Below are 143,206 nucleotides of genomic sequence, written 5' to 3'. Positions count from 1 at the left end.
ATATGGAGAAAAACCATGTAACCCGGAGAGAACATGTAAACCCCACACACACGGGATGGCAGGAATTGAACCTAGGACCCCAGTGCTGCAAGATAGCAATGCTAACCACTTCGCCACCATTATAAATGGATGGATATCTTAGTTATCTTTCTAGTTCACAGGTTTGCATGCATAATTTAATTTTGAAAGCCACTGAGACATCAGGTACTACTGATGTATTTATGAAAAAGAAACAAAACAAAAAACATACTAACAACTGTGCCATCCTACTCCTTAGTTAATACATTTTATTTTAACATTGTTAGAAAAATATTTTGAATTATATTTAACCCTATTTTTTCTTTAGTTTTGTATTTAACATATTATATGATAGTCAGACTTAATGTATATTTGAACAATGAAAATATATTTTTACAAGATGCGGGGGAAAGTGCAACAGCTTATTACAGTGCTAAATTTAATATTATTGATTGCTAATAGTTTATGCTAACACCTAACTTTCTTAATTAGATGTATTTAAAACAGTGAACTAAGTGTAACATACTATTCAGAAATACAATCGAAAATAGTTTTGTGGTGTTTGTATGGATGAAACGTTTCTAAAATGTATAACGTAACAAAATTAAAGACGATTAAAATCTGTAATCTTTCCACTTGTAATGTCATTAGACAGAACAACACGTTTCTGGTTTGTTTTAATTAGCTAGTATTAGTTAGTAGTTAGTAGTTTTAATTTAATTAGTATTGCAATTCGCACTGATTCCCTTGCGAAGATATGGACTTAAGAATATTCGTGCCTGGTCAAAAAATGGCATTAAGCACTTAAAATTTATATGGTTAATAATAGTAAACTGTAACATGCTGTAACAAGATCGGTTAAACTGCGAAGAAAATGCTTTCAGAGAAAATGTTTCAGGTGTTTAGAACATAGATCTCCAATGCAATTTCAACCAAACCTGTTCCCACACACCCTGCCCCCACTACCATTAGAATATACACAAAGCACTGAAATCTTTCGAGCTAATGATCAGGTGACCCGAGAGAGAGCGAGAGAAACACCAAGGGGTGCGGAACCAGGGAACTATTTACATGTAAAACGGGCGATCTCCCCAGACTGTCCGCCCGTTTCACTGTTACCTGGATACCTCTTTATTTAGAACTCACTAACACTGATTTTTAGTTTAGAAGGATTCAAGTAGGGTTTTAGATGAAAGGCAAATACCTTAATCAAGCCCAAATCATAATTGAACCCATTCAGAGCCTACATTACATTTTAGCGTTTCATTCTGAGCAGAAGACCCTCACACCTGAAGAAGGGGGAGGTGTCTTTCGCTGGAAATCTCGCCTGCTTCCACTTTACGAGTACAACCCCCTCTCTGCTGGAGTGCTGGCTGTGACGAAATAAACCGGTTTCACAGGTTTCAATCAAAGACCATGTGACATGGGAGTCAGGAAACTAACACACAGCGCCACTGGATTTGATAACGCTATAAAAACGCTATAAAATAATGTGACTAGGCACAGAAGAAGTTTACAGCACAGTACAATAATAAATGCTGACCACGACTTTAGAAGCATAAATTGCCTTACACTCAATTTAAACACAAGCTGTCTTTAGCCCTCTAAGCTGGTTCATACAGAAATGTAGAGATCCAGGCTCAGAACACACAGCTTCATTAGCGAATACATATGCAGGACAACTAGAGAAGACGTTTTACAGAGGATGGATTTTTAGAAACATCCCATCAGTGACATCACTGAAGTCAACTCCTAGGTACTGGAACTGTCATGTGGATAGTTTCACAAGAATCAGACAAAGGTTTAAGCATCGCTTGTTCTAAATAGAACTGCAAAAAAAAAAACCAACCCATAATGTACTTCTTTGCAGCTCTGTTTGCCCAAATCATATATTCACAACGTGAAATCTAGAAAATAATATTACGTAACCAAAATCCGCAATATGGAAACAGAACCTGTATAATTGTTGATAGATGATGTACTCGTAACATTTTTTCAAGACGAACTACAACATTTAAAAAATGACTTGTATGTACTTGATATCTCTAATCAATCCATGGGTCCCAGCACAAAACGAAACTAAAACGCATACCGTTTCGCGCTTCTTATTAGTTGCTCAAAAGTAATTTGACCGTATGAAATGCATAATATAAACCTAGAAACATATATGTGAGCAGTACTTAAGCACTGTAGTATCGGTGTTAAGACATACCTCTCAAAAAGACATACCTCTCAACTTGATGTAAATCAAGTTAAAAATATCTCGACCGATTCTGGTCATAATGAAACCATGTTTCGTGTATGTTTTCTTTAAAGTACCGAGACCAGCCATATACTGTATGTTTATGTTCCAAAATTAATATCGTTTATGGCCTTCACACGCGTTGCAGTATGCTCCTATTCTTTTTATGCTCAGCTACTAAGATTTCCCTTCAGTGGTAAAATTAGATATGAATATTCAATACTTAAACGGGCACAGTTAAGACATTAAATATACATATACATACTGTATACAGTACAGTTTTCATACGGTAATATGTTTATGTTCCTAAATCAATCTCTTTTATGAGCATGTGAAAGGCATGGTGAATCACTGTACTTTGCATGATTGGAAACAAATGTGTGATTGCGAAATGCTGTGGTGTTACTTTTACAATGATGGTCAATGAAAAAAAGAATGTTGACCAGGGCAATACTTTGAGTTTACACTTACAGCTTGTCCAAGGTCATTCATTATTAATACTATTAGTAATATCTTCTTTAAAGACTTTAATAGCCACAGCTCAAACATGAGAGGTTGAGCTTTATTAGCTCCACCTTGCGGAAATTCCGAATACTATTATTTTGCTTGTTGTATTATAGGAGGATTTACGGTAACTCGCGGTATTTACCGGTAGCTTGCGGTAGACTGCGTACAGCGTACCGCAAAATAATGCGGTATCGCCCACGCATTTTGAATGGCTGCATCTGTATGGTAACGGATTTGGGTTCTAGCTAGCAAGACCTGGGTTCGAGCCAATACAGTGAGGCACGAAGTAGGGTGGGAGCGGCAAGGGCACAAGCCCTAGAACCCGAATCCGTTACAATAACAAAAGGACAGACAATGAAATATAGGCTATTTCGAAGTTGCAAATGTGAGATATAAAGTCGGAGTTGTGAGTTACTAAGTCGCAATTCTGAGTTACTTAGTCGGAATTCTGCGATACCATAGCGCGTTTTTTTGTAACTCCCTGGCGGAAACGGGCTTTCATACATTTCAATTAGTCTGATCAGTGTAGGACAAGTTAATGTAGAACCATTGCTATGTGTGTCTCTTGTTTGTATATAAATGAATGTCTTTGACAACTTAATGTTAGTTTTTAATTTAGTTTTACGATGTAGGTCATGCGTTAACATATGCAGGAGCATACGAAATGTCTCCCTCCTGATTCAGCTCATGCTCCATAGGAGAGAAGAGATTCCTCCTGCTTCTCGTACAATCATATCAGAACAGAAGCCCGTGTCACCCAGCTCTGATTCAAGAGCGACTTGCATCTTCAGCCTTTTTTTTATTCGTGATCCTAATTTTCTTTAGTTATGATCAATATTGAACTTTTTCTAGATAAAATGACAATAATCAAACATGCAGGCAGATTTTTAAAAAGTATTAGGAGCTGACAGGGTGCCCCTTTGGAATAGTCGTCAGAAAATGTGAGAAAAGGAAAGTTACCTAAGCTCTCACACACAGCATTAGAGATTGGAATCTGATTGTAAAAAAACACTACCTGTCTCCCCTTCATTTAAAGGTGCTGTTGTTTTTACTTTACATACTGTTAGCATTTTAATGAATTGTTAAAAGATTGATACACAAATCGCTAAATAAGAAAACGTAAAAACCCAACTGTAAGCAATTGACTATTCATATTCCTGAATTTTAAATCCCTGTGTTTATCTGTGTCCAAGTGCCTGGTGCAGCTATTTTGAAAGCAGAGTCTATGATTTATTGCGGAAGCGCATTTTTGCCACCCAGGAAAAAAATCTTAATTAATAAATACCAAATTATCTCCTAATTACGAGATAGCAACGATGTCATATGTGTGTATGAACAACCTGTTACATTTGCAATGGCAGTACCTACAGGCTATCGAAAGGTTTGCTGGCACTGTGGGTTTAGTTTTCCTGACAATGTGCATGCTGAGAAAAGCGCATGGACTGACTTTCTTCTCGCAATGAAAATGTTACCGTTTGTAGCTCATGTAAACACAGTTCTAACCATTAGCACACTCGTATATATCCTGAATCAAGAACGAATGTGACCTAGAATCCATTGTACCGCTTCAAACTGAAAGTCAGATATTTAGTCTCAAAACTACATAACTCAGGATTTTTTTTTCCTTGATGGCAGCATTGGCTTCTGTTATTTAGATTCAACCACTGAAGAGGTTGATTTTGTGTTTTTAGCTATTGAACATAACTGGTAAGTTTAAGTCAGTTCTTGTAACTCTTTCCGCTCGAAAGCGCTGTATTAATACCGGCGCACCTGTCTCCACAGGAAAGTTATTGCTGTTCCAAAACCAATGTACTGCAGCTTGTGGCCACGTGTTCCTGCTGTCAGCATGTGATACCATGTTCTTCCACCGCTAGAAATATTACTGCTCTAGTTCAGGAGTAAAAGAAGAAACAAATGCAAACACCGTTTAGAAAAAACACACACGTCTCAGGCTAACCCTAACCATGACAAGGATGAGATTTGAACCTAGAGGAGCAGGTCACAGTGGATTAGCAATCCAAAAAATGACTCCTGTTTAATTTTCTTTACGCTTGCTCGATTTGTAGTACGCTCCTCAATCCTTACAACCGATAAACAAAACGGCTTCATGTGCCACAGCATTCTGCTGCAGGTACGGGTTGCACCGTGTATTGGGCGAACCCGAATGGAATATTTCAAATATGTGAAGAATTTCATGAAACCTGAAAAAAGATGATCACAGCCAATGTCAACAGTTCAGAGCCTGTAGGTAGCTTCAACAGAACAAAACGATCTGAAGCCGCAATAATTTCAGAGTGTATTGTGACACTCTAACCACGTTGTTGCTATTACTGCTACTTCTGCTGCAGTTGCTTTAAACTCTACTCAGCGGGCAAGTAAAGTTGTACAAGAAATAGACTACTTTGAGCCGTCCAAATTCCATTATGTGAATTTAAGCTTTTTTATTAATAACAGCATGAGTAATACAATGCATGCTCAGAAACGTTACTTATAAGCTTATGAAGCAACAGTGTTTCGACAATTTGCGGTCTTCAAAAAGTAAACACTGAAGTTTTTATACTTCCTTGTGAGCAGATCACCTTTGATTTAGAAAAGGAAAACTTACTCCCCTGTTGCTTTCAAAGCTAAGAAAGCTGAAAAACGGAGAAGTAATAAACCCGATTTTAATTTAGATACACATTTTCTAATGCAGCCTGCATTACAAGACACTCTATTTCTCGAAAGCGTATTATATAAAAAAGAGGAAAACGAAAATATATGGATGACAATATTTAAAAGATGAAGATTTTACTTTTGAGAAATTGTCATTTTATGTATCTAGACGCTTTTCAACCGCTGTTTTTAGAACTTTGCTGTGCTTCCTGAATCATTTTCAGTGTTATAAACTGGGTGTGGAGATAGCGATCACTTTGTAGAGCAGTTGATAGGCTGGAGCTGTTCAGACTACTCTTGTTATTTCTCAAACGCTTCCATCATTTTTCTTTCATGCTAGGACGCGAGTGTGTACATGTGTTTGGTTTTCGTTTCACTGATTCTCATTGAAGATTTGGGAATTAACGAAGAAAGAATCAGTAACCAGGAAGGCAGAAGCTTTGGTTCTCAACGATCTTGAAGACGCCTATGTAGAGCAGCGTGTGATGATTTGTACTACAAAAGACCAAGTGCTCAGTGACGTCTGCGTTTACCGTTGAAACTTTTCATCTCAGGTGCAAAAGCAGTTGTGTTAAACATAGCTGAGTGGCGCAGTAGAAGCGTGCTGGGTCCATAACCCAAAGATTGATGGATCAAAGACATCCTCTGCTATACATGTTTAATGCATGACTGATAAGCACACCATCAGTTTAATGATGTGCATTGAAACTCATTTCTTCTCTCGTGTGTGCAAACTTCACACTTACGGTGCTCTTTAATCTTTACAAATATGCAGATGCCCAAATGTTTCTTTGGTTGTTCTGACATCCTTTATAGATTCCTCAAATCCTTCAAATGAACATCCATATCAGCACAGTTATGTTTATATCTTTTAAAATTAAAGTACATACAACAAAAATATCAATGTACATTTGTACTGTGCTCATTTAATAATGATTGTCAAGTTCTCCAACAACTCTGTGTTATAATTTTAAAATATTTTTGCTAAGGATACACAACGGGTGTATAAGGCATTCTAACTACAGCCAGCTGAAGATAAAATTCCACACGTGAAAATGGTTTCACGCACATTTCCTGCAAAGTTCAAGAGGGCTTTTAGCGGAGATTATGTTTACATCGAAACAATCCGAAGCACGTCCCTGATCACCAGCCCTTTGTATAACAGCTGTACAAAGACACATGCATAAGGAAATGTTGTGTTTAGCAGAAGTGAGTTAACATGATCCGTGACCTAATTTACCAGAACAAATACTCACCCAGCAAGGTCTGCTTTACTACAAGAGAGAAGTAGAGTGAAAGACGTGATCATTTCACGCCGTTGTGGAACAAAACGCTTTTTTCTTGGAATTCTAAATCAATTAGAAATTCAGAGCGACACATAAAGGCTTTGTCTGCTTAAAAGTGATGATTTTTAAAAACTGATAAAAATGTAGAAAACACGTTTCTCACGTAGAAATTTAAGATGGGGATGGGGCTTTACTAGGAGCGGCGCTGAACTCACCATGGTGCAATTCATTTACGTGACGGGCTGGTGGTTTAATGGATAACGCGTCTGATTTCGGTTTATTAGATTGTCGATTCGACTTCTACCGGGGTTGTGTGATTTAAATCAGGCTCCTCAGAAATAGATGTCCGTTATGTAAATGAACCGCACCTGAAAGCAAACGTTGGGTCTGGTTTCCTTTCTTTCCTGCATGAAATAGCAAATCGTTACAAAAAAAAAAACACCAACTAATGTCCAATGGCGTTAGTCATTTAAGTCAACATGAATATACTGTAAGGTCTTGGTACATGGGAGTGGATTTCAACCACAATTAAAAAAGGGCAAATTATAATTACAGGCTTCAGACACTTTTTCAAACAAAAGAGACCAAACACTCCCTAACTTTCAGGTTTGCTTGAACCTGTAACAAAAAAGGGGTCTGAAGCTTCCATTCTCTGATGTGACTGTCTCTAAAGCCGGGCGTGATGTTTCGCGGATATGCAGTGTGCCTTTTCTCTTGTCGTGTTCATGATGATTCGCTGCATAAGCTCCTGATTGGGTGTTCTGTACTGCGCTGTTATTTCGTTCAGATTACCTATGTGGTGTACAGATAAAACCCGACTACGTGGTGTAATTTCCGGGTTCGGCACCAGCAGCACCTGCAAACTCCTCAGCTGACCTCGACGTGATTTGAACACGCAACCTTCTGATCTGGAGTCAGACGCGCTACCATTGCGCCACGAGGTCACTTGCGACAAGTGCTTTTAATTCCCCCAAAGAGAACAATCAGCGTCCCTGAAAAATATTTTTTTTTTATTCTCTCCTGTGAGGAGCGCCGCTCTTCCAACGAGAGACTTCTTTCCAGACCACAGAATATTCTTTCCGCCCGGCTCTCTCACAGAGAGCAGACACACCGTCTCCACTGATGTGTTTACTACATCTATAGATCTGACCCCCTACAGTCCCGATATTCCTGGACAGGATATTTACCACCAGCCTCGTGAACGTCTCATCTTGACCTCTCCCAGGAGGAGACAAATTAACACAGAATCCTCTCTCCATTTAGCAAATAACACAAAACACTGTTTACCTGTCAAGACAGAAAACCGGGCTGCTCCAGGTGAGGCTTGAACTCACAACCGCAGCATGACTCCACTGATCACGTCATTTTACAAAGCCTGAACCGGGAAAGCGACTGGAAATCAAGCACTTATGGCGTTGTTTTAATACTTGCCTACTCTTTCAATTTTTCGGTCAAATCTTTTATTTGGGAGTACTTTCAATTGATGTTAATCCTTGTCCTGATGCACGATTCTGGGCCATGGTGCATCTTGAATAATGTTCTTATAGGCTTCAGTTTGGAAAAGTGCGCTCTTCAGAAGCTACAGAAACCGCTAATGGTTACATAACACTTAATGCAAAAGGAACGTCCGGGTTTGAAAAATAATATTACTTGCTATGAATACAAACACTGTTACAGCAGGCGTGTTAGGGCTATTTTAGCTTAGATCATCAATTCATCTTACATTTCTTCTCCATCTATATCAACAGCGTCATCGCTACTGAGCGCTAAAGGCAGGTCCTGGCAATACAATCTTCTTTAGAAAACATTTTTAAAACTATTTCCACTACCATACGTAAAGTAAAAGATTCCGATTGCACGCAACTAATAAATTATCTTTTCCAGGGACGTTGTAGCTAGATGCAAATTACAATCGAAAATATCAGTATCAGCTTTAATATTTTCTTTTGGATCCACAGGACGATCAGCATGAGCCATCAAAGAGCCTGTAGCGGCAAGAAGTTTAAAAGCGCACAAGTGATCTGTCTTTGGTCAAAGGAATTGCTGGAGCAGTAGGACACAGAGCAATATCTAGCAGCTGTAGACGATGTTCGGGGAAGAGATAATTCTGTTTTCAGCACAGGGAGTGAGAATGAGCTCAGTCCGGCTCCCAGCAGAATCCATTCTGGTTTGGTTACTGTCAGACTGTGCGTCTGAGGCTCTTTGGATCACAACGTGAAAAAAAAAGAACAAAAAACATTTGCTCACATCTTGTGATTTCCACGAGAGGAAGAGAAGATATCACTTTAAAAAAAATCAGACCTGAAGATTTGGATCCGGGACCTCATACTTGTCAAATGATTAAAATAATAATTATGAAAATATCAGGTTGTGTTTCTGCAACATATCGTGCACAGTATGCCATTTTGTTTCTAAAAATACAGTAGATTGTACTTAATAAAAATGTACAATTCACCGCTGGTATAAACAGATGTGTGCTGTGTTTGCCTTTGTAAGCATTTGTTTAAAAAATAAGTTCACAATACGATAAAAAACACAGAAAGCACAAACGTAATAATATCATGATACAAAATCAATACCAAATCATAAAGCCAATTAAGTACCTATCCTTTGAAAACAGTGACATTTGTATCTACTTTTGAATTACAAATCAGACAGCGTAGTCCCTTAATTCAAAGATAAGATATTTGCCAAAACAAGACAACCAGATGTTAGCTGAATTCGGAACAAGAGCCTCTGCTTCATCGTTTATTGAGCTTTTGATCAACGTCTGAGTGAAAAAGATTAGCTATTTTAACTATTTGATTAAAGTTCACAAAAGCACCTTTCTTCGAGCTGTAGTCGAAACAGTGACTTAAGGATTCCTAACTGTTTCTAATACAGTCAGCCGCGCTACCAACTGAGCTATCGAAGGGATTTAAAGTGGTCCTCTCTGGCACATATTGCCCAATGTAGTGAAATATTCCGGGTACTTAAATTCCAGTTCGACATCGTTTCCTTAGTCTTGTTTACCTTGAATTTAAGCCACAAACCAGGATTCTACTGTATAATCTTCTGGGGATGTTACAAAATGTTTGATGGGGCATCAATCATTACAGGCGGAAATTCACTCCTTTTTTTTTCTCGAGGCATCATATTAAACATTTCATTTGGATCGAGAAGAGGATCACCATGAGAGACAGAACAAACTGTTTGATTCCGTCTTTATTGGGAGCCGTATCACAGCTAATGCATGTAAAACCTTCAGTATGCGATAGTGAAAGCTCAGTTATGCCAGGGAGTGGGAGTGAACTGAAATTTAGTAAATTCATATTTAAAGAGAGTGTAAATCATCAAAGTGTTCTGTCACTTAAAACTTATTACAACATTACCAGGAGTGGGGATTGAACCCACATGGACATTTGTCCATTGGATTTTAAGTCCAACGCCTTAACCACTCAGCCATCCTGGTCTACAGCGATATGCTCTTCAGTTGTTTAACATTTAAATATGATTCAACAATTAAAAAACATTAAACCACGAAACCTCTTAGAGTTGCGAGAATACTTCCTCCGGTTTTTCATCGATGCGTAATTACGCACTTACTGGAACCCGGAGGACCGCTGTGTACAGACGTTCACAACGCAAAAAATACTGTTCAATACGGCTTCGTGCGAATAATCCGCCTATGACCATAGGAAGCAGAACAGCGCAGTCTCCAATTACCCAGACTGTAAGCACAGGAATAAAGCTTTGTTTGATTTCTGAAACCCTTCCTTTACGCCCTGTTTTCATTCAGGTAAGGGTCAACTATATTGACAATACTACTGACAGCAGGAAGATTAAAATATTCTTTACTCAGCAGCTCATTAAAAACAGCTCCCATGATGTTCAAACCGATTTTTTACACAGAACACTGACACAGCTTTGCGTTCTGAATCTCTTTTTCTCGTGCTTTTATTTAATATGGCACAATGCACTGGGATAGGGGTATTCTGTTCACAAGCCAATAGCATTTAAATCACAGCACCCACAATGCTGCAAGTAAGTGTTTTGCACACCAAGCAGGTCTTCTGACTTTTCCCAGCTTTGTTTTGGGTTGTGGAACCTTTATTTTTTATGATTTTCTGAAGATAACACTACAGGTATACACTGGGATAGGTGGGTCTTTTTCATGGCTCAATAGTAATTCAAATACAACAGCCACACTGCTGAAACCATATGTTTTACACACCAGACAGGGCCCCTAACCTCATACAACCTTGCTGTGGCTGTGGCCTCTTTCTTTATTTTTTTATGATTTTCTGAAAGTAACACTACAGGTAATACACTGGGACAGGTGGGTCTTCTTCATGGCTCAATAGTGTAATGGTTTGATGGGTTTACTGAGACAATTATTAATTGTAACAGTAATCACGAGGTTGTTCGTTGTAGCTTTTAGAAAATCAATCGTCAGAACAACTAACAATGCACACACACGGGTTCAATACACGAGATACATTAATTAAAATAAATTGTGCACCAAAGATATACTAGTCTGCCTGGATACGAACCAGTGTTATTACCCACTGTTACTCTAAACTCGGAAGTAAATACATTACTCATGAATTAAATTGATAACATCTTGTGTTGAGGTACAATTGAATTCTCGAGACACAATGTAGAACATGGGGTTTACTTATCCACTGTGTATGGATTTGGAATCTCCCGGCACGAACACCAAACCAGCTGACAGGCTCTGTTGCAGCCTCTGTTGCAGCGGTTGTCCAATGGGCGTTGTGTCGGCGTCCTCTGGCTACCAGCCAACCAGTCAAGGTGCAGCTCGTTGCTCCGAGGGGATCTACCAGGAGTCCGGCTGGCTAGTAGAAAGTCTCTATGCACAGAGTGTGACCGCGAGTCCTCACAAGTCACTCTTTTGCCTGGGAAGAAGCTGGTTCGTTCCCGGTCCAGCGCTGCTTCTGAATAATCTATTCAGGTTGTCGACAAGGGTCCAACTGTAGGCTGCCATTGATCAAGCGGAGCGTTCACGTTGGTAGAATTCTGAGTACGTACGGGATCCTCGGCCTCGCGCTTAGAACAAAGTCCAAGTCCTTTTGCAGACAACAGCAGTTGTCAGGTGATTGTCTCTGAGGATGCGCGAAAATGACCAAGGAGAGCCCCGATCTGAGCTTACACTCCCTTTTTGACCAAGACCCAGATGTGTGCTGATTGGTTGAGAGTTTGGCGGGCATTGGAGACCCACGTGGTATTACCACGCCCTGCCAGTCCCTGATTGGTTGGTCAAGATGAGATATAAGTCACTTACTCTTGACACTTAGGAATGCAGTCCAGATGTCCATTCGGCACTCCCTAGACTGATAGGCGCCAATGGATGACCATTGATCATGATAGCCAGGCTTAGCTAAGCGCATCCCCGTCTGGGAGCTTGTTCCTTATCAAAAGAAAACATCTTAAATCAGCCTGCATAAATACTTTCTCTGTGGCAGCACCACAGAGATGGAGGGTGAGATGGGGCCTCCTTTAGGACAGCATACCAACGCTTAATTCTGTGTTATTAACAAGAATTGCCGCTACATATCCCCCCTTTTTGAAGGTCACGAGGTCCTGAGGCGTTGTTGCCTTCAAAACAAAAACAGAGTTAAGTGATGTCTGTTGTACCACGGTGGATTCTACCACCCAATATTCACATTACCTCTCGAGAATTTGTACAGGAAATAGTGTTGGAAAGAACATTGCGTATACCTGCTCTCAGTTATAAGGTACATAGAAATGAGGCATCGGGCATCATCATTAGCCCTAGACCTTAAACTTCCGGCAGTTCACTATCAGTATCGGATAGCTCTGCAGCAGGCAGACGTTTGGGAGTGGTTACCTGATTTCGGTGATACACCATTGCTCCCTTTGTCTCATTCAAACTACCCCGCAAGGCTTTGATACAAGAGAACAGCATCCAACACATTACCCCAGCCATGATCCAGCTACCCAGCAGCAGTGTCAAGATGACCACGTTTACTGTTCCCAGCGCCCCAGAGGATCCACAACGACTGTGCTTGGGACCTACCAGCGTAATTTTTAAGTTTGTGTCGTTGAGAACAAATTCGAGTAACTGTACACCCTCAAGGCTTACTGTCTCTTGGATTCTCTCATCCAAGTCAACGCTGTGTCCTCTGAAAGCGTCCACAATCTCAAGTTCCGTTTCATACAGTTCTGACTCCAGATGATATAGTGCTAAATCGTTGAGATGCACTATAGCTCCTTCAGGAACTTGTAGAAAAACTGTTTTGTTGGGTAGCTGCACTTTGGTAGCTGTGTCATGTCTGTCATAGGTTCTTGTAACAGTTAACTGTGGTGTGCTGACCAGCCATATCTTTCCCACCTGCTCAACCTGGGGTTCATTAACCTCACTTTTGCTCGTCACTGTGGCTTTACACTTTTCAGTGGCAGCCCCCTTTCTGATACCACACAACCTCTGAGTTGTGTCCCTAAGGAATGGCTTACTTGGGCATACCCAGTGGATATCCTTGGTTGACACAGTTCCAGGTTTGGAACAAGGTACAAATTTGGATCATCCTCCTGGTAAGCTACGAGCGGTGGGGTGGTCAACTTCACATGCATGTCCCCCCTCCAGAAGCCAACGTTCAATATATAGACTTGAGTCTATAGATATCCTTGCTACTCACGATGGGAAGGTTCAACAGGAAACCTATTTCCTTGGCTTCGGAGTTGACATGTATGGGAATGGCACTGCCTAGACTGTATGCAAGATGTACTTGCACTGGCTGCACCATCTCGGAAGTGGTGGTCCTCAGTACTTCTTCTACCAAGGACAGTGGAACCAAGTAGGTTGGAATCTGTCCCATGGCTAGGCTAGTTACCGTGGCACTAAGCTCCCTAAGCAAATCCTGCATCAGCATTCTGACCTGTTGCACGTAAGCATAATCCCACTGTAACACGTCGACAATCCTGCCCACGGTGTGGAGGGTGTTATTTAACACTGCTGCATGAAGGTTTACTGCTAATATTGTGCCCTGTAAGGTTTTCCCTAGGCTTTCCAGCCGCTGCTTCTGTTGTTACAGTCTTTCACTACCCTCTGGCATTTCTGACACCTGCCTTCTTGGGGCAGTCAGGGTGAGAATGCCGGTAACAAACAAACCTACCAAAAAGAGCAAATGCACAACAGTGGCGGCAGCAATCAGTCCTCCCAAAAGTTTTTAAGGGTGGCTGATCCCAGTCATCTCCTTCTGAGTGACTGTCGCCTTTCTAAGCTGGCGCAGCGTGTACATGGTGTCTTTCTCAGTATGCCATGTGGCATCCTGGGCACCAACATCCTGGAAATCTGGGGAGATCTGACGCAGCTGCTGATGCTGCTCCTCCATTTCCAGGGCATCTGCTTTTTTGATTTGTTCTTGCCTGTGCTCTAGGAACCCTGCAGGGGGCGGTGCAGCAGTGGAGCATGCCTGACCCTCGGCTGAGTGGTCATCTGGAGCACCTGAGTGATCTGGGATTGTTACCCCATTCTCACTGTTCAGGTCCACCCTGCACCCCTCCTGATTGAGGAATCCCTCTATCGGCATGTTTACAATTGTTCGCTGGGCGTGGGTGTACGACACCTGCTCGCTCCCCTCTTCCCTCGCTAGGGGTTCAGGGAGCTGCCCCAGCACTGGGATAGCTAGTTCACTGTCTTTGAACTCGCTATCACCCACCAGGCCCATGTCAGTGCAGGCGGGGATTCTGACACCCCTCTTTGCGATGTCCTGCGCTGGCAGGCGGGTGGCTTGAACATCCAGCTCCAGTATGGCTGAACCACTGTTGGTCAGACTCAGACTGACAGACTGAGCTGGTGGCTGTAAGAAACCCGGCTCGGCTTTCATTCCCTGTCCCTTCTTGGGGACTGGGTGTGTTGGAAACCCTGCCGTTGAGGCAGGAACAATCAGGTCGGTCTCTCTCACTACCTGGTAGTTGTGAGAAATAATGTTACCTGACTGCAGGTTCCCTGGATCACAGCAGAGGGAATCGGCATCTGGGATCAGGTGTGTCCACAGGGCAGTAGTCCCAGTGTCCAGCTGGACCTCCTGTCTAACCTGTGAATGTTGCACCAGGGGCACCTGGCGGTGGCCCTGTGACAGCTGCTCAAGCAGATCCTCACTAATAGAGGACCTCTCAGGGCTAAGGGTGAGGGCTACATCACCAACCTGCTCTCTTGCCATCTGGATCCCTTCCACCCCTGCGGGGTGGTGGTCCTGACCCCTCTTGGGTGCCAGGGTGCACAGGGAAAGCTCCTTTTCATCACCAAGTGGGGAGATCCGCTCCTCTTTAGGGATGTGAAAGGGGTTTGCTTTACCTGGTGGATCAGGCGGCTGCTCGGAGCACCGCTCCTGTGGCATGGAGGCTGTTGGGACCTTGGCCAGGGCACGACTTCCCTGTAGTTTTGGAAAGCAAGAAGAGACATTTATTTCTCGTCCAGAGGAACCAGGAGGAACCTCCAACTCAGCTATAGTGTTCAGTGGGCACTGTGTGATCACAGCATAACCACTGAACCCCCCTTTTTGCTGTGTGACAGGCTTAGGGTTTTTGACCTGAGCCCACAATTTTCCACGCTGGCAGTCCACCAGAGTCTCCAGCCTGTCAAGCAGGTCTTGGCCAATGAGTAGTGGCTCTGTTTTAAACCTAGAGATATAAACAGGATGCACCACGTTCATTGGCCCGAACCTAAGTGCCACCCACACTCGGTGTGTGATCCTGGCATGATCCTGGGTATAGCTGGAAATATCTATCTTACACGGTTCTACCTTAAGTCTGATGCCTTTTCCTTTCGCTACTCGTTTGAGTTCGCTGAGTAGATCGGCTGACATCAAACTAATTTCAGCACCAGTGTCAATCAGTGCTTCTCTATCTAAGACGTTTTCAAGAGAAACCTTGATATAAATAAGCCTTGCTTTGCCTTTCTGGCTAAGATTCCCTAAGAATTGTTTGAAGCCTGCCTTTTCTTTGACTTCAGGGGCGGGGTCAGCGCCCAACTCAGAGTCGCAGCCTTCTTCCAGGCAGGAACCCTCCCACCCAATCAGATAGACTAAGGGAGGGGTTTGGGATGGATCCCCGCCTCCTCCAGTGAGAAGGGGCGTGGTCCCCTTCAGCTCATTCACGCTTCCGGCATTCGGTGCGGAAGGTTTACCCTGTCCTGATCTCTCAAGCAGGGCTTGTTCAAGCCGGGCCAGGCGGGCTGCAGTCGACTCCCTTCGTCCAGCCTTATGATAAGCTCTGCCTGAGCCCTTGCATTCCCCGTAGCGCTCACGGCGGCTCTGACGCTTAGTGCGGTCCTGCCTGCCTATTTTGCGCCGGGGCTTAGGGGGCTCAGGAACCTCAGCTCCCTCGAGCTGAGGCGAGTCGTCAACCCTGATGGCTTTAGTGGCGAACACGGCCGTTTTAGCAGGTTTTCGCTCTGAGGAAGCAGAGACTTCAGCTCCCCAGGCTTTTTGAGCCAACCTTCTAATGTCAGCCATTTTCATCGCTTTTGCATCAGTGTGCATCACAATCATTTTCCTGACTGAGGGATGCAGATTAGCAATGAATAAACCTTTGAAATTCACGTTCTCTTCGCAACCCTCTTCATTCCGCCCTGCAAAATAAGTGCAGGCGACTCATAATAGTCGCGAGGGGCTTCAGCTTTTTCGTGCTTAATATGGTGCGCAGCGGCCACAGCAGCTATGGGATCGATAAAAGCCGAAAATTCTCCGATCATTGCCTGACACAGCTCCTCAAAGCTATTACAGACCTCCGGTCCTTGTCTAGACATCCACTGGTGGACCGCTCGGCTGGTAGTTTTCCTTACTAACATAGCCTTTTCCTGTTCGGACGCTCCGGGCATAAACTGCAAAGTATATCTCAGCTCATCGATGTAGGTTTCCACATTATTCCCTGAGACTGACGGGTCAAACCTTTCTACATCTTTGGCTAACTGCCTCAGGGAGTGGAGGTTAATTTTTACGGTTTCTCCGCGGGCAGGAGGACGGCCATAATCAGGAGCAGGGGTCTATGCCTGAATTGCATCGCCCTTGCGTCTCGCGCAGGACTCGGCGATCTCCCCTATGCCGATCCGACCACAGACCCTGGCCGGGAGAAACCCCCTCCCGGCGCGCTGGGTGAGCGCTCCGGGCTGCTAGGTGGGCTGGCATGCAAGTGGGATCTAGCCTGTTTTGCTTCCAGTACGGCAGCATCTAACTCCTTTTGCCTTTCCTGGCTGAGCTCATTTAAACTCTCTATTTCTTTTTCTTTTTCTTTCAAGCTCGCTTCCAGGTCTCTCCTACCTACCTCAGCCGCAGTTTCTCTAGTAGACAGGTCATCTAATTTACCTAAAACTTCCCTGAGTCTGTCTTCACTTTCCTCATTTTTCACTCTCTTTTCTCTGATTATATCCAACAACTCAACTCGCTCCGCCTTATATCTTTCTAGCTTTCCCTGAAGCTTTTGAAACTTTGTCAGCTCAGACAAAGACAGTTCCAGCTGTTTAGCTAGATTTAAGGCGAAACTCGATAGGACCTGAACTGCATTCACAGACCCTCCTGTGTTAAGCTGGTTCGCTACCTTAGTTACAAGATTTACTTGCAGCTTCTCAATATCATCAAAGTTCAACTTTTCGATACCGCTCCAGTAACCAGGATTGTCGTCACTAGAAATAGTACTTATAAGCGACTCCACTTCAGACATTTTAGCAGCCATTGTCATTACGTCAGATAAACTTTAAGAGTATTACTTTTTTTCCTTTTTACCAAAATACAGTATGGAATCTAAACACCCGAGCAGATGGATTTCCAATCAGCACACGTTACACTAAATGCTAGAAAACAGGGGGATTTCTTTACGCAGTTATCAGCACACCTGGTATTCGCGTATAGAAGCTGCGGTGCTGTGCTGAACTTGAACTCACAGCAACATCAGTTATTCTGTGCGATTGATTCTCATTTCATTCTAAACTCGCCCGCACAGGGACTCCATTAAATGTAGTGGTTTGATGGGTTTACAAAGACAATTATTAATTGTAACAGTAATCACGAGGTTGTTCATTGTAGCTTTTAGAAAATCAATCGTCAGAACAACTAACAACGCACACACACGGGTTCAATACACGAGATACATTTATTAATATAAATTGTGCACCAAAGATATACTAGTCTGCCTGGATACGAGCGGCAGACCTTACTGTGAGGGTTATCAATATACAAGGTATATAATCTCGAAGAGATGCAAACACAAAGAGATACACAACAGAGAATGTATGTCAATATATATCGTTCAGTTACCAAATCGCTAATCAGTGTTATTACCCACTGTTACTCTAAACTCGGAAGTAAATACATTACTCATGAATTAAATTGATAACAACTTGTGTTGAAGTACAATTGAATTCTCGAGACGCAATGTAGAACATGGGGTTTACTTATCCACTGTGTATGGATTTGGAATCTCCCGGCACGAACACCAAACCAGCTGACAGGCTCTGTTGCAGCCTCTGTTGCAGCGGTTGTCCAATGGGCGTTGTGTCGGCGTCCTCTGGCTACCAGCCAACCAGTCAAGGTGCAGCTCGGAGTAGAACGGGCGGAGAAATCTGACTGCGGCGCGCAGGGCAGTCGTTGCTCCGAGGGGATCTACCAGCAGTCCGGCTGGCTAGTAGAAAGTCTCTATGCACAGAGTGTGACCGCGAGTCCTCACAAGTCACTCTTTTGCCTGGGAAGAAGCTGGTTCATTCCCGGTCCAGCGCTGCTTCTGAATAAGCTATTCAGGTTGTCGACAAGGGTCCAACTGTAGGCTGCCATTGATCAAGCGGAGCATTCACGTTGGTAGAATTCTGAGTACGTACGGGATCCTCGGCCTCGCGCTTAGAACAAAGTCCAAGTCCTTTTGCAGACAACAGCAGTTGTCACGTGATTGTCTCTGAGGATGCGCGAAAATGACCAAGGAGAGCCCCGATCTGAGCTTGCGCTCCCTTTTTGACCAAGACCCAGATGTGTGCTGATTGGTTGAGAGTTTGGCGGGCATTGGAGACCCACATGGTATTACCACGCCCTGCCAGTCCCTGATTGGTTGGTCAAGATGAGATATAAGTCACTTACTCTTGACACTTAGGAATGCAGTCCAGATGTCCATTCGGCACTCTCTAGACTGATAGGCGCCAATGGATGACCATTGATCATGATAGCCAGGCTTAGCTAAGTGCATCCCCGTCTGGGAGCTTGTTCCTTATCAAAACAAAACATCTTAAATCAGCCTGCATGAATACTTTCTCTGTGGCTGCACCACAGAGATGGAGGGTGAGATGGGGCCTCCTTTAGGACAGCATACCAACGCTTAATTCTGTCTTATTAACAAGCATTGCCGCTACAATAGCAATTCAAATACAACAGCCACACTGCTGAAACCATATGTTTTACACACCAGACAGGCCCCCTAACCTCATACAACCTTGCTGTGGCTGTGACCCCTTTCTTTATTTTTTTATGATTTTCTGAAGGTAACACTACAGGTAATACATTGGGATAGGTGGGTCTTCTTCATGGCTCAATAGCAATTCAAATACAACAGCCACACTGCTGAAACCATATGTTTTACACACCAGACAGGCCCCCTAACCTTATACAACCTTGCTGTGCCTGTGGCCCCTTTATTTATTTTGTAATGATTTTTTCAATATGGCACCATTAGACAGCCGGTACATGGGGATAGGGGGGTGGTATTCACGAGTCAATAGCTCTTCAAGCACAACAGCCAAAGTGCTGCAACCAGGTGTTTTACACACCAGACAGGCCACCTAACCTTATACAATCTTGCTGTGGCTGTGTCCCTTTCTTTATTTTTTTATGATGTTTTCAATATGGCACCATTAGACAGGCGGTACATGGTGATCGGAGGGTGCTATTCACGAGTCAATAGCTCTTCAAGCACAACAGCCACAGTGCTGCAACCAGGTGTTTTACACATCAGACAGCTCCCCTAACCTTATACAACCTTGCTTTGAGTTGTGGAACATTTCTTTATTTTTTAATGATTTTTTTACTGTAATCAAGTGTTGTGCTCATTAATAATAATAATAATAATAATAATTGCTTACACTTATGTAGCACTTTTCTGGACACTCCACTCAAAGCGCTTTACAGGTAATGGGGACTCCCCTCCACCACCACCAATGTGCAGCATCCACCTGGATGATGCGACGGCAGCCATAGTGCGCCAGAACACTCACCACTATCAGTGAGGAGGAGAGAAGAGAAATGTAGATTAGAGATATCAAGTACATACAAGTCATTTTTTAAATGTTGTAGTTCGTCTTGAAAAAATGTTACGAGTACATCATCTATCAACAATTACACAGGTTCTGTTTCCATATTGCGGATTTTGGTTATTTATTTTATATATTAAATATATTTTATATATTATTTTCTAGATTTCACTTGTGAATATATGATTTGGGCAAACAGAGCCGCAAAAAAGTACATTATAGGTTGTTGTTGTTTTTTTTTGCAGTTTTATCTAGAACAAGCGATGCTTAAACCTTTGTCTGATTCTTGTGAAACTATCCACACGACAGTTACAGTACCTAGGAGTTGACTTCAGTGATGTCACTGATGGGATGTTTCTAAAAATCCATCCTCTGTAAAACGTCTTCTCTAGTTGTCCTGCATATGTATTCGCTAATGAAGCTGTGTGTTCTGAGCCTGGATCTCTACATTTCTGTATGAACCAGCTTAGAGGGCTAAAGACAGCTTGTGTTTAAATTGAGTGTAAGACAATTTATGCTTCTAAAGTCATGGTCAGCATTTATTATTGTACTGTGCTGTAAACTTGTTCTGTGCCAAGTCACATTATTTTATAGCGTTTTTATAGCGTTATCGAATCCGGTGGCGCTGTGTGTTATTTTCCTGACTCCCATGTCACATGGTCTGTGATTGAAACCTGTGAAACCGGTTTAATTCGTCACAGCCAGCACTCCGGTTGTAAAGTAGAAGCAGGCGAGATTTCTAGCGAAAAACACCTCCCCCTTCTTCAGGTGTGAGGGTCTTCTGCTCAGAATGAAACGCTAAAATGTAATGTAGGCTCTGAATGGGTTCAGTTATGATTTAGGCTTGATTAAGGTCGCTGCCTTTCATCTAAAACCCTACTTGAATCCTTCTAAACTAAAAATCAGTGTTAGTGAGTTCTAAATAAAGAGGTATCCAGGTAACAGTGAAACGGGCGGACAGTCTGGGGAGATCGCCCGTTTTCCATGTAAATAGTTCCGCACCCCTTGGTGTTTCTCTCTCTCTCTCTCGGGTCACCTGATCATTAGCTCAAAAGATTTGAGTGCTTTGTGTATATTCTAATGGTAGTGGGGGCAGGGTGTGTGGGAACAGGTTTGGTTGAAATTGCATTGGAGATCTATGTTCTTCACACCTGAAACATTTTCTCTGAAAGCATTTTCTTCGCAGTTTAACCGATCTTGTTACAGCATGTTACAGTTTACTATTATTAACCATATTAATTTTAAGTGCTTAATGTAAAATCTTGTAAAAATATATTTTCATTGTTCAAATATACATTAAGTCTGACTATCATATAATATGTTAAATACAAACTTAAAGAAAAAATAGGGTTAAATATAATTCAAAATATTTTGCTAACAATGTTAACTGTTTATGAATAATAAAATGTATTAACTAAGGAGTAGGATAGCACAGTTGTTAGTATGTTTTTTGTTTTGTTTCTTTTTCATAAATACAACAGTAGTACCTGATGTCTCAGTGGCTTTCAAAATTAAATTATGCATGCAAACCTGTGAACTAGAAAGATAACTAAGATATCCATTTATAATAGTGGGAAAGTGGTTAGCATTGCTATCTTGCAGCACTGGGGTCCTAGGTTCAATTCCTGCCATCCTGTGTGTGTGGGGTTTACATGTTCTCTCTCGGTTACATGGTTTTTCTCCATATGTGTGATATGACTCCCTCTCGCACTCCAAAATATACTGGTAAGTTAATTGGTTTATGGGAAAACTGGCCCTGGTGTGTGTGTGTTTGTGTCTGTCTGTCCTGTGATGGACTGGCGCTATGTCCAGGGTGTATTCTGCCTTGTGTCCGTTGCTTACTGGGATAGGCTCCAAATCCTCTGTACTGGATAAAGAGATTAGAAATGGAAGTAAAGGCACTGTGTGGATGGAACCATACAGAGTGTTAGAAACCCACTATGAAATGGCAGCATCTCACTGAGAATAAAACATTTTATAGTGCTGGCTTAAGGAAACAGCCTTTCCACCTCTCTTGCACATCAGTATCCATACCTAGTTATTTAAACAAATTGCCTCTAATTATAAACATCTTAATATGCTGGCTCTGTGGATCCGCATCAGCTATGTTTGCCCATTCCTTCAATTCATGTGCATCCAACACACAGTTCAATGCCAGCAACTACACATAATCTAAAATACAATCCTTATTTCAGTATCTATGTAAACATATAGTCTGTTAACTTCATCATCTTCATCAAAAGGTTATGCCTAACCCCATTAGGAAGTGTTCTTGTTATAAGTGTATTCCTCAGCTTTCCCCAGATTATCTTCTTCTTACCAACATCTCGAGTCTTTTATCCTGCAATAACTCAGCCAACACTTAAATCTCCAAAAGCTGCTTGTGTTAATTTCTTTAAATCACAAATATCATGTGTAAATACTGGCCATGTAATACTCTGCATTGTGGAATAATAGTTTATTTTAAAGGGAACTAGAGAAACTAAGAACTAGAGAAATCAAGAAAGGCTTTTTTTTCTAGAATTAATAAATGCACAGCCTGTTCACTGGGGAAATTGAATCCACACTGAGCAATCTTCAATATGTTCAGAATATGACAGCAAGAATCCTATCAGGGATGCATTACACCTGTTTTCAAGTCCTTGCACTGGTTACCTATCAGATTTCGAGTCAACTTCAAAATCCTTATCCTCCTTATATACTGTCCTACAACTGTTATTATTGATCACCGAATTATTGTACTTGACATGACTTCATTCAGCCTTTCCTTGTAACGGACACGGACTGGAATCCGTGTCGGATCTTGTAGAGGACCCTATGGGATGCGGTAAGAGCTGGAGAAAACAGGAGGCGTGGTAAAAAGGAACACACAGGGGTTTAATAGTGCACAAAATAATAGTGACAGTCCGTGAGACGGTGTACAGGGAAGACAAAGCGGCTTCCAAATCCAAACGGGTCCAAGGGCAGGTCAAAGCACGGTCCGAAAGTCCATAAACTGGAAGTCCATCCTGGAACGCGACAAAGTTAAAATCCCCGGGAGGGGGGAGCACACAGACAAACGAAACATGGAGGTCCAAGGGTGACGGGCGAGATCCTCCAGACCCCGGGCTCAGGAAACGGGAGGTGTCGGGGATGAGGCCTATGCCCTCAGGAGATGGACGTAGGGTTTCCTGGTGCTAGGCGGGCCTCGCGACAACTTAACCTAATGATGAGCCCCGAGGACTGGAGGAGCTGGTCTTTAAATAAGAATACTAAAAGGGTACACCTGAAGAGCTAAATGACACGAACAATAATGAGAGCAGTGGAGCGCCCTCTAGGGAGGGAGGTCGGGTGTGACAGTATCCCCCCCCCCCCCTTCAAGGGCGGCTCCTGACGCCCTACACAATTAAAAATAAGGGCAATACTATCAACAAGAATATCACAAGCACAGACTATATACAACCAGAGAAGGAAATTCAGAATCACTATATACACAAGAGATAAAACCGGAGAATACTATATACAAAACGGTAGGGCTGTCCACTCTCAAAATAGTTCCAGCGGGGAAAGAAAAACGGAGAAACAAAACGGTCCAGGAAAAAAAAATCCAAGAATTCCTTTAAAAAAAAATCCACAAAAAATACCTTGTCCAGCGAAACAGGAATGGATCTTGACAGAAAAACAGGAAGGGCATCTTGAAAAGAAAAAGGTCCAGATGAGGTTCCGGGTGTTCCAGATTACCGCTCGCGGGGTCTAGCGTAGGCTCATCATTCTGTAACGGACACGGACTGGAATCCGTGTCGGATCTTGTAGAAGACCCTATGCGATGCGGTAAGAGCTGGAGAAAACAGGAGGCGTGGTAAAAAGGAACACACAGGGGTTTAATAGTGCACAAAATAATAGTGACAGTCCGTGAGACGGTGTACGGGGAAGACAAAGCGGCATCCAAATCCAAACGGGTCCAAGGGCAGGTCAAAGCACGGTCCGAAAGTCCATAAACTGGAAATCCATCCTGGAACGCGACAAAGTTAAAATCCCCGGAGGGAGGAGCACACAGACAACCGAAACATGGAGGTCCAAGGGTGACGGGGCGAGATCCTCCAGACCCCGGGCTCAGGAAACGGGAGGTGTCGGGGATGAGGCCTATGCCCTCAGGAGACGGACATAGGGTTTCCTGGTGCTAGGCGGGCCTCGCGACAACTTAACCTAATGATGAGCCCCGAGGACTGGAGGAGCTGGTCTTTAAATAAGAACACTAAAAGGGTACACCTGAAGAGCTAAATGACACGAATAATAATGAGAGCAGTGGAGCGCCCTCTAAGGAGGGATGTCGGGCGTGACATTCCTGAACGTCTATGACAGGCAGAGAGAGTGCTGTTTCTGGTGCGATCTTTTTCAGCTGACATTTCACTGTTTTAAACGAACAAGAAATTAGATTGCTCATAAATCACTTATTCTATATAAACACAGCATAATTGCCCTCCGAAAATCCTCTTTTTCTTGTTCGTTTTAGAGACCTTGATCGAAACTGATTTTAGATGTCAGAAAGGATTTATTTTCTCTGTATTTCCTACATTGCTTTGTCGAGATTTTAACTTTATATCTAACTTTATATCTAGGCTCAGATTTCAACTATAAATCGTACAGTAATTAATAGCAGTAAATACTGATGTTTATACATAAAAAAGTCATGCCTTGGAGTATAGACCCCCAAAGGAATGCCATAGACTCAAACTGCAAATATAAACACATACAGAAAGAAAGTATTTATATTGTAATTGCAAATCCTGGTACTGTATGAGTGATTGGTATGACTTTCCTCATTACAAATCTCTTATTAGAATTTAAATTTCTCTGTAACTCCAGGTCAGAACAGAGAAAATGTAACTGCCTTAAGGAGTTTACGATTATGAAAAATAGAAGGATAAGCATGATACGTATGTCTTCTGTCATTTTCTAAGTCATGTTACTGAGCACCAAATCTTATTGAGAATATGAATCCATTTAAGGTTTATACCATTAAAGTAAAGGTTTATTCCATGCTGAAAATGTTTGTACCAGACTTTTTTGAGGTCTGCTTAATTGTGTCTGAAGTCTGATGTTGTAAATTTTATTGTTAAACAGATCCATGAAAATGTCACTACTAAAGTTAACTGGTACTGTTGGTATTGTAAGTGGCAAGTAGAGCTCATATTTTAGATTTTGTGTAGTTGCTAGCGTTGAACTGTGTGTTGGATGCACATGAATTGAAGGAATGGGCAAACATAGCTGATGTGGATCCACAGAGCCAGCATATTAAGATGTTTATAATTAGAGGCAATTTGTTTAAATAACTAGGTATGGATACTGATGTGCAAGAGAGGTGGAAAGGCTGTTTCCTTATGCCAGCACTATAAAATGTTTTATTGTCAGTGAGATGCTGCCATTTCATAGTGGCTTTCTGGGTTTCTTCAGTGCCTTTACTTCCATCCATTTCTAATCTCTTTATCCAGTACAGAGGATTTGGAGCCTATCCCAGTAAGTGACGGACACAAGGCAGAATACACCCTGGACATAGCGCCAGTCCATCACAGGACAGACAGACACAAACACACACACACCAGGGCCAGTTTAAATCTAACCTCAGAACATTTCTTTTCAGAAGACTTAGTGTCTGTATCTGCTTCATTTTCTAATTTTGGTAGCACCTCTAACTGCTTGTCTTTCTTATATGCATTTACTTTGTAATCTGTGGTCCTTTTATCTGTTTTTACATCTACTGTATTGCTTTGAGATGCCACCTTTAATGGTGATATATCAAATAAAGTTTTTTATTATTGTTATAGGGAAACATGATCAGATTTTCCCTGGTTCAGAAAAAAAGATCTAAAGTATACTAGTTTGTCACTCTTCTCATTCCCTTTGCTAAATGACTTTTCATACTAATCTGATCAATCTAACTGCCAGTTTTCTGTGCTTTCTCTATCCTGCTAGATTTGCAATTATTCTGAAAATTTTCATCTTGAAATAACTCATTTCTAAATACCTTTTTCACTGTTAACATCTTGCAGCAACTCTGCGACAAAATATACACTCTGACAGTTCATCCTGCTACCAACATTAAATAAAACAAATCTTAAGATTTCTATATTTATGTCTTTATTTAGTGGTTTCATTAGTGACAAAGGCTAATCTTTCTTGGAAAAATGTATTTTATGTGTTGCGGAAAAAACTGACTTGCTTTAACAAAATATGTTTACAAATCCTTTCACCTGGCATTTTCGTAGTTAGAAATTATGGAATGCTCTGTTAAAAGCAAGGGAGTTTTTATGTCCTTTGCAGTTCTTTTGCAACATGAATATAATTATATCGTTATTAATTTCTTGAGATACGCGATTCCATATTATATTCCCTTTTAATCAAATTCTAAAAGTATGCTTGTTGACTTTGGTATCGCGTTAGTTAAAGACTTTGATGCTTAAAATATTTAGGGAGAAATGGAATACTGGTGTGTATGTTTTCTTTAAAGTACCGAGACCAGCCATATACTGTATATTTAAGTTCCAAAATTAATATCGTTTATGGACTTCACACGTGTTGCAGTATGCACCTATTCTTTTTATGCTCAGGCACTAAGTAAAAGGAGATGCTTCATATTGCTTGACTAATTTTAAAAACTAAGTTAGAAATGCAGACGCTCCCTCGGTGCGCTGCTCTGGTGCGCTGGCTCTTACACAGTGCCTGTCTGCCGTAAGCGTTACAATATACATACCCAACACTGCTTGTACCCATCTGTCATGCAAATAAAACATCTTGACTTGAATTGAATTGAGGGGAGAGGGGGAATACTAAAGCCAATACTGGCGACGTGCTAATGCGTTGGTTTAACAGTCCGGGTGTGGCAGGCTTCCAATGTCAACTCGACTCGATTGGAAGACAATGGATGTATTTTAGCCCTAAATGAATTAATAGCAAACATGGTTTACATAAAATACATTTTTCCAAGAAAGTTTATAATAATACGATCTATAGTTGAAATCTGAGCCTACTTTAAAAATAAAGGAAAAGCATTTTCAGAGAGCAATCACGCTGTGTTTATGTAGAAAAAGCGATTAGGTTTATGAGCAATCTAATTACCTATTCGCCTAAAACGCTATATAAAATAAAGTTTATTTAGAGATGAATGATCAGTGTCGCAGTTTAAATAATGGGAGTCAGGAAACTAACACACAGCGCCACCGGATTTAATAACGCAATAAAAACTCTATAAAATAATGTGACTAGGCACAGAAAAAGTTTACAGCACAGTACAATAATAAATGCTGACCATGACTTTAGAACCATAAATTACCTTACACTCAATTTAAACACAAGCTGTCTTTCTGTATGAACCTCTAAGCTGGTTCATACAGAAAATGTAGAAATGCATTAGCCTGATTATGATTAAAAAACACATATAATTAAACACGCGTTTGCGATTTAAATCAGAACACGATTTAAATCAATATAAATGTTTATATTGTAACGCATACTGTCCAGCCTCCATTTCTCTATAAAAATTTACTCTGTTGCACACACACACACAATAGAAGCAGGAACCGCTGTCAGAAGGGAAGAAGGTGACTATTCATTGTTATCAAAAATGACTTAGAATCGATCATGTTGCGATATTTTGAAATATAAAAGTCAAATGATTGTCCATAATATCGCTATTCTATTTTTTCGAAGAAATGTTTGTTAAAAGAAAAGTCCAGCACAGGCTGGATTTGAACACACAACCTGTGCATTGGTAGTCACGCACCTAGACCAGTAGGCTACAGGGGAACTCGCATGAACAGGCAGGCGAAACAGCCCTACACAGCCCTGTCGCAGCACACGACTATAATCATACCGTTATTAAATTCTTTAGATACGCGATTTCATATTATATTCCCTTTTAATCAAATTCTAAAAGTATGCTTGTTGACTCTGGTATCACGTTAGTTAAAGACTTCGAAGCTTAAAATGTTTAGGGAGAAATGGAATACTGGTGTGTATTTTTTTCTTTAAAGTACCAAGACCAGCTATATACTGTATGTTTATGTTCCAAAATTAATATCGTTTATGACCTTCAGATGCGTTATGCTCCTCTTCTTTTTATGCTCAGCTACTAAAATTTCCCTTTAGTGGTAAAATTCCATATAAATATTCAAAACTAAGCGGATTGAAATGTGCACAGTCCAAAGACATTAAATGATTAAATCTTTTCACTACCAACTAATGCACCACGAGTGCCCCTGTCGGTCATTTTGGCCAGCCAATCACTTACCGCGGTGCCCTGCGGGTTGGTTACTGTACCGTGGGTTTTTACCGCTCATTTTGAATGGCTGCATCTGTACCAGATTCACACTCACCTTTTTTCTATACATACATTGTCATTGATCTCTGCAGTACTAAACACATCATACTGAATTAAAGGTCCGGAAATATATGTTTCTTGTCTTCTTACACAGCTCGACAATAACAAAGCAGATTTACACTCACCTGTTTTTATACAAACGGGATGTTTACAGTGTTAATTACAGTCCAGATTCAGAGCGGAGTTTTACAAACCGATATTTTACACAGAAGATTGACACTGCTTTGCGTTGTGAATCTCTTTCTCTATTGGTTTTATTGAATGTGGCACTATTAGACAGGCAATGCACTGGGATAGGGGGATGCTGTTCATGAGCCAATAGCATTTAAACACCCACACTGCTGCAACTAAGTGTGTTGGGTAGCGCACACACAAATCTTCATTTACAGAGCTCCTGTAGCCTTTTTTCAGTGTTGGCCAGTACTCAGGGAAGAGACATTTACAACCCATTCGACAAGGGTTAAACACACACAAGGGCAATAAAATGTATGACATTACATGGACAGATCTGAATGAAATTTCAGGCTATCGAAAAAAGTAAATAATTAAATAGCCCATAGCCCAGGACAGAAGACAAGACTGACAAGTAGCCCAAGTTTCTGTCCGTGAAGAAAAAAACTTGCCGCTGCCACCAAACAGATGTAAAATCTTGGGTTCAGTTTAGTGTTTTGGGCTTTCATATGAAGGTAAACAGAGCTTTCACTGGGCTATTATATCAATTTATTGGGAACTAAACATCTTACAAACTACAACTCCCATAAACACCATTAGCCACTGTAGGAAAACCGTAGCCGTGGGATGCCAAATATGTAATGTTATTGGCTCTCTGAAGGCACCAGTTCTGTAGGGTTTGGGCATTTACTGAGACAATTATTAATTGTAGCAGTAAATCAAAAAGTTGATTCTTTTGATGGCTTTAGAATCCAACCATGCGACATAACTCAAACAACGCGCACACACAGGTACTAATACACGAGGATACATTTATTAATACATAGAATATGCATATAAACCTAACAGATCTTATCGAGAGAGTTATCAGAATACAAAAGGTATATATTCAATCAGTTACAAAGAGTTACATATATCAAGAGGACATACGTTCAGTATATCATTCATTAAGACCGTTTCATAAATTAACTTGGTTACAACTTCTACATTAGATACTCAAACAAGTACATAACTCTTAGGAATTAAATTGATATCAACTGGTTTGGATAACAATTGAATTTTCGAGCTGTAATGCATTGAAGTTGAATACTCATCCAATCTCTGGGGATTCAGATCTCCTGCGGGCACAAAGAAACAATTGCAGGCTTGTTGCTGTCCAATCCGCGCTCTCTGGCACCGTGCCAGGCTGTGCTGTGCGGCTTGCGACGGTGCACTGCTGATGCTCACTGTTGGCTTTAACTAGCAAATTTTGTGCACAGGAGAAAAGATGACTGTGGGTCCCAGCAAGTCAGGAAGAGGACCGGTTCGTTCCTGATGAAGAGCTAGTTCTGAATAGTGATTCAGCTGTCCACAGTTCCGACCTGTTCACGAGGCCTGCTGCTGATTACTCTCTGGCAACCTCCACTCTAGACTCTTAGAACAAAGGAAAGTTCTGGCACTCAGACACACTGGCCGTTCCGTGGTTGTCCGGGCTGAGTCTCAGGATGGTCAGGAGGCGCGCTGCGAGAATGTCCTGCCCTTGGGAGCCTTCTGCTCCTGGGCCGTCCTGCCCTGGAATTCTCCTTTGAATTCCCTTTAGAACAGTCCACAGAATCCTCTCCAGAATCTTACTGAATCTCTCTGAAACTCCCCTTCTGAATCTTGTTGAATCTGAATCTCCCAGGCTCTCTGTGTTGCCTGTTTTTACCTGGAGGAACTTCAGCTCATTGATTGGCTGAAAGTTCCATGGGCATCAGAGTCCCACATGGGTTACTCAGCCCTACCAGTCCCTGATTGGTTGATCAAGGTGAGATATGAGTCACTTAGTCCTGACACTTAGTAATGCAGTCCAGATGTCCAACTGGCACTCCCTAGACAGATAGGCGCCAATGGATGACCATTGATCATGATAGCCAGGCTTAGCTAAGTGCATCCCCCTTTGGGAGCTGTCCCTTATCAGAGGAAACCTTAAATCACCCTGCACTAATGGTCTCTCTGTGGCTCCAAATGGGGCCTCATTTGGGAAGCTCAGAACACTTAATTCTTTCTTATTAATAAGCCTCGCCGCTACACCACTTTCTGATGGCATCACAGTGCCTATTCTGCCTGGCTGATGACGTCAGCTGGACTCCCAGTTCAGGCAGCTTTACAGTCACCGGCACGTGCAGGAGAGACACACAGGATTTCATTTTTAATTCATTTCAGTTTATTTTCTCAAAATTCGAAAAAAAAAACAACACGAGAGGGTTTCCAGAGATATTTACAAGTCAGGAGTACAGCAGGCTGGTAGCGAGGAATATCTCCCTCTCTCGTATATGTTATTTTCCTGTTTTAATCTTTTACTGTAATATAACATGTTTAAACATGACACAACATCAACATCATCTAAAATTACTATTAGATTTTTGACATCATCTCACTACCCGCCGTTAAACCCATCTCCCAGTATGAGCAGTGGGACAGAGAGCTGGGAGAGAGTCAGCCTGTGTTCATGAGTCAGTGACTGGTTTAATCTCCACACTGACAGCAGGCAGCAGCTCAAGGTCTTTGTTACGATCCACAGTCCTGAAGACAGGATAGATCTTCTCTCCCTGAGTGAAGACCATGTCAGTGAAAGTATAGAGATGAGCTCTGGACTCCACTGTGTAAAAGGAGACATTCCTCTCCTCAATATCCACACACACCCCCAGCTTTCTGGGCTGCAGACTGTGGGGAAGATGAGTCACAGGGTCAGTGAGAGCAGATAAAACAGAGAGGTAAGAGCTCAGACACCAGTAACCCTGCTGGGGAGAGAAGCTGAACCCCCCTTGCCTCTCTGCAGACTCTCTGGTCACTCCTATTGTCCACCAGTCGTTCACCTCCACCTCCCAGTAGTGTCTCCCTGAGGTGAAGGCCTCCCTGCTCACGACACAGGACCAGTGATCAAATCTGTGAGGATTGTCAGAGAGACTCTTCCCCTGTCCCTGTCTCACTCTCTTCCCATCCTCAGACAGGCTGAGAACACAGTGAGCTGTATCAGGGTCCAGAGTCACAGCAGCTGGGGAATAAAACAGCAAACATCACAACAGGCTCCTGCCGATTACATTCCAACTTAACTCCATTATACTGTGAAATGTCTTTATTTAGGAGTGCTGGGTCTTCAAAGGAGAAGTCTAAGATACCTCAATCGTATATATATATGGTACTACAAAATATCGATGGCAACTAAAGAGAAAAGTGTAGCAGCTGGAGGGGACGTGGAAAGAGTACTGGAGATGCGCCTGTCTGTTAAAACGGTTTATTTCAAATCCCAGTTTAGCAGCTCGTTCATCTTCTCTAAGACCATTTTCCTGATGACGCAGAATAAAACAGTGCTGAATTCAAAGACGACTGTATAATGCCCGTTTTTACACAAAAACAATATAATTACAAAACCAAAATCTTGCTTAAATATAAGAAAACCTTCACATTTACTTTGAAAATGTGAAGAAATGTCCAAAGTATTCAATTTAAACCAGAAATAACACATCCAGAAACCCAGAGAGAAACAGAGGCGCAGCATTCAAGATGGCATTCAGGTGGGAGGTAAAGTTTAGAGGCTGAGGAGTTGTTTTGAGTTTTTCATGACCTGAATGTTATTTTTTTGCTTTTTTTGACTACAGAAAAATAAGGACATTGTTGCAACAGTGAAGAGTATCTGTAAAAGGACCCTGCCGGACCAGGAGGGCATGATATCAGCCATCAACACTGTTCACAGGCTCGGGAGAGCTAACATGTCTGGGCAAGTGCGCCCTAGAATGATTATAATACAGTTCACCAAGAGGACGGTGAGGGATATGCTGTGGCCAGCGGCGAGGGGGAATGAGTATTTGAATGAGAACAAACTGAGATTTGCAGAGGACCTGTCCGCCCCAGACAGGAGCACCAGGAACCAGCTGTGGCCCAAGGTTGAAGCTGCCAGAAGAGAGGGGAGGAGAGCCTACTTTGTGGGAGCGAGGGCCTCTGTGGACAGGAAGGAGATTCGCTCCCAGTGACTGCTCAGGTAATGATTATGTTTGGTTTAATTTGTTATAGCAGTATATACTAATGTTTATTTAGTGTTAGTTTGGAATGTTGTAGTTATGTATTAAGGACTGTTATAGTTCTGGTTCTTGAAAAACTCAATAATTTAGACAATTTAAGAGTAAGTTATCTGCTTTTGTGTATGTATTTTTCATGAATGCCAGAGGTACTCGAAGTGTTTAAAAAGAAAAGTGTTTTTATTTGTTTTCTAAAAAAGTGAGTGCTGATTTTTATTTTATACAGGAAACGCATGCATGTTGAAACACTATTTAAATTCTATATATAATTGAGAAATAATAAAGCAAGGGAAACATGATATATGTAAAAAATACAATTTGATCACATAATTTACTTCATTACCTCTGGTGGTTAAATGTTTTTTTCTGTTGTGTTTTTTTTCTCTTGTACCTGTTTCTGATCCTCTGGTTGTAGTTGTATTTGTAAATTCTATTCGTTTAATAAAAAAAACTTTTGTGACTGTGGCGCTCATACTGACTTCAGACTGTTCGCGCTTAGCTGTCTGCCTCTCTGATAGGAGACACCAGCTGTCAATCAGTGAGCTCTGACCACTGAGAGACGGGGGGCGGGGCTTATACATGTTCATTGTGAATGGGGGTTTTGATCAATTCAATTCAAGAGGCTTTATTCGCATGACCAATGAACACTGACTTAATACTCTCCTGATATTTAATACTTAAATACAAAATCTTAATAATTAATAAAAACTCTTCTTCTATTGTCTGCTGGTCAGTCCAGTGAAGATCAAAGAGATTCTTCTCAGTTCTTATGTTTTTACTCCTGGAGAATAGAAAGGCTGTAAAAAAAAGCCTATCCAGTATAAATAATAGACATATATTGGGCACGGCCTGGAACAATAGGTATCTACATGTGCTATAATTTGAATAATCATTTTTGAAGAAATGAAATGTGTCTTTTTGGGGTGGTGGATATTTCTTCCTAGAGTGTGTACTGAGTAAGATATATATAAATCTGATGTTTCAGACTTGATGTCAAGATGGTTCCTTGAATTCAGACCCTGAACCAGGCCTGGACTTGCTATACTGTCCAAGATATTGCAAGATGTTCAGGCCACAAACACTCCAGGTGGAAATGACTTTTGAGGAGCTGGGGGTTAAAGAGGTTCAACATCCTGACTGTATCATGATTTTAAACACAAAAAGCAACAACATGAGCTGTTTAGCAATAACGTTTATCTGCCTGATAATGTTTATTATTCCCTCAGCCTGAACGTACTCTATATAGAAGCCCATCCTGCCTGTACTGTGTTTGTATGAACATCCTGATAACACAGTCAGAGGAAATAGGGAAACAGACGAAGAAAAGGTGATTTTATAAATATAAACTCTCATTTGTTTCTTCTTGCTGACCCATCAGCCTGGTTGACATGTGAAGAGAAGCAGCCATTTCTCAGACAAGAGAGAGGCCTACAGGCCCCAGAGGAGCCCCTGTACCAGAGTCCCACTGCTGCCTCTCACAAGAGGCTGTGTGTCTGTGAAACTTCAGGGGAAGAATACTGTCATTATACCATCCTTTTTTCCACAACCTTTAACAGTGTTTCTCCTTAGGATTTGAACAGCTTGTTATTATGAGACTGGCTCTGCTCCTGAATTCTCCTGATATTCCACAGTTTTTCCAGTCACTGGTTCTGCCACATTCAGTCTGTAGACCCTCATTCAGGAGTTAGCAGAGACCAGAGCACGTGGCCTTCGGGGAAAATGAGTTTTCTATACTGTCAGTCCTGGAGAGACTCATACTGGCCATTAGATTGAAACACAGGACGGAGATAGAAATTCCCACCATGAAACTTAGATTGATCTTCACAGCCCACATGTAGGATGTTACAGAAACATGAGATTGAAATACATCTCCTTCTGTTTACAGATCATATCACACTAAAGAGACCTTCTGGACTCAAGACCTCAATAACCTCAGACACTAGGGCTTAAAACAACACCTCTGTCTTCAAGAAGAGACAGACCTACCTGCAGCACTGCACAACCACTGCCATTCTGAAACACAGATATACAGACACTGTTAATCACAGTCTCACACTGGAACACAGAGACACAGATACTGTTAATCACAGTCACACACTGGGACACAGAGATACAGACACTGTTAATCACAGTCACACACTGGGACACAGAGATACAGACACTGTTAATCACAGACACACACTGGGACACAAAGATACAGACACTGTAATCACAGTCGCTCACTGGTAATAACACGTCAGTAAAGTCAGTACTGTCTGTCAGCAGAGTTTCACACAGTGTACATACGTGATTTAGGGATAGGAGCTCGCTTCACAGGATCTGCAGAGAGAGAGAGAGTAGATCTTTATTGTACTAAAGACTGTTATTGCTTCATACCTGTTATTATACCAGAGTTTATACTACAGTCTGCAGTCAGTTTATTTCAGGATCCCCGGTCTCCACTCCAGTGTGGATCAGAGTCAGTGAGGGTGAGCAGCAGTGGCTGTAAGACTGGAGTCTCACTCAATAAGACTGAGCAGCACAAGGCAATAAGACACACAGACACATCACAGGACACCCTGGAGTCCGGTGCTTGAGCCATTGAGAACGATAAGAAACACAGTCTGTCCACAGCAGTGAGCAGTGATTTCATAAAGAACCAGCAGTGATACTGAGAACTGATCAATGCTCAGTCAAATGCTTCTCATTGTTGTGTGATCTCTCACAGCATGAGTGACCTTTACCAACAGTGACCAGTAACATTGTCTGAGTGACCTGTTCCCACAGTAACCAGTATCACTGACTGAGTGACCTGTACCCACAGTGACCAGTATCACTGACTGAGATACAGAGATGTCCTGCTCACTGGACACACTGCCTGATCTCTGGACATCAGCTAGACAGTGAGAGGTGTCAATAATCCTGTCCAAGCTACTAGCCAGCAGACTGAGGACCATCCTGCCCCACATCATCAATAGCGACCAGACGTGTGGGGTGGAACAGCGATCCGTCAGCTGGAACCTCCAGCTCACGAAGCATAACGGAGACATGTAGGATGAAGCTATTTAACTAGGTAGCCTGGTGGGGATTCTCCACGGAAAAGTGCACTGGACAGGACAGAGAGCTCTGTACAGGGGCTGAAGAAAACCAAGAAAACCTGTTCCTTAGTGCTCCTGTTGAGAAATGGACAATCGCAGTTTCAGAGCCAGGACTGCAGCCAGTGGTAACACCCAGGAGGCTTGGAGGGGCTCTTATTGTGTGAACCAGCCTCACTGACCACTTGCGAAATGGAAAGTTTGATAATGAACAATCACTCTCTTAGTGACGATTTAAATTCTGTTGAAGTGTTGTTGTTATAATTGTATTTTTTGTAAGAAGTGTGCTGTACACATTGTTGTAATAAAGTGCATTTTCTTAAAAAATGACCCCCACTGGATTTTCTGTCTCTGTCCATCTGTGTGTTTCTTACACAGTGTGACTCTGATCCACACAGAGTGACTGTCTGCAAGCTTGACTTTCTGAATTCAGACGTGTATCAGCAAGTATCAGAGTGTGAACCAGTGTGTGTGTCAGAGTGTGTATCAGTTTTTGTATCACTGTTTCTGCTTTGTGTTTGAGCTCCAGGTATATTTCAAGGGGGAGCTGTTGTGAAAACAGACTCACAGTGTAAAAGCTCTGCTCTGGACCCGGGTTCTGGAGTCAGCAGACTATAGACTTCAGTAACTGGGGAGACACACAGAGAAATGTTTCATCAGGGCTGCAGTAACAGATTAACAGGAATAACAGAGCTATTCTGCTTCACTTGGGCTGTAGATCCTATTGTAACAGGACTGTTCTACTGTACTGGGACTGTAGCTCCTATTGTAACAGGACTGATCTACTGGACTGAGACTGTGGCCCCTATTCTCACGATTATAGTCCCCTTTCCTTAAGGGTGCTCCAGCCCTTTCACTTTAGACTTAATTGTGTGCACCTGATCCCTTTTCCCAGCCCACCTTAAAAGCCAGGCGCTGATGCTCATCCTGGCTCTGCATCTGGTTTCCGCACCGTGCGAGTCCGGGACCTGGAAGGGCCTGGTCCCGTTAAGGTTTTAATCTTTGTTCCTGTTCCCTGTCCGCCGGTTCCGACCCGGTTTCTGGTTTTAATTCTTTGTTTGGATGGATCACCTGCCAATGGTCTTATTCTTGTGTTTTGGATTGCCTCTATGGATTGTTTTTTGGATTGTTTGCCTCGGCCACACCTTCCCCGTGCACCAGCGCACTTTGGACACGCCCCCTGTTTTCAGCCCCGTATCCCTGCATGACGTTTTCCTAGTGTTTCCTACTTCTTCGGATTGTGTCGTCTGCATAAGGTCCGGAAAGAACTGTTCGTTACACCTATGGTTCTACTATACAGGGACTGTCGCTCCTATTAAAACATTCCTGTTAAACTACATACAGCACAATATAACAATACAGTTACTGTCATAAAGATTTGTGAGACTAAAACTTTAAAGATATTTCACCTAGAATTTGAATCATTGACTGGTAAGCTGCTTTGATAAATACAATCACTGAACAGAAAATCCATTAACAATATAAGAGAAATTCATAGTCTATCCAGAAAGACATCAGTGTGTTTCACCACCAACCTGTCATGGAAATCTTTATTGATTCCTTCTTGCAGATGTCCTCCAGTCGTTCTTTCAGTCCAGAGACAGCTCTCCTCACTGCCTCAGGAGAGAAATCTGGACGGACAGGGATGCTGGGTGAGTGTCCATCTCCAGGAGGGACACAGACAGACTGGAAATTCTGAAGAGAAGAGAAGAGAAAGAGGAGTTTCCAGTCAAACACAACACACAATCCTTGGGAGAAGCCAGGAGCAGCTCTGTGTGAGAGACACCCTTCTGTATTGCAGAATCACAGAGCAGTGATGTTACCTGGAGGAAATGGATGTGATCCTCTGTGTGTGAGAGCTGGTTCAGCTCAGCATCTCTCCTCTTCAGCTCAGTGATCTCCTTCTCCAGTCGCTCTAGAAGTCCTTCAGCCTGACTCACAGCAGCCCTCTCTTGAGCTCTGATCAGCTCTGTAACCTCAGAGCGTGTTCTTTCAATGGAGCGGATCAGCTCAGTAAAGATCCTGTCAGTGTCCTGTACGCTGTGTGTGCAGAGCTCTGAGGGAGGAGACACACAGTAGATTATTACACAGGAAAACTCTCAAACTACATTATGCAGTATGTTGTGTTTCCAAAGGGTACTGTCCAGTGTTCAGCTTTGGAAATGTGTGTCAATGCGTCCACTTCTCTGGTCAATACCCACTCCGAGTGACTCCACAGCCTGTGTCAGCTCCTGAAGCTCCTTCTCTCTCTTCTGGAGTCTCTGCTGGGTTTGTGTCTGTGTCACCCCTAGCTGATTCTGTGGAGAAACAGAGACATTCAGGGCATTTCTGCTGTAAGAGAATCACATCAGAGATGCCCCTTAGAGTCACCCAGGACAATTGACACTCTGTATCTCTGATGTCTTATCCACACAAGCTTTGTTTCCTGGTCCTGTCTGACACACTCCTGTTTCGTGTCTAATCTACACCGGCAGCATGTGCAGCGCAGCAGACCACGAGTCTCCACCTCCTGCTCGACTTTTACTCCTCGCACCTGGGTCTGCACATCTGTATGTGAAGTGAAAACACAGAAATTATATCTGAAACACAATCTAGAGACTTCGCTTTTCATTCTTACAGCTCAATACTGTGTCCTAACTGCTCTCTGCTCCTCACAACAAGGGATTTCAGCAGTGCTGATGAGCCCAGTGGCTGCAAGTTTCAGGATGGCCCCGGGGCCAAGATGTATACCGTGTCCCGTGTTGAAGATATAAAGTCCAGCTTTAAATTGTTTCTGCCAAGGGCTATTGAAAGGACAGCCCTAGATGTGACAAACCTGGAGGGGAGACTTGTGCATAGCGATAGCTGGAGGGAGGTGGACTGAATAGACTCTCAAGCATACGTGGGTCTGTTGATTCTGTCTGGCGTATACAGATCAAGGAATGAGGCCACCACCAGCTTTTGGCATGCCGAGTCTGGTTGGGCCATATTTTAGGCTAATGTGTCAATCCTTTCATATTCTCTCAGGAGCCATTTGCTTTGACAAGCGGGACACAAGACCTGCCCGACGTCAACAAGACGAATTCGCTGCACTGGAGATGTCTGGGACAAGCGCCTGCCACTCATCTACAGTCTCGGCCCGGAAGTCACTGTGGATGAACACCTGGTCCCCCTGAGAGGTCGTTGTTGTCATGACCACCAGTCATCAGAGATCGATCCACAAACCACAGACCTGTTCCAGCAGCAGACTAATCACAACAAGCACAACCGCCGCTGCATGTGTTAAACCATCACCACCCGCTGTACCGTTCTGCACTCAGCTCTATTTAAACCCTCTAAACTGGCTATTCACTGCGCGCTATTGACTTCTCTCCTAGCGAGCTCCTACCTCGCTCCTTTTCTGGAAACCTCTCTTGTACGACTACTTTCAGCTTTTTGAACTTACCTTTGCTCTTGACCATGAACTCGCCTGTCGATTCAGATTGGACACCTGTGTTGTTTCTGCCTCTACTCTCTCTCGTCATCATAGGATTCTACTAATTCATCACTTGAACTTGTTACAACTGTCCTTCCCAACAATACATGCCGAGTAAACCAGGCAAATATGGCATAAAGATCTGGGCTACCTCCCCAGCAGCTGCCCCCGACGGAAGAACAGACAGCTCTGTGTCCCAAGGGATGTAAAAACCAGCATCGTAAACCACAAAAACACGCCATCATTACCACCCGCTGCACTCATGTGCGTGAACACACACACACACAAACACACACAAATGGGACTGTTCATTTTATCTGAAAGGCTAGTTGAATTTGTGATGTTTGCAAAATAAAGTGTCATTTGAACACAATTTTTTACTCACTCTTTTCTTTGTAAATAAAATCATAAGCTCAGTTTTGACTGGAAACATAACAGAAGTAAATATGTGGCAACTTGCAAAATTTGAAATGGTTTCAAAACTAGTATCTTGGCTAAATACATACCAGTCTTTGATAATCACTTAACATGTTTGGAGGAGGAGGAGATAATGAACAACAGACAGAAGAACAGGAGACAGTTCAGAGACACAACCAGTGTGGATCACAGCTGAGTACATGAGCAGGACTCACCAGTGGAGAGATATAGGATTACAGAAACAGTAAATACAGTCCAGAGATCAGTTAGAGCCCGAGATATCCTAAATATCAATTTTACATCTTGTACTAGAAAATAAATACAGACTGAAAGTCCTCACCTGTTTCTCAGTCCTTACTGCTGCAGCTGAGACAGTATCATGGTCTCTGTGTTCATCCATTACACAAGCATAACAAACACACTTCTGGTCAGTCCGGCAATAGAACTCCAGCAGTTTGTGATGAGTGGAGCAGATCTTCTCCTGTGGTTGCCCTGTGGCATCAGCCAGCTTGTGTCTCTTCAATGGAACAGCTTCATAGTGAGGCTGGAGGTGAGTCTGACAGTAAGAGGCCAGACACACCAGACAGGATTTCACAGCTCCCCTCTTTCTCCCAGTGCAGACATTACACAGTAAATCTCCAGGGCCAGCAGGACTGCGAGCAGGAGGAGGACCACTGAGTTCTTTCTCCTTCAGTTTCTCCACCACTTCAGCCAGGATGGTGTTTCTGTGAAGATCAGGTCTTGGGGTGAAGGTCTGTCTACACTGGGGGCACCTGTAGATCCCAGTCTGATATTCCTGATCCCAGCAGTTATTAATACAGCCCATACAGTAACTGTGTCCACAGAGCAGAGTCACTGGATCCTTCAGCAAATCCAGACACACTGAGCAACTGAACTGGTCCTGAGAAACTGAAATATTGCCTTCTGCCATTTTTCTGACAAGTAAAAACTGCACAGAGAGGAGCAGTAGAGACGGAGCTGCAGTGAGGCTGTTTCAAGTGAAACGAAACTGATCTCCGAGTTTCACTTCCTGGATCTGCACAGAGCTGCGGGGCTGTGAGTGCTAGGGGGTGTCGTTGTTAGGGGTGTGATTAAGATTATTAGGGGGAGTGGTTTAGAAACAGCTGTGATTTCTTTGGTGGTTGTTGTTTAAAAGAAGGAGGTGGTGTTGTAGGGGTGGTGACTTTTGGTGTCATTTTGGACTCAGGCTGACAGAGAGAAGTTTTTATGATTTTTTAAGATGTCAGTAGCTGCTCATGTACAGAGATTAATGTGAAGTCAATCTAGTGGTTTGTGTTCCCAATAATTAAAACAATAAAATACTAACTCACTCACACAGCATGAGAAGATCAGACCCTGATGGGGACAGACAAGAGGAGGCCAGCTGGCCCATCCAGCTGTTTTAACAAACCCCTGATCTCTGTGTGAGATTGACAACATCCTGTGTGTCTGATTATTATTAGAAGCTAATTAATCTAACTATCCCATCTCATGTTACTCTAAAATGTTGTGGAACCTTTTTCACACTCCCACCACTGTTTGTGTAAAGTAGTAATCCTGTGCTGTGATGGAAACCCACTTTCTTGTCAACACCTCTGAGAAGTTAATCAGTCTGGATACAGTAAGTCCCTCCTGAATCTCCTACAGCTGAGATTCACTGGTGTTCAGTGTGACATTTTCAGAGCTTGTCTGGTCACAACCAACTGGAATCTCAAGGCTGTACTTCTGGAGGAAAGCCAGGATTTTGTCCTTAAGTCTTTTACAACAAAGGCATCCAAAAACACAAGCAAGCTCCCTCTTTTAAGAAGAAAAATACAATAAAATTGAATCTTTAATACAAACACCAAACTGCAGGATTACTCACTTTGTCCTTTTTAAGAGTCCAAGACAAGCCATCACGAAAACCAGACTTTCAAATCTCAGACAAAAGACCCCTGACTCCAGATGCAGGCACTTAAAACGTGCAGTATTTCTTCCTAATACAGTAAAGGTCGTGTGGTGTATTGCGGTATGCATTTAGCTGGCCAAAGATGATCAATAAGTGGCACTTGTGCTGCATTAGATGTTAGTGAAACGATTTTGTCATTTAATCTGTATCTCTACTGTGCATATGGAATATTAATGTGGAATTTACAACTTAAGGGAAATTTTGGTGGATGAAAATAAAAAGTATAACATAATATATACCTAATGTAATGCAAATTTCAGCAACAAGTAATCATGAAACAATTTAACTTTACATTTTTATTATAAAAATCAATTTCACACATACTGTACTGTAGTGGCTCTTAAGCCATACAGTCTCATATGTAATATATAGACAGCATGGTGAACTGTGACGACATAGACAACATGGTGGACTGTGTCACTGACTACGACACAGACAGCATGGTGGACTGTGTCACTGACTACATTAACTTCTGCGTAGACAACACCATCCCCACCAAAGACGTACACTGCTTTTCCAATACCAAACCCTGGATCACCAGCAACCTGAAGGCTCTTCTGAATGACAAGAAGAGAGCCTTTAGGAGGGGGCGTCAAGGAAAAGGTCAAGCGTGTACAGAGGGAACTAAAGCAGAAGTTAAGAGAGAGCAAGGATGCCTACAGGAGGAAGGTAGAGGACAAGCTGCAAAGGAACAGGGTGAGAGACATATGGAGCAGCATGAGAGAGATCACTGGCTTCAAACAGGCTGGGGGTGCAATGGAGGGGAACCTGGAGATGGCCAACAAGCCCTCTGTGGCTCAACACCCATCCCCCCACAGCCACACGCTCCCTAACCCTTCACAGCTGCGACTGCCCAACACCTCCTCCATCCCCCCACAATCATGGCTGCCTACAGCTACGACCCCCAACAGCTACTCACCCCCCAATCCCCCACAGCTGCCATTCCCCAACACCTCCACCATTAACACCTGCAGCACTGACAGTGCTATGAGCACCATCCCCCAGGCCAGGCTGACCATCACAGCTGACCAGGTAAAGAAGGAGCTGAAGAGGCTGCACCAGGGTAAGGCCACAGGACCAGACAAAGTCTGTCCCAGAGTTCTGAGGGCCTGTGCTGATCAGCTCAGCGGAGTGCTCCAGCGACTGTTCAACCTGAGCCTGCACTTGGAGAGAGTCCCTGTGCTCTGGAAGACATCATGCCTGGTCCCGGTACCAAAGAAAGGGCGCCCCTCTGTTCTCAATGACTACAGACCAGTTGCACTGATTTGTCTCATGAAGACACTGGAGAGGCTGGTCTTATCCCACCTGAGACCCCTGGTTAGCTCATCACTGGACACCCTACAGTTCGCCTACCAGCCCAGTGTTGGTGTGGAGGATGCGATCATCTACATGCTGCAAAGGGCCTACTCACACATGGACAGGGCTGGCAACACTGTAAAGATCATGTTTTTTTACTTCTCCAGTGCCTTCAATACCATCCAGCCCTTACTTCTAAGGAGGAAGCTGGAGGAGATGCAAGTTGATGCCTCCATGACCTCGTGGATCACTGACTACCTGACAGGCAGACCACATTCTGTGAGACTTCAGAACTGTGTGTCTGAACAGGTAGTGAGTAACACAGGGGCTCCTCAGGGGACGGTTCTTTCTCCATTCCTCTTCACCCTCTATACTTCAGACTTTAAGTACAACTCAAAGTCATGCCACCTGCAGAAGTTCTCAGATGACTTTGCAATTGTGGGATGTATCAAGGGTGGGCAAGAGGAGGAGTACAGAGGACGGGTCAGCAGCTTTGTGGAGTGGTGTGGGGAGAACCAGTTGGAACTGAATGTAACAAAGACAAAGGAACTGGTGGTAGATTTCAGGAGGAAAAGGGTCAAACCTACTCCTGTCTACATCCATGGGAGTGGCATGGAGATGGTGGACTCGTACAAGTACCTGGGAGTGCACATCGATGATAGACTGGAATGGTCTAAGAATGTCGAGGCCATCTACAAGAAGGGTCAGAGCCGACTTTACTTCTTGAGGAGGCTCAGGTCCTTCAATGTATGTAGTAAGATGCTACATATGTTCTATCAGTCGGTGGTAGCGAGCACCATTTTCTATGCAGTGGTATGCTGGGGCCCTGGGATTAGAGCAGTGGATTCTAAAAGGGTGAACAAGCTCATCAGGAGAGCAAGCTCTGTCATTGGGTCTGACCTGGACCCCCTTGGAGGTAGTGGCTGAGAGGAGAATGGTGTCCAAACTAGAGGCCATCATAGACAACATCTCCCATCCCCTCTATGACAGGCTTGTAGAAATGAAGAGCACGTTCAGCAATAGAATGATTCATCCCCGGTGCAACAGGGAGCGCTACATGAGGTCATTCTTGCCTTCTGCCACAAGACTGTACAACTCACCCACTGTGTGTCTGGGCAGAGGCAACATTAACAGTCACCTGTTTCTGGACTGAACACATCTACTGCTACATCTGTTCTTTTTCTTTTCCCTGTTTACAACCGTTTTTTGTGCAATATATGCCAGGGACCCGTGCAATACATTTATATTTATATTTATATCTATATTTATATTCATATGTGTTTTACGATTTTTCTGCTTACTGTTCTGTTCTAGTTTGTTCTTTGTGTGTCCGGACTGCGAGTAACTCTTTTAGTGCACCCCTCACTGTACTGATTGTATTGTATGTATTGTACTATTATTATTATTGTATCATTCGTTACACTGTGGCTGTGTTGTCTGTGTAAAGCTGCTGTTGCACTGCAATTTCCCTCACGGGATCAATAAAGTATCTATCTATATATATACCTCCTGTTCATGCAGTAGATGTTAGAAGTAGCTAAATATAAAAAATACAAATTATACACAGTATTATACCATCTTCATAAATATTTTATGCATCAAAGTCTTTAACTCTGTAACTTGCGGTGTTTATTTTGGAAAAGTGTTGATGTGCTTGTTCTAACTGTATAAAATATATATACTTTATAAAAAGGTATATTTTTTTATTATTTTTGAAGGATACATAATAAAAATACTTGCTGTTATTGTTGTAAAAAAAGGTGCAATGCTGATTTAATACCACACTATAGGGAATATTATTCCACAGAGGCGGAGCGGTGGCTCTGTGTCTCAGGATCTGTGCCTGTGGCTGGAATGTTGCCGGTTCAAATTCTGTGGCTGGCAGAGAAATCCTACTTTGATGGGTCCCTGAGCAAGGCCCTTAACCCCAACTGCTCCAGGGGCGCTGTATAAATGGCTGACCCTGTGCTCTGACCCCCAGCTTCTCTCCCTGTCTGTGTGTCTCATGGAGATCAAGCTGGGGTCTGTGAAAAGACAAATTCCTAATGCAAGAAATTGTATATGGCCAGTAAAGTGATCCTATCTTACCTTATTAGTTTGAAATGAGGTCCTGTTGTGGTTTTGTTCAGCTGAGCAGTTTGAGATGTTTGCGAGCTGTGTGCAGTTCTCTGGTTCAGGTGCTGGAGAGGTTTACGGGGAGAACGTGACCGGAGTAGGAGAGGATGTGGAGTAGTACAGGTGGCTGTTCGATAATAAACTACAAAAATATATACTGTATATATCTGTCTCCATCCAGTTCCCATCCATACCTGCAGAGTGTTTAACCTCCATCGCACGAACCCTAAAGTTACATTAGTTTGAAATTTCCCCTTTAAAAAATTGGAAGATAAAAATATCATTTATGGATATTTTGGAAAAAAAATGTATTTTTTTATTGTCCTTAGAGTGGTAATGGACCTAAAAAAGCTGCTAGACAGTAATGTAGAACCTTACACACTAGTGGCAGTTTGGCATAGCAGTTAAGACTACTAGTCTTCCTTCTGGGCAAAGTAGTTCAGATCCTGGTCAGAGTGATCCTTTTGGCTGTAATTTTTACATTGTCTATATTTTGTATTAATTCAAATTTCAGCAATGAGAAATCAGCAATTAACTTTGGTTATGAAAAATATTTCACTGTATTTCACTACTGTACTGTAGTGGCTTTAAAACCATACAGTATCATGCTGTATTACAGTTATATACTGTATATATATAACTTACATACAATCACACTGCCATTCATTGCCGTGTGCACTTATGTTTCGGTATATCTGTGTATCTGACTTCAGGGGATTGGCGTGTGGAACAGCTGGAGATGAGACCCAGCTGGGGTTTTGATTAAACTATGTATGAGTCCCTGAGGCAAACCATCCAAGTTTTGAAATTATAAAAAAATAAACCTTTGTTGAGTTTGCACGAGAGAAAAAAGGTATATTTTGAGAAATCATGTACCGCTTGCAAATTAGCTGATTTTGAAGTTAATTTTGCTTAAAGAGTTTAAAATCTGTCTGACTGTACTGTAGCTTTCATTTTCATAGCTTTCACGCAGATTCTAAGCTGATCACGATGAATGAAAATCACCCTCTTTTCGTGCATAATAAGTTGTTTATCTAAACCTGTTTTCTATAGTCATACAATGTTTAAGGCAGGGACACGTTATTGTTTCTTATTTTTTATTTTCTTTAAAGTACAATAGAATGTTAACTTTTTATGTTTTTGAGAGACTTTATAATGCTTTTACAGATGTATAAAAAATGTAGCATAATGCGTGCTGTGGTGATAAAAGTTATTGAGCACAGAACATCTTTCCTTCTTTCAAAAGAATTTCATAAGTAGTTTATTCTTATTTGAGGAAAAACAGAAAATACAGAAAGAGTTTCTCAGATTTAAGAGAGGTTGAACCCAACGAGTTTGTGTTATTCTGCTTTATATGTTCAGGTGTTTCGCAAACATACAGTATCTTTTGAATAGTAATCGTCTCATTATAAACTCGCTTACAGGTGGATCTGCTTCATTCAAACTGAGGTTTCTAAAAATGCAACCAGGTACTAGATGTTTAAATAACAGTTGTGAAAAGTTTCTCAAATTGTCTCAAAACTTTAAAATGTCTGTAGTTTAAAGTCTCTGTGTTATTTGGTCAGAAAGTGATTGACATCTGATACATTGTGTCTCATAAATAGACGTTTCAATAAGAAAGTGAAGGTTATGAAAACTGGAGAAAGAAAATGACCCTGAACAAAATACAAGAAGTTCAAATTATTATTTGTAATCAATAAATTAATATTGTTTATAATGATCAAATATATTATTATACAATAGTTCATTTTCAGTGGTCATATTAATACCACTTTGTTATTCTCTATTATAATTATAATATATACAATTTCATTTTATGACTTGTTGTAAAGGATTGTGTTAAATTGCCCCACTGGGGTTAATACTGTATTTGAATTTAATTGAATTAAACCAGTTGAACTGGTTTAAGCTCCCACTGTTAACAGTATTCACACTTGCTCATTCATGTTTATACAGTGCCTTGCGAAAGTATTCGGCCCCCTTGAACTTTTCAACCTTTTGCCACATTTCAGGCTTCAAACATAAAGATATAAATTTTTTATTTTATGTGAAGAATCACCAACAAGTGGGACACAATTGTGAAGTGGAACGAAATCTATTGGATTTTTGAAACTTTTTTAACTAATAAAAAAATGAAAAGTGGGGCGTGCAAAATTATTCGGCCCCTTTACTTTCAGTGCAGCAAACTCACTCCAGAAGTTCAGCGAGGATCTCTGAATGATCCAATGTTGTCCTAAATGACTGATGGTGATAAATAGAATCCACCTGTGTGTAATCAAGTCTCTGTATAAATGCACCTGCTCTGTGATAGTCTCAAGGTTCTGTTGAAAGCGCAGAGAGCATCATGAAGACCAAGGAACACACCAGGCAGGTCCGTAATACTGTTGTGGAGAAGTTTAAAGCCGGATTTGGATACAAAAAGATTTCCCAAGCTTCAAACATCCCAAGGAGCACTGTGCAAGCGATCATCTTGAAATGGAAGGAGTATCAGACCACTGCAAATCTACCAAGACCTGGCCGTCCCTCTAAACTTTCAGCTCAGACAAGGAGAAGACTGATCAGAGATGCAGCCAAGAGGCCCATGATCACTCTGGATGAACTGCAGAGAACTACAGCTGAGGTGGGAGAGTCTGTCCATAGGACAACAATCAGTCTTACACTGCACAAATCTGGCCTTTATGGAAAAGTGGCAAGAAGAAAGCCATTTCTCAAAGATATCCATAAAAAGTCTCGTCTAAAGTTTGCCACAAGCCACCTGGGAGACACCCCAAACATGTGGAAGAAGGTGCTCTGGTCAGATGAAACCAAAATCGAACTTTTTGGCCACAATGCAAACGATATGTTTGGCGTAAAAGCAACACAGCTCATCACCCTCAACACACCATCCCCACTGTCAAACATGGTGGTGGCAGCATCATGGTTTGGGCCTGCTTTTCTTCAGCAGGGACAGGGAAGATGGTTAAAATTGAGGGGAAGATGGATGCAGCCAAATACAGGACCATTCTGGATGAAAACCTGTTGGAGTCTGCAAAAGACCTGAAACTGGGACGGAGATTTATCTTCCAACAAGACAATGATCCCAAACATACAGCAAAATCTACAAAGGAATGGTTCACAAATAAACGTATCCAGGTGTTTGAATGGCCAAGTCAAAGTCCAGACCTGAATCCAATCGAGAATCTGTGGAAAGAGCTGAAAACTGCTGTTCACAAACGCTCTCCATCCAACCTCACTGAGCTCGAGCTGTTTTGCAAGGAAGAATGGGCAAGAATTTCAGTCTCTCGATGTGCAAAACTGATAGAGACATACCCCAAGCGACTTGCAGCTGTAATCGCAGCAAAAGGTGGCTCTACAAAGTATTAACGCAAGGGGGCCGAATAATTTTGCACGCCCCACTTTTCATTTTTTTTATTAGTTAAAAAAGTTTCAAAAATCCAATAGATTTCGTTCCACTTCACAATTGTGTCCCACTTGTTGGTGATTCTTCACATAAAATAAAAAATTGATATCTTTATGTTTGAAGCCTGAAATGTGGCAAAAGGTTGAAAAGTTCAAGGGGGCCGAATACTTTCGCAAGGCACTGTAATAATATCATTTAACATTGAACACACATATTTAAAAGTAATAAAAAGTCAATACAGGTTACTATTTAATTTTTTTAATTTTTTAAAAAAGGAGTCATTCGTTAAAAGAAAACTTCTTCTGCCCTGTGTGGGAATAAACACAGACCTTCAGGGTCTGAGAGACATGAACCAATCCCACTGTACCAACACACCACTCAGAAACATACCTGAAATGGACAGATCAAAATGTTTCCAAAGTATTCACGAGTGAATGTGTCAGATTGATTTCCAAAGAAAGTGGACTACTGTAATACTACCAGATATATAAATATATGATATTGAAGGAAAGGGTTAAGAGCACACTGTAGCTCTTGGCTATCTGGGAAAAGAAACTGCCTGAGGAGTAACAGGAGCAATAGTTAAGGCTATGTGGCACTGAAATTGCGCCAGACTTAAAAATAATGTTCAAGGACTAGTAGCGAGTGGATACTTGGAGTTGTAAATAAGCTGTCTTTGTCCTGCGATATCTTTGCTTTGCACTTATCTGCACAAATACAGATCCAGCCATTCAAAATGTGCAGAGTACGCTGCATTAAGATGTGGTGGGCGTGGCGCATCATACCGCATGTGAATTGTATTATGATAATAGTATCCGGATGCACCTTGTGAAGCAGCCCGGTCGAGCTAATAAAGCTTAACCTCTCATGTACAGGATTCCAACCGTCATGAGAAACACACAGCACTCCTGCGCCCGCGCGTCAGCAGCACTGGTCAGCGGCTCTCCTCGTCCCTGCCTGACCACTACTCCTCCCGTCCTGCCCCTCGCCGTGCACCCCAGCTGCAGCGCCAGGCGGTCGCGCTACAATATTGCAGGTTGTTCAAGCCGGCTGACCAGCGCGGTGACTTCACCGCCCTTCCCTGTGAATAGCAGGGACCGCAGCCTGCAGGCAGGACGGGAGATCTTCCTTTAGTTCAACTGGCTGAGTCCCTGTTGAGTGACGCCAGTGACCCGGGTTCGAGTCCCCGAAGGTGGGGGGCTTACCTGAGGCGGCAGCAGTGAGGGCGAATCCCCACGTGAACCTGAGAGCACTACAAAATTAATATGGAATTGTATAACTAAGCAGCTAAAGTATCACAAGTGGACGTTTTGGAAACATTTTCACATTCGTTTCTTTTTTAAAAAAAACTTCTGTCCTCCTTGTAGTGGTAATGAGCACTGTAATGTAGCAAGCTGCACCCAGGCGGTTCAAAGCGCGATCAGAGCCGAATGCATAAAAATAGTCCACTATTATAGCTTATTGTAAACATGATGTGTCTCTTTCAAGTTTACACCTGAATTGAGAAAATCTATATTTTGTCTTACTCCAAATGTCATCAGCTAACAATTAAACTTGGAATAATAATAAAAAACTACTATATAGTAAACCACCAGGGATTGAACCCAGTCTTTCAGCGTCAACAGGGAACCAGCTGCCTGGGGTGAAGGAGACCTCAGTCAAAGTACCTGATTTGGTCTGGTAGGTTGTTTCAGGAAAAATTTGATTCCGGCGACTGTACTGAATTCCGGCGAATTATACGTGATGGTTTTGTGTTTAAGGATTTCTTCACGGAAATCTTTAAGATAAATGAGGGGGGAAGGGTTATTATTTACAATTGCTAGTAATCGGAGAACAGCTTGTTAACATGATGTGCAAATTATTTTTTTTTAAATAAAATAAGATACAATGAGGTGCCCTGCCTAACGTAAACATTGCATGACTTTAAAAGCTGTAAAAAATGGTTTAGATAGTTAAAAACCACTTTTTATGCGCTACAAATGGGTGATTTTTCTTCCTCGTGATCAGTTTAGAATGTCTGTGTACACTGTAAGATTTTTACTTTTTAATTAAATGTTTAAAATACTAGAAATTTCATAAACGAAACACTTTCATACAGAAAAAAAATCACATTCTCCTCTCTTCCTGTTGTGTCGGACAGATCGGCTGGTCTGTTTTTCCCCAATCAGAGGCTGTGAGAATAGAGTCCCGCCCACTGCGCTCCATCAGAGGGGGGCGGCACCGAGAGCGAGAGGAGGAGCAGCACAACACGAGCTTTCTGTAGCGCGGAGTGTAAACGGCACCAATCGCTTCTGCGTTTATCACCTAGTTCTTAAAATTAAACAACGTATAGTAAATTATCTTTGTCTTTATCGATAAATTATAGATTTTAATCATTTTTAATTTTATTAATTTTAGCGAAGTACCATCTATACAAATGCCACAAAACGATTCTCGATTTCTGAATGTTATGTCACACTTAGTTAATGATTTTAAATACATCTAGATAAGAAAGTCAGGTGTGAATATAAACTATTAGTAATCAATAATGTTAAAATTAGCACTAATAAATTGTCGCACTTTTCCTGCATCTTGTAAAAATATTAATTTCCAAACCATTGTTCAAAGGTATGTTAAATCAGACTATGAGACAATATGTAAAATGTGAAATTAATGTGAAATTAACAAAAAATTAGGGTATGATATAATTTAAAATATTTTCTAACAATCAACAATTAATAATAGTCTTACCTGTATAGAAAAATTAAATGTATTATCTAAGGAATAGGATGGCACAGTGGTTTGCATGCTTTCTGTATGTTTTTTCATAAATACAACAGGAGCACCAGATGTCTCCGTGGCTCCATGGAAATCATTGAACTAGAACTAGATATCCATCCATTTCTAATGGTGATGCAGTGGTTAGCATTGCTGAGGCCCTAGGTTCAATTCCTGAGGTATTGTATGTCTGGAGTTTGCATGTTCTCTCTGGGTTCATGTGGGTTTTCTCCAGGTAATCTAATTTCCTCTTGCAGTCCAAAACATACTGTTAGGTTAATTGGCTTATGGGAATACTGACACTTGTGTGAGTGTGTGTGTTTGTGTATGTTTGTATGCCCTGTGATGGACTGACACTATGTCCACGGCGTATTCTGCCTTGCATCTGCTTCTTGCTGGGATAGACTCCAGCTACTCTGTAAAAAGATTAGAAAATGCATGGAATTAAAGGCACTGTGTAACTACTGCATACACAGTGTTAGAAACCCACTTTGAGATACATGTGAGCTGAGGATAAATTATTTTATAGTGCTGGTTTAAGGAAACAGCCTTTCCACCTCTCTGGGACATCAGTATCCATAACTAGTCTGTATTTAAACAAATATCTTCAGATGCTGGCTCCGTGGATCAGCATCTGCTTTGTTTGCCCATTCCTTCAATTTATGTGCATCCAACACACAGTTCAATGGTAGCAACTACACAAAATCTAAAATATTATCCTCATTTCAGTATCTACTTAAACATTCAACAGTGGATATTCAGTGAGTCTGTTCACTTCATCTTCCTCTGCAGCACACAACATCTCATATCTATTTATCAAAAGCCTCTTAGAAGTGTTCGTGTCGTCTGTGTATTCCTCAATTTCCCAAAATGATCTTTTTCCTACCTACATCTCTAGACTTAACATGCTCCATTAAAACTTACTTTTAGCCTGTGCCTTTTCTTCTACTACATGTTCTGATGGTGCCAGACAATCTTTGTCTAATCGTACTACCATTTCTTGTGGCCTGCAGATAACACTTTTTTAAGTCAGTCAGTTATTCTAGCTTTTTAGAAAAGCTTTGAAAAACTGAAAACCCCATTGTAATTTTCATCCCTATCCCAGCTTCTCTTCTTTCCTCATTTCACCTTTACACTTACTACAGGATGTTTCAGGTCCACATTTCAGCTTCTATGTGTTTTTCTCACTGTTCAAGTTTCTCTTACTTTCTTAACTTTCTTCTACCACTAGTAGATCTTTTGTCCATACATCCTCCCTTGCTTCTTTTTCAATCTTTCTAGCCTCCTCTTTCAGTGTCTGTGATCTGGCATCTCCTATTCTGACCATACCTTGAAGATCTGTATACAGTACCTGATATTCATTTCTAATTACCGGTATGCCATTATTTTGCATACGTTGTTTTTTTTTTGTTGTTGTTGTTATTGTAAAAACAAGCTGTTACTAACACTGATTTAGTTTCTTTTAAAGGGTACTGGTGAAATAAGAAAAGCTTTTTTCTAGAATTAATGACTGCACACCCTGTTCACTGGGGTAATTAAATCCACACTGAGAAATCTCCAATATTTTCAGAATTTGACAGCCAGAATCCTGATGGGGTTGCATTACACCTGCCTTCAAGTCGTGGCACTGGCTTCCTATCAGTTTTCGAGTCAACTTCAAAATCCTCATCCACATTCAGTCCCTATCTGATTTATTATCTGTCTGCTCCCCACCTTGCAACCTCTGTCTGTCTGACTCTGGTCTTCTAGCTGTCCTCAAGAGCATCTACTTTCTGTGGGTGACAGGACCTTCTCTAGCTGCACCCCAGAGCTCTGGATTCGTATCCCAAGTGATATCAGAGGCAACTACTCTGAGTGCATTTAAATCTAACTTCAAAACCTTTCTTTTCAGGTTATTTAGTGTCTGTATCTATTTAATTTTCTAAATTGGGTAGCACTTCGAACTGCTTGTCTTTCTTATATGTATTTACTTTGTAATCTGTGGTCCTTATAACTGTTTTTACACCTACTCTATTGCTTTGAGATGCTTGGATATGTGCTATATAAAATAAAGTGTTTCATTATTTTTATAGAGAGACATGATCAGATTTTCCCTGGTTCAGAAAAAAAAAATCTAAAGTATACTAGTTTGTCACTCTTCTCATCCCCTCTTTGCTAAATGGCTTTGCATACTAAAATGAACAATGTAACTGTACCTACAGTATGTTCTGTGCTTTCCCTATCCTGTTAGATATATAATTACCCGGATTCTTTTCCTTCTTGAAATGGGTCGTTTATAAATACCTGTTTTCACTAACATCTTGCACCAACTCTGCAACCTGACAGCTGCTGAGTCCTAAGTTCATCCTGCTACTGACACTGAATTAAAAATCTTTATATTTCTATATATACAGTATATTATATTTTGAAAAACGCATGATGAGGCAGGTACATGATAAAGCTAGTTTGCCAACACAAATTAAAATGAGCGAGATTCTGTCACAATATTGTTTGCGGACCCTTGTAAATTGACCTTTTATCAAGGCCCTAAAGCCAGTGTTTGAGATACTGTACAGAAGGTGTTTCTAAGCTCCTCTCAGACATTTTGGTCAGTGCAATTACCTGAGAAAAACAGACCACATGCACAGGTAATGAACTATTTAAAAAATATTAACAGAGGTAGTTAATTATGGTAGGAAAAAATGTCAACATATGGTGGACTGCTTTTTAAATCATATTTGATGCTGTATTTATTTGGTTTATTTATTGGTGAACAGAAAAACAGCCAGCAAAACTCAGAGCAACATCCTGCACAGCTTCTCTCCTGGAAGTGTCCTGTGAGCCACTGAGCTCTCCTCCTTCTCCTTTCCTAAACACACAGGGGATACAGCACCTCAACACCATCAAAGACAGACCATTAACATGACCAGTGGGAGGTCCTGTGCAGTAAATACAGTTGTCAGCTGATAGATAACTGTAAGGGACATTGTAAAAGTGATTCACTGGTGGCTAAGGGGAATACTCTAGCCGAAGAAAGGCAGCCTTAAGGCCTGGAGAACAGGACAGAGAAGGTGAGGCCTACGTCAGGATGGTGCATGCTGGCAAATGGCTGCAAGAATTACAGGAGGCTCCTCGGGCCTGTGAGACGATGGGCTCTAGCGCTGTCAGGACACAGGGCAGCCCATGAGGTTGCTGGGCAGCCCAGACTTAACCAAAGGAACTTTGAGTTGAATTACTGATTGTCTGTGGCAGTAAGTACAGCTCTTGACTGAGACCGGGTGCTGGAGGCCTGGGGACACAACCAGAAGGAGGACATGATCTGCTCTGTAGCGAGTGGGTTTGGGTCAAGAGGTTTCCTTCAAGCACCATGCAGCCCCGTTGGGAAGGACTGTTCCAGGTGCTGCTGACCACTGGATCAGCCGTCAGGCTGGAGGGGAAAGACCGCTGGATCCACGTCACTCACTGTCAGCGAGCTTCTCCAAGAGAAGCAGATTTGACCAGCTACAACTTTTGTATTCTGCCATTTTGCTGTTTGATGTAAGAGAAGCGGGTCCAACAGGGGACCCAGAAAAACATAGGGATCAGGGAGAAAAGCTATTTCTGTCAGTAAGGAATAATCAGAGCTTGTGCTGGGTATGTATTGCCATACCACGTTACACGTTACAAGGAGGGCTGCCCTTGGGGGTCATTCCTTTTAATATGAACGACCATCTAGGTAGACTAGATTGGACACATAGAACTACTCTGAACATATATGCCAATGTAAAGGGAGGTAACTTAACGCAGCCTGATGGAGAAACAGCTAAAGTGCAGGAATGGAATCCCACAAATTTTGAGGGCTGGTACGCACCTCGTTATAATCACAGCAAACGTCCACCTGCCTTGCGCCTTGCCTGAACATACAGGGGCTGGTTATGTTTTAACAGGACACATACTGTAACTGCTGTTCACTGCTACAGGCACACAGTTCTCTTCCTTCTTTCACTTTACCTGCACAGACCTGTTCTTTCAGCACAAACTCACCCAGCCTGCATAGCAACATTCCCACTGAGCTGAGTCTGTGTCTGAGCAGTGAACAAGAGCAGGAGAGCAGGTGGGAACAGAGTTTGAAACTTGTTTTCTTTTACTGTCTCTTTAATTGTTTTTTATTCATTTTGGTCAGAGAGTTGTTGATCATTTCAGTTATATGAAAGTTGTGTTTAATCTTCAGTTGCCTGAAGTTAATCTGTGCCATTGATGCCCTTTATGTTACTATGGACCTCATGTGACTCTTCTGACAGCTCCTGACCCTGTGCTAACAAGATCTGCAAACACAGCTCAGTACAATCAATACAGCAGCCCCTCAAACTTTCTGTTCACCCGCCATCACACTGACAGGACAGTGGACAGGGACACTCAGAGCTGTGGTCTGAGCTCTTTTCAAGAGACAGTACAGTGAGCAGGACAGGGACACTCAGAGCTGTGGTCTGAGCTCTTTTCCAGAGACAGTGCAGTGAACAGGACAGGAACACTCAGAGCTTTAGTCTGAGCTCTTTTCCATATCTTAGTTTTTAAAATTAATCAAGCAACGTAAATAATTTCTTTTAACTTCACGTCTATTAATTATCCTAAAGCAGAGTTTCCATAAAAGTTAGTTTTATTTTGAAACACTCGTTAAACAAAGCAGGAGCTTATTGTTCTTAATGACATCACATGTGAAAAGATTATAAAAAAAGAAACTCACTATGAGATGGCAGCAGTTACTCACTGAGGATAAATTTTAAAGAGATGGCTTAAGGCAACAGCCTTTCCACCTCTCTGGGATATCAGTATCCACAGCTAGTTTGTTGTTTAAACAATCTACCTCTGAATATGAACATCTTGAGATGCTGGCTCCATGGATCAGGATCAGATACTGTATGTTTGCTTACTGCTTCTGGTTCTGTGCATCCAACACAGTTCAATGCTAACAACTACACAACATCTAAAATACTTTTACATTCTATACGTTTCCATTAAAATACAATTCAAATATGTTTATCTCATTTCAGCAAACACCGAACAGTGTTCATAATGTTCTTTTATAACACAGCTTTCTGTGATTTTTTGTATACCTAAGCTTTAACAGGTGGTCCTGCATTCCTCCTCTGCACAATGTCTGGTCATGATTTGCTTTTTTCTGTTTGCTCATTTCAAAGAAACACCTGCTGCATTTCTAAAACTCCTGAGCTCTTTAATTGTGTAGAGATGAGCTTGTGATTCTCTGCAGCGCTCTGCAGGTCTGTGCGGCTCACACAGGGGGTCACTGCGCAGGTGAAGCACGAAGCCCTGGACGTACCCTGCTGGCCCACACGCTGCAGGGCAGAGCCAGGCAGCAGGCTGGGCTCACTGGCCTGGAGAGAGAGACACAACAGGCTGGACTGTTCGCAGTAAGAGCTCACACCCGGACAGTGAAATCGTCTGCACCATGTGGAGCTGTGACACCCCTCTGTCACAACACAGCTGGAGGAGATCCTGGAGCCAAATAACTCCAAATGATTAAATAGCTGGATGGGCCAGCTGGCCTCCTCTTGTCTGTCACCATCATGTTCTGATCTTCTCATGGTGTGTGAGTGAGTTAGTATTTTATTGTTTTGATTATTGGGAACACAAACCACTGGATTGACTTCACACGAGCAGTTACTAACATCCAGGTTTATTAAAAAAACTTCCCTCTGTCAGGCTGACACAAAATGACACAGTGATTCACATCCCCCACAGCAACACACCTTCTTTGAAACAACAACCACCAAAGAAATCACAGCTGTTTCTAAACCACTGCCTCTAAAATCCTTAATCACACCCCTAACAATCACACCCCCTAACACTCACACCCCTGCAGCTCTGTGCAGATCCAGGAAGTGAAACTCAGAGATCAGTTTCATTTCACTTGAAACAGCCTCACTGCAGCTCCGTCTCTACTGCTCCTCTCTGTGCAGTTTTTACTTGTCAGAAAAATGGCAGAAGGTACTTTTCCATTTTCTCAGGACCAGTTCAGCTGCTCAGTGTGTCTGGATTTGCTGAAGGATCCAGTGGCTCTGCTCTGTGGACACAGTTACTGTATGGGCTGTATTAATAACTGCTGGGATCAGGAAGATCAGACTGGGAACTACAGCTGCCCCCAGTGCAGACAGACCTTCACTCCAAGGCCTGATCTTCACAGAAACACCATCCTGGCTGAAGTGGTGGAGAAACTGAAGGAGACAGGGCTCAGTGCACCTCCTCCTGCTCACAGTCCTGCTGGCCCTGGAGATGTGCTGTGTGATGTTTGCACTGGGAAACAGAGGGGAGCTGTGAAATCCTGTCTGGTGTGTTTGGCCTCTTACTGTCAGACTCACCTCCAGCCTCACTATGAAGCTGCTCCATTGAAGAAACACAAGCTGGTTGATGCCACAGGACAACTGCAGGAGAAGATCTGCTCCACTCATGAAAAACTGCTGGAGTTCTATTGCCGTACTGACCAGAAGTGTGTTTGTTATCTTTGTGTAATGGATGAACACAGAGGCCATGATACTGTCTCAGCTGCAGCAGGAAGGACAGAGAAACAGGTGAGGAATTTCAGTCTGTATTGAGTGTCTAACACAAGATGTAAAATGGATATTTAGGATATTTGGGGCTCTAACTGATCTCCTGACTGTATTTACTGTATCCATAATGCTGTATCTCTCCACTGCTGAGTCCTGCTCATGTACTCAGCTGTGATCCACACTGTTGTGTCTCTGAAGTGTCTCCTGTTCTTCTGTCTGTTGTTCATTATCTCCTCCTCCTCAACTTCACTGTCTCCCTCTTTACTGTCCTCATGTAGCACCGATGAACCTGTACAACTGCACAGCACACTCAACACCTCTGTAACAGACTGCACCCTCATTAATGAAGTCATGGTTTATTTTCACCTCAATAGTATTATTATTAATAATAAACTTTATTTTATATAGCATCTTTAAAAGTGGCAAAGCAATTTACAGCACAACAAATGCACAGAGAAAGGAGGTATGGTATCTTTAAAATGGCTTCTCAAAACACTTTACAGAACACCGAAGGTAGAAGGTAGAAAGGGGTTTGATAAAACAGCAGAAAAGCAAAGGGGCAGAAACAGACCCAGTTAAATTAAAGCTCTTAATGAATAGAAGATTGTGAGTCTGGATTTGAAAGAGCTCAGGGAATGTGACTCTATGATATCCATAGGGATAGAATTCCAGAGCTCTGGGCTGCAGCAGAGCAGCCCTGTCACCCAGAGTGCTGGCTTGGGGGACAGACAGGAGACCAAAATTAGAAGAGTGAAGGTTGTGAGATGGGGAGTAGGATGATAGTAACTCTGACAGGTACAGAGGTGTCAAACCATGCAGAGGCTTTTAGGGGAGCATGAGGACTTTGAAATCAACATGAAACCTGATAGGAAGTCAGTGCAGGGACTCCAGGACAGGAGTAATGTGATCACTTGCATTAGACCTGGTCAGAATTCTGGCTGCCAAATTCTGGAGGCTGTAGGATGCAGCCTGGTGGTATTTCTGAGGTAGAAGAATGATGTTTAGGCAATCTGTTGCACATGTCAAGCCTGGATTAGATATCACCCTCAAATTCTTCAATTTTGACTGTGACTCCTTAACAGGTACAATTTCAGAGCTAAAATCAGAGAGAGACAAAGTGAAAGTGATCAGTGAGGTAAGACTGGAACCATTGAAGAGCAGTGTCAGAAACTCCAAACACAGTCTCAAGACAAGAAAGTGTGATGTTATGGCTGACAGTGTCGAAAGCAGCACTGAGTTCAGTAAGAATGAGGACAGAAAGAGAACAAGAATCAGGAGCCATTAGAAGATCTTTAGTGACTTTGACAAGGGCACTTTCTGTGCTGTGAAGTCAGGGCACTTTCTGTGCTTTGAAGTCAGGGCACTTTCTGTGCTGTGAAGTTGTCTGAAACCAGATTGGAGTTCAAAGAGGATTATTATCTGAAATCTAACAGCACATTCTAAACATTTTGCTTGAAAAGGTAATTAAAGGGTATGAAAGTTGGATAGAGGGTGAAAGTTGTTCAGGTTGTCCAGAGCCATGATTCTTTTTCTCACACAGGGTTTCTCACAAGCAGCAGTTGTGAAGGCCACTGGTACGATATCAGTGCTCAAGGATTCATTTATCATATTGAGGACTATGGCGCAGAAAGCAGAGAAACAGGATTGAAATAAAGTGCTGGGAAGGGGATCTAATAGGCAGGTGGTTTATCTCAGACACAAAAACCAGTTGTAAACTGTGGTATAATACCTTCACATGCGCTATTAAATACAAGACTCACGCTGGGCTCAGCTGGAGTCAGATCTGACACAGAACATGTTCCCTTTTCTCCTCTGAAACGATCTGAATTTTCCCAGAAGCAGACAGGATGTGAGATGTGGTCAAACACATGGTCTTACTGGTCCAGAACCTCATCCAGCAGTCAAGCACGTCAGCCACAGGGTCTCCACTGACTGCAGGGGAAACTAGTAGCAACCGGGCTCATCAGTAGTGCTGAAATCCTCTGTTTGGAGATGCCAAGACCGGTCATATTGAGATGAATGAAATCTGAAATCTCTAGATTATGTTTTATATATAATTAGAATCACAATTATCTCATTTTTACATTTCACTTCACATACAGATGTGCAGACCCAGGTGTGAGGTGTAAAACTTGAGCAGGAGGTGGAGACTCATGCTCTGCTGCGCTGCACACGCTGCCGGTGTAGATTAGACAAGAAACAGGAGCCTGTCAGACAGGACCAGGAAACACATCTCATGTGGATAAGACATCAGGGATACAGAGTGTGAATTTTCCAGGGTGACTCTAAGGAGTGTCTCTGTGATGTGATTCTCTTACAGCACAAATGTCCTGAGTGTCTCTGTTTCTCCACAGAAGCAGCTGGGGGCGACACAGACACAAACCCAGCAGAGACTCCAGGAGAGAGAGAAGGAGCTGCAGAAGCTGAGACAGGCTGTGAAGTCACTCAGAGTGGGTATTGACCAGAGGAGTGGACACACTGACACACATTGCCCCAGCTGGACATTGGACAGTACCCTTTGGAAACAAAGTATACAACATAATGTAGTTTGAGAGTTTTCCTGTGTAATAATCCAGTGTGTGTCTCCTCCCTCAGAGCTCTGCACACACAGCAGTACAGGACACTGACAGGATCTTTACTGAACTGATCCACTCCATTGAGAGAACAAGATCTGAGGTCACAGAGCTGATCAGAGCTCAAGAGAGGGCTGCAGTGAGTCAGGCTGAAGGACTTCTAGAGCGACTGGAGAAGGAGATCACTGAGCTGAAGAGGAGAGATGCTGAGCTGAACCAGCTCTCACACACAGAGGATCACATCCATTTCCTCCAGGTAACATCACTGCTCTGTGACTCTGCAGTACAGAAGGGTGTCTCTCACACAGAGCTGCTTCTGGCTTCTCCCCAGGAATGTATGTTGTGTTTGACTGGAAACTCCTCTTTCTCTCCCCTGCTGCAGAATTTCCAATCTGTCTGTGTCCCTCCTGGAGCTGGAGACTCACCCAGCATCCCTGTCAGTCCACACTTCTCTCCTGAGGCAGTGAGGAGTGCTGTCTCTGGACTGAAAGAGCGACTGGAGGATCTTTGCAATAAGGAATCAATAAAGATTTCCATGACAGGTTGGTGGAGAAACACACTGATGTCTTTCTGAACAGCTTATACATTTCCTTTTTTTCTCTTATATTGTTTATAGATTTTTTGTGCAGTGACTGCATTTATCAGAGCAGCTTATCAGTCAGTTTCTAGGTGAAACATCTTAAAAGCTCTAGTCTCACAAATCTTTATGACAGTAACAGTATTGTTATATTGTGCTATATAACTATATATTAGTGCTATATATTATATAGCTTAACAAGAACATTTTAATAGGAGCTACAGGCTTAGTATAGTAGACCAGTCTGTTACAATAGTAGCCACAGTTTCAGTACAGTAGATTCAGTCCTGTTACAATAGGATCTACAGACCCAGTACAGTAGAACAGTCTGTTACAATAGGAGCCACAGTTTCAGTACAGTAGATCAGTCCTGCTACAATAGGAACTACAGTCCCAGTACAGTAGAACAGCTCTGTTATTCCTGTTACTCTGTTACTGTAGCCCTGATGAGACATTTCTCTGTGTGTCTCCCCAGTGACTGAAATCTACAGTCTGCTGACTCCAGAGCCCGGGTCCAGAGCAGAGCTTTTACACTGTGAGTCTCTTTTCACAACAGCTCCCCCCTGAAATATACCTGGAGCTCAAACACACAGCAGGAACAGTGATACATAAACTGATACACACTCTGACACACACTCTGATTCACACTCTGATACTTGCTGATACACGTCTGAATTCAGAAAGTCAAGCTTGCAGACAGTCACTGTGTGTAGATCAGAGACACACTGTATAAGAAACATTCAGATGCACACAGACAGAAAATCCAGTGGGCGTCATTTTTGTAAGAAAATGCACTTTATTACAGCAATGTGTCCTGCACTCAGTCAGTGTTACTGGTCACTGTGGGTACAGGTCACTCAGTCAGTGATACTGGTCACTGTGGGTACAGGTCACTCAGTCAGTGATACTGGTCACTGTGGGTACAGGTCACTTAGTCAGTGATACTGGTCACTGTGGGTACAGGTCACTCAGTCAGTGATACTGGACACTGTGGGTACAGGTCACTCAGTCAGTGATACTGGTCACTGTGGGTACAGGTCACTCAGTCAGTGATACTGGACACTATGGGTACAGGACAATGATGGCTGAGCAATGATCAGTTCTCAGTATCACCGCTGGTTCTTTATGAAATTACTGCTCGCTGTTGTGGACAGACTGTGTTTCTTTCTTATCTCTCTCAGTGGCTCAGGCACCAGACTCCAGGGTGTCCTGTGATGTGTCTGTGTGTCTTATTGCCTTGTGCTGCTCAGTCTTACTGCCACTGATGCTCACACTCACTGACACTCTGATTCACACTGCAGTGGAGACTGGGGATCCTGAAATGTACTGACTGCAGACTGTAGTATAAACTCTGCTATAATAACAGATAAGAAGCAAGAATGGTCTTTAATACAATAAAGATCTACTTCTCCTCTGCAGATCCTGTGAAGCGAGTTCCTCTACCTAAATCACGTATGTACACTGTGTGAAACTCTGCTGACTGACAGCAGTGACTGTACTGACATCTTATTACCAGTGTGTGACTCTGATTAACAGTGTCTGTGTCTCTGTGCTCCAGTGTGTATTTGTGATTAACAGTGTCCGTTTCTCTGTGTTCCAGTGTGTCTGTGATTAATAGTGTCTGTGTCTCTGTGTTCCAGTGTGTGACTGTGATTAACAGTGTCTGTATCTCTGTGTTTCAGAATGGCAGTGGCTGTGCAGTGCTGCAGGTAGGTCTGTCTCTTCTTGATGACAGAGATGCTGTTTTAAGCCCTAGTGTCTGGGGTTATTGAGGTCTTGAGACCAGAAGGTCTTTTTAATGTGAGATGGTTGTTCATGGTCTGTAAACAGAAGGAGATGTATTTCACTCTCATGTTTCTGTAACATCCTACATGTGGGCTGTGAAGATCAATCAAAGTTTCTTGGTGGAATTTCTATCTCCATGCAGCGTTTCAGTCTAAAGGCTAGAGTCTGTCCTGGTGTAACAGGAGCCAGTGTGTGAAGTGTAGCTCAGGACCCTGGCAGACGGTATAATCCAGAAGTAAGTGGAGAAGGACATTGGGGAGGAGACGAAGAGGATCAGGGCAGGTTCACAGACAGGGGGGTGTGACAATGGCAAACAGTTTTAGGGAAGTCCAAAAGGGGGAATCTGGGGCGCAGTCCAAAGTCCAAAACTGGGGGATCCATCTAGGGCGAAACAAACACAGTTAAAATCCGTAACGGGATCCAGAACAGGGACAGGGAACCAGGAAGATAAAAACAGGATACCGAGGCCAGGCGCTCCGATGGTCAGGATGTCATAATGAAGCCTATGCCGTCAGGTCTCTCCTGGACCTGCTGGTAAGCGGGCTTCCGGGGGTCCATCTCCCAATGCTGAGCCTGGAATAGCGAGAACACCAGGCTTAAATAATGAGACAACACAGGGGGCAGGTGCACATAATCAACTAAAATATGAAAGGGTCGGAGCTCCCTTAAGAGGAGGGATCCAGATCGTGACACCTGGAGGGACTGACAGTGTAGAAAACGCATTTTCTCTGAAGGCCACCTTCAAAGGACACCTCAGCAAAATCATGTGTCCTTTTATAGTAGGAGAGAGGGCATCTTCTTAATTTGTTTTGAGAGTGAAGGACTTGTGTCTCAGGTGGAAGGTGACTGGAAGGTGACTGGTACTGATTTACGTGAAGATGGGAAACTTGGTGTAAAGGGTTAATCTGAGTTCAGTACACCAGGGTGTCTCTGTTTGTGATTATTGTATCTGAGAGACATGGAGTAGCTGAGAGGAATTCTCCTGTTCTGGACTGTTCATGCTTCTACTAAAGAGGAACAGCAGGAAATCTGGGAGCCAGGAGAGGATCACTCTGATGTGCACATTTTAACATGATGTGTTTACTGAGAGCTGTAATTTGAGGTTCATGGTTTGGTGTCACTACACCTGTCTGGTTACAGACAGGTCTGGGGCAGATGCCTGTAGCCTCTCAGTCAGGGGGTATTTATCTGGGAATGAGGGGCTCTTCCCAGGACAGGGGCCATATCTGTGTGTCCTGACAGAGCTCTCAGGTCCAGTCAGTAAGAGTCTCTGTGGCCTGTTTCTCTTCCAGAGTCTGAGGCTCTTGACCATCAGGTGTCTTATTAGTCCTGGTAAGAGAGGGGTGCTAGGGGTGTTTATCTGTCAGTAAGGAATCTGTTTCCTGGGCTGGAGAATACATCTGAGAGCTGTGAGCTCTGCTGAGACAGGCTGCAGTGATGTGGGTTCAGTAAGAGACTCAGTGTAGTGTTTGACTCAGAATAGATCAGTGATTTCAACATCAGTTCATCGTAATCACTACTGTCAGCAATGATTGTAGTTTTTACCTCAGATTTGGGTTGGTCTTCACAGGGCAGGAGGAGGAAATTTAGCTTCTGTGTTTCAGTGTCTTCTTAGTGTGACACGGTGACTGTGTGTCTAAGAATAAAAGTTAAGGAAATTTTGTTTGAATTGAGGAACTATTTGTAGGTCAAGAGTAATAAATTCTTGGTTAGTAGTTCAAGCAGGTAGCTGTGTCAGCATGCGTAGGCTGCAAAGTTACAAGTAAAGGTTTATTCCTGCTGAAAAGAGAAGAAACAGAACCTTTCAGCTGTGGAGACATATTCTGGTGTCCTTCAGTTGTTTTTGGTTTCCTACTAAAATAAGAATGTCTTGTGTTATTGTTGGTCACTTGCAAAATCCTCAAACGCTTTTAAACTACAGTATGCAGACATCAAATACACTTGAATTGGGAATTACACAGTAAAATGCAGGGGAGGTGTAATTTGAAGGGAGAAGAAACAGTATTTCTGTGTATTTTATGCTGATGAATGTGAAGAGATAGAGGAATGACAGACAAAAAAAAAAATAATTCAGGACAGCACACAGCCCGTTATACAGTTTGTCCATTGTTGGCTTGCTGTTTACTGGGACCAACAGTAACAGTGACAGGAAGTCAACAGGAGGTATAAGTCATCGTAAATGTATTCTGTTCAGTGTTTAAAGAGTGAGCAAACACCCTGTACAGGACATGTTTCTGCAGTTTCACATCAAGAAGAACAGACGTTTGGAAAGCTGTGTCAATTCAACTTGTAACAGAAATGGTAAAAACGACACACATTTAACCCGGGAACACTCACTGACACAGTGCTGTACTTCATGTGTACAAAAGACAGAACACATGCTCCTTTAGATTATTGTTTTCCAGAAAGAGGAGTCTGATGATATTCTTCTGTGTCCTGTTCTACACAGAACAAATGTGAAATATCAGTGGAAGATGTTGTCGTGTCGGCTTCAGAGCTGCAGTGCCCAGAAGAGTGCGTCCTCTCTCATCACTGAACTAAAGGCGCTCTGAGTCCAGAAATGAATTCAGGTGTTTTTATAAATTCATGTAGGTGGCTGTGTCAGCCTCTCTAGGCTCCAGGAGTAAAAAAAATAAGAGCTGATTAGAATATCTTTGATCTTCACTAGATTGACAGGCAGACAAGCAAAGGGACGTATTACTCAATATGAAGTATTAAGTATGAGGAGAGTATTAAGTCAGTGTTCATTAGTCATGTGAATAAAGCTTCTTGAATTGAATTGATTAAAACCCCCGTTCAGTCTGAACATGTATAAGCCCCGCCCCCGTCTCTCAGTGGACAGAGCTCACTGATTGACAGCTGGTGTCTCCTATCAGAGAGGCAGACAGCTGAGCGCGAGCAGTCTGAAGTCAGTATGAGCGCCTCTGTTTCTCTCGTCTTTCTCTCCGGGTTTCTGGATGTGTTATTTCTGGTTTAAATTGAATACTTTGGATATTTCTTGGCATTTTCAAAGTAAGTTTGAAGTCCTTTATTTCAGCAAACTATTGCTTTTGACTTTAGATTTTTCTGACCATTATACACTCTTTGAATTCAGCACTTTTATTCTGTGTCATCAGGAAAATGGTTTTAGAGAAGAACGAGCTGCTGAATTGGGATTTGAAATAAACCATTTTAAAAGACAGGTCGTCCAGTTTCTTACAATATACAGGTCGTTGTGGTGGGTTTTGAAGTTTTTGAAAGCGAGTGGTCGGGCTGTAGTTTCTCTTGCAGTCCAGTCAGTCCTGTGTTTATTAATAATGTTGTTTAAAAAAAAAAAGTTGAATCGCAATGAAAACAAATGTTTTATGTTTGTATTTAGAGGATATTGGGGATCACTTCCATGTGTAATACTGAAACAATGACAGAATATGTCGTTTCTCTGGAAGGGAAAATATATAATGAGTAATTTACTTGTTTTTCTCACGCAGTGTGTTTGGGGGACAAAGACATTTCACAGCATAATGGAGTTGAACTGGAATGTAATCGGCAGGAGCCTGTTGTGATGTTTGCTGTTTTATTCCCCAGCTGCTGTGACTCTGGACCCTGATACAGCTCACTGTGAGCTCAGCCTGTCTGGGGATGGGAAGAGAGTGAGATGGGTAGAGGAGGAACAAGATCTCTCTGACAATCCTCACAGATTCAATGACTGGGAATGTGTTGTGAGCAGGGAGGCCTTCACCTCAGGGAGACACTACTGGGAGGTGGAATTGAATCACAGCTGGAGAATAGGAGTGACCAGAGAGTCTGCAGAGAGGAAAGGAGAGTTCAGCTTCTCTCCCCAGCAGGGTTACTGGTGTCTGGACTACTACCCTGATTTCTCTGCTCTCACTGATCCTGAGACCCCTCTCCCCCTCAGTCTGCGGCCCAGGAAGCTGGGGGTGTGTGTGGATATTGAGCAGAGAAATGTCTCCTTTTACACAGTGGAGTCCAGAGCTCATCTCTACACTTTCACTGACATGGTCTTCACTCAGGGGGAGAAGATCTATCCTGTCTTCTGTACTGGGGATTCAGATAAAGACCTTGAGCTGCTGCCTGCTGTCAGTGTGGAGATTAAACCCGTCCCTGACTCATGAACACAGGCTGACTCTCTCCCAGCTCTCTGTCCCACTGCTCATACTGGGAGACGCGTTTAATGGCGGGTAGTGAGATGATGTCATAAATATAATAGTAATTTTAGAAATGACGGTGTTGTGTTGTGTTTAAACGTGTTAAATTACAGTAAAAGTTTTAAATAGGGAAAATAACATGTATGAGAGAGGGAGATATAACTCGAAACATGGTTTCATTATGACCAAAATCGGTCTTGAGATATTTTTAACTTGATTTACAGTATTTGAGAAGTATGTCTTAACACCGATACTACAGTATGTAAATACTGCTCACGTATATGTTTCTAGGTTTATATTATGCATTTCATATGGTCAAATTACTTTTGAGCAACAAATAAGACACGCGAAACGGTATGCACAGGGCGTTTTAGTTTTGTTTTGTGCTGGGACTCTGCTTTTAACAATGTCGCCGTGGATTGATTAGAGATATCAAGTACATACAAGTCATTTTTTAAATGTAGTAGTTTGTCTTGTAAAAATGTTACGAGTACATCATCTATCAACAATTACACAGGTTCTGTTTCCATATTGCGGATTTTGGTTACGTAATATTATTTTCTAAATTTCACGTTGTGAATATATGATTTGGGCAAACAGAGCCGCAAAGAAGTAAATTATGGGTTGTTGTTTTTTTTGCAGTTTTATCTAGAACAAGCAATGCTTAAACCTTTGTCTGATTCTTGTGAAACTATCCACACGACAGTTACAGTACCTAGGAGTTGACTTCAGTGATGTCACTGATGGGATGTTTCTAAAAATCCATCCTCTGTAAAACGTCTTCTCTAGTTGTCCTGCATATGTATTCGCTAATGAAGCTGTGTGTTCTGAGCCTGGATCTCTACATTTCTGTATGAACCAGCTTAGAGGGCTAAAGACAGCTTGTGTTTAAATTGAGTGTAAGGTAATTTATGCTTCTAAAGTCAAGGTCAGCATTTATTATTGTACTGTGCTTTAAACTTGTTCTGTGCCTAGTCACATTATTTTATAGCATTTTTATAGTGTTATCAAATCTGGTGGCGCTGTGTGTTAGTTTCCTGACTCCCATGTCACATGGTCTGTGATTGAATCCCATGGAACTATGACTTTATTTTTTAACAAACATTTCTTTGAAAAAATGAAACGTTTCCCTTGGTCAGAGATTAAATAAAACCTCACTCGCACCAAACAAATTTATATTTCTAAATATCACAACATGATCGAATTTAAGTCTTTTTAATAACAATGAATAGTCACCAATGCGTTACAAAATAAACATTTATATTGATTTGAATCGCGTTTTGATTTAAATCGTAAACGCATGTTTAAATATATGTGTTTAAAGGCGATATACTGTATAAAAGCGCTGATTCTTATGGAGTGTGTTCCGCCGGGGATTCAAAAAATTTATTTTTTTTAATCGCGTATCTAAGGAAAATTGCAGTATAACTTTGTTCATGCACAAACAGTGGCATGTTACATTATAATTTGGGTGTCTCCTCTTGCCAGAAAGCTCTAAATTGCATTTTGAGTGCGGTTTTTGACTTTTTCTAAATTGCAACCCATAAATAAAGCTGATAAAGCTTAGACTAACTGTATTCTAAACTGTATTACAACAGCACATTGGACAATGCAACGTAAATTGCAAAAATGCACTTGGATTCTGTCCAAGCCCTCCTACGAAAATTATATAAACTGCGACACTGATCATTCATCTCTAAATAAACTTTATTTTATATAGCGTTTTAAGCGAATAGGTAATTAGATTGCTCATAAACCTAATCGTTTTTTCTACATAAACACAGCGTGATTGCTCTCTGAAAATGCTTTTCCTTTATATTTAGGCTCAGATTTCAACTATAGATTGTATTATTATAAACTTTCTTGGAAAAATGTCTTTTATGTAAACCATGTTTGCTATTAATTCATTTATGGCTAAAATACGTTCATTGTCTTCCAATCGAGTCGAGTTGACATTGGAAGCTTGCCACTCCCGGATTGTTAAACCAACGCATTAGCATGTTAAAGCGATTCCATTGAGGAGCCCAGCTACCAGTTAACACTGTACTTCCTACTTTGAAAATACCTGTGAAACCGGTTTAATTCGTCACAGCCAGCACTCCGGCAGAGAGGGGGTTGTACTCGTAAAGTAGAAGCAGGCGAGATTTCCAGCGAAAGACACCTCTCCCCCCCCCCCCCTCAAAAACCCAGTAAGTAGTAATGCTTTATGTTGAAAATGTAGGTGGATTTTGTTTATGATAAAGAGGATAAACTGGGATGGGAGGAGGGTTTGGTTTTGCATAAGGGGCGGGATTATGATAATTGGAGGAATTTGCGAGAGTATAATGGTTTGATATATTTGATTTTGTATTGTGGTCGTTATCTATGTTTTTGGTTGGTATTATGTTTATATGGTTGTTTTTATTGGTTGGTTGTTCTTGTGGTTATTAATAATACGATCTTTAGTTGAAATCTGAGCCTAAATAAAAAGAAAAAGCAAGTGATTAGGTTTATGAGCAATCTAATTACTTATTCGTTTAAAACGCTATATAAAATAAAGTTTATTATTAATTTGCTGGACAGAGTGGTGAACTTTATTATGCATAAGACAAAGATAACGATCCTGATCAGTTTAGAAATCTGTGTACGCTGTAAGGTTTTTACTTCTTAAACTTGTATATTCTAAAAATACACGTTTCGAATAGAAAGAAATCCTCTTCCTGGTACAGTCGCATGAAGAGAGAGGCGAAACAGCCCTACACAGCCCTGTCGCAGTACACGAATATAATCATATCGTTATTAAATTCTTTAGATATGCGATTCCATATTATATTAGCAGAAAAGCTTAAAACTACCACTTTTTCACACGCTATTTCACGTTAGTTAAATTTAATTTATTTAAATATTATATATTTATATCTCTGACCAAGGGAAACTCATTTTTTCAAAGAAATGTTTGTTTGTTGATTGTTATCAAAAATGACTTAAAATCGATCATGTTGTAATATTTTGAAATATAAAAGTCAATTGATTGTCCATAATATCGCTATTCTATTTTTTCAAAGAAATGTTTGTTAAAAGAAAAGTCCAGCACCAGCTGGATTTGAACACACAACCCATGAGTTGCTAGTCAGGCACGTAGACCAGTAGGCTACAGGGGAAGTCACATGAAGAGGGAGGCGAAACAGCCCTACACAGCCCTGTCGCAGTACATGAATATGAATGTAAAACAGCTGGATGAATATAATCATATCGTTATTAAATTCTTTAGATACGCGATTCCATATTATATTCCCTATTAATCAAATTCTAAAAGTATGCTTGTTGACTCCGGTATCTCTTTAGTTAAAGACTTCGATGCTTAAAATGTTTAGGGAGAAATGTAATACTGGTGTGTATTTTTTACTTTAAAGTACCAAGACCAGCCATATACAGTACTGTATGTTTATGTTCCAAAATTAATATCGTTTATGGCCTTCACACGCGTTACAGTATGCTCCTATTCTTTTCATGCAGTGGTAAAATTCAATATCTACAATGGGCACAGTAAAGACGTTTACTGTACTGTAAATCTTTCTACGACAGACCAACGGACCACGAGTGCCCCTGTCGGTCAACCAATCACGTACCGCGGTACCCCGCGTCATCTTGCGTCATGATGTGCGACGCCGCAGCCAATTACCTCCGGTACGTGTCTGTACCGCTCACTTTGAATGGCTGCATCTGTATCTCTGGAAACCCTACTGTGTTTTGTTTTCTAATTTTTGAGAAAATAAACTTTTAAAATGAAATCCCGTGTGAGTCTCTCGTGTGCGCAGCGGTGACTGTGAAGCTGCCAGAATGGTGAGGGACCTGCTGACGTCACCACAGCCAGGAGGAATAGGGACTGTGACGCAGCTGTCAGGAAGTGGCTCAGGGTGTTCATAGGTGTTGTAGTTTGTAGGCAGTGCTGCATCTCTGAGCAGCTACAGCCAGTCTAATACCCGGCTCCCTTTAAGACAGGGTTTACATCAGCATATTCTTTATTGTGTGTTTTATGTTCTTATTGGGGTTATTTTCCTGTGGGAGATGGAGATAGACTGCAGCGGTAGTTTACTGCCCTGCTTCAGTATTTCATGTACTCAGCAGGATGAGCATCATTATCTGACAGATTATTTCTGTAACTTTGGGATGTGTATATATTTCCTTTCGTGTGTTTTCCTCTCTCTACCTTGGAACAAAACACGCAACAATTCTTTACTTGGTCACCACCTTTTCTCATCCTAGTCATGCTTAATCCAAACTGCAAAACTTCAAGTTTAGGTCTCTTAGTACTGCCATTTGCACAAAAAAAAATTGATTACAAACATTTAAAAACGTACTTGCAAGATCATAATAATACACCGTTATATGAAAGCTAACTCTCTCTGGGCAGGACACTGCGAGGGGTACTGCCCACCAGAACTTCACAGGGATAAAGTCACGTAGCTGATTCACAGCTGGATACAATTCTACCTTGCTTCATGAAACTCAAAATCCAGACATTTGTCAACATATTTACTACAATGTCCATCTCAGTGATCTCAGTGTGTTAATGTCACTGTGCTCCCCGTGCTCACTCAATCTTCACACTCCCAGGGTAATAAAACACGTGTTTTGCCAGACAGCGCACTTTCTTTCACTTCCATCTCTCTGCCCACCCCCACGCCCTGACGATGGTGATAAAACTCTTTCACAACTCTGCTCAACACAAACTCTGCTCAACAGAGCTGCTGGAAGAGGATGGCGGGTTTCTATTCAATTAAATAAAGCTACAGGACAGATTTTAAATCCTTAAAGCAATAAGTGGTTGTCAGCTACTTTGTGAGCAGTACACGACTTTCCATGTAAGAAATAAAAACCAAAGGGATCGCTCTGAGGTTAAATTCCAAGCTGAAAAGACGAGACTCGACGTGTCTGCTCTGTAACTCTTCACTTTCCAGCTTGTCATTCATTATTTATTATTAATGTCATAAATAATATCTTCCATATCTCAATAAAATTGGAACATTCTTACAAGTGTAAGAAGACGCGATACACAATGTGTCTCCTCTATAACTCTTATGTTTACAGAAAAATTCCCCCTGAGCCACACAACATTGTCCAACATTGCTCTTCTTGTGTCTAATAACCCTGTTACAAAAGGGAACAGAGCACATGTCCTTGTCTAAAGTTAAACTTGTTCATAGCTGAACAGCACACACGATGCCTGGTGGAGTTTAGCGTTCATTTCCTTCTTCAAATTAAACAGTGCTCCATTAAATCATGTACAGTATATCACCTTCTGCAACGCTTCTAGTTTAGCAGGATTTGTGTGATAAGCACGTTGATTAATGAGGGTGACATTACCTACTGTAGGACACAGGTTTGAGCCGGAGTGTCTGTTAATAAAACAGACTGTGTTTTATTAAAGGTGTAACCCGTCTGTCTTCAGTTATGGTTGGTTTCAGCATGTTGATAAGCTGTTCTCCGGTTACTGGCAATTGCAGAAATAACCCTTCCTCCCTCCTTTGTTTAACCTAAAGAAACGCGTGAAGAAATCCTTCATCAGAAAACCATCACGCATCACAATTCATCCAGATACACACACTCAAGCCAGAGCCAGTTTTACCAGCAGCAGCCTCCCAGAGTAAATCTTTGGACTGCGCAATACTGTGCAGTGCAATATACAGCACGGTTTAAAGTTTAAATTTTAATTGTTGGTTGATTACTGGCTGTTGACATTTGGATTAAGACAAAATACAGATTTTCTCAAACCTGAAAGAGACGTGTTCATAATAAGCTACTGCATAATAGTGGACTATTTTTGTGTGTTCGGCTATATGAGAAACACACCGAAAGTAATGCTCTGATCGCGCTTTGAGTGCAGCTCGCCACATTACAGTGCTCATTACTACTACAGGGACAAAAAAAGTTTAAAAAAACAAAACGAATGTCAAACTTTACCAAAATGTCCACCTGTGATATTTTAGCTGCTTACTTACAGGTTCCATACTAATATTGTAGCGCATTCGCCTGGAGTAGCTTGATGCTACATTAAGAGACGCTGGCTTGGCAGCATCTTTCAAAATAAAAGTCCCCTAAAACCTGCCTGAGAAAAAATAATCCTGGTCAGGTAAAGTCACATTTATAGCACAACACTTTGTCCATCCTCAAAACTAGGTGGAATGTGATAAAGAGACCCACAGGTAATAGGAAATAGCTGTTCTTCATAAGTTTTTTTTAATTCTTGCAATCGTTTTTATATTGCTTCCTCCTTGCAAATGGACACAGAGCTGTGCTTTTCTAGACAGGAAAAAGTCTAATTTCTGACAAAAAAATCGTGCCTCTCCAAAAGTAGCTCAAATCTCTTCTACAGACCCACAGCTAATAGAAAATCACAATGGTTTCCTCAGATAAGTGTCTTTGCTAAAGTTGCTTGGGTTTATAAGAAAACTTGCCGTTCCCAGACTGGGACCATGCAGTGACCCCTCCCCTCACAGCCAAACAAACATTTGTGCCTCTCCAGAAATACCTCAGATCTACTCTAGAGATGTATAGCTAATAGAAAATCATTTTGGTTTGCCAGATAGGTGTCTTTGCTGAAGTTTCTGGGGTTGTTAAAGTTAGCTGTGTCACTTTCGTAAACTCCTCCTCTTAAGGACGCTCCAGCCCTTCCTTGTTTTTTACTCATCTCCCGTCACTTCGCTTAATGTTGCTATACTCCTCATACGCTACTGTGGTAGCTGAAGGATATTTATTTTGATTGAAATTCAGCTGTTGACATACACTTCCATGTCACTTAGTGTAACTTGCATCATATTACTCTGACTTCCGCACTGGTTCACCGCTTCCGGGGCATATATATTTTGTTTCCTGAAGGGACACACCTGTTCCTGTTGTTTTTCGGAATTAGCCCTTTCCCTACGCGGGTCAGCTGGTTTCTCCTGCTTAGGTCTAAGTCGAGTATGTCGAGCAGTTCATCCTGAAATACCTGTCCTGGATGACCCTTCCTCTGGTCATCTTACACACACTACCTTTTCAAATTAAAAGTGACTAAATATTTTCAATGGGGACACTATGGAAAGCTATCTCAAAAGGACTGCACCTGACCATGAATTAAGGTGTACTTTAGTTAGGGCCAGTTAAAGACATGTTATGATGCAAACTAGTGAAAAAGCAGTCTAGTCAAAAGCACAATGTTGGCATATACAGTATATCTTCAGTGTCGTAGTTAATTCCACGGGATTCGAAGACCTGTCCGCTCATATTTATGACACCTGCATTTTCATGGGTAGTAGATACAGTAACACACTTGTCACCCAGTCTATTTCCAATCTCAAAAGTCAAGTGTCACAGCTGAGCACTAGCAGTGTCCTCACTGTTACAGGTGCTGAGGACTCAGATATTGATTTTGGATGCATAGAGAATTAAAATTATTCAATTTCTTCACTGTTTAAAAAAAATACATTAAGGCAATGGCGGATATAAACAGACAGGAGAACAAAGGGCCCAATGCCTATTTTGGTTCGAAACCTTTTTTTGTAAAAAGAAATTCTGTCATCAATCCCAATATGGACAGAAATACTAATAGGCAGATTTCAGCAATACCAAAAAATGGATGGACTACATCAACTTCTGAGGTAAAGTTCAAAATGAATGTGTGGAAAGGTTAGGAACTTTTTACAAAGCACATAAAAGGGAATGTTGTGATAAGATAAGACTGAATTTGTCTAGAATAAGTAAGTCTCCTGCCCTTGTGAAAGAGGAGGAATGGAACAAGAAAAGAAAATTCCTCAACATCTCAGGCATTCATTCCAAAAAACCCCTATCAAGATAATCACACATTTTTAGTCTAAATGATAAATGCAAAATTGATGGTCATCCAAATGATCACAACAAGCTACTTATCATTAAACAGTGGTCTGGAAGCAACGATTTAGCTCTTGTCCACAAACTATTGTGATTCTGATTCCCAGAGCACATTCCACTGAGAACTGCAGTTGGAATTGGAAGGTGTTGGTAAAGTGCAATGTACTATTAAATCAACAATATGCCATGAAGGAAAGTCTATAAACAGAGGTGAACATTATTGGGTGGTACTTTTGTGCACTGGACAGAAATTTAGAATTAAAGTAAATGATGAAAACATCACAACACAGCCAACACATAGCATAAACTAAACTAATGTTGTGTTTGTTTTCTGGAAATAAAGGAGGCATCAGACAGAGACATATGTTGGTCAAACTATGTACTCACAGTTGAGAATGTCAATACTCATGAAACATAAAAAAACCTGGAGCCACTGAACAGTTACATATCAACTCCACTGCATAGTAAAGAGGCACTGAACGAGTCTTTGAATAGCTTGCAATCAGTGACGAAGAAACGGGCAGCGTTACCTGTAACAATACACAAGACTTTCAAGACCCTTCTGGGATCTAAAGCTATTCTGATTTTCAAAAATACCCATATTTGCCGAACCATGTAAAATTGAAATAGAATCTAATATACAGTAAGAGAATTTCTTGTGAAACATCTATCGTCCAAAATTGGACTCCCAAGCCGTGGACTCCCGGAGGTTTTCTTGCAGTAAAATGAGGTTTTTCCTCCCCTCTGTGCTGTGCAGAATTGTTGTGTCCAGAGGATAATAGGCCAGATAACTAAAGCAGCACTTGAATGTTGTCTGAGTAGTTCTACACTCAAAATAATAAAAACTGATCTGATTTAAGAGAAAATACCATAGTGTAGTGTTTTGATACAGAACACCTGCAAGGTATCTTTACTTCCCAGTCTATCGGAACGCATGGGGGGGGGATCAGTTATCAACTGGTACTTGGGCACCATGTAACCCATCGTTTCCACATTACATCAACTCAAAAAGGGTGCATACCATGTCTGTGGCAGAGCCACCTTCCCAGAAAAGATACATCACTATTGAAGGTCTATTCAATCTTTTGGCTGTTTCAATACACTCTAATAAATTTAATATAGCAAAATTCCTAAGTTTTATAATATGTCTTACATTTACACCCCAAACAATTATCCCATAGACAGTAGGGAAAAAGTGTGAAATTTACACTTTATTTCAAACCAGAAAGGTGAAGTGTTAACAATGCCCACATTGCAATAACATGCCCTTCGAGACAAATCTAGTATCGGCTGCTAAAAGGCCCCTATAAACCCCAGCAAAGGATGCTCATCTGGCAAAACCATGGTTATATACCATTAGCTGGGGGGTCTGTAGAAGAGATCTGAGTCACTTTTGGAGAGGCACAAATTTTGGTTTGGTCGGGAGGGGAATGAGACCAATCCCTACACCATCACTGCACGGTCCCAGTCTGGGAACAGCAAGTAGTCTTATAAACCCCAGTAGCTTTAGCAAAGACACTTATCTGAAAAAACCATGGCTATTTTCTATTAGCTGAGGGTCCGTAGAATAGATCTGAGGTATTTTTGAAGAGGCAAAGATGTTTGTTTTGTCGGGAGCGGGGTGAGACCACTCCCTGTCCATGGCTGCACAGTCCCAGTCTGAGGATGGGAGGTGCTCTATAAACCCCAGCAACTTCAGCAAAGACATTTATCTGAGAAAACCATGGTGATTTTCTATTAGCTGTGGCTCTGTAGAATAAGTTTGAACTATTTTTTTTCTGAGGCAGGTTTAGTGGACTTTGATTTTGAAAGGTGCTACCAAGCCAGCGTCTCTTAGTGAAGCTTGCATCACGTTACTCGTTCAGACAGGGTTACGAGAGGGAACTACCTGCCTCCATTATTCTCCTCCTATTCTTCTTTAAAATAGCCGTGGGTGAACATACCAGGCTCATATCACTGCTGCAGTACCGAAATACAATATGAGGTATTAATAAATATGTATATATAAACTACAGGATCAAAGAAGCTTAAAAAAAGCTGGAAGTGATATTAGAAAGCATTGTTCACACTGATGAAGTAGACTCCTATTTAATACAGTCTCGTTTTAATAAATTCCCCTGTTTCTCTGGTAAATCCAGGTTTTATTGCTCATTTCAATGAGTTTTTACTCTTTACATTTCATTAGTGTGAAAGACGCGACCCTGTACTGGATAAAGTGCATAGAAACTGGACGGACCTTTGTTAATGACTGAAGACACTCAGTTTAAAGAGTTAATTAAACCAGTTTAAACTGGAACTGGGTACAACCCGGATCAAGACAAGAACTGAGAGATTCAGGACTCTCTCCCTCAGGTATCCTTTTATATATCTCTGTCCTGTTTCCTAAAAAAAAACCCACTAATACCCCGTGTAGGAAAGAAGGCTCGCTCGTCACTCCTGTTCTGTCCCAGTGTCGCAGTAACTGGGACTGAAGCAGACGGAGAGGAGATGCGCACTTCCAGAACTTTCCTTCCCGCTCGGTTATTCCAGCTGAGCCCCAGATGGACTTTTTCCCTCCTGAGGAAAGAGCATCTTCCCACACAAACAACCAATTTCTCTCGGAAACACTGGCAGCCCACAACACCCACAGCACAGGGAGCGTTTTTACCAGCTGTGCCGCCACACGGGCAGCAGGACTCCGCTCGTCTGCAGAAACAACAGGGAAGAGCCTCCGCCATCCCTCCCAGCCCACAGGAGATTCCCGCTGGAAGGACATGGCGGGGGATTCCCAGTCATTCCTGGAATTTCCAGGAAAGACGCAGTTCCTCACCTGGGAATAAAACAGCACTGAGAGGAGCTCGAGCGCTCTGGCCGGGATTTTCCAACTCAGAGCGTCGCCTAGCAACCGGCGCTCTCTCCTCGAGCCTGACGGCCAGTGTCTGGTCCCGCGCTGGGCTGTGGGAGCAGGATTTGGCACCAGTTTTCCTCTTTTATTCTTACGTAAAAGTCAATATCCCTCCCTTATCTGTCTGGATATAAGAAAGGTTATAAACCAGAGACACGCTGGGTAAGTACAGATCCCGGGCCAGTGTGTGTGAGAGTAGGGGTGTGGACCCCAGTATCCTGGTCAGTACAGATCCCGGGACACTGTGTGTGAGAGTAGGGGTGTGGACCCCAGTATCCTGGTCAGTACAGATCCCGGGCCAGTGTGTGTGAGAGTAGGGGTGTGGACCCCAGTATCCTGGTCAGTACAGATCCCGGGACACTGTGTGTGAGAGTAGGGGTGTGGACCCCAGTGTCCTGACTGCTGGTCAGTACAGATCCCGGGACACTGTGTGTGAGAGTAGGGGTGTGGACCCCAGTATCCTGACTGTTGGTCAGTACAGATCCCGGGACACTGTGTGTGAGAGTAGGGGTGTGGACCCCAGTGTCCTGACTGTTGGTCAGTACAGATCCAGGATGCTGTGTGTGAGAGTAGGGGTGTCGACTGAAGTGCTATGACTTCGGTATTCTGATGACATAATAATCATTGATTCATTTCTGTCTTTAGGTATCCCTATTACCTGTAAAGCACTTTGAGTGAAGTGTCAAGAACAGCGTTATGTAAGAGTAAGGAATTATTATTTAATTTATCCATCAGTCTATGTAGCAGTGTTACTTTTCCACCAGGTGGCGCCAAACCAGCATCACAGAGCAGACGGGAAACAACTCGCTCAGATCAACTGGAAAAAAGGAGAAATGGCATCTGAGAGCTCAGCGCTCAGCCCTGGTGAGTTTTCTCTTGTTCTAACTGTCAGAGTGTTGGAAAGTGAGACACAGGGGGTCTCTTCTCTGTCGCAGAGCACAGCAACAGCTGGAAAAGTTTATTTCTGTCTGCTTAGAGTTTGTTGTTCCTGTCAAATGCACGGGGTCTGAACTAGGAGACAGATGGGAACTGATTTACTTTTAGTTTCTACTGTCATAAAACCTGATGTGCGTGGATTTGACGGAATATTTCACTGGCTTTTAATCAGTGTCTCCACTTATTGATGATAGTCTTCACAGTGCTGCATGGTACATCCAATGCCTATGATATTCTTTTATACTTTATTCAACTTTATTGTCATTATACTTACAAAGGTGCATAGTATAATGAAAAGTGTTCCTCATTAGTCACTCAGGTGCAGTATATAAATAGGACAGAAGATAAGACAATAGACAGTAACACAATAGCAATAACAGTAATGTGTAATAACATAACATAAATAACATGTAATCAAGTAATCAAAAACTGTGCAAACAGAGAAAATATAACAGGACAAAAACAGTGCAAGGTCATTCTTGGAACAGTGCAAAAATAGTATGGTTAATTAATAAATATTTTGACCGGTACAGTTTTACTGGGCTATTGTATCGGGACAGTACAATTTCGGCTTACATGTGTGTGTAGTGGTGTAGGAGTACAGTCCTTGTGGGTATAGGAAGACATTAGGAGACATCATAATATGATGGGAGGGAGTGGGGGAGATTTCATATCCCTCTCCTGATCGGTACCTTTCAACAATAAGATCTCGTAGATGTTTTGTCAGCTCCTTGCAGACCAAGGCTATCCCAGTAGGATGCAACCTGAAAGTTTCAAGGAAATCCTACAGGAACAGCTGATTTTTATTTGGGGTTAATCAGAATCACTTTCATTGATGGCAGGTGTATGCTGCTTACCTTTGGACATTATTTTAAATGTGATTGGTTAACTCTGAACACAGCTACAGCCCCCATTATAAAAGGGTGTGCACACTTATGCCACCAGGGTGTTGTAGGTTTTTTAATTTCAATATTTTTTTCCTAATAATTATCTATTTGTTTTTCTCTTTTATCTATTTTTTGTTTGCAAGGTCACATTAAAGATGTAAAAATGTATGACATGATTTATCTTGATTTCTGGTTTTACATCACAAAAACCTGCAATTTCAATAAGGGTGTGTAGACTTCTTATATCCACTGTAACTACTCTTCTGTTTGTGCTCAACTGCTCATATGAGTGGGTTCTGTCAGACCTGTAGCCAGTGTAGTTCAGTTGGCACCTACAGTATTAATCATGTCTACCTGTAATAATTGTGTTTCCTCTTCAGAGACGTCCTGATCAAAACACTGTATCCCATCAACTCCAGCCATGAGAGGAACTGTATATAGTGTATATTTAATTAAAAATCTTATGCTTGAAACATAAATAATTGTATTGTAAAAATCTCATTATTACTTAATACTTATAAACTACTGTTCCTATAGACAGATACTTTAGGGTAGATATGTATAAGTTTGTTCTTAATCAATTATGAAGTTAATATAGTTTTTATTAAATAGTTAAAATAAATAAATAGTTAAATAAATAGTTTGTATTAGTACAGTATAGCTCTTTAAAACTCTCCTGAAGTGGAGACATGGAAAATATGAGTAAATATGTTTCCTTTTGTGTTCTCCTCTGCCTGCTGAAAGACAAAAAGTTTTTTAAACTTGTCAATGTGGGACACTCTCTTCAGACTAAAGAGACTCAGTTCCTCCATCCTGTCAGTGTGGGACACTTCCTTCAGACTAAAGAGACTCAGTTCCTCCAGCCTGTCAGTGTGTGTCACTCCCTTCAGACTAAAGAGACTCAGTTCCTCCAGCTTGTCAGTGTGGGACACTCCCTTCAGACTAAAGAGACTCAGTTCTCTCAGCCTGTCAATGTGGGACACTTCCTTCTGACTAAAGAGACTGAGTTCCTCCAGCCTGTCAGTGTTAATATACAGCCTGTGCCCCAGACTGGCTAATGTGAAGACATTCATGTGTTGTCTTTGTGTGGTGGTGTTTTCCCTGTAGTTGATCTTTGTGTTACACTCCTGCCCTGGTTGGTGTTTGTAACCCTGTGAGATGGAGAAAGATGAAAAAGGGGAAATTTTATCACCGCCTTCTGTACATCACCCGAGGCTGTCAGGTCAACGAATGTGAAAGTGCGAGCCTACTTATTCAGGAGTTCACGGGTTTGGGGTTAGTGTTAGTGTTCGGGTTTATTATTATCACTTCTCAGGAACCTGTAGCAAGGGCTCCCTGTTTCTGTCCAGCAAACTGTTTGACAGATATTTTGGCTTCAGTATAGCACGTAGGTCTGCTCGGCAGTATTGGATTTAATCCAGCTCTTCTCACTGAGCTCTGCAGAAGTTTTCAGCGCCAGCATCACCCAGCACTTGAAGCCAGTCTTTGGTCTAAGCAGCAGTCTCTGCAGCCTCAGGACAGTGCATCAGATACGGACGCTAGCCAGTCCATCTTATCTGCACTCGAGGCTGTACCTGTTTCTGACTCGCAGTGTTTGGCAGCAATTTCAACTTTAAGTCAATAAGGGCCTTATCTCTGCACGGCACCCTCAGAGGCCTCCGGGGTCTTATATCTGCGTGGCCTCCAGCCAGCCTCCAGCTTTTAGTTTCATACTTTGACATCTCTTGCTTCATTTTTTGTTATTCTGCTGCTAGACAGACCACGAAGCAGATGCTACATCCAAAGAAAGTCACAAGCACTCAATCAGTGAGAACATTCACCTCTATTTTTCTTTGGCTTGTGATTTTTTTACCCTTTTTTCTCTTTCTCCTTCAAAGCTACAGCTCTCCCACCATCTCCAGACAGTCTCCTTCCGCTGGCATAACTCTCTGCAATTCCGACAGCTGTATTCAAACCAGTCTCTCTGCTGCATTAAGGCAGCTTTTTTTCCAACTTCCTATTATTTTATACAGCTCTGGTTTCAATCAGCCTGCCTTATTACTTCATCATCTCTCATTAAAACCCTGAAGAGGGTCCGCTGTGAACCTGCACTTGGAGCTTGGCTTGTCATTAAGCACTGTGCCGAGATCTCAGGGCCCACAGCATAACATTAAGAATGTATTGTAGTAAATAAATTTTATGATATGGCTGGCCAGGATCCCTGCCCTCCATCGATAATGACATAAATCAGCAGTTAAAGACTCTGTGTATCACCATGATATTGAAAACCATTGGGCTTCATACCTGGGCAAACAATGTATTTCCTCTACTTTGTGATGCAGTTGACTTAGCTCTGCCTGAAAATACTGTGTAGTTTTTTTAATAAATTCTGGGAAAAAAGAGGGACCAGTGGTTTTTTCTGTTCTTGGCCCAGAAGAAGTTGTGATCCAAAACCAAGTTCTTACAGCTTTCTCTTTTCTCCTCTTTTTCTGATGAAATAGGACAAGATGGAAAACCAGAGGAGTCTTTCAGAGAGAGAATGGACGAGGTGAGGCAAGACCTCACAGAGCTTCAGAAACTGCACAAGGGAGGCAAAGACCGAAACAGTGCTGAGGTGAGAGAACTGGAAGACAAGATTCGCTCAGCCCTTGACGTTCCTCAGGAATGCTGGGTACCTGCTGGAGAGTCTCTAAACGAGCTGGTGGAAAATCTGCACCAACAGCTCAACCTTCTGGAAGACTCCTCCCTGTCTCACCCTGGGAATGTTCCTGATGAGGATGTGTTAAGAAGCGCGTCTGGAGGCCTGGCTCTGCAGGGAGTCTACTGCACTGGGATTCTGGAGAACATGCTGGAGAAGAGAGAGCAGCTCATTGAGGTTCCTGAGGGCTTCTCACTGCACAGACCCCAGCACAGCTTGCTTTATGAGAAGGAAGCATTTTCCTCCTGCACATCTCTGACCTTCTTCCAGAAGGTCGTGGAAAAGCTCGGCTACACTTTTAGCATTTCAGCAAAAGTTAGATTTAAAGTTTTTACTGTTGAAAACACAACAGAAAAGTCACACTGTACTAAAGAACAGGGGAAATCTGACACATCCTCCTCTGGAGAGTCCTGCGTGTGGAAAACGATGTACAGTTATGTCCCACTGGCGTCCAGCTTTATTCAGAAGGACAAACTGAAGCTGTCAAGTGCTGCCATGAAAGACCTTAGAGACATAGAAGCAGTGCTGATCAACAGTGATGAGGGTGACATGACCCCTGAGTTACTGGACAGAGTTGGTGAGTTTTTCAAGAGATTTGGTTCCCACGCTGACCAGGGTCCTCTTCACTTTGGTGGGGTGTTCTGGTGGAAGGCCTCTGCCCAGGGGTTCAGCAGCAGTGAAGTCACACAGATGAACAGCCTGATATCTGAAGCCTTACATCTCTATGTTGGTGCTGGATACAGTAAATTAACCTCTTTATGTTCACCTAAAGAGAGCAATGTCGCTGGAATCAGAAAACATTTCTTATTACTGAAAAAAATATTTTTTTCACTCACTGCGCCTAAAAGTGAAGTGAGCGTGTCTGCATCACAGCTGAAAGGATCCTTTACTGGGAGCTACAGTGAAGCACAGATGAGCAGAGTGAAGCTTTCTGTCTCTAAAACTGGGGGTCCTGCTGAAACCAACAATCACCTGCAGTGGAAGTTTGCTCTGGTCAGCAGTAACAGGACCTGGCAGGTGATAGACAGAGGAACCAGGCTGATTCCTGTGTGGGACATCATCCTGTCTGCTCACACGCAAGACTTCACAGACCCTTTCAGACTGAGCAGCAGCCTGCTGGAGGCCTACAGAAGGATCACAGGGCAGGACGCAGACCTGATATCAGGAGAGAGGGAGCTCTCGGCACAGAGAGAGGCTGAGGAGCTGATTCAGACAGAATCAGCTGTGTCCAACAGTGAAGAGGTTCTGACTGAACTGCTGCAGTTCAAGAGTAAAGTGAGAGAAACAACAGAGTCTCACAGAATCTGGTTTCAGACCTGTCTCTCTAACAGGGTCCTGCAAGACGTTTTATTGAAAGTTGTCGAAAAGCACAAACATGAGAAAGCCGTAAATCTGAAAACGATGATGCGCTCTGTCATGGAGCCTCACCTGTTCACTGTGAAGAACTTCCCTCACAGAGCTGAGATCGTGGAGTGGGCCTACCACACCGAGGAGGAACGGCACAGAGTTATTTCCATTTCTGAGTTCTCTGAACTGGCAGAAATCCTGAAGAGAACTAAAGACAAACTACAAGATTCTACATCCGCACTCAGTGACTCTCTAAACTGGTGTGAAGCTCAGATTAAAGCCACCTGTACCATATCCTTCTCCCTGAATTCCCTGCGACAGACTTTAACACAGAACAACGAGGAAGAAGCAGAGCTGCTGGTACTTTCTATCATCAGTCCTCTAGGATACAGCTTGAAGAGCAAAACTTTCAGTCATCTTCTGAGCTGGAAAGACATTGACTTTTTAGAGAATGAGCTACAGAAAGCTTATGACAAGTACTGCTCTCTGAAAGAACAAGACCCTACAAGAGCTCAGGCCTACTTAGTGCTGACGGCTCTGACTGTATCCAGAGACGAACAGCCAGTCTCCTCACAGGACAAGGGAAAGCGACTGCAGTGCCTGAAATCACAGATGAGGGACAAAATGGCTCCTGATGTTTCCTCAGCAATGAGTTCTGCAGATGAACATCAAGACTGGGAAAGACTTCAGCAAGAACTAACGTCTGTACTTGAGAAGGAAAAGACAAGTATCACAGCAGAAGAAAAGTGCACAGAACCAGTAGGAATTGTTTTCTCAGGTCACAGCCACAGCGGTTCTCTGACAGAGTCCTCTGTACAGGATGACCGTCACCCAAACACATTGGAAGAACAATTCAGTGAGGCAGTGAAAAATGAAACAGATGCTTTTCTGAACTTGCTACAGAAACTTGGGCTCAGGGATTCATATCCCAGTATGCTGAAGAAAACTGATGTGCTCGTTATCAACAGTTTGTCATGCAGTGTCCCCCAACCTCATATGGAGAAAGAGCTATACCTTCACTATCTATACAAGCTCATGATGTTGGACTACAGTTATAGGACCTTGTTCCTTAAAGATCACAAGACTGACTCTGCTGGCAGTTGTCTGATGAGAGAGAAGTCAACTGATGACACAACAGGCAGTGATGACTTTTTCACTCTTGGACTCCAGAGTTCCACTACCTGCAATAGCACTTCTGAAGAGTCTTACAGAATGGACATTTATCAAGAATCACATATTCACCCCCTGGACGTCCACATGGCTGTGTTCCACTGCTCTGGTGACTTCCTGAGAGCGTTCCTCTTCACCAAGCTCTCCACCTGTCAATTTGCCTTACCCCTCCTGGTGCCCAGCCCTGAGACTGGCGCACTGGAGTTCCCTCTGTGGGCTCTGAGGCAGGTCAAGAGGTCCTGGTGCAGTAGGGAGCCCTCAGAGAGAGGCAGCTCTGTGAAACACAACTGCAGGGACATGTTTAACACTCCAGTGCCAACTGTGTCCTTCATCAGGCTGGGATCATCCTCCGTCTCCAAATCCCAGATCCTGAACAGCGTCGTCAGCCCCAAGAGACACAGTGTGTTTTTCCACCGGCACTGCAGTGAAATTTCCTCTCACTGCCTGCTCATGGACGGGGTGGTGGAGATCGCCTGGTACTGTCCAGGAGGCAGGATGGACGACGTGTTCGACAGCTGTGTGGCTTTCCTGAACCTACACGGCGATGCCAGCAAACACCCAGAGCAGCTGCAATTTCTCCAGGAGGTCAGCACTGTCAACGTGCTTCTGATCTCAGAGTCTCCACTGGAGGGAGAGGAGAAGAAGACAGCTGAGGCTCTTGTCAAATCTCCTGTCCCCCTGATCTGTCTGTTTGCTGGACAAAGTAAAGTCCCACAAGGAAACAATCCAACCAAGGTGAGACTGGCAGCCAAGAACAGGGGAGAAGCACTGCTGAATAAAGAAATAATATCAAACATCAAACATTGCGTCTCCACTGTGAACAAGACCTCCAGCCTGCAGACATACTTACAGGCAGCGAGACAACAGCACTTCAGGGTGGATGAAGACAGTGCAATCTGTACAGAAGGGAAGGAAAAGGCCCAGATGTTGTTGGAACTGTTGAAAGAAGGTGAGTTATTGAGCCTAAAGAATCTGTTGCCTCTGCAGGGTGAGCTGTGGCACCAGTGGTGCATGAAGGACAAAGAACAGTATCGTCTTAACAGCAAAGTGAATAAAAGTATTGAACAGCAGCTAAGCGAGATTAGAGCTGAGAAAAGAGCCCTCCGTCGTGAACAGCTGAAGAGAGCTTTCCCTCTCAATAACTTCATGAGATCCTTCCTGGAGTGTTTAACTTCTGCAGATCCACAAGACACCAAGCTGTTTATGCTGCACTGGCTGGGAATGTATCTAGATGAACTGACTGCAGACACGCTGAGTGAACTTCAGGAGAAATACCACTCCACGTGGACAACACTGAGACTGAAAGACAAGAGTAAGGACAAGGAGCAAGAAATGAAACTACAGAAGGATCTGAACATAATATCTGAACAGATTAGTGCTGCTGCTCTCGGACTTCAACACCTCATGAGAGAAACTGCTCAGCTGTATGAGACTTTTCAATCAGAAGGAGATGGTCTAGAAGAGTACAGACAGTTTGTCAGAGTCCTTCCTGCTGTTGGAGCGGATATGCTGATGTCAGGACATCCCCTGGAGCTGATGGACGGAGATACTGCCCATGTGCCTCTGGTGTGGATTGATGCCGTTCTGGACAAACTCACTGAGAGACTTGGAGACAGAAAGGTGTTTGTCCTCTCTGTCCTTGGAGTCCAGAGCTCAGGAAAGTCCACTCTGCTGAACACAATGTTCGGGCTGCAGTTCACAGTGAGCGCAGGCAGGTGCACCAGGGGAGCGTTCATGCAGTTAGTGCGAGTGAGTAAAGATGTCAGAGCTCAGCTGCAGTATGACTTTGTCCTGGTGGTGGACACAGAGGGGCTTCGGTCACCAGAGCTCAGTAATAAAGCCTCACTGAGTCACGACAATGAATTAGCAACTTTTATCATCGGGATTGGTGACATGACTGTGATCAACATCATGGGAGAGAATCCCTCTGAAATGCAGGACATTCTCCAGATCTGTGTCCAGGCGTTCCTGAGAATGAAGTCTGTTCAGATCAAACCAAGCTGTATTTTTGTGCATCAGAATGTTGCAGAAGCTTCAGCAAACAACAAGAATATGGAGGGAAGGATTAAACTCCAGGAGAAACTGGATGAAATGTCCCGCATTGCTGCCAAAGAGGAAGGCTGTGAAGTTACCGGCTTCAGTGACATTATCCAGTTTGATGTGGACTCACAGGTTTTCTACTTCAAAAACCTTCTGGAAGGAGACCCTCCGATGGCTCCTCCCAACCCCTCCTATAGCCAGAACGTCCAGGAGCTGAAGATGAAGCTCCTCAGTGTCGCTCAGTGGCAGCCGGGAGTGAAGTTTCCCTCACTGTCCGAGTTGAAATTACGGATCAAAGATCTCTGGAATGCCCTGCTGGTGGAGAACTTTGTCTTCAGCTTCAGAAACACCCTGGAAATGTTGGTTTACAGTAAACTGGAGGACAAGTACGGAGAGTGGTCATGGAAGATTAGAAAACAAGCCCTGGAGGTACAAAACAGACTGAGCAACCAAATTATCAATAATAAAGTTCAGGCTGTGACATCATCAGATCTGATGAAAGAATTTGATGAGGTCTACAGCACTCTGACAGCTGAAATAGAAAAGTATTTCAAAGAGGAAAAATACCAGGAGATCTTGATTAAGTGGAAGGTGAATGTTGATAAAAGGTTTGAGAGCCTGAGGAATGAGCTCATTGAAGAAACCAGAAAGCAGAGCAATGAACTGATCAAACTGAAGAAATGCCAATCAGAGCTGGACAGGAAGAAATCAGAATATGAAGCAGAACTGATTGAAATGAGCAAAGACCTGGCGTCCAGACTGAAGAAGAAGAAGCCCAGTGATAAGAAAGTGAAGGAGCAGTTTGACAGACTCTGGGAGAGCTGGGTGACCAGAGTGTCCTCAGAGCTGGCCCCTGAGGAACAGCTGGACATCAGAGCCACAGTGCAGAACATCCTGCTGGAGAAATTCAAGAACCAGGGAGATGTCATCAACAAGATTGTGAAAAGAGAGAAGATCTTCCAGTTCAGTAAGAAAAAATACATCAAACAAAGCTGGATAGAAGATGTATGGAACACATTTTTTTCTCAAGACCCACAGTGGGAATCTCATGGGAATGAACTCACTCAGGAAATACAGAGAGCTGTTAATAAATACATTGACAGGAGAGAAGAGGAGAAAGTTGATTTCAATGACAACTTCATCCATGAAATATTGGGAGAGATCAAAAAGAAAATAACTGATTATGTAAATCAGTTCTTTACAGGAAAAACAATATTCACAAATGAGTATGAGTTTGAACTGTCTGTCTATCTGTGCACCACAGCAGTACAGCGATTTGAGAAAATGCACACAGCCTTCAAGACAGCCAACGATCCTCTGACTTATCTGTAGAGTAAGAGGGATCAGTATCTCGACTCTTTTAAGAGCTTCTGTAAAGGAGCCTCATCTGTCACATTCTTTGTAGATTTTCTGTGCAAAATCCTTAAACCAGCGATCCAGCAGGCAGCATGTGGTAAGACCTGTATCCAGATCACAGATGAAATTAAATCTAACTGCTCTGCTTTCAGTGGTAACCGATCCAACCTGGAGAACCACATTCTGAGACACCTCGCTGAGCAGGAGGACTTTGACTCCTATATGGAATATATTAACCATCCAAAGGATTATTTTGCGAGGTTTATAAGGGAGTGTGTTGAGAGATACTGTATAAAGAACAGAGATCAACTGAGAAGGATGTTTAATACCAATCTGAGTTACCTAGTGAAGCAGGTTTTTACAGTGAACACTACTGTCACTGCAGCAGTGAGAGACAGACATGGTGGCGCCACCTTGTGGCTGGATGAGTTCTGTGCAGCACTCAGTGATCACATGGTGCTCCCCAGACAGGACTTCAGAAATATTGAAAATGAAGACATCACAGACCTGCAGTTCCTCAGAGAAACGATGGCCAGATCACTTGATGAGCTACTGAAAAGTCTTCAGAAAGAAAGCAGCAGCAAACCTGACCTTGACTTAAAGATGTTCAGACGCAGACCTGATGAGATTCTGTGTGAGGCGCTCAGTGGCTGTTGGGAACAGTGTCCCTTCTGTAAAGCCATCTGCACAAACACCATCCCTGGTCATAACTCTGATCACAGTGTCCAGTTTCATCGTCCTTCTGCTCTGGCTGGCTGGCATTTCTGTGGGACAGATATATTTTATGTTGATATTTGTACCACCTCAGTCAGCAGTGACAAGAGTTTCTATCCTACTCGGAAATCTACTGAAACTGTTCCCTATAAGACCTACAGAGAAGCAGGTGAACCTTACAGCAGGTGGAGCACCACCCCAGATAACAGCGAGCAATCCTACTGGAAATGGTTCATCTGTACTTTCACGTCACAGCTGGAGGAGAAATTCAAGCGTAAATTTGAAGGTTATGGTGAAATTCCCAATGAGTGGAAAACAATTGAAAAGAGCTCTGCACTGAATGAGCTGATGTAACTTTACAAATGAAAAAGAAAAAAGTACCATTAAAACAAATTTTAAAGATGAACTTTTAATATTAATGTCTTTTTGTATAAACTGACACCTGCAATGGTGTAAAATGAAGTGATATCAAACAAACAGTCCTACTGGAAATGGTTCATCTGTACTTTTAGGATAAAGATCGAGTGGGAATCTGGACTGAAATTAAAAGATCTGAGTAGATTCCCTGAAGACTGGGACAGAAGCACAAAGAAGGCAATCCTGAGAGATGAGCAGCAAACCCACATCAGTGTAAATATTTAGGTATTCAGGGACACCGATGTTCAACCTGATTCAGTGGGATTATGAATCGATCCTTTCAGGAGCTCACCTACGGATCAAGTCAGTCTTACAGGTCCTCATATCATATCATCATGCTCATCTGTAACAAATCTGGTTATTAATGAACAGATTAGAAGCTCTCTGGGTAAGATATGGTAACATATGGCCTTCAGATTGATTTAGGATTGAGGTTCCAAAAAGAGAACTGTCTCCCAGTAAAATTATTTTAGTACTATAATGTCACAGAAAGCTCTCACTCAACAGACATTTAGACACTGAACAGTTAATGAGTAACTGCAGATTTCTGCAACTATTGTGTTTTATTTTAACCTGAAATTGGTTTCATCTTTAAACTTTATTCTGACATTTGTTTTGCTGTTTGTGAAAAGTCATTCAGAGTTTGGCTGAGGAATTTCATGCTGTATTTTGAAGCTGTGGGTGTGTGTCTATGTCCACAGGAAATCTCGGCATCTGCTCTGGTACTACATCAGGGGTCGGGTTCTCTGTGTAGGTAAATTCTTATGTTTACTGTGCTGATACATTCTTAAATCCTCTGGTGTGTGATTAATGGAAACAGATTAAAATAGGAAAAAAATAAGATATCGCAATAGAAACACAATACATTGAAATTGGTGACAAACTTTTCTTCTGCTCCTATACTGACAAATAGGATACTTACTGCTTCTAACTAAAATATCTAATAAAGGAAATCACAATCAAATGTGACAAACTGTATATTTTAACAAGCATAAATAACGTACTGACATTTCACTTGTGTTGTTTTCTTCATTTGGAAATTGTTGTTAGACAAAATAACACCAATTTAACCTGCCAGTACAGCTCCCTCCTGTTTTACAATCAGCGATTCTGCAGTGTGAGAGAAGAAATTAAATACTTTCTTCACTTTCACTCAAATGACACTACAGGTCCAGACCACTGAAACCCCCAAATTATTAGGATCCCTACTTAAAGATCTTAAAGTGTTCTGACAAAGACTGAAATGAAATAAACTAACATGCACCATACAACTTCAACACCTCAATAGTTCTGTTTTTATCAGCTGACATAGTAGTGAGCACAGAGCGGTAAACTGTAACTGCTCTACAGAGGGCAGAAATACACACAATATTAAGTCTTGTTTTCAGCCTTTTATACCTGATACCCCTTAGTGGCAGGGTAGTGCAGTGGTTAACATCACTGCCTGACTTCAGTTCCTGGGGGATTATCTGTGTCGAGTTTGCATGTTTTGTGTTTACTGGGGTTTCCTCCTACAGTCCCAGTCTCTTGCTGGTGGGTTCATTGGCTTACGGGAAATACCTACATAGTGCAGATGAGTTTCTTGTTGTCTTGTACAGAGGGCATCTTGTTACTGAGGTCAGGGAAAGATCACCACTGTGAGAATATGGTGAATTTTTTTCCCAGCTGTCTCGCAAAACCGCAGAAATTAAAGTGAAACTAATGATCAATAATCATTTCGTATAATAGGAACCTTCCCTGGCATATTTATATTTGTGTTCACATGGGTGTTCACACCTAAGATCGCCTCCGGAGCCAGTTGAGCCCAGCCTCGCATAACCTGTAATTTCAGCCGTATGTGTTACAATATATATTTTAATTAAACTGTTACATTTCTTCAATTCCACTGGTCAAGAAACAAAGTCTCCAGTCACTTACCGTACACCTAACTCCAACTCACAAACTCTGTCAGCAACGCAGCTGGCCAGCTTGTTCCCCACCCCCACCACCCTTTGTGTAAAGTAGAGCATCCTGACCTGGCTGGCTGTGGAGCCTTCTTCACTTCTGCACAGGGAATTAATCTGTATTAGAGTGTTAACCTGTTTTCATCAGCGTTATTAACTGGAATTCTGGGATTAGATATATTTTGGGAAGAATGTTTGTCTAGTCCCAAAGTTTTTCTGGGATGGCAGTAAAGTGTAGCAGGAAGTGCACCTCTCTGGACAGCCGGGTCTGCCTGTGTCCAGTATCTATGTCCAGGCTGTGGTCACTGAGCCTGTCCTCTCTGGACAGCCAGGTCTGCTTGTGTCCGGTTTCTACGTCTAGGCTGTGGTCAATGGGCCTGAGCCCTGACCCGGAAGCAACTCTTTTCACACTTTCCGACAGCGGGCAGCCAGCTGAGTCCTGAAAGCTCAGTGACTGCGTCTCAGACCAAGAAGGGAAGTAAAACAGGAGGCAAAAACGACATGTTTTGGAAGAAATCAAGAGGATGGGAGAAACGGCTGTTTTTTTTTTCACCCCTGGGCATGAATTTGTGGTGAAGGGAGACCAGCACAGCTGCATCCCCGATAGTGAGCCCCACAGTAGCTCCTCCCCTGCAGTCTGGCCCTGCAGCTCTCCGAATGCTAACAAACACTTTATCAGATGCCTCCCCTCCCCAGGGCACGGGCTCACACACGTCAGGAGAGCCAGACAGGGATAACAGCTGGAGTCTGGAAGTGGCTGTTTAAGAGCTGACTGACTGGCGAGACCTGGGGAGACCTAAGAGATCATTCCACAGGCTTGGGGCAACAGAGCAGAATGTCTCCCAGTGCCTCTCCGTGTCTCCCACTGTCTCTCCGATTCTCCCAGTGCCTCCCACTGTCTCCCGGAGTCTCCCAGTGCCTCTCCTGTCTCCCAGTGTCTCCCACTGCCTCTCTCTCTCAGAGTCTACCAGAGCCTCCCAGTGTCTCTCAGAGTCTCCCAGTGTCTCCCACTACCTCTATCTCAGAGTCCACCAGAGTATAACAGTGTCTCTCAGAGTGTCCTGGAGTGTCTCAGCATTTCCCAGCATCTCTCTGCATCTCTCAGTCTCCCACGGTCTCTTGGGGTCTCCCAGTGTCTCCCAGGGTATCTCAGTGTCTCTCAGGGTGTCTCAGTGTCTCTCAGCATCTCGCAGTGTCTCTCAGGGTCTCCCAGGGTATCTCAGTGTCTCTCGGGGTCTCTCGGCATCTCCCAGCATCTCTCGGCGTCTCCGAGCATATCTCAGTGTCTCCCAGCATCTCCAAGTGTCTCTCGGCATCTCCCAGGGTATCTCAGTGTCTCTCGGCATCTCCCAGGGTATCTCAGTGTCTCTCAGCGTCTACCAGTGTTTCTTGGGGTCTCCCAGTGTCTCTCGGCGTCTCCCAGGGTATCTCTTTGTCTCTCAACATCTCCTAGTGTCTATCAGTGTCTCTCGGGGTCTTCCAGTGTCTCTTGGCGTCTCCCAGTGTTTGTGGCAGTCTCCCTGAAAGTGAACGCAAGCCAGAGTCTGAAGACAGCAGTCACTCAAACAGCCGCCCAGAGTCTCAACAGGAGTCATGCTGAAAGGAGAGCAGTAGGGTTTTCAGTCTTGTTCTGAAAGCCGCAGGGCAGCCAGTGCAGGGGAGCTGTCACAGAGGTGATGTCCATCCACGCCTCCTAGTTCTGGTTGAAACCCAAGCTGCCTAACGCTGACCGCGCTGCGCCTAGGAAAAGACAGGGGCTCCAGTTTGTCTGTCTGAGTGAAGGGGCCCGGTGTCTCCATTTTTGGTTGCAGAAATATTGTTTAATTGCATCAGCGTTGGAGTTCTTGCTCTCACAGAGGTTAGGGTGCAAGGTTAGGGTGCTGGAAACATGCGGCTGTAGGCCCCGTGAGTCGGGGTTACCTGAGGTTTGTGAGACAGGAGGACATGACCTGCTCGTTAAAGCTTTAAGGCCATCTTGGTTCTGTCCGCCTACCCTGATGTAGCTGTGCGTTGCGGGCAGCGCAGGTCTGTGGCGGTTCGAGCTGTGGCCTCACGCCTCCCCTGGTTCAAGGACCAGCAAGAGGGTGGAGAACATTCTGTGTTCTCCCTGCATTTTCTCCAGGTGCTCCAGCCTTCCAAGTTATAACAATAAACGTGATCTTATATAGCACCTTTAAAGCGCTGTACAGAACAACAACACTTTGGAAGGTTAGAATGCCTTTAGGGTGATTGACTGGTTTTACAGAATTCCAGTGAGAGATAGGAAGGGCTCCCCTTTCCTCATTAGTCAGTCTCTGTGGTGCAATTGGTTAGCGCATTTGGCTTTTAACTGAAAGGTTAGTAGTTTGAGCCCACCCAGGGACAGATTTTTTTTTCTGTGATATAAACATGGTCTCCGCAAAGGTTGATTGGATTTCTTAGCGAAACCTGAGAATTTTTAGGGCAGAGCGGTGGCTCTGTGGCTTCGGAAAAAAAACTACCAAAACTACTGCTGATGTTCACAGGAGAGCTGGGGAGAGGCGCACTCTGAGGTCTCTTTCACTCTGAGCAGCAGCTGCTGTATTTAGATGTCAGGCAGTGGAAAATTGACTTCAAAACCGCATCCTGACACCGGAAACAACTGGGGAAGTGCAAATGGGGAAGTTTCTGCAAGCCCAGTGAGCAGTGAATTCAAAAAAAGGTGTGTTTCAGTTTCATTTGATACCAAGCGATCATGTAAAACAGGTTCAGCTGTGTTTTCGGAGGCTTCTCCTGTGGAAAGTCTTTCCTTTTTGATTTTTTTGTTTCTGCAAGGCACCAGGAGGTCACAGCTTGAATCTGGAACAGGCTCCCCAGCCCTGTTGTTGAAGTCGATACCCTGGCTTCTCTCCAGACACAGCTGGGTGAGCTCCTCCAGTCAGGACAGGAGGCTCTACTCTACACAGAGAGCGGTGGGAGTATGGAACAAGCTGCCCAGCCCTGTTGTTAAAGTCGATACCCTGGCTTCTCTCCAGACACAGCTGGGTGAGCTCCTCCAGTTAGGACAGGAGGCTCTACTGTACACAGAGAGGGGTGGAAGGAGGGAACAAGCTGCCCAGCCCCAGCCCTGTTGTTGAAACCGATACCCTGGCTTCTCTCTAGACACAGCTAGGTGAGCTCCTCCAGTCAGGACAGCTTTCTGTCTGATACATGCTGCTAAGACTAGACAAACAAGTATTGTCACAGCTACAGGGCAAGAATTTCCATTATAACTGCGTTTAGTTTTGCACGAAAGTGATCTCTTAGCAGTGTTGGGAACCTTGATGGCAGAAAACAAAGTGATATATAAGGAATAAAATCGGTGTGCAGGTTTTTGCCTGTCCTGCTGATTCTGTGTTTGCTGTTGGAAAAACAAGAAGCTCTTCTTTACACAAAGGGTGGTGGGGGTGTGGAACAAAGCTGAGAGTTTTAAAAAACAATAGTTTTGTTAGTCAAGCCGCAATTATCTGGTGTAGCGGAATTGTAGATTCGAGAAAAAAGGCACAAAAAGGCAGTGTCTGGTTCTCTCACTTTCAAACGGTACTTTGTGTAGAGACAAGGTGTGTGTATACGTGGATGTCATTCTGTAAAATATGCTCCGAGAAACCTGTTTTTATATCCACCAGTATCGTTTTTTTTCTTTTTTTGTTTGTCATTTCGACCGGCTTACAGGTCACGGTAAAAATATGTTTTTTATGAAAGCAATCACGCCCGATAAGGACTATAAGGTTTTTTTTCTTTTAAAAAAACAACAGAATCAAATAAGGATGTCTTCAGAAACAGAACTGAACTCCCATCAGGTGGGATAACAACACGGCTGAGCGGCTTTTTCCCCAGCCCCACCACCCTCTGGGTAAAGAAGAGCCTCCTGTCCTCCATATTAAATGATCTTGCAGTATTAAATGTTCCTTGTTCCACTTGTGTCTTCGGTTTCGGCTTCACCTGTTTGATCCCTTTGATCAAGTCGTCTGTCGGCCTGACAGACCGGACGTGATTTCGCCCGGATCTAAACCGCAGGGACCACTTCGAGCTGCTTTAGGGATTCACCGTGAGCAAACTGAAGCAGGTGCAGATCTTGACCACTGGGCTGCCTGCAGGTTCACAGCCACCTCTCCTCCCTCGCCTGCGTCTATAAATAAGCGCGCCGCCCTGTTGCCTCCGAGCTCATAGCCGTGTTGAAACCAGAGGTCAGGGCCGCGTGGTTTTGACACCTGTGGAGCACCTCACGCGGACTTTCCTGCATTTTCCGCTCACCCAAGCGTTCCTGGGATCCAGCTAAAAACAACACCTAAGTGCACATGCAGATTAAAAATTCCGTGGAGAAATCTAATCAGTAACTCGCTGAGGAGCGATAGGCTTTTGTTGGTGTGATTTGGATTATTCTCTCGCCCGGTGATTATACGGGTTTTGTACATCAAGGCTGCGTACCTTAAGGTTGACTTTAAATACCCTTGTTTTCAAAGTACAATTCATATCTCGAGCATTGAACTTGTCTTTTTACTGTTTCTTTAGGGATATCGCTATTAAATAACGTATTTCCCCACCAATTGTTTTCCAAAACGTGCGATTTAATTGTGATTAAAAAAAAACCATAAACCTACAGAACCGGAGCTCCCTTAGGGCCGGACTGTTATTGACAGCAAGAGCAAGGTCACACGTCCTGTCTGAACTGAGCTCCGCTTCATCTAGCAGAGCTGTGTGTTTGAACAGAAACAGCGCGGAAACACACGACCTGAGGAGACGGACCTCGCTCAACGCGTTTGGAGATTTTACGTTATATAATGGAGATCTTCGCGTTCTGTCCGTTTTAAATGTATGAAGGAGAGGTCATACGGATACCGCCCAGCGAAACGCGAATTGGAGCCCGTCGTGGTAAAAAACAAACGAGTTATTATAGGCTGTAGTATTCCCAAACAGACCACGACTGGTCGTGCAGCTTGTTCCCGGCAGAATGTGAGGTCTGTCGCTCTGTGCGACATCGTCCCCCAGTTCCTGCAACAGAGAGGCGCTCTGCAGCCCAGTAAGAGGACCTTCCGCATCCTAAAAACCTACCCGTTGGATTCTGATTGACGGTCATAAACCATGAAACTCCGTGCGGGCCAACCAGTACGCCGCCATTCCAGGGGAAAGCTCAAAGCGAGTCCGTGTCCGATTGGCGAGCACGTTTCTGCCCACGGCCCTGGAATAGGAAGTGTGGAAGTGGGTTACATTTGCTTCGTAATTGGAAGATTTCTCCAATCCACCTCCCCCCAAGGCAATAAAGAGAGACTTAAAGGTAGAATCGCCTTGTGGTTTTTTTTTTTAATGATTTTTAGTCCTGTTGATCGTAACTTCTATTGGACCTTAGTTTTGGTCCTATAAAACATGCACTTCAGGCTGGGCTCTTGATAAAACTGCAGCAGACGGTCGCGGTGCGTTGACATACTCTTCCAGGATGGATGTTGAAGGGCAGGAGCTGAAGACTATCGGCAGATCTGCTACTGTATTACAGCTGTATTACCTCCGAGTCCGGTTTGTTGTTAATCTCTTAGATCAAGAAAACTTTGTTGGGTATTTATTTTCATTAATAACAGGAAGTTGGTGTCCAAACCATCAACATTTGCTCACCAATAACCTCCAAGGTCAAAGTTACCGAGTTTAAAATGGGTTCAGAAGAGCTTGACGATGTTTAACAGATACAGTACATGTACACATAATAGATATAGCTTACTTTTTATTGTTGTTCCTTTTACCAAAAACACCCTTAGGGTCATATCTAAATACACTTTTAGGAAAAACATTTTAAAAAGCAAATAAATCCCTCCGTCAGGTCATTAAGCCCTTTGAGAAGGAGTTAACTGGTTTATTTTTAACTGAAGCCAGTGTCAGTGAGAGGCACAGATGAGGCTCTGTCTTTCCTGTGTGCCGTCGGCCAGAGTCTAGTAAGCTTGTTGTCCTGGTTTGTGCTTCGCTCTGCTCTGAGCTCGAACGCCTACAGTTTCCCTGCGGTCAGTGTGAGCCCTGCCTGAGCACAGACACCTCCGAGAGCAGCCAAACTGCACAGCTCCTCTCTCTGTGCTCATAGTTCACACCCCTGAGCTACTGCAGGACCCTGAGTCTGGGGGTCTGTACTCTCTCAGCCACAAGCACTTCCTCCTACTTCAGAGGGACCAGATGAACAGCTCAGTTTGCTGTCACCCATTAGAAACTGCTCTTTCAGTTAGTGATTCTGCAGGTGACTATTCATTAGAAACATTAAACACTTCACATCATTTAGTTCAGGTGGGGTAGCTGCGTCAGCATGCGTAGGTTGCAAAGGAACAAGTAAAGCTTTATTCCTGTGCTCCAGAAAAAAGAGGAAAAACAACGTTTCGGCTGTGGAGCCTTGGCATCTGAAGAAGGCTCCACAGCTGAAAAGTTGTTTTTCTTCTCTTTTCAGCACAGGAATAAACCTTCATCAGGGTTTTGTTTGATGACAGGAATGAAAGTCCTCCAGTTCTGTTGACATCCAGCTGTGTCTTGACAGAAGTCAGGTTATCAGTTTCAGCAACAAGGCTGGCCAGCTTGTTCCACACTCCCACCACACTTTGTGTAAAGCAGCACCTGCTGTAGTCTAAACACAGCCTGCAACCCATCACTTCACAACTGTAGTGTAGACAGCTGTGTTCCCTCACATGGAGTTGTACTCCCTCTCCCCAAGTGCTAATTACTAATTCACACCGGCCGAGTCTCCAGCTCCACTTAGCTGGGAGCCATCTTGGCTCAAGGCCACACTAAAGGGGGAGTGCTTGGAGCCAAGATGGTGTCTTTCTCACACGGCCTCCCCTCACTGCTTCACGGCCACACACTGCAAAGTCTACAAGTTTAAGCAAACATGTTCTGTTTAATAGTTATATGTGTATTAACATAATACAAAAGCAACTCTTGGCAAATTCTTATTTTAATTTAATAATTCTAAAAAAAAAAAATGTAACTATGTGATAGTTCTGCCTTTTAATTGCAAGTGTTGTGCACGAGTACAGCGATAGGCACAGTTCCTAAATTTGTCCACCTTACCTGCTGCTTGTGCAAAATCTTAGATTGGTTAAGCATATTTTATCAATACCATGTGTGCACTCAGCAATATTTAACCAAAATATAAAAGAGCTATCTGCAGAAATACTTCCAAATAAGGTCCGATTCAAAGAGTTTAACTCCATTTTTCTTTGGTATTTTTACCTTTTCCAGTAATACTTTCACCAATCCAGGTCATCTGCAGTTGTAAAGTCCTGCAGCTCTTGCCAGCTGTGTGACGTGAGCTGTAGAGCTAGGAGTCTAGATTAAACACGTGGCACAGACATAGTCCAGTATCACACCACTCGACCTTGTTGATGCTCATTGTCTCTCTGGCCTGTCTGGGATCCAGTGTGTCTCCGGTCTCCGGTCTCTTTCCCAGAAGGGAGAATTCCAGAGTCTTTCCAGGAGGCATTTTGAAAACATGGTGCAGAAGCCAGGACGAGGGTCATGGGAGTAACAACCAGACCCTCGTCTTGAGTCAGGAGAACACAGACTGGTCCAGGAGTTACAGAGCTGAGTTCAGGACACGGACACACTTTACTGTAACTGTCTTGTCCTGATGCGTCCCGGGACAGCGATGAAGTCTGAAGTCTCACAGTGGTCCACTTCCTGAAAACAGAGTAAAGATTAACTTAGGGTCCAGTTGTACTTCTGAGCAACAGTCTGGATACTTTTTTTTCTTAAAGCACAAGAAAACAAGAACAGATACAAAAGCCCTTCCAGTCTGTTTGGTAGTCAATGCCTAATGGATCTCATCCAGCTGTGTGTTGAGAGAAGTCACATGGCTGGGCAGCTTGTTCCACACCCCCACCACTCTTTGTATAAACAAGTGCCTTTTAGTTCAACAATTCTTTTAGTTCCTAGCAAGAAAACGATCATGGGAATATGGTCTATTAAGGACCTCCAACACCGGAACAGTAGATCAATGTTGTTAAAGATGTATATAATGGAAAAGATTACGTTTTCTCTTAGGTTACAAGCAGAGAGCATTAGCAAATGCTGGCAAGACTGGATTGGGTTTGTGGCCCAGCTAAGACCTGATTCTGTTCTGTAAATGAGGATGAAACTGTTTTGTCTAGAATGTGGGTTATTTGTTGTGTTTTTGCTGATTGTATTTCTAGTTGTAACCTCCCTCCTATGCTGGCATAATGTAAATAGTTCATTATATAAAAAACAATATAATCAAAAAATGAAAGATGAAAGCTGTAAATTGTTTTACTTTGTATTTGTAAAATTCTTTCATTTTCAAATAAACATTTTAAAAAAAGAAGTAGTCAGAGTATTGGCTTCAACAACATGGCTGGGCAGCTTGTTCCACACCCCCACCACCCTTTGTGTAAAGAAGCGACTCCTGTCCTGATTAGAGGACAGGTAACGAGTATTATCTGCGTGGTTAGTCATTGGAATGATGCCAAATACCTGTACATTCCTCCTGCAGCTCTCTCTCTTTTCTGGGCTGATGCACGTTCCTGCACCTGTTCAGAAGGAGCAGAAACATATCTGATCAGACTGTATTCTGACTATGATGGTACTCCTATAAGAGACGGGAGGAGGTAATTACTGTGCAGGACTTTCACTGTACTGATCTCTGATGTGGGTTTCATACAGACATTCAAGTATCAAGTGTCACTGGAGACAAATCACTGATACCACTGCTATGTTTTGTAATGATATATCAATATATATAGTCAATGTGCTTACCAAACACTTGTCCAGGGTAACATGCAATCTATAACTGAGGTCTACAGCAGGTAAGTGCAGATAATAACCACGCAAGTTCGTCTTTAACCCCGTACAGGAGAGAGCTCACCACAGTCCGAGAGACATGTCTTTAACCCATACAGAAGAAAGCTCACTGCAGTGCTCTGACAGTAGGGGACACTACCTCCCAGGCTCGTGAACTGTCCTGTCCGGTGGAAGAGGCCGAAGACGCAGCCGGACGTTATCAGGACAGAGAGAGGAGGCACCAGCAGCAGAATGATGAAGCACGACTTCTCCAGCTCAAAGGGAGACCGCGCCTGCCGATGGTCATCCTCACACTGTCCACCTGGTGAAAACACAAGTGCGGTTACCACCACACAGGCAGAAGGAGACTTGGAGAACGGGTTGCTCCGAAATGGGATAACTTTGAAACAAAACAGGCTTCCCCACATCTCAGTTGCCGTCTTTAAGAAAGGAAACAATCGATCGTTGGATCTTCTGTCACCAGAGATCTATCCAGATGCTGTTACAGTGAGCAGTACAGTACGGACACAGAGGAGAGGAAAACAGATTCGCTTCCACTAGTGTTCAGGTTTTGATGGAAACACAGGAGAAATGGGCCTCTTGATCTCCGCAAATAAGCACGGGGAGTTTCACAGTTTTAGCTGCTCAAAAGGAGAATTTGTTTTAATTCATTAAATCAATACCCGCCCAGCTTGAGACAGAGCAGTCTGAGAAATGAGCCCTAGTTTGTACTTTTCTATTTTAATTGTCCATCATATTGTTCAGCGCTTTGGGATATTGTACGAAATATTTTACTGTCATTGTTATTGACACTCTTCTCGGATTGGTCCTGTTCATTATGTAGATTACCAATCGGGTGCTAATTAGAAACACTATGGCGTGTTTTGGACGCTTTCAGCTCCCTGAAACTCCGCAGGTCGTCGTGTGTCATTAAAGACAGAAACCGCAGGTGTTTGAGAAAAGTTCTTTCCTGTAGCTGGAGAGAAAGAGCTCCGCCGGCCGACACCCACTATCTCTTATTATTTCGCTATCTGACACCCGACAGCATCTAGAAAAAGGCTCCGTCCTCACCCGCACAGACGAGCCTGGTGCCGGTTCCGACAGCAACCCGGCCCTGCGCTTTCCCCGCGCAGTAGAAGAGCCCCAGGTCTGTTCGCGACACGTTCCGGATCCTCAGGTCGATGGAGCCGGTGGACGGGTTCAGCGCCGGAGAGAAGCGGGAGTCGGACGCGTAGTTGAAGTTGACCGTCTCCGCCTGGCTCTTACTGGCCAGGAGCCCCAGAAACAGTGTCTCGTCACGCTGGACGAACCACATCACCTCGTAGCCGAGCTGCAGGTCGCAGGGCAGGACCACCGTGTCCCCGACTCCGACGGGTCTCACCGCGGCGCCGGTACCGGCTGCCTCCCGCACAGCGGTACCTGGAGAGACGCGGAGAGAAATCTATCCTCTGCAGAGAAAGCGCCTCTTGTGTAGGATTGCACAAGCTATCACGTTACGTGTACAGAACTTCAGCAAAACAACTCTGAATGAAGTGATTTACCTTGACCGTTTAGTAGCCCTCATCGCTTGTGGATACGAGTTCAATAAACAAGTGAGTCAATTAATCAATAATTCTTTCAGTTGAGTCACTGCCAATCATTTTCACCGCGAACTACCTGCAGATCGATATCGGCCAAGATCTTCTATCAACTAATGTGGCCTCTTCGCTAAAGTGCAACAGAGGGATCATTACAAATCAAGAGCACCGTTTTAAAAAGTGGTCGTTCCACCCGTTAATGCTCTTTGATTATAAGAATCTGAAAAAATGGCAGAGGACAGCGAGTATACAAGACGATCACTGTGCTCTTCTTAAAAGAAAAAAAAATCCCAAACCGTCTTTAATGTTCGTAACCGCTGCAAACCCTTTCATCGGTTTTGCGCGTTTTAAGAGCTGTTTATTGTGCAGTCACCTCAGTGTCAGTTTAAGATCTAATTTCAGTATTTTGTTTGAGAAATGCCTGCTCCCTGGGTCGGTAGCCGGGACATGAGCGCCACGAGAAGAAATGTCGAGATTTTAAAGCTTTCGAGTCCCGATACCGGCCTCTCTAGTTGACGGCGGAAACGGGCGTCAACTCCGCTTTGTAAAGTTACACTTTGTCAGGCAAGGAAACGTTTAACGGCGCCCCTCCGCTAAGGTGAGACTGAAATGCGTGTATTCGACACACGAAGGCGTACTCACAGATGAAGAAGAGCAGATGAACTGTACCGTGTAGCCCGTTCATCTCAGCCGCTGTTGAGCCAGACTGACGAGGCGCTGGACTCCGGCGGGACTTCACGTCCGGTCACTGGCCAAGAGACTTCACCGCTGCTCTCTGATGCCGCAGCTGACCCGCTGTGAGGTGTGGGCGTTTCTAAACTCAGTTCTGTCGTAATTTAAATAAGACCCCGGAGGGGGGGGGGGGGCTGGGGCCCTCCTGGATTCAATTCAGGACTGGGCGTGCTGTCTGTGTGGAGTTTGCATGTTCTCCTTGAGTTTGTGTCGGCTTCTTCTGGGTGCTCTGCTTTCCTCCCACAGTCGAAAGACATGCAGATGGGGGTAAATGGCTTCTGGGCAAACTGGCCCTGGTGTATGCGTTTCCTGTGATTGGAATGACTTCACCATTGGGTAGCACTGGTATAAAACTGGCTTGAGAAAGAGATGCAGAACAGATCCCAGCCTGGGTCCATTTTTAATGGTGAGATTTCCTTTAACATGGGGGAGGGGGTCTTAGACTCACTAACTGGCTGGAGTCAGTTACACAATTCAACTAATTATTTAATCAGACAGACTTCGATACCCCTACAGTCACTTTCCTGAGGGGCACAACTACTGAAAAAGGGGCCTTTAAGCCCATTTTACATTATAATTAAACAGTTAATTAAATAATTAGACCAGCTGTGTGACCGAGAGCTCAACTGGGACAAAACCAGGAAGACACACCAGGAACTGAGAATGATGCCCCCGTATTAACACAGATTTCCCAACCCCCCCCCACACACACACACAAACAACACCTGCTTGTCATCTCCAGGGCTGACTGATGACTTTTAATAAGCTAATTGTAGGCAGGTTACTATCACTGTCATTCTTAAAAACAGGCAGCTTACTTTTCTTTACAAAAGTAAATTGCCCTGGTGCAAATCTGAATATAATTGGTCACTCAGGCCGCTATTGGTTGCAGAAACATAACAGAATGGTAAGTTAGCGTTGCCTCTCTGGAAATCCCATTGTATAGGCAAGAGCGCCACCTGTCGGTTCTGTGCTCCAGCACCACTTACAGCAGAGACCTATAGAAGAGTGAGGAATTATTATCATGAATTCAAAATGCACTTCATTTACAGTAAGTTTTTGGGGGCATATTATTAAAATAACAGAAGCACACGCTCTGAAAAAAAAAGGATAGCAGCCCAAACATAGACTGCCGGGAACTAATTCTGATTTTGTTTTTTCGGTTATCGATAATGACGGGGCCACTCGGATGAGATGCTTCTGAAAAGCACCGCGTCTAGTTTTAGACCCCACCGCACCCCGCGGACAGATCCCGGCTGTAGGGAGATCTAGTGTCCGATCCTGCTTAACGAGGTAAACGGGAAAACCCGGATTTGTTGTAGAAGCGACGGTCCTGGAGGTTTTCCGTCTTCCTCCAGGAAAGAGCCGATTATATTTTCCCGACGCGACTGGAGACATTACAGATTGCAGACCACGGTTGGTGTTGTCCTGGCGTCTCTTGTAGGGTCTTTAGCAATAATCAGCGAAACAAAAAGGCTAGTCAAATTGAAAAGGCACGCCACCTTCCCATAAACTCACCCTTGTAGTAAATTATGCAACATGAAGGCGTTTTTTTAAAATCATTTCCCTACTCGGTGGCAATTTCACATTCACCGCTGAAGCAACAGGCCCAAAATAACATGATCCAGGAGTCAAGTTTAATTCGTACGAGCTTCATCCCATGCTCACACTTTCAAGTCAAAATGGCTGCATTTTCAAAAAAATCCCACCAGGCGGCGCCCTGTTCAATCGCTGCCGTTTACAGGCGCAGCAAGGAGACATTTAACCCTCTGACGAGTTAACAGTTGTGCGCGTACAATGCCAGCAGGTGAATGGATTTTATTTACCCTCCTAACCTGCTAAGCACACTATATTTCCCCCATGGTCCACCCGCCCTACCGCCCTGTCCATCCCAGAGGAGGGACCCACCTTGACGTTTCTCACCCCGAGCGATTGGAACGCTAATTTCACTCCTTTACGCGGATCTAACGCCCGTGAGCAAGGACGGCTTACGAACGGCAGGACACGCGTAAATCCCTCGTCTGGATCGGACTCAATTCTCTAAACGAAATCAAGCTTTTTTATTTTACACTTTCAAGGAGTTCAAGTGATCTAAAACGTTAATTAGTCCTCCTCCAAGTGCAGTTCATAACAGGGCCCCACCAGTGCGCGCCAGATGAACAAATTAAGAAGACCGGTAGCACTAGTTTTCCCAGTTATTTCTCATTGCTAAAAAAAACCCACTTCCAGATGCAATACGGACACTCGTTAATAGAGGAGCCATTTAATATGAATTTTTTTTAATACGTTTTTATTTAAACACCAAAAACACAAAAAGAGACACATATGACAGAATGCAATATATCTCCGTAATCACAATGTAACAAATCGTTGACAGACCTGCTAGTCTGAAGACCGGTGTCTTTTTTAATGCTGCCGAGATAGTGATCAGTTTCACCATGTTTAGAGTTTTGTAAACTGTTCTCCCTTTTGAAAAATGTAATTACTTGCAGGGCCAGCCTGAGCTTTCTAGAGCCTCTAGGCAAGGTCTTGAAAGACTGCTATTGTCAGTTCCCAACACAGCCTTATTGTTCTATTAAGTTAAATGGCTACACTTGTACTAAAATGCAACATGACCATTAATATGACCACCATCACAACCCAGATCTACAGTGTACCCAGTAGTAAAATCAAAATGTGATAAAAAAAAAAACAATTGTCACAAGAAGACTTCATCCTGTCCTGAAGATCCAGTCCTTCCAAAACTTCACAGATTAGAGCCTGATTCACTTCATCGACAACTTCCTAGTCAGGAAGACCACAATACAATCACTGCTTCTCTTTCAGGATAATACATAATCTAAAATTTAATTCTTTTTGGATTCCATCACAACAGGATAAAGTTTGACAGTGCAAAAAAAGTAAGAAAAAAAGCAGCTTATATATTTGGCTGAAAAAATAAGGCGTTTGTAGGCTGATGTCAGTCTGTAAGAACACTACAGGAGAGAGTCACTTACAGCTCACAGCAATGAGACTCCTCTCCCCATAACCTCTGAACCCAGTGCAGACCCTGCAGTGGACAGAGTCCCCAATCCATCTGTCTGTACCTTCCCTCAGCTCCCCAGTGACCCCCAACATACTGCACTGACTCTCTCCATCACCCCTGCAGTCTGTGTCCATTGTGTCCGTATTCTGTCTCCACAGTCACCTGGACACCAGGGACCTGAGGACTGACTCCATTCTGACTCCCAGGTTCCACATGTTGATCTGCTAGAGGACTGATCGCTGAGCTGCTGTCATTCTGGGCATCATCTCTCCTTGTCAGCTCATAGTCATTCTTGATCGTCGTCCTTGATCTCCTCAACCAGACCCGCACTCCCAGGATCACCAGGATGACTCCAGCAGCACCAGTGACACCAGTGATCACTCCGACAGGAGACCAGTGATGAGGAGGGTCTGATGTAGGAAACACAGAGGAGACAAAACAGAGCTCATCATACCTTCAAGAAGACATGAGGAGTCTCTACTGATAGAGATACTGACCAGCAGACACACCTGTGATCTCTCTGCACAGGACAAAGAACAGTAAAAACTCTTCTACGCTCGAGAATGTCCTGGGGTTAAAAACCTCACACTGAGAACAAGATGTCAAAGTCCACAACAACACAAGCCTGTGGAGAATTTGGGGAGTTTTCCTGCACCCTCTGTCCAGTCTCATCGTTTACAGGGGAACACTTGTCACCGACAGCTCTCCTTCTGCGTGATATACGCTGGTCCTGTTGTTTCATCTTGCCAAGTTCTTCATCTGAGAGTTATGAAGACAGAGTCACATTTACTCAACAGCTATTGAAGTATTTAATCCTCAGTACTGAGGGAGTGAACAACCCGTTAATGAGAGAGATTCACACAGGTGTCATGGCAGTATGAGACAGTTAAACTAGTCTTGAACCTGTAAGAAGTCAACCCTTGTCCAGCTGGACTGGAAGAGACTCCTTCCTCATTCACACTCCAGTTTTCTACAGTGTAAAAGCACAAGGGATGAGGAGCAGAAAAACACTCACGAGTTTGCGATGACTGATCTGATCTCTCACAGCAAGGAGAATATCCTGACACCCTCCTGACCCTGGGTTACAGATAACAGTGCAGCACCCCAAAACATAACACTTCCCCAGTACCCCAAAACAATCATCTTCGGCACACCAAAACATAATCCCACTTAGCACCCTAATATACAATCGTACTGCAGTACCCCATATCAATAAGACTAAGTTGGATCTCTCTTCAGACACAAGCCTGATTTATCAGACCTTATATAGAACTGAAGTTCTGAAACACCTATAGCAAAGAAAAACCTAAGTCTTATATGCATTTCATTTCTGCATCATGGATCAACAACATATAGATTCTGTCATCCAGGGTCGATTACTTGAGATTCTCACCTCCCACAGTGAGGGTCACAGTGCTGATGGTGTTGAAGGTCCCTCACTGTGTAGTTGCCCTGATCAGCTGGAGTGAGGGAGCGCAGTATCAGAGAGCCGTCCCGGACTGACACTCTGTCTCTGTACTGGGGGACACAGCTGGCTGTGCTGCTCTGGACAGAACACACTGAGGTCCAGCTTCCACCTCCTGCAGGATCAAACAGCACCTCCACTCTCTCTCCAGTGAACAGAGGGAGAGACAGACAGATTCCAGGCTGCCAGATGACAGTGTCTCTGTGAGCTGAAAGACAATCAGGACAGAGGATGATATAAGAACACACTCTGTCAAGAATATAGAGCCCTCTAGTGACCCTACTGTAGACCTGCACACCGCCCACAGTGAGGGCGAGGGGATGGGGTTATCCCCAGCAGAGTCCTGGACTGTCTTTGTCAATCTAAAATAGGTGAATTAAAGGTTCTCTGAACTTGGATGCCACAGTGGTTTGAATCATTGTCATGCACTTGTAGTATCCTCTCATGAGGCACCAGTAATGTAGGGGTTGTGCATTTACTGGGACAATTCTTAATTGTGGCAGTAAGTCACAAAATGATTATTTTCATGGCATTAGAATCCAGCCTTGCGGTATAACTCAAACAACGCACACACACGGGTACTAATACACGAGAATACATTTATTAATACATAAAATGTGCATATAAACATAACAGATCTTATCGAGAGGGTTAGCAGAATACAAAAGGTATATATTCAATCACAAAGTGTTACAAACCAAGAGGGACATACGCGCAGTATATCATTCATTTAGACCGTTTCATAAATTAACTTGGTTACAACTTCTACACTAAATACTCAAAACAAGTACATAACTCTTAGGAATTAAATTGATATCAACTGGTTGGGATAACAATTGAATTCTCGAGCAGTAATGCAGTGAAGTTGAATACTCATCCAATCTCTGGGGATTCAGATCTCCTGCGGGCACAAAGAAACAGTTGCAGGCTGTTGCTGTCCAATCCGCTCTCTTTGGCTCGGTGCCAAGCAGTGGCCGTGCTGTTGCGGCTTGCAACGTGGTGGAGATCCTGCGATGCTCTGCGCTGCTCTCTGAAGACTGGCTAGTTAGTGTTGGCTTTAACTAGCGAAGTTTGTGCACAGGAGAAAAGTTACTGTGGGGGTCCCAGCAGGTCAGGAAGAGGACCAGTTCGTTCCTGATGAAGAGCTAGTTCTGAATAGTGATTCAGCTGTCCACAGTTCTGACCTGTTCACGAGGCCTGCTGCTGGTGCTAACCTCGGGTGGATCCTTTGGTTACTCGTGGCAACCTCCACCCTTGACTCTTAGAACAAAGGAAAGTCCTGCACTCGGACACACTGGCCGTTACGTGGTTGTCCAGGCTGAGTCTCAGGATGGTCAGGAGGCGCGCTGCGAGAATGTTCTGCCCTTGGGAGCCTTCTGCTCCTGGGCCGTCCCGCCCTGGAATTGTCTCACAGCCCTGGAATTCTCCTTTGAATTCCCTTTAGAATAGTCTTAGAACTCTGTGTTGCCTGTTTTTACCTGGAGGAACTTCAGCTCGTTTATTGGATGAAAGTTTCATGGGCATCAGAGACCCACGTGGGTTTTCTCGGCCCTACCAGTCCCTGATTGGTTGATCAAGGTGAGATATGAGTCACTTACTCCTGACACTTAGGAATGCAGTCCAGATGTCCATCTGGCACTCTCTAGACAGATAGGCGCCAATGGATGACCATTGATCATGATAGCCAGGCTTAGCTAAGTGCATCCCCATTTTGGAGCTGTCCCTAATCAAAAGAAAACCTTAAATCAGCCTGCATGAATAACTTCTCTGTGGCTGCACCACAGAGATGAAGAGAGAGATGGGGCCTCATTTGATGGGGCTGTCTGTGTGGAGTTTGTATGTTCTGCACTCGTTTATGTGTGTTTCCTCCTGGTGGTCTGGTTTCCTCCCACAGTCTAAACACATGCTGGACGGGTTAACTGGTTCCTTGGAAAACCGGCCCTGATGTGAGTGTTGAACTGGTTTCTTGCCCTGTACTGGGTAAAGAGTTTAAAAATGGATAGATGGGTTACCGTAAAACTGCCTTTACTTCACAATTAACCACATGGGCATCCATGATTTGCAAAAGATGTACAACTAATCTTGTTTTCATCTTGGTTTGAAATTATTCTTCTACAACCTTGAACACTCCTGAGTAGTTGTTAAATTTCATGTCCTGATGCTGGGGTGACTGCAAGCCTGTCTGTCCAGGCCAGAGTCCGACTGCTGACAGCAAGAGTAACTGTACTGAGAGGCTTTCAAATGAAACAGCCACACTAGGAAACTCACATGCTCTAACGTCAGAGCTCTAACTGGGACTCGTAATCTAGATGTGAAAAACAATTAATTAAACACATCATAAATACTGACAAGTACTTTATAAGTTTATCAATGTCTGTTACCTGTGATAGTGAGTGGAACAACTCCAAGTCTTGTCACACGACTGTCTTTCCTCCTGTAATAACACTCATATCGTCGCTCATCAGAGAAGCTTGTGCTGCAGAGTCTCATGGAGAAATTCCCCTGTGAGACTCCCTCTTTGGAGATGTTAACCCTGAGCTCAAAGCCAGGGCCAGGGTAGACTGTTTCATGACTGAAAACCACCACGTGTCCTGACTTGTGTCTCCACAGAATATCGATCTGATCACTGGAGTTTCCAACAGCTGCTGTTCCATTGCAGGGCAAGACAACGCACTCCCCAAATCTCCCTGAGACTGGGGTATCTCCAGAGACTGGGCGAGAGAGGATGAAGAGGTTATCTCTAAATAAACATAATACAAGACACTTCATCTTTGTCGTAAAGTGTGCAGATTACCTGTTTAGCTATTCAGCTGACACTGTGATTTGCTCAGACAGCTGGACATAATAATATTAAATAGCTATAGCTCTTTTCTGGACACCCCACTCAGAGCTCTTTCCAGAGTGTTGAAGCCAGTTCAGAGAGGGGGGTTATTAGGAGACCATGATGGGTAAAGACCAGGGGAAAATTTAACCGGAGTAACACCCCTATTTTTTTGGGACCCTTATTGTTTCTAAGAGAAAATAAAATAAATGACTGACATGCTGTAAAAGAAAACCAAGTTTAACTGTGTGGACAGTGTATGCATCCTGCACGACGTCTTTGATTTAAAGCAATACTTTTTGTCATGCTGCCATCGTTAAGAATCACAGTGTTTCATGAGAAAATACTGTTGTTATTTAAAGTTGTTGGGTGTGTTGGAACTCCATTTTAATTGGTCTTATTAAAATGACATCTGGAAAAATTAACTACTAAGCTTGGCACGTGTCAGACAGACAGAACATAAAACGGCATTCGAACGTAAAATATTGTATCGACCGCGGGTTTCGGTACGGAACGGAGCAGGCGTGGGACTCAGGGAATGGGGTTGAGCAACACATTTAATAACTCGAATCGGTAAAGGTACACACACAGGGACATGGGTTACAGCGCTGCACCTACACTAACATACACACACACGAAGGGAAGAGACTATATCCCAGCCTCCGTCCCACTATATACAGTCCAGGTGCTGTTCTCAGCCCGCCCTGCGTGGCGCTACATTGTAATACGTGTTACATGGTTCACGTTCTTTATGGAATTTAAATACAATTTAAACCCCACCCCAAAAGTACTAAAAGAGGGAGTAATATTAAAACATTTGACTTATGAATATGAAATTTACCCAAGATGACTAATAAATTAATTACTGTATAAATAAATGCTATTTTTTCGAATTTCCTCTTGCATAGTACAACAAAATATCAAAATCCTTAATATAAAATCTCAGTATTCTATATTTCCAGAGAATTCCCATGACGTGAATTGAATGTGCTCTGTCTGGCGATCTCTGTCGCTAAGGTTGGCGCAAGAAGTAGCCAGTTTAAGAAGCACTTAGTGATTAACGAGTGGGTCGGGGAGCACGTAGATTACTAAGGATTTAACGTTCTACTTTAGTTACGATAGGTTTTGGGAAACACTCGTAAATTAACGATCGATCTTAAGAGCAAGTTTACGATGTTCTTAGCGCTACGATGCTTTCGGGAAACTCACCCCTGAATAGTCAGCTTTTGCTCATGGTAATCTCCAAGTGTAAGTTACTGACTTTAAGATGGAAACAGAGGAGATCGTATTAAATAGGGATGAGTATGAGGCTAAAAGCAGTCTCACACAGTGCGTGTAGCTTACTTATTTTTGTTTTTTAATCAAACCTGTAGTGTATCTTTTATATTTAGGCCAAATTTACAAAACATTAACAAAAAACATTAAAAAGTAAATAAATCCCTCCGTCACTTTATTTAGCCCTTTGAGAAGGAGTTAACTGGTTTATTTGTAACTGAAGCCGGTGTCAGCTAGAGGCACAGATGAGGCTCTGTCTTTCCTGTGTGCAGTCAGACAGAATCTAGTGAGTTTGTTGTCCTGGTTTGTGCTTCGCTCTGCTCTGAGCTCAACCGCCTAGTTTCCCTGCGGTCAGTGTGAGCCCTGCCTGAGCACAGACACCACAGAGAGCAGCCAAACTGCACAGCTCCTCTCTGTGCTCATAGTTCACACCACTGAGCTACTGCAGGACCCTGGGGGTCTGTACTCTCTCAGCCACAAGCACTTCCTCCTACTTCAGAGGGACCAGATGAACAGCTCAGGCAGAGGCCAGGGGCTCAGTCTGCAGTTAGTGAGTCTGCAGGTGACTATTCATTAGAACCATTAAACACTTTAAGCTGTGGTTTGATTTGAGGACGGCACTGACAATCCTCAAATTCTGTGGACACAATATTACACAAGACATGTCCTGTTTGAAATCCTTTACACTTGTTGGAAGAACTGTAGTTTTTCAGTATAGCTCACTGACAACAGCTGTGTCTGGAGAGAAGCCAGGGTATCAGCTTGTTCCACACCCCCACCCCTCTCTGTGTACAGTAGAGCCTCCTGTCCTGACTGGAGAAGCTCACCCAGCTGTATCTTGAGAGGAGCCAGGTTTTCGGCTTCAACAACAGGGCGGGTCAGCTTGTTTTCCAGTGTTGCATGTGTAGGCACTGACAGAATCGGTAAACCCAAACAACGGTTGGCGATAATGAAAATACTGTGCTTTAATCAAAGTTGACGACCAACCCAGCTTGTCCCCTCACTGTGAGACTGGACTGTCCTGCCTCTTCGTCCTGCTGGTGACTCTCCCTCTCTGCCCTGCTGTCCTCCGGCTGCGTCTCCTGTCTCTTCCACAGATCAGGTCAGTGGCTGTGGTCCCCAGGACACGGTAATCAGGGAATAGGTCAGTGCAATGTGTAAGAGTGTATGAAGATGATAATCTTGTAGGTGTATAAGCCTCCTATTTAAAATGAGATGGCACTCTGCATTCCAGAAATATATTTCACAATACAGTTACATAAGGGGAGAATGCATCAGGTGGCACAGTTTTTGTGTTTATTTATATTGGGGTTTTATGCACATTGCATAGATGGACAAATATTCTATACACAGTACAGTATGTTTCAAACTGAGAGGTGATCAGTGCTGCTGCTTTCGTTAAGTTCGAGTTTGTGGGTCCATTTGAGGGTGCAGAGCAGAGAGAGCACAGCTTAGACCACTGAGTACAGGTCTAAGCTCAGAGCTCTTCCAGAGAGCTAGTTATCTTTGAGCAGTGACGAAGCCTGCATTCTCATACCGGCCTTCTTCCTGGAAACAGGCAAAGAAATACAAATCAGAACGTAAGTTACAAACGGGAGGTCTTCATTCAGCCCAGGTAGCGCTGGTGGTTCGCAGGTCATTGATCTGAGAATCTCACCCAGCTGTGTCCTGAGAGAAGCTTCAACAACATGGCTGGGCAGCTTGTTCCACACTCCCACCACCCTCTGTGTAAAGAAGCACCTCCTGTCCTGATTGGAGGGTCTCATCCAGCTGTGTCTTGAGAGAAGCTTCAACAACACAGCTGGGCAGCTTGTTCCCCACCGCCGACCAACCTTTGTGTAAAGAAGCAGCTCCCGTCCTCAGTTATACATGTACGTACATGCTTTTTGTCAGTAACCACTGGCTGACATCTTGAGTCTTGGAGGAGACTGCGATGTTTACACTTGTTTACATTTGTCCACACTTTTTTTTTACCCACTTATCAATCAAGTTTGGGAAGAAATGTGACAGGAAACATTTTCTCTTCCTGCTAGCCACCAACCTAACTGCAGAAGTCCTTCAAAGAGGTATTTTTTTTTAAAAAGGGTTGTTTCCAATACTTAGCAACATTCAAACTTCCATTTTCTAACAGCTGTATCCAGTACAGGGGCACAGGGGGGAGCTGGAGTCTATCCCAGCATGCAAGAGGCACAAGACAGGAGTCTTGACAGCATTACTTCTCAAAACCTGCAGTGGGAGATGCTTCACAGTGTAGCGGCGAGGCTTATTAATAAGGCAGAATTAAGTGTTTCTGAGCTTTCCCAAATTAGGCCTCATCTCTCTGTTCATCTCTGTGGTGCAGCCACAGAGAAACTATTCATGCAGACTGATTTAAGGTTTCCTTTGATAAGGTTTCCTAGGACAGCTCCCAAAGGGGGATGCACTTAGCTAAGCCTGGCTATCATGATCAATGGTCATCCATTGGCGCCTATCTGTGTAGGGAGTGCCAGATGGACATCTGGACTGCATTCCTAGGTGTCAGGAGTAAGTGACTCATATCTCACCTTGATCAACCAATCAGGGACTGGTAGGGCCGAGTAACCCACGTGGGACTCTGATGCCCATGGAACTTTCAGCCAATCAACGAGCAGAAGTTCCTCCAGGTAAAAACAGGCAACACAGAGAGCCTTTAGTGTAGAATTCTGTGGACAATCTTAAAGGGAATTCAAAGGAGAATTCCAGGGCAGGACGGCCCAGGAGCAGAAGGCTCCCAAGGGCAGGACATTCTCGCAGCGCGCCTCCTGACCATCCTGAGACTCAGCCCGGACAACCACGGAACGGCCAGTGTGTCCGAGTGCCAAAACTTTCCTTTGTTCTAAGAGTCTAGAGCGGAGGTTGCCAGAGAGTAACCAGAGGATCCACCTGAGGTTAGCACCAGCAGCAGGCCTCGTGGACAGGTCAGAACTGTGGACAGCTGAATCACTATTCAGAACTAGCTCTTCATCAGGAACAAACCGGTCCTCTTCCTGACTTGCTGGGACCCACAGTCATCTTTTCTCCTGTGCGCAAACTTTGCTAGTTAAAGCCAACACTAAGCCGGTCAGTGAGCATCAGCAGCACACCGTCGCAAGCCGCACAGCAAAGCCTGGCTCCGAGCCAGAGAGCGCGGATTGGACAGCAACAGCCTGCAACTGTTTCTTTGTGCCCGCAGGAGATCTGAATCCCCAGAGTTTGGATGAGTATTCAACTTCACTGCATTACTGCTCGAGAATTCAATTGTTATCCCAACCAGTTGATATCAATTTAATTCCTAAGAGTTATGTACTTGTTTTGAGTATCTAATGTAGAAGTTATAACCAAGTGCATTTACGAAATGGTCTAAATGAATGATATACTGAACGTATGTCCTCTTGATATGTGTAACTCTTTGTAACTGATTGAATATACATCTTTTGTATTCTGATAACCCTCTCGATAAGATCTGTTAGGTTTATATGCATATTCTATGTATTAATAAATGTATCCTCATGTATTAGTACCTGTGTGTGTGCGTTGTTTGAGTTATATCGTATGGTTGGATTCTAAAGCCATCAAAAGAATCAATTTTGTGATTTACTGCTACAATTAATAATCGTCCCAGTAAATGCCCAAACCCTACAAAACTGGTGCCTTCAGAGAGCACACTACATTACATTTTGGCGTCCCTGGGCCGGCTATGGCAACGTTACAACAGTTACAATAGTTTCTAGATTCAAGGAGACCTACAACTGCCTTCTTAAAGGAGCTATTATACCTGCACATGTCTCTGCTTTTTCACTGGTGCCGGACGAGACTGGCCATTTTCTGCACCTGTTCAGAAAAAAAAACAGCTCTTTTGGTGATTTGATCATCGCAGGACACAAAGGCATTGAGATTTACGAAAAGCTCTGCTATACGGCTTGAACTTGACCTCTGTTGGTTTAAATGGTATTTCACTGTAAGGCAGACTAGCTGAAAGGCATCTTAAGCCACTTCTTGTCAACATCTGAACTGAAGGTTCATAGTTTCATAACCAGATAGTTATAAGACTTTTTACAGCAGCATTAATGTTTAAATGATACTTACTCATGATTCTCTTTGGTCAATAATACAGTTTGATTTTAGTCATTGTGTATGACTATCATACAGCTCTTTCATTTTTAAAAAATAAACCTTATAATAGTAATAATCATATTCCGATAAAGTTGAGATTCTGTCATGATCGCTGTTCTTGCGGTTACAGAGCAGGCTGAGAGTATGAAGACACACTGACCTGCTCTGTGGAAGAGACAGAAGACGCAGCCAGAGGACAGCAGGGCAGAGAGAGGAAGAGTCACCAGCAGGACGATGAGGGAGGACAGTCCAGTCTCATAGTGAGGGGATGAGCTGGGATGATCATCTACACCTTCTTCTGAACAACACCGTTATCATTGTAGAAGGATATTTAGAAACAAAATAAGCTTAATCCCTCCATCCATTTTCTAACAGCTGTATCCAGGTCACAGGGGGAGCTGGAGTCTATCCCAGCAAGCAAGAGGCACAAGGCAGGGTTGACCCTGGACAGGACACACACACACACACACACACACACACACACACACACACACACACACCAGGGCTCATTAACCCCCCAGCATTAACCCAGAGCATCCAAAAGAAACCCACACAAACAGAACATGCAAACTCAACACAGACTGCAGCCCATGTCCAGAATTGAACCCAGAGCCCCAGTTCTACAAGGCAGCAGTACTGAGTACCGAGTACTGACCACTGTGCCATCCTGCAACCCAGACTAAGCTTTATGTCATCTTTTTTTGTTTGCATCTTGGCAACTTAACGGTGTTTAGACTGATTTTGTACTTTAGTAGCACCGATACGTGACCAGCTCTGTGAAAACCACACTTCAGGTTTGCAGCTCAAGTGCTGTCTTATTTGCTTGTTTATTCTAATATGTGTTCTCCAAAAATAAAGTATGACTCACGGCGAGTTATAAGTGTTTTCGATACAAACTGTTGACTTGATAGGCTTTGTATGGTCGTAGTTTGATTTGAAAAAAAAAATGAATCTGTATTTTAAAACTCGAAAAAGCCACCCCTCTCACCCTCATGGACGAGCCTGATTCCCCGTCCAATGTTAAGGCTTTCCAGGTGTCTCTCGGCACAATAGTACAGCCCCAGGTCCGACTGGGTGACGTTCCGGATCCTCAGACTGATGGAGCCGGTGGTCGAGTTCAGCTCGGCGCCGAACCGTGGGTCGGTGTCGCCGCTATAGACGGATATATGAGTTTCGGGGCCCACCTTGTTTTTACTGGCTATAACACCCAGAGACAGAGTCTGGTCGGGCCGTTGGATGAGCCACATGGCTTCGTACCGGAGCGAGATGTCGCAGTGCAGGGTCACCGTGTCCCCGAGTCGGACAGACCTCGTCCCCAGCGCTCCCGAGTGACCTCCCCACGCCGTGCTATCTAGAGTGACCACAGAGGAGAAGATATCCCTAAATAAGCTTTAGCTCTCGAAACCAAAGCCCTTTGAAACAAGATTGAAGGCGGTAGAAGGGCGTGGCAATTAGCACTGCGGTGCCTCGTAGCCTCTCACGTCGCGGGTTAGATTCTAGTTTACGGGAACCTTCTGTGTGCAATTTGGATGTTTTCCACGTGTCTAGGTTTCCTCCTACAATCCGAAGACATGTTGGCTGAGCTAATTAGGGTTAATTGGTTGGCTCTGAATTGTCTGTAGTTTTGCGCCAGCGGCTGTCAGAATAGAATCAAGGTCGCCACAGCAGAAACAGACGAGTTTATGCTATCTGATGGATAAACCTAGCACAGTAATGCTCAGTGCTGGATGCCATTTGTAAAAAATCAGAACACAACGAGAAGGGTTTTCTGACAAATTCTCAGGACACGAGTACCTATCAGATTAGCTGGGTTACTGTGGCTTTAATAATGTAACGCCCTCGCCTGGTGGTGAGGAGGAAGCGCCCCTAGGCGCTCGTAGTACCGCTGGGCATGCTGGGAGTGGTAGCCGGGGAGAGTCTGAGGGTCAGCACGATGACCAGCGGCTGACCCTACCTGTGTAAATAATGTCCTAGTGATTCTAGTGCCCTGTGTAGTCCTGTAAAAGTGTAGTGTGTTGTTAGGTAATTACCACCCTAACTATGTATACGTGTTCTGTCAGTCTCCTCATGTGTGTGTAGATCCTGTGTTTGGTTTTGTGTGGTTGTAAACGAATAAAGCTAATGCTTGTTTGTTAATTGTGTCTCCACTCGTCCTTGTTCTGTAAAGAACCTGCAAACGCTACAATAATATGCACAGAGATATATTTCACTCTTTGACAAATCAACACGCATACATAACCAGGAAGTATAAATACCCATCTAGAAACCTTTAACTAGTGTAACACTATAGTCGTTGAAATTAGATCAGCTCAGGTGGATGTAGCTGCAGGTAAATACGTGAAAGTCTGGATGCGAATCAGGTTAACGTACATTAGCAGTGACCGAGTACTTCTTCCTGATTAAAATGATTTTTATGTTTCATGTTATGTTTTTATGTTAAATGTTTTAAATGCACAGGAAAGTTCCAAACAGCACAGTGAAAATAACGACTATCTGGTGTCATGTCAAGTACCCGACCGAATACAGACAAGAGGCTCGATGAAAGGAGATTTTATCGAATTAAAACTGCTGTCACCTCTCTTACCTCCTGCTACAGATATCTGATACTGTGTCAGATCAAAAGCAATTAAAATAACTTCACTTTAAAGTACATATAGCCTTAATTTAATCAATAAAATAGATTACGTAATGAAGTGGCGCATTCCACACTTTTTCTCATGATGTAGGAGAAACAGGCCTCCTTTTTCGACAGACTCGTGATATTCGAAGCGAACTTGATAAAAAAAACATACTTATTGATTAAGCAGAGCAGAGTAACGCACCCAGAGAGCGCCTCCATCTCCGTTAGAAGTTGACCAGTTTCCTCCCGCTGCATGGTGTTTTGGCCACGGTCATCCGTGTCTGCTCACCAACCCAGCTCTGTGGCTCTGAAGTCTCGCTTGAGTGACATCGCAGTGGGCGTTTCTGTAGATTCAATTCTTAATACGGATATACTTATATATATATAAGTGTATAGCCAGGGTGGCTATACACTTATGGTCTATACACGTAACTATCCTGCAACCTTGCATTGTCACCAATTCATATAAATTAGTCAATTGAAAAAACGCAGTAGAATCACTACATTTGTGGAAAATCACTCAAGTACTGATTTGCAAACATGATTTAAACAGCTACATGGAGTTCAATTCTGGATCTGGGGGTGCTGTCTGTGTGGAGTTTCCATGTTCTTCCACCTGTTCATGTGGGTTTCCTCCAGGTGCTCCGGTTTCTTCCCACAATCTACTGGCATGTTGGTTGTAACTTTCTTCTGGCTTCTGAAAACCAACACGTCTCCTAACGAGTGTCTCCACAGAATATCGATCTGATCCCCGGAGTTTCCAACAGCTGCTGTTCCATCGCAGGGCAAGACAACACACTCCCCAAATCTCCCCGAGACTGGGGTGACTGGGGTATCTGCAGAGACTGGGAGAAACGGAGGAGAAAGGTTATTTTAAATAAATCGAATGCAAGACACAAAGTGTGTAGAAATCAGACCGACAGACCTGTTGCTTAATTCTGGCTGTAACCAGTTCAGATTTTCTCAGACATGGTGTGCTATACAGTGTGTGTATGTTAAGTCCTCTTACATTCTGTGGTTAAATATGTTATGTCTTTGCATTAAGATTTCCGGTAATGGCCATCACAGGGTTAGTATAGCTGCCTCCCAGCACTGGGTCTATTCCTGGAGTGCTATTAGTATGCCCCCCACCATCTTTGCATGGGTTTCCTCCCACTAACCAGAGACATGCTAGTGGGTTAGTTGGGAAAATTGGCCCTGGTGTGTGTGTGTGTGTCCCATCCCGGGTGAACCCTGTCTTGCACCTGTTGCTTGCTGGGATGCTCTGGCTCCTGCACGGCCCTGAATGTAAAAACGTGCATACTTGGAGAACAGACAAACTCCACACAGACAGCACGTCTGGAATTAAACCCGAGGCCCCATCTCTGTGAGGCAGCAATGCCAACTACTGTGCCACTGAGCCACCCTTTTAACGATCTTCATATACAGTTTTCTTTATACATGTACACCATATAGAATATCAAATCCCTGCTATGAGATAATTTAAAGATATAATCCATCTGTAGAACAGGGTCAAAATGCTTAAAATATTCTCAAGGTTTCAAGAAATTCAGCTACCATACGCATTGCTCATTAAAAGTCTGAGTGGGATAATAAGATGTGATTTTCATCGCAAATATGAAGTTGTGAAAAATCCAAAAATAGTCCTGAGCAAAAGAGGGAATCCGATGATGAAGAGAGTTTGGAAAATGACACTCCTGGGAGCCTGGCCTGACTGGTTTCCTCCAGCAGTACAGTGTGTGGGAGTGGGTGTGCAGTCGTGGATCTGTGGTTGATACAGGTGCTCAGGGGGCAGATGGGCTGTCCCAGTTCAGGACAAACTGCATTAATAAACACCAGACAATTAGACTTGAAGTATCACTCACCACTTGTCACGAGCCAAGTGATCAGAAGAAAATGATGTGGGAACATTTCACCCTGCAATAAAAAAAAAACAGGTGACTGAGTAACAACCAGCCTGAGTTCCTATCTAAACCAGCAGGGCTCTGATCTTTCCTAGAAAAGGAGGAAATTACTTCATTGCTTTTAGATAATTCTGTTCTGTTTTTGATTTCCCACCTGCATTTTTATTAATTTTGTAAGGAGATTATGTTGGCTTTTTGTCAATATTACAAATTTATGCACAAATGCTTTAATGACACTGTTTTGAGTACTTTCTGGTAGTTAGTTATAATAAATGTATTTTAAAATAAGGCTATTCTAGTTCAGTGCTTAAGAAGCCAATTTCAAATGGAAAACATCTTTAAACTTTGAGATTTGAATTGGAGACATTTCTTTCTGTTTAGCAAAATACTGGCATTTTGTGCATTAGAAGGGTGATTAATTGAACCTTGTTCTATTATATTATTTATCCTACAGGCTCATTAAAATACTTGCATAAACAGAAGTGAAGAAGAATGGAAAAACATACAAGACCTACCCTATTTTTGTTCAGATGAATTTAGGCCTGTATAGGTGCAAGTACAGTACTGTGATCTACATTTTATAGATATCCAACTCCCACATCAGGTATGATTTAAGCAGTTAAACTAGACAAATGCCAAATGTAACAAGTTAAAATTCACACATTGGGCAAGATCAGTCGAGCAGTAGTTGATTATAAAAAGTAAAAACAAAATGAAAACGCGCTAGTTACTGAAATCATATCCAAGCAAATCACCAACATCGGCTTTTCTTTAACTGGAAAATCACTCACAGAATAACTGAATATTTTCATGTTCATATATAGTCTTATAACTATGTTGTTCTAAATTAGATGGAGAGTAAATAGTACAGAGGTGACCTATGGCTGTGACCCGGATTACCCGTCTTCTGGGAATACGGCTCTGTGCCTGTAGCTGGAAGGGTTTGCCGGTTCAAATTCCTCCTGGCCGACAGAGGAATCCTACTCCGTTGGGCCCCTGAGTGAGACCTTTAACCCCAACTGCTCCAGGGGTGCCGTATACATGGCCGACCCTGCCCTCTGACCCCAAGCTTCTCTCTCCCTGTCTGTGTGTCTCATGGAGAGCAAGCTGGGGTCTGTGAAAAGAAATTCCTAATGCAAGAAATTGTATACGGCCAATAAAGTCATCTTATACGTGTTCCAACTCTTAAGAGACAATATTGGTTCGGCGTTAAAACTATAATTCGGCATCCTACACTTAATTTAAACAGGTCTTTACAGGTTCAGAATTGCCTGTAGCGGGCAGTTTTATGCTCCGATTGTGCACGGGTTAATTTAAACATTTCACTCCAGTGCCTCTAACTTTCCCAGCTGTTCTCAGAAACAAATTAATTTTTATGTCGCTACGCCCCTTCGAGCTGCGCATGCGCGTCATTAGCTCTGGCTCTCCCTCACATTACAAGAAACGTTTCACAAAAGCATAAGTTACGATTTGATACCGTTAGTTAAATCACAACATCTTATGTCCATTAGGGGGTGGTATTACTTAAGTTGTGGTTAAAATAGGGGCATTTCATACTTCATTCCAAACATAAAATGGTTCTTTCAAAACCGAAAGTAATGAAAAGTTTGTCTAACTTCCGTCAACACTAACAATTCCTAAGAAAAGTTTATTTCACGCCAATTTCTAACACCCCTACCCACAAAGAAGCGAAAATCAAAACAATTCAGACTTTTCCTCAGTGTTTTATTTATTACTCCCGGGTTGGAAAGGGCATTAATGTGATAACAACACTCTCAGGCAGTTATATTTAAAAAAAACTAGATGGAGCACGATGTGCGCGACAAGACAAATGACGGTCATTTTATTTACTTACAGCAGCATCTATTTAAACTGTACCCATTGCCAAGACACCGCCGGGTTTTCTCCTGCAGCTGTAATCGCTATTCCTCACTGAAGGGCATATCATCTTTATGTACATCGCGCTGAATGCCTTTCCAGTACCTTTGTGCTCTGTAAAGTCCCCTATCAGAATAAAAAAATGCACTGGGGAAAAAAATCATTAAAGTTTCAACAATTTTGCCTCAGCCCCAACCCCCGGAGGCTTTTTTTTCGGCAGCTTTTAAGTCTAGTAATGGCGGCTGGTGATTGGCTGTGATGTCATCAGGGGAAGTTTCATCCCCGCCCAGCTGGCTCTTCATTGGTTGAGCAACTCTGGATGATTGACAGGTCTCACTGACAGCCTCCTGTGCTGCTGTGACATCACTCCTATTTGTAAGGGTTAATTTCGATTATATCTCCCTTCTTCGGTACAAAGACACCAAATCAGAGCCGATATCAGAGCCCGATAAGATAGATTAACTGCACTTCTGTAAATTCAACCCTGGATTCCTGAAATAGAGGATAACTTCGAGCTTGTGCGTTGCAGTACAATATGCAATAGCTTCTGTAAAAGGGATTTTAATTATAGATTTGTGAATATCAAAAATACTAAAGAAGAGGTTTAATTTTCTCTACCTTTTCAGCAGAGAAGATCAGGATCCACATCCCAGTTAGAGACTAAAGAAACAAAAATGACTTGGATCCAGGCAGAAACCTGTTTTTATTACTTTATTTCCATTTTCTTAAAGAACATTTTTATGAATTCAAAAGTTAAAAAACTGCCTCACTTGATGAATGAAATCAGTGCCGTTGTGTTTTTTTAAATGTGTTAATATCCGAGTATGTACAGAACTCATGACTTTGTGGTTCCTGTTTCTTTAGGTGCGCTGTCTCTTTGGAAAGCTCCTTGTTCTGTGGGCGTTTGTTATTGTCATCTTTTGGGGCATTGCGGATCTCTAAAGTAGCATAATTCAGTCCTTCATCTTTATCGCCCTCCTGCAACAAAGAGAACAAAGAAAAGAGACAAAATTTTGAGGGGTATTACAATGGGATTTGCTCTCTAGATTACTGGGTACACAATCAGCTTATGACTCTATGATATGGACTAAACTTTTTTTGTGCATCATTGTGATTAACCATTCATGACTGACAGTAAGACACTCAAGTGATTTTAACTGGTGTGTAAGTAGTGGGAAGAGCTGGGATACTTGTGTCTGTAAGGCCTGAGAGACCTGTGAACAAACACGTGCTTGTCCCAGCTCTAGGGACACATCCACACAGGACACCATCTGCAATCTCGTCCAAAGCAGGAGTCCTGTAGGCACAGCCTCTATTACAGCTGAGGGTGAACAAGCTACTAGCCTGTGACTTTCACAGCCGAGACACTGGTGATCAGCTTTGCTCTGTTTATTAGTGATTTGTTTATTGCAAAGCTGAGTGTGTTTTTTACCAAACAAAAGTCTACTGTATCTGCTCTGTAACTTCGTTTAATACTGCTTCAGTTTTCTGCTTCCTGCAAGTGTTAAACTTTGAATAAGACATGAACTTATCAATAACAAGAAATTGTTCAAAGTTTATCTAGAGCCACCTGATTGGATCCTTGCTTTACAGTATTTCTGTCTAATTTCTGTCCCATGTATTGTGTTTTCTTAGATGGAATTTTAATTGAATGATCACCTTCACTCTGTCTTCATTGTTGCTTGTCTTGGGATCATCACCCACTGTTTTACCTGAATTGGAAAGAGTGCAAAAAGCAGCACAAAAAACAAAAACATTATATATTGATAACAGACTTGACAAACAGCATATACAGAAATGTATTTTTAATCTTGCTTTAGATAATACAGATCCCTGTTACTAGCCTATACTGAGGTGTGCAATGCTTTAATATATTTATTTTACATTAGGAAATAATTTAACAATATTAGCAGTGTAGAGCATTTTCTTTCATTTACTGCCCCACATGAGTTCAGCCTCCATTCTTATCCTGCTGAAATGTATTTCATTCCATAAGACCAAAGAGTTTCTCTGGGATTTCCATTGGAAGTGTTCACTCAAAGAAAATGGGTCTTTCTGTTTCATTGCAGGAAGTTGCTTTTCTTGATGCAATCAAATATATATTTTATAAATGTGTTTATTTCGAATGCTTAATTTGAATTTCTCCCTCATTTAATCGTGAGGGGGGAAGAGCTAAAGATACAAAAATGTAATGAATTAAAAAAAGTGAACTCAGAATAAATCAATTAGGGCACTAATGGTCAGAGATGTGATGACATGAATATTATTCCTCTTCACTTGTTAAGCAGGGAAAACATGCCATACTTAAACTGTAAATGTAAATTCTGAAATCTAAAAATGTTGTTTTGTTGACATTGAACGCTGCAGAGAGTTTCCTCACTTGCAGAGTAGGCTGAGAGTATGAAGACACACTGACCTGCTCTGTGGAAGAGACAGAAGACGCAGCCAGAGGACAGCAGGGCAGAGAGAGGAAGAGTCACCAGCAGGACGATGAGGCAGGACAGTCCAGTCTCATAGTGAGGACGAGCTGGGATGATCATCTACACCTTCTTCTGAACAACACCGTTATCATTGTAGAAACAAAATAAGTTTAATCCCTCAATCCATTTTCTAACTGCTGTATCCAGTACAGAGTTCACATGAATACGGAGAGAGCATGCACACTCCACACAGACAGCACCCAGGTCCAAATTTCACGCCAACGATGCCAGGCAACAATGCCAACCACTGCGACCCAATACTGCCCAAACATAAAAGGTACAAAAAACAACATAAAGATTATTTTGGGTTTCAAGTTGTTGGGAGTTTTTTTTTTTTACATTTGCATTCAAATGCTTCTTATGCTGGATTTTTAGTTTAATAGCACGGAAATGTGATCAGGTCAGTGAAAAACCACATTTCTGCTCTGCAAGTCCAATGGGGTGTAGTTTGCTTGTTTCTTTAATCCGTCTCGTCCAAGAAACATTTCTAGACTCGTGGCAAAGGTCCAGTTATCAGTGGTTTCCATACGGAAAACCGAATGGTATATATCAACACAGTTGACTTTATCGGCCCTTATCATTTAAAAAAAAAGAATATTTATTTAGAAACTCAAAAAACAAAACCTCTCTCACATTCATGGACGAGCCTGATTCCCGGTGCAACTTTAAGGTGCCCCCCGTCTCTCTCGGCGCAGTAGTACAGCCCCAGGTCCGACCGGGTGACGTTCCGGATCCTCAGACTGATGGAGCCGGTGGTCGAGTTCAGCTCGGCGCCGAACCGCGGGTCGGTGTCGCCGCTATAGACGGATATTTTTTTTTGTACAAAATGTACTTTATTCCGAAATAACATCTCAAAAGGAAACAATCTCACACAAATTAAAACACGGGGGACAGGCAGCCTTAACATCCTGTGTTGTCCATTCGCACCTGTGTCTGTTTCCCTGACTCTGTGTCTGGCACCGAGCTGAGCTGTGTCCAGTAGTGAGCTGTGCTTTGCTCAACGCAATTAATTACCAAAATACATTTCATATAGTCTGTCCCTGTAGGAAAATGACATTTCGAGGAACATAACTTGTTCATCGCCTTTAGTCAAAATAAAGAAGGTAAACATGACAATACTTCACAGCTTTTTACCATTAAATACGTGTACTATATCACACTTTCCACGTAAAAAATGCGTCGCAGGTAAACGACTATTCATCCGTAGAAACAGGGTGACGGAAATAAAAGCGTTATGTTATATAAAACAATCTTACATAGAATGCATAAAGCATGAATCTAAAATATCGTAATAAATTATTTTATTTCAAATGAGTTTTAAAACCATGAGAAAGTTCTACTTTATTAATGCTGGAATATGTATTCCCCATAATCAAAGCTTTATACATCACTCACCCAGAGGCAGAGCATGGTTCTCTCAATGGGCGAGTCACGATTGAAGACCAAAGTGGAGCGCACTCAGCTGAAGGGGGTGGATTCCTCGCCGAAGGGTTTCACCGCTATCAAAGCTTTGACACAACAAATTAGTTCGGAGAGCGAGAACATACCTCCTTCTTGTTCAGCACAGCGTCCTCATTGGCCGACCGTACGCTGATGTAGTTCAGCCCCTTCCAGACTTCACTGGACCCAGTGAGGGAAATTGCAGAACATTTTAACATTAAGCGTGCGATTTAACAACAGTCTGGCACGTATCGTCTTCTTGCAGGAATGCGGTCGACTGCTCATCTATGCAAGCCACGTTACTTCTATTGATATTCAACCACGACAAAAAAAAAGTCTCCCCAGAAGAACTGGAGAAAGGTTGTCAGAAATTGTCTCTGACATCACCGGGAGTAGTAACTCGGCAGCTCCGGCTCAGAACACGATCTTCTGTTACAACCGGCATCAATTGGCTTCTGCTCTGCTTCTGGGTGAGTGATGCCCCGTGCTTTCGGGACCACCGGGTTTTAATTTATTTATTTTATAGGGCAGCGTGTTCCTGTGAGAATCAATGTCGTTCACCCGCTGAATTTCGCTTTTCCCAGTTTCCCATAGTCTCGCTCGGTTCCTCGCTCTCTGGAGTCCCAGTGTCTTGTTGAAGGCCGGTGAGCGTTACGATGCTGAGACTGCACCGAGAGGGGGTGTTACAAACTTGAACCGTTGGCTTCGTGTCCGTGATGCTCTTGAATGTCGTGTTTAACGAGAGTATTTAGGACTGTCCGGTGTCTGCTTTCCGCCCGGTTTTAAACGCACGGTAAGAGCACGACAGCGTTACACACACATCGGGGCGTGTTTTAAACTCGGGTGCGAGTAGGATATTATCGCAGATCAAGGGTGTTTGTAGTAGCGGGTATGAGGTACGTGTCGTACAGAGTTAGAGACGCGTTCACTAGCCTCCTTTAATCGCGGTGTGCCGTTTAGCTATTCAACCAGCGGCATTTCCTCCGAGTAAGAGTGGATATGGAGGCTAGGAATTAAACTTTAAGGGGGGGGGGGGGCGTAAATGCGTCCAATCATGCATGACATCAATGGGACTGCAGTGGAGAGGGTCAGCAGCTTTAAGTTCCTGGGAGTTAACGTCACACAGGATTTAACCTGGACCCACCACACCAACACCGTGGTCAAGACAGCACGGCAGCGCCTGTTCTTTCTCCGCAGGCTAAAGAAGTTTGGCATGCCATCACATATCCAGGCCAACGTCTACAGGTGCACTATTGAGAGCATCCTGACTGGCTGCATCACTGCCTGGTGTGGGAGCTGCTCCGCAGGGGATCGCAAGGTATTGCAGAGGGTGGTGAAGTCAGCACAGCTTATCACCAGCTGTGAGCTACCAAGCATCCAGGAGATCTACTCAGCTAGATGTCTGAAGAAGGCCAGGTCCGTTCTTAAGGACCCCAGTCATCCCAGTCACATTTTCCCTCCTACCGTCCGGTTAACGGTACCAAAGAATTCGGTCCAAGTCCAACAGACTACGGAACAGCTTCTACCTCCAGGCAATAAGACGGCTCAATAGCCAACCTCCACCTCCTTTAGCAAATCACCTGTAATGGCTACATGGACACACAGTTTTCACTGTATTCAGCATAACCGCGCTACTTGTATATATTGCATACACCATGGACACATAGCAGCTCTACTCATATTGAGTTTTATTCAATTTAAAAAATGTAACCTCAATTCTGTGATTTTTGTGTTTTTGTGATTTTTGTGATTCTTGTAATTTTTGTGAGCTCACAGAAAAAGACATTTCATTGCCAGCAACTACTACTGCACGCCGTATTGTTGTGCATTTGATAAATAAACTTTGATTTGATTTGATTTGATTTTAGCTCGCTATCACTCCACTCTGCCGTAACAAAAGGTGTAACAGACGAACTGTCAGAAGTGTACGTACAGTATATATTTTCGGTACCTCAGGTGTTTCTGGTTGTAAGTGTTTAGGACGTGAATGCAGTCCGTTTCTAAAGCAACCCCCACCCGGGCTTCAAATGTGGAGAATAAATGGGTGTGACCCTGGACCCACTCATGACCGACCCACTAGTGACAGTACCACTCCTAAGAGAAAAGAGAGGCCACGAGGGCTGGGACTTTAATTTCTTTAGACTTTTCTGAGTTGATTTGATGCGTCTGAATTACTTCTGCAATGAGTTGTGGTTTTAGTATAGTATAACGAATTCGGGTACAGAATTGAGCAGGTATGGGACTCAGGGAAGGGTTGAACACATTTATTAACTTGAACTTGAACTGGAAAAAGAACATATACAGGGACAGGGGTTACAGCGCTGCACCTTCACTAACACAGAGGCATGAAGAGAAGTCTGTATCCGAGCATCCGTCCTAGCATTTACAGTTCCGTACTCTAGCCACAAGGCGCGGTTCTCAGCTCGCCTTTCGTGCCTGTGGGGGGGGGGGGGAGAGAGAAGGGTTTCAGTTGCGGATCCATCTCCACTTGGGGGAAAGGGACAGTAAGATAGAAAAGAAAATACAAGAAACTGACAGAATTGTGCTCACTGCAAAGTAGGAAGGAAAGAGGTGGCCAGATACATAAAACAGCTCTGTGGATAATTTATAACGACATTCTTTGCTGACAATCAGCAAATGGATTTCTCTTCATGTTCCGCTGTGCAGTTTGAACGTTTGTTCTCCCAGATCGGTTGGTTATACGAGATCAGCTTATATAAATTAGGACTAATCAGAATCGATACAATTGATGTCTGGCGAAGGCAAATAACCTTTGTTAACTGTGCTAACTTTGCACAGTTGCAACCCCCTTTTTAAAGGGTGTGCACACGTATACAACCAAGGCATTAATTAATTATTTAATTATTTTTCCAAAAAAGTTCGATTTGTTTTCTTTCTTAAATGTTGTTGATTAAAAGATCTTATTAAATGTGAAAAAATCTGATTGTGAAAAGGTCAAATTCTTAGTGAAACAATCAGTGATGTGAGGAAAGATGGATTGTGGGAGACCCTTGACTCTCCATGTCGTGCTGTATTTCTCTCTCATTCTACTAGGAGTGGTGCCGGTGCTTCTGGATAAAGTCTGTCAGTGGTCTTTCCAGACGGGTCCGGTATGACTGCTCTTCAGCACAAGAAGAGACATGTGACTTGCAAAGATCCCGGCAGTGCCTTTGTTCTTCCAAAGCCTGGATAACTCAGTGGGTAGAGCATCAGACTTTTAGTCCGAGGTTCCAGGGCGGTTGTGCTTTCCTTAAATCCATTGTGAATGCCATTATAAATCGTCTTTATCTTTCACTCTTATAGCTGTACTGTGGTTATTTTAAATGTTCATTACTTGTATTTTCTTTAGTGTTTCCTTTCACAAACCGAAAATGTTCAAGGTGATCTTGTCACTCTACTCCACGTAGATAATCTAAACGAAATCACAGTAGAGTAAAGGACACGCAGTGAGGAGCTCACGCAGTGAGTCCTCCTCAATACGACAGGAGGAAAGGAACAATGCACATCTGCTGAGCATCACGTCTGAATTTACAGTGACATCACTATGGAAGCCCGTTTCCGCAAGGGAGTAAAAAAACGCTCTATGGTGTCTCAGAATTGCGACTTGAACACTCAGAATTGCGAATTAACAGAGGGAGAACTATGTACACGGAAAACGCCCGATCTCCCCACACTGTACGCCCGTTGCACTGTGGGACAGCTGCCCTGCTGAGCGACCTTCTTAAACCCCGACCTGGCCATCGTGGCTCAAGCCTGGATCCTCAGCAAGAGCACCTCCCCTTCCTGACTGATTCAAATTGTTACACGGGCGTAGTTTGTCTTTCAGACCTCTGTCGGTGAAATACTGTACAGTGCAGTCGAGGTCTGCAGAGCGGTTGACAAACTCGAGCGAGTTGTTCTAAAACGAGGAAAATTTCATCCATTTCTCAGCAAAAAATGGCGTGTTTTAAATCGCCCCGGATTCAGAAGGAAATGAAAAAGATTCAGATGACGGGAGAGGTGAAGAGAAAAGTAGAGGCGAGTCGAGGATACAAAGGGAAAGTCATAACAGGACATCGACGGCTGTGCATTGCACAGATCGGAGAACTCGAATGTTTCTGGAAGTATTTCCGCTCTCTTTCACCACTATAGCTTATTTCATTGGCTCAGGTGAGTTTTGTTTTTCTGTGGGCACCGGTTCTTAGTATTTTATGATGCTCTAATGTTACCCTAATAAAGTATATGTTCCCCGAGCAGGACAGGATCACAGGTTTATACTTCTGCATGTGAAGTGTCGCCTTTAAAAAATGTCCCTGTTACAAAATTCTTGAAACTTACCATTACACTTTAATTTATACATGAATATAATAATAATAATAATAATAATAATTAATAATAATTGCTTACACTTATATAGCGCTTTTCTGGACACTCCACTCAAAGCGCTTTACAGGTAATGAGGATCCCCTCCACCACCACCAATGTGCAGCCCCACCTGGATGATGGTACGGCAGCCATAGTGCGCCAGAACGCTCCCCACACACCAGCTCTCAGTGGGGCAGAGAGCAGAGTGATGTACTGTAGCCAATTCATAGATTCATAGGGAATTATTAGGAGGCCATGATTGATAAAGGCCGATGGGAAATTTGGCCAGGATGCCGGGGTTACCCCATTATATATATAATGTCAAATTCTGTATTATGTTTTTGTTCCACATGACAGGCTTATATCCGTTAAATTGTTTCCCCAAAAATGTAAACATTTTTAAAGAGACATCGGTGTGTGCGGGAGTGACGTGTTAGCGAGTCGCAATTCTGAGATCTGCCAGGGATTAGTTTTCAGAAACTCCCCCTGCAGACCTTTCTAGGTTTCACATTGACGACGATACGTCACATCCGTCCGTTGTTTGCCCTTTTAGATTTTTGCGTGAATCGTCAAATGTTTCGGATCCCACTCCGAAGAAAGCGGCCAAAAAGAGAGATTTATAGAACTATATTGGTTAGTTTGAAGCAGAAACGTGATTAATAAAACGGAAGAAACAGGCGACATGAAGACCCGGGACGTCTGGATAGTAAATGGGCTATCAGAAAAGCTGGAGTTAGAAGGGCATGAGCAACATCTAACAACGAGTATGACCATAAGTGTCTCAATAAGACTCGTTTCCTCTGGGCTCACCTCGTGTAAGATCCACGGTGCAGCGGATCTCCGAAGCGAAGGTAAGGGAATTCATCTTTAATACTTTTGTGGAGATTTTAAGAAAAGATGATCTGTTTAGAAATAAATGTTACAGTTTAAATTAGTGTGAGGAGCGTTCAGTCGAGGTGTTACTCGTCGTCGTCTGTAAACAGAAACTGATGTAGGAAGTATTAAATATTTATTAATATTCTTACTTGTACATCTTGAGATATAGAAAACGATTAGAGAATATCGGTAAGGGTTCCGTATTTCCATCAAAATTAAGGCTTTTTACAAATAAGTGGATTATTTATGCTTTTGAATCGAAAAGCAACGCCGTACCAGACAGGGTTGGGATCTTATAAAATGGCGCTGGTTGAAGTGGAGCACTGGCGCCAGCACTGGTAATACATAATCTCAGTGGTAATACAGGCGCTGAGGTCTAGAAACTGTGGTGAGGATCTCCAAGTCCTCTTTTTAACGAAGATGAGGAGATTCTGGCAAAAAATAAACGATGTTTGCGTCGTCTGATTTCAGTAATTCCGCTGTTAAAATCTCTTACAAGTTTCAAGTGCTTGTCGATTCACTTAAATCGAGTTTAAACTCCATTATAAAGAGATGCTTATAGATCATGGTGTTTTTATGATTTCGATTTTCGCCTTTATGCTTAAATGTTCCTGTAACTGCCCTCTATCGCAGGGACTGAATCACACCTCCTTGCTCGAGTTAAAAACTCGTTTTCTAAGGAGTACGAGAGTCTCAATTAGACGAGTTTCGTCTGTGTTCACCTCGTGTAAAAGCCACGGTGCTGCAGATCTCTGAGGCAAAGGCGAAAAATAAAAGAACTCATTTTTAATACTTTGGTGGAGATTTTAAGAAAGGAGGGTCTGTTATGGAGGAAATGCTACACTTTAAATCTTCTGTCCTTAGTTCAGTAGAGCTTTTACTCCTTGGCTCTTCGTCTAGAAACTGAGGCTAAAACCGAAGCTGTTCACGTTTGGGGATCGTTTGAACATTTTAAAATGGATGTAAGGGGGTATTTGCAGACTATTTCGAAGTGCACAAATATGAAAGCGGTGCGGACATTTTTTAATTTAATTTGTTTAACCTTTTTTCATAATGTGAATTTATGTAGTAATATCTACCCCTGACGATATCTTTGTTTTGAATTCTTATACGTACTCTTGTTTGTATTGTAATTTTTGTTATTTTGTTAAGCATAAATAAAAAAATACAAAAAGACGTTTGGGGATCGTGAACGTCACCACTGTAACGTGTTAGGATTACATGGCCGGAAGACGCGTGTGGATGTATGGAGGTTAAGATAGATAATACTTTATTAATCCCGTAATGAAATTGATGAACTGTTTAGTGTTTTCTGTCCTAAAATTTTGTAACGTGAACAGTACTGGGAGGAAATTGTTCAAACAGCGCACGAGTTATTTACAGTCAAGGTAGGTCTAGACGTCTTTTTGATATGCAAATCATTCGCTGCCGGCCGCTGGTCTCGGCGTCTGCATCCTGCTGCCCCGCTCAGGGACGTAGCCGCGGCGCTTGCTTCCCCCCTCGCCTGGCGCAGTACCGACAGTCCGCTGCCTCGCAGGCCTCCGTCTGTTTTCGGTGCCGAGACCCTGCTATTATTATTATTATTATTATAAAACAATTAAGTGCCAGAGATAATTAAGTCAATTATTTAACCAAATTATTTTTACATGTAACAAATGTTAACTTGCGTTTTCACTTTTCAGATTTTTGTGGAGTTAAAATAAATGTTTCCACTCCAATACTAAAATAAAATACCAATAGAAAGAATAAAGACATACACAAAAGTAAATAAGTCTAAGATTATCTAACTTATTGAGCTTTTCAAAAACCAGGACCACAACATTCTAAACCAAACACTTAAGTAAACACTAGTATATACTGCTATAATAAATTTAACCAAACAATTATTATTTCAATTCAATTCAAGGTGCTTTATTAGCATGACCGATGGGTACAATCGGTGTTGCCAAAGCAAATAAAAATAATAAAATTAACATGGAACAAAACAAAAAATAGAAGTAAAATAAAACCTACAGACATTTTCAACAAAGACATATTATAAAATATTGACATATACTGTAGGAGGCTGGAGCATTATTGGGAGACAGACTCACTGTTCCTCAGGCTGTGACAGGAGATCACATACTGGGCTGCCAGATCAACTGAGTTCCCTCCTCCCTCTCCCAGTAGGATTGGGACCCGTTGTGACTCTGGCAGGTGTCGGAGCTCAGTTTGCCCAGGTCGCCCTGGAAGTGACCGATCTCCGTGTGGAGACTGGGGAGAATTCCCTCACTGTAGTAGGGGGATTCTGAGGGCGGGATGTAGACAGCACACAGGAAGACCTCATTTTCTGTACAGATGGTATTTCTTTTGATTTTAAGCCAAACTCGTGACTCTTCTTTCTTTACTAATTGTATGGAGTGACTGAGCTCCGCTCTGTACCACACAATGATCCCCCCCTAGAGTCTCTGCCCCGGGTGATTTGGTTTTTTTTTGACAGAGGGCACCGTGATCTCCTTGTAGCCTGGGGGACAGTGGGTAGCCAAGTCTCCCCGACACCATGTCTCCTGTAGGATCATGATGTCTGTCTCCTTTACATCCTTGATAAATTCAGGATCAGTGCTCTTCAGCCCAAATGCTGACGAGCCCAGACCCTGAATGTTCCACATACTTATCGTTAGAGATCTCATTGTTATCGTTTGAATTATCTTTGCAATTTGTTATTGTTTTCTGGAACTGTATCAAATTAGTGTCGGACATTTACATCATCAACAGAAACAAGTATTGTGCTGGGTTTTTGTCTGTCACTTTGGGTGATGGAAGTTCAGCTCATAAGCTGGGTGCAGATGAGGTTCAGGAGCTGCCGGATTTCTCCCAGCTCCAAACCGCTTGGGACTGCTGGTCTGGCCAGGGCTGTGGCGTAGCTGTGCAGGAGGGGCTCGGTCCGGCTCTGCTGTTGTGCTGGGTGGGGAGGGGTTGTGGTTCTGGTCCGGTTCAGCTGCTGGTCTGGGTGAGGGGCATGGGGTGGGGCGCTGGTTCTGGTCCTGTTCGGTCGTTTGTCTGGGTTGGAGGGCTGTAAGGTTGAGCTGGTCTGGGTTGGGAGTGTGGGTGCTGGGGCGTTCCTCTGGTAGTCCTCCTGTTTTTCTCTGGGGTGCTGTTTGGGTGTCTGCCCAGTGTGGTGTCTTTCAGAGATTTTGTGAAGAGTCCAATGGTCTGTTTTTTTAGGTGTTTATGGTCGTGTAGATGCTGTGGTCCAAGGGTGGAGTGATGGGCCAGGTAGACGTTTGGGAGCAGGGCGCAGCACCGTGAGATCTCAGCGTTGATTCTCTGGATGGTGTGGTGCTGCTCGTCCTGTCTCGGCAGCAAGGTGGAGATGACAATTCGGGCGCGAGGGAACTCCTGTATGGCCCTCTCTGCCACTCTCCTGATGGACTGATGGCCACCTGCTCCCTCTGGGTCCTCAGGTCGTTGGAGCCGGTGTGGATGATGATGTGCTGAGGGGCTCCCAGCACCGACCTGGACAGCAGCTGCAGGGTCTTCTCTGTCGTCGGACACCAGAGCTTTGCTGTTTGTAATCCCGGGAAGAGCCTGTGCTCATCGATGTACCTTCCGTTGGAGTCGATGAGAAGGACTACTTCCATGCGTCTGCCTCTGGTGTCCAGTCTGCTGGAGGGGCGCTGTGCTGCCGGGTGGGGGGCTGCGTGGGGGGGTGCAGTGTGTGAGGTAGAAGAGTTGGGTGGGGCCGGGTGTGTGTGTGGGTCACCCTGAGTGTTCGGCAAGGTGGATGTGCTTTTGGGCAGTAGAGTTGTGAGGGGGTTTGGGGTGCCGGAGGGTGCAGTGGGTGTGGTGTTTGCTACGGTGGGGGTACTGGGTAAGTGGGAGTTGGTGGTGGGGGTTGTAGGGGTGTCAGGTTGTGTGGAGGTGGGTGTGTCTTTGCGGGTTGGGGGTGGGTGTTGTGTGTTCTGGGTCTCAGGGCTGTTCTGTTGCAGTCAGGGCTGCAGTGGGAAGTAGAGAGTTTCCTCAGCTGTTCTTTGAGAGTCTTGCTTGTCCTCTCCGCGAGCTGCAGCTCCTCTCTCAGCTCTGCTACTTCCGACTGCAGCTTACTGTTGTCTTGCAGCAGCTCTTCCATCTGTGCCCTGAGCTGTTTGTTGGAGGTTTTACATTCGTTCCTATGTTTGTTAACCTCGTCTCTTAGCTGTTGTGCTGTCTGCCCCTCTGTGAGTCTCCCCAGGATCCGCTCCTTGAACTCAGTGAAGTCCAGCTCCAGAGCAGAGAGTTTCTCTCTCAGGAGGCGCACTGTGCTGTGGTCACAGGGGGGTTGGTGTGGCTGTGTTTGTGGGCTCCGAGTCAGGTGGAGCTGAACTCTCCGGTGTGGCGGCATCAGGCTGCTGGGTCTCTCTCCTGTTTCTTGGGGAGGTTTCTCCAGGTCGGCCTGTGTTTTAAGGTCTGTGAACTTTTCCTCGAAAAGCTCCAGAGCGGCCTCACTGCCCTGTATCATCACTGTACCATTGTGGTAAGTGTTGACGGTCAGGACAGTGTCTTTTACCTCGCTGTCGCCCCCTATGGAGATTTGCCTGCCTTTGCTGATGCCCCTTCTGGTGGTGTTTGTATAATTCTTACACACAGCTGTGTGCCAGGCATTCGGATGCTCAGTAAAAAAGAGCAGGTTGGTTTTTATGTGTTTTTCTCCTGCCTGGCAGTAGTCAGCGATAAGGGTCTCTGGGTTTTCCTTCATCCAGGAGTTTTTGTACTGTTTCCTGGTCTTAACGGTTTTCACGTCCTCAGGCTACTGGAGTACTGTGCTGAGAGGGCAGGGCTGGTCCAGTGCGGCTGTGTTCTGCTCTTTCCTTTGGTGTACTTTTTCTTTCTTTCTTTCTTTCTTTCTTTCTTTCTTTCTTGTCTTCTTGTTTTAATTATTCATTTTCTGTCTGTTCCTCTTCATCTCTTGAGGATTTTTCTTTTTGGTGTTTTTCCTCGGGTCCTTTATCCTCAGGTGTAGCTGTGTCTTATAGTGGATCTTCAGTTTTTTAGATGTTTGCTTTGTTGATTTTTTTTCCAATGGCAAATTATTTCTTAACTTCTGTGGTTTTCTTTAGTTTTTGTTAGATGTTGCCTTATTCCTAGACTATTTGTTCAGTTCCAGAAAACAATAAAATCTCAAAGAAATTAGGAGCTCATCTTCTGTGCTGCCTTTCTCTCTCTCTCACTCACAGACTCATCTATTAACTGAGCAGTCACTGGGAGCAGATCTCCTTCCCGTCCACAAAGGCCCTCGCTCCCACAAAGCAGGCTCTCCTCCCCTCTCTTCTTGCAGCTTCAACCTGGGGCCACAGCTGGCTCCTGGTTCTCCTGTCTGCGGCAGACAGGTCCTCTGCAAACCTCAGTTTGTTCTCATTCAAATACTCATTCCCCCTTGCTCGCCACAGCATGTCCCTCGCGGTCCTCTTGGTGAACTGTATTATCGATCTGGGGCGCACTTGCCCAGTCATGTTCCCTCTCCCGAGCCTGTGAACAAAGTCAATGGCAGATATCGCGTCCTCCTGGTGCGACAGGGTCCTTTTACAGATACCCTTCACTGTTGCAACAATGTCCTCATCGCGTTCCTCCTTAACTCCAAGTAATTTTAAATTCCATCGTCGACGGTGTCTTTCTGCATCGTTCACTTTCAATTCGAGATCTTTAATCTTCTTTTCTTGTTCAATATTTACTTGTTTAAGAACTTTTGCTTTGTTCTTTAAGTCCTCAACATCATTGAACACACGGTCCATGGACTTTTTAAGACCTTCGATTGCGACTGTATTAAATCGAATCATTTCCTTCAGCTCACCCATGCTCTGTGCCATCATGTTGAAGATGTTGGTCTGGAGCTCCTTCAGCTCGCCCCTTCCTCTCTTGGCCGCTGGGGTTTTCTCAGTTGTGCCGGGCAGAGACTCCAGCTCTTCCTCCGGCAGCTGAGTCTCGCTCGCATACGAGTGCATCTCCAGCACTCTTTCCACGTCCCCTGCAGCTGCTTCACTCTTCTCTTCCATTGCCATATACATATACATATACGATTGAGGTATCTTAGACTTCTCCTTCGAAGACCCAGCACTCTTCTCTTTTCCCAGTGCTACTCGTCTCAAAATTCTTAAACCTAAAAAAAAGCACCTTCCCCACCCAATTATGACCGAAGTCTAAACAACTAGCATGCGAGCAGAGAGAGAGCAACATACAGAGGTCTATTTGGGTAGTTACACAGGGAGAGGGTGGCAATTGGGTACAAGTATAAACGGCGTGTGAAACCAGGGAACTATTTACATGAATCCGGGCGATCTCCCCACTCTGTACACCCGTTTCACAGTGGGTCAGCTGCACTGGTCAGCGGCTTTCCTTGTCCCCGCCCTGACCACTACTACTCCCGTCCTGCCCCTCGCCGCGTACCCCAGCCGGGCGCTCTTCAGCTGCAGCGACAGGCAAAGGCACTACGATATTCTCTAGTCGTGGGTGTTTAAGGCTATAGGTGCTGACCAGAAGCCTGCTGGGGAAATAAAAGCTGTGTATTGGACACGATCGGTAGTGAGAACCGAGCTCCTTGTAGTAAAACAGTCCACGAGCGTGAAGTGGGTAAGACCCCCTGAAACATCATAGGAGAACTGAACTGGTCTCATTGGTTTGTGCTGTTGAAAGTAGCTTCCCAGCTGCTGTTGTCCTCAAGATATAACGCCTTACTTTTCAGGGAGTCTCGTGACTATGTCCAGCCTGCTTGACAGGTAGTAGCTCAGTCTGGGAAGTTCAGGCACCGAGTTACTAGATGTGAGGACAGCAATGTCTGCAGTTTTGTTGCTCTGCTTGCCTCGGGAGCTTTGCCTTTCGTTTATGCATTTAATACTGGTGTTTTCTGTGCGTTTGTGTGAACAGGAAAAGTGTGTGTCTCCAGTATCATACTGTAAACACAAGAGTTGCCATTTCAGTCTTCAAAAGGGAACATCAGAAAATAATTGCTTTAACGACCATTTTATAATACTTTGTAGCTGTGTCAGTATTTTTTTTTAACTGAAGTAGTAATAGTAGACAGGTTTTTCAGTATCCTCATATTCAAATATTCATTTATTCAGTTGTAATGCCTCTTGCTATGTGTGAAGGTGAAACCTTTTCTTTTTCAGTTGGATGGAAAAATTCCATTCTGCTTAAAAGGAGTTCCTTTTTAATCTCAACTCCTGTGGCACATAGAGTAAATCAAGAAGTCCGATGTGGTATATCAAGAGCCAAGTCACAGACTGTAGATTGATACAGCCTACTTCTGTGAAGCGGTGTGTTCAGGTGATCCTGCAGTGAGAGCGTCTGTACGTCAGTGTGAGGTGGCGTGCTCAGGTGATGCTGTCTGTCTGGAGTGTTAAGGTCTTGTGTGACTCAGTCACTGTGTCTGTGTCCACAGGGTCATTCCAGATATGGTCCTCTCTGCCCTGACTCTTCTGTCTGTGATGGCCCTGACAGCGGGTAAGTATCCCTCCAGTTTCTCCAGCTTTTATTTCCTGTTTTTCACCCTGGACAACACACACACACACCTGAACTCTACTGACCAGAGGGGCCCCAGATCTCAGAATCTTACACTCTCACTCTCACCCTGGACATCACTTGTTTTTACCCCAAATCCTGCAGGATTGGTGGCCCTTGCCATGGAAGAATTGGAATTCTTAACATTTTTGAAGAAGAGATGAAAATGGGCTTCTTACAGAACAATTCTGTTCTGTTTGATCTTTTATTTTGTGAAAATCCTGGAGATGTGTGGTTGATTTGACCTGGATACAGACAGTTGGGACTGTGAAAGCAGGCGTGAGTTATAAGTGCAGACTCTCTAAGGAAAGTGATTAGACATAGTCCTGGTGCTTCTGTTTTTAAAGACCGAACAGAAGCCGACAGTGAGAGGTGAAAAGTAAGAATTCTCTATCTGCTGTGATTATGCTCATCTTGCTGGAAAAGATACACAAGTAGAGCTTAGGTCTTGACTCTTACTGAGAGCGGCAGTCACATTAACTGTGTGGGTAGGAAAATTAATGAGCTCCTTGCCCCAATCACTGCCCTGGTTCCTGTCAGGACTGAGGAGGGTATTTGCTTATATTTACACATTGATCCTGTGTGTGTTTTTTAGTAATAACAATTTGTGTTGAATACTGAATCTCTCTTTATGCTTTTTACTGAAAAAGTGATCCCTTTCTATATGTGCCGCTGAAATATCATTACCTTCCCTTCTTACTGAAGGCGTATGTCCTCTCGGTTTGTGAGGGGGAACAGTCACACGGAAAAGCTTCTGGCTTTTAAATCAGAAGGCATCGTTGTTTATGTCCACAGTCCTGCACACAAGACAAGTCCATAATCCACCCTTCCCAATCTTTAAACAATTCCAAGGTTCGTGTCCCTCAGTTTTCCACGTCTCTTTCTGCAGTCGAGTAGTCTCTCCACTTCTACAGCTCCAGACAAGTCTCCCACTACTCCAGCTTGTTGCCCATGTGACTCCTTCTGGGTTGGATTGAAGTGGTCTGTAGGGTCACGCGCCTCTTCCTCGTGAAGTAGATAGCGGTGCGCCCCCTTGCGCATCCTGACGGCGGTCTTGGAAGGGTTAAGACGTACACTGAGGACTTGCAAGAGATGATTAGGAAAACACATGCCTCCTAAAACAGCCTCGGATGATCTAACCATCTGTGTTCCTGTGTGTTTCTCTGCAGGTGCCGTCTATCAGTCAGTGCCAGTTGGACACTCGGTCACTCTGAACTGCAGTGGATCAGCTGCTGGCTTGAGGGGAATCCCTGAGGACCAGCTGCACATTGAGTGGAAAAGATCTGGAGATCTAGTGTTTAACTTAATAAGTGGATCACCCTTCCCCGGCCCCGAGTTCAAGCACAGGGCAGCGGTGTCCAGAGAGAAGATCAGTCAGGAGAATTTCTCTGTGACCATCAGCCCCACACGGTTCTCCGATGAAGGTCATTACGAGTGCTTCTGCGGCAAAGGGCAGGAACAGCTAACCTTTCTGGGAGAGGTCTACCTCGTCATCACAGGTCTGAGCTCATGATTCTCTGGTTGTTTTTTTTGACATGTTAAAGTCAAGAAAGGGGCAAGCTGAATTTTAGGACATGTAGGTAAGGGTAAAATTTTAAATGAAGATTTTGGTAAATTATTTCACTGGGAAGGCTGTTAGAGTTTTGTGGACAATTTCACTGACTGGATTATAGTAAAGACATTGCTGCTCTGAATTTTTTTCCAGAGAAGAGCAAATTGGGGGGAAAAAATCTAGAGGTCACTTTGAGTATCCCATGCTGACAGAGACTCAGTTCCTTCAGCCTTTAGTCTGGAGGGAGTGTCCCACACTGACAAATTAGTGGAAACTATGGGGATTAAGGGAGAAGGAGGCTTGTCATTACACAAAGGGTGGTAGGAGTGTGGAACAAGCTGCCCAGCCAAGTTGTTGAAGCCGTTACCCTGGCTTCTCTCCAGACACAGCTGGATGAGATCCTCCAGTCAATAAGATATTAAGTACCAAACAGGGGAGACTGAACGACAGTCTGTCCTCCTCCTCTCACACATGAACTGAGTGGCTCTACACAGGAAGGACGTGACATTGCTGAGTCGAGAGACATCATGTCTCTCCCACAGAGTGCTATGAGCTGAGACCTTCCTCACACACAGCTCCACAGCAGAACAGAGAGAGGACAGATACAATATGTTATACCCCCACAGTGTGAGTCTGTTGTTGGCCCCAACTTGAGAAGTGAACACAGCAGACAGTCACACAGAAACATGGTAAGATGTTAAGTAAAAAGTCTTTAACTGTGAATTTGGTGTCTGTTGTTTCTTCCAGCTTTCTCAGATGTCCTCACCCTTCAGTGTGGAAACACACTTTCTCTCCCTCTTCTCACTGCTGATCCAGTGGAGGTGCTGTTTGAAAACTTGACTTCAGTGTGTTCTGTCCAGAACAGCACAGCCCGCTGTGTCCCCCAGTACAGAGAAAGAGTGTCGGTGCAGGATGGCTCTCTGACACTGCGCTCCCTCACTCCAGCTGATCAGGGGAGATACACAGTGAGGGACCTTCAGGGAAACACTATCAGCACTGTGACCCTCACTGTGGGAGGTGAGCAGGTCTACAGTAGGGTCACTAGAGGGCTCTATATTCTTGACAGAGTGTGTTCTTCTATCATCCTCTGTCCTGATTGTCTTTCAGCTCACAGAGACACTGTCACCCTGCAGCCTGAAGCCTCTCTGTCTGTCCCTCTGTTCACTGGAGAGCCAGTGGAGGTGCTGTTTGATCCTGCAGGAGGTGGAAACTGGACCTCAGTGTGTTCTGTCCAGGACAGCATAGCCAGCTGTGTCCCCCAGTACAGAGACAGAGTATCGGTGCAGGACGGCTCTCTGACACTGCGCTCCCTCACTCCAGCTGATCATGGCAGCTACACAGTGAGGGACCTTCAGGGAAACGCCATCAGCACTGTCACCCTCACTGTGGGAGGTAGGAGGCTTTCTGACAACTGTTGTTTCAGACCTGCAGTATGGCTGGTATTTCCTTAATGAATCTTTGTGTACTTCCACAGTCCTACCTGTCTATTACATTGGAAAACGCATATTGGACTGATGGGTTCATCCTGTCAAAATAATCATGAAGAACAAGCCTGCTTCTGAATAAATTAACTAATCAGCATCCCTGTCCCTTGACCTATCACTCCAGATTTCCTTCCAGCAGAAAGCAAGGATGAGATTTCTCCTGCGGTAACAGAGGTAGATGTTTCTCTGCACCTGTGTGCTTTGAGGAGCGGGGAGAACTGTGAGGTCTGTTGCTCTCCAGTGTTCCAGGAGCTTGTCTGTAACGGGACCCCCTGAGACCCTTGTCACTCAGGGTCAAAGGAGGGGATGTGCCTGTCCTGCAGACAGATTCTCGATTCCTTCTCGAAATCTGGCCCAACTGGGCAAACGCTTCCTCAGATTCAGGGCCCAACCCAGACTGGAATCGCACTTACTCCGAATGATGCTCCTTAGCTTGAAAAACAGGGCAAGAAGGGGTGTTTCTTGTATAAAAACCAGTCTCTTCTCCAGAGAAACCACTCTGTTTCAGAACATCTCTCTCTCTCTCTTTATTATTATTACAGCTCCCAGGCCTTCAGATGCTGGAGTGAGTTCTCGAACCTATGTCATGCTGATCCCTCCCTTCCTGCTGCTGTTCTTAGCTCTGATCTCTGGGCTCCTGGGCTCCAGGTGTCACTGGTGGAGAGGAAACACAACCTCTGGTGTCCAGAAACCGGACCGTCCAGTCTGAAGGCAGTGCTGTAGATCAGTATTTTACAGATCAGTATCAGCTTTGCTGATTTCCAGAGCTCTGAATGGTTTCGAAACCTGTCGTTTTTCTATTGCAGACAAAGATTATAGGCTTTAGATTAGATATTAAGATCAAAGTTGCTGTTACTGGGGAGGGAGCCATCTTGGAGCTAACAGTCACAGATTCGAAACATTTTCATTCTCAGGGATGAATGTTAAAAAAAAAACTTTGAAGTACTAAAAACCATTACTTTAAAAGCTTTGAGTGAGTTAGCCTTTAGTTTTAGAGATCAATTTATTGGCCATACACAATCTCTTGCATTAGGGATTTGTCTTTTCACAGACCCCAGCTTGCTCTCCATGAGACACACAGACAGGGAGAGACGTTTGGGGTCAGAGCGCAGTGTCAACCATTGTACAGCGCACTTGGAGCATCTGGGGTTAAGGGCCTTGCTCAGGGACCCCAACGGAGTAGGATTCCTCTGCCGGCCACGGAATTTGAACTGGCAAACTCTTCCAGCCACAGAGCCACCCAACTGCCTTCTCTGTCCTCTGGGGTTGTGGCAGACTATGAGACCTGCAATGTTTTTGTAATGCAGTCCGACTAGAAGCTGTTAACAGAAATGTTACTTTTGAAGATTAAATCAATTAGTAATATCGCTTTGCTGACTTTGGATTCCTACTCTCCAAGACCAAATCCACACTCTCACTGAGCATTAACAATAATCAGACGTCCTGTAGGATCCATTAATTACTTATGTGTAATATAATTACTATTATTATATAATTAATAATAGTTGATAAATACTCTGTCAGAGTCACTGCCTTTATAGCAGCCTATGTCAGAGCACAACCGCAATAAATTACATTCCATTGAACTATTTTATCTTGTGCCTCATTTTTAAAAACTTTTTATTTGGTTCCTATGTAATGTACTTAAATTAAATATAAACAAAATCTCAGAGCAGATTTCTATCGAAACACAATATGATTGTCTATATTATATTTTTGGAAGAATGGGACTCTTCATAAGCAGCTAGAAATATATTTTTTTGCCCTTCAGAGTTCCTGGTAGTCATCAGCCTACAAACCATGAAGCTCTGAGTAAATGAACACAAGAATGGACTAGAATCGGGGTTGAAAATGAGACTCTTGGATCAAGTAGCTACAAACAGCCAAGCAGCCCAGATTCCTAATCTAATTTGTATCCATTCTTGTAGCGCTAAGAACAATTGTCGATAAGGATCGCGAAAATGTCCGGGCCTCCAATGTTTTTTATGTAACTTTATTTGTAAAATGTGCACAATTTGTACTTGAGAGTAAATCATTTCACTCTTGAAAGTGTCTCATGTTGTATATGCCTTTTCCATTCCCGCCTGTTATTTTTTTAATGAATTTATGTTTTGAAAAACGTATTTTTCCGGGTTGCACATACTGCATAAGAATGTCTTTGCGATAGAAAATGCAGTCATTGGGAAGACTAGTCTGCTTTTGCACCTGTGGTGCCCTCTTGTGGTTTAATGCGAAAAGTTTCCTAGACTGAGTTAGATCTTATTTATTTCGCGAAGAGCGGCTGTGTATTAACACTAACAGTGACTCAGGGCCGAGTTCCGGGATAGTGTCAATGCAGTTATTCTCCTGAACCCGCTTGTTCACCCGAATCAGTCCCGCAAGCAGCTTCGTGACGCCAGTCCGGTCTGAAACCCGCAGAAGCTCATTTTCTGAGCCGTCACAGCCGTAAGAGGACCCAGTTCGGGACAGGCTGTCTGGAGAGAGCGGGACTCGGGGTACCAGTCAGTCGTCACTGGACTGGTAATGGGTTCTGCATGATTCTCTGGGCTCCT

The 143,206-nt window shown here is 43.3% G+C and overlaps 5 protein-coding genes, 2 long non-coding RNA genes and 2 other non-coding genes across 16 annotated transcripts; 3 read left to right on the top strand and 6 right to left on the bottom strand.

Annotated features, from left to right (window-relative positions):
• Positions 1–7,577: 7,577 nt before the first annotated feature.
• On the bottom strand, positions 7,578–7,649 carry trnaw-cca (transfer RNA tryptophan (anticodon CCA)). Its single transcript has one exon. It is a non-coding gene; the product is annotated as a tRNA-Trp (tRNA).
• A 2,424-nt stretch (positions 7,650–10,073) lies between these two features.
• trnal-uaa (transfer RNA leucine (anticodon UAA)) lies at positions 10,074–10,156 on the bottom strand. Its single transcript has one exon. It is a non-coding gene; the product is annotated as a tRNA-Leu (tRNA).
• A 20,498-nt stretch (positions 10,157–30,654) lies between these two features.
• Positions 30,655–40,488, bottom strand: LOC138243170 (E3 ubiquitin-protein ligase TRIM39-like). The gene is made up of 8 exons (XM_069198687.1): positions 39,804–40,488; positions 37,794–37,889; positions 37,416–37,646; positions 37,128–37,287; positions 36,161–36,220; positions 34,805–34,837; positions 34,505–34,531; positions 30,655–31,497 (listed from the first exon to the last, which is right to left on the bottom strand). The coding sequence occupies exons 1-8, from the start codon at positions 40,392–40,394 to the stop codon at positions 30,950–30,952; spliced, it is 1,746 nt and encodes a 581-aa protein (XP_069054788.1). The 5' UTR covers positions 40,395–40,488; the 3' UTR covers positions 30,655–30,949.
• A 16,378-nt stretch (positions 40,489–56,866) lies between these two features.
• On the top strand, positions 56,867–67,061 carry LOC102685491 (E3 ubiquitin-protein ligase TRIM39-like). 2 transcript variants are annotated; one of them, XM_069198452.1, is made up of 8 exons: positions 56,867–57,524; positions 59,858–59,953; positions 60,099–60,332; positions 60,459–60,618; positions 61,129–61,188; positions 62,073–62,105; positions 62,336–62,362; positions 66,003–67,061. In XM_069198452.1, exons 1-8 carry the CDS (start codon positions 56,934–56,936, stop codon positions 66,548–66,550), a joined length of 1,749 nt encoding a protein of 582 aa, XP_069054553.1. In that variant the 5' UTR covers positions 56,867–56,933; the 3' UTR covers positions 66,551–67,061. The 2 variants fall into 2 exon arrangements, with proteins under 2 accessions (XP_069054553.1, XP_069054554.1); XM_069198453.1 differs by lacking the exons at positions 62,073–62,105; positions 62,336–62,362.
• On the bottom strand, positions 61,430–72,597 carry LOC138242985 (uncharacterized). 2 transcript variants are annotated; one of them, XR_011191857.1, is made up of 5 exons: positions 72,527–72,597; positions 71,930–72,099; positions 63,984–64,074; positions 62,901–63,011; positions 61,430–62,819 (listed from the first exon to the last, which is right to left on the bottom strand). It is a non-coding gene; the product is annotated as an uncharacterized lncRNA (long non-coding RNA). The 2 variants fall into 2 exon arrangements; XR_011191856.1 differs by having other exon boundaries at positions 61,430–63,011.
• An 11,642-nt stretch (positions 72,598–84,239) lies between these two features.
• LOC138242984 (interferon-induced very large GTPase 1-like) lies at positions 84,240–89,862 on the top strand. The gene is given in 1 exon segment (XM_069198451.1): positions 84,240–89,862. A coding segment is annotated over 1 exon segment (4,527 nt). The 5' UTR covers positions 84,240–84,269; the 3' UTR covers positions 88,797–89,862.
• A 6,632-nt stretch (positions 89,863–96,494) lies between these two features.
• On the bottom strand, positions 96,495–101,932 carry LOC107076236 (uncharacterized). Of its 3 annotated transcripts, none has more exons than XM_015339765.2 (5): positions 101,779–101,932; positions 100,631–100,978; positions 99,720–99,881; positions 99,254–99,309; positions 96,495–98,443 (listed from the first exon to the last, which is right to left on the bottom strand). In XM_015339765.2, the coding sequence occupies exons 1-5, from the start codon at positions 101,819–101,821 to the stop codon at positions 98,372–98,374; spliced, it is 681 nt and encodes a 226-aa protein (XP_015195251.2). In that variant the 5' UTR covers positions 101,822–101,932; the 3' UTR covers positions 96,495–98,371. The 3 variants fall into 3 exon arrangements, with proteins under 3 accessions (XP_015195251.2, XP_069054773.1, XP_069054774.1); XM_069198672.1 differs by having other exon boundaries at positions 101,806–101,932; XM_069198673.1 differs by lacking the exon at positions 96,495–98,443 and adding an exon at positions 98,783–98,882.
• Positions 101,933–121,781: 19,849 nt separating this feature from the next.
• LOC138243113 (uncharacterized) lies at positions 121,782–125,854 on the bottom strand. Its single transcript, XR_011191973.1, has 5 exons — positions 124,842–125,854; positions 124,080–124,243; positions 123,383–123,518; positions 122,626–122,678; positions 121,782–121,944 (listed from the first exon to the last, which is right to left on the bottom strand). It is a non-coding gene; the product is annotated as an uncharacterized lncRNA (long non-coding RNA).
• Positions 125,855–128,706: 2,852 nt separating this feature from the next.
• LOC107076235 (uncharacterized) lies at positions 128,707–142,681 on the top strand. Of its 4 annotated transcripts, none has more exons than XM_015339763.2 (6): positions 128,707–129,035; positions 129,784–130,081; positions 137,500–137,561; positions 138,788–139,117; positions 139,918–140,562; positions 141,197–142,681. In XM_015339763.2, the coding sequence occupies exons 3-6, from the start codon at positions 137,513–137,515 to the stop codon at positions 141,361–141,363; spliced, it is 1,191 nt and encodes a 396-aa protein (XP_015195249.1). In that variant the 5' UTR covers positions 128,707–129,035; positions 129,784–130,081; positions 137,500–137,512; the 3' UTR covers positions 141,364–142,681. The 4 variants fall into 4 exon arrangements, with proteins under 4 accessions (XP_015195249.1, XP_015195247.1, XP_015195245.1 ...); XM_015339760.2 differs by lacking the exons at positions 128,707–129,035; positions 129,784–130,081 and adding an exon at positions 131,235–131,494 and having other exon boundaries at positions 139,918–140,187; positions 140,278–140,562; XM_015339761.2 differs by lacking the exon at positions 128,707–129,035 and having other exon boundaries at positions 129,739–130,081.
• The last annotated feature ends 525 nt before the right edge of the window (positions 142,682–143,206 follow it).

This window comes from Lepisosteus oculatus, chromosome 14, assembly GCF_040954835.1.
Source record: "Lepisosteus oculatus isolate fLepOcu1 chromosome 14, fLepOcu1.hap2, whole genome shotgun sequence".
Taxonomy (NCBI): Eukaryota; Metazoa; Chordata; class Actinopteri; order Semionotiformes; family Lepisosteidae; genus Lepisosteus; species Lepisosteus oculatus.
This window is presented reverse-complemented; position numbering and strand designations above follow the sequence as displayed.

Excerpts from the sequence above, each read along its gene's own strand:
- LOC102685491 (XM_069198452.1), top strand. The coding sequence starts at position 56,934 with ATGGCAGAAGGTACTTTTCCATTTTCTCAGGACCAGTTCAGCTGCTCA. Across the intron at positions 60,333-60,458 it reads ATCACATCCATTTCCTCCAG|AATTTCCAATCTGTCTGTGT; the intron begins GTAACATCACTG and ends CCCCTGCTGCAG. Across the intron at positions 62,363-66,002 it reads GTGGCTGTGCAGTGCTGCAG|CTGCTGTGACTCTGGACCCT; the intron begins GTAGGTCTGTCT and ends TTTATTCCCCAG.
- LOC138243170 (XM_069198687.1), bottom strand. The coding sequence starts at position 40,394 with ATGGCAGAAGGCAATATTTCAGTTTCTCAGGACCAGTTCAGTTGCTCA. Across the intron at positions 34,838-36,160 it reads CAGAGCAGAGCTTTTACACT|ATCCTGTGAAGCGAGCTCCT; the intron begins GTGAGTCTGTTT and ends CTCTCTCTGCAG. Across the intron at positions 34,532-34,804 it reads AGCTCCTATCCCTAAATCAC|AATGGCAGTGGTTGTGCAGT; the intron begins GTATGTACACTG and ends TCTGTGTTTCAG.
- LOC107076235 (XM_015339759.2), top strand. The coding sequence starts at position 131,391 with ATGAAATTGATGAACTGTTTAGTGTTTTCTGTCCTAAAATTTTGTAAC. Across the intron at positions 131,495-137,499 it reads ACGAGTTATTTACAGTCAAG|GGTCATTCCAGATATGGTCC; the intron begins GTAGGTCTAGAC and ends CTGTGTCCACAG. Across the intron at positions 140,563-141,196 it reads TGTCACCCTCACTGTGGGAG|CTCCCAGGCCTTCAGATGCT; the intron begins GTAGGAGGCTTT and ends TTATTATTACAG.
- LOC107076236 (XM_015339765.2), bottom strand. The coding sequence starts at position 101,821 with ATGAACGGGCTACACGGTACAGTTCATCTGCTCTTCTTCATCT. Across the intron at positions 99,310-99,719 it reads ACAGTTCACGAGCCTGGGAG|GTGCAGGAACGTGCATCAGC; the intron begins GTAGTGTCCCCT and ends CCTTCTGAACAG. Across the intron at positions 98,444-99,253 it reads GCTGCAGGAGGAATGTACAG|GAAGTGGACCACTGTGAGAC; the intron begins GTATTTGGCATC and ends CTCTGTTTTCAG.